Here is a 110,116-nt window from a genome sequence, read left to right as displayed (position 1 = left end):
AGCTGTCTTTTCCAGCTGTGTGCGATCATCTAATACTTCTCCTTGCTCTGCTTTCCCCTCTATGTTTTAATCCGAAGACAGTGAGATGTGCATGGAAAGTACAAATCTTGTAACATGTGAGATGCAGAGTATTTGAGCTATTCCAGAAATGAACACTGCCTGAATATATCAAACTACAAAGTTGAGAATAAACGTTCTCGACTATGCAAAACTATTTGATGCCTTCAGGTTTGATGAAATTCTTAGAACTGGTGCCTCTGATTAATGACAGGTGTGCACACTCACATAATCCCTCAACTCTTCATCAGATGCAAATTCAGGTAAGACACACCTCATAGAAATAGTTTTAGCACAGTCACTGGATACATTGCACAAACAGGAAACCTTATTCTTCCTCTCTGAAACTTTTTGAAGGCAGGATGCTCTTTACTGTGAGTTAACTTTTCGTTTACAATTCTCTTGTGCATATCTAACTTGTAATTGAATATTTCTGTAAAAACCTTGTTGTTGTGTTTGGGGTGATATACCATTGGCCCCGCTTAATGTTCAGTATTTATTTCTGGATGCCTACACAAGTTTTTTTTTTTTTTTTTTTTTTACCTGTTTACTGAAACGTATTACAATTATAGTTATATAATGGACATGGACATAATGTTTAGTGTCTTAGTTTCATTTGAGGGTAGCCACATTCAAATTAGATGAAGGGTTTAGGAGTGTCAGCTCCTCGTGTGCCACCCTCTTTTTAAATGAAAAGTCATTGGACAGTTGACTCAAAGGCTATTTCATGTGCAGGTGTGAGTAATTCCTTTGTTATTGTCATTATCAGTCAAGTAGATAAAAGGCATGGAGATAATGTGAGCTGTGAACAGACAACATGCAGTCAAAGGAGCTCTATGTGCAGGTTAAACAAGCCATCCTTAAACTGCCAAAACAGCTCTTTACCCAACTGAGCGTGCATTTCACTTGTTGGAGACTAAACTTCAGACAGAAAGGCCCACAAACAAATAGCAACTGAAAGCCGCTGCAGTAAAGGCATGGCAGAGCATTTAACGGGGGGAAACCCAGCATCTGGTGATGTCAGTGAGTTCAAGACTTTACACTGTCATTGCCATCAAACGGCTTTTTAAACAAGTATTAGAATAGAACATTTTATTTTTAGTTATTTAATTTGTTAAATCACATTTGATCTCCTCAAATAAAGATATTGCGTTATTAAATGCTTAGTTTCACACATTTTTATCCATCTTTTTGTTCAACCCACTGAATTAAAGCTGAAAGTCTCCACTTTAATTGCATCTGAGTTGTCTCATTTAAAATTCATTGTGGTAATGTACAGAATCAAAATTAGAGAAGTTATTTCTGTCCAAATGTAACTGTATGGAGGCAGTGGCGGTCCTAGCCTGTTTGGCGCCCTGGGCGAACAGGGCGCGATGCATGATGCTTGTCGTTCCTTTAGAGTTTTAGAGCTGAACTGCAGGTGTCTTCACATACTGTGACTAAACATATGACATCTTCCTTTCTTCCTGAATGATCGCTTGCATGTTTGTATCAGAGGTACATCATTTGGATGAAAGTTTCACTTCCTCATTTTTTTAATTCAAGGGTTTTCAGTCCCATTACACGAGTCTATAAAAGGAAGCATTGATATCTGGTGTCTGTGGTGGTGCAGTGAACTCACTGTCATATTCAAGAAAGCAGTTTGAGGTGATTTGAGTTTTGTGGCTTGGTGCGTTATCCTGCTGGAGGCAGACATCAGACGATGGGCACACTGTGCTTATAAGGGATGAACATGATCATTAACAATACTGTCCTCCTCGTCATTACACCACAAGCAGCCTGAACCTTTGATGTTGATGTTGTTTACACCAAATTCTGAGCCTATCAACCGAATCTCACAGCAGAAATCGAGACTCTGTTTCTTGTTTTTATCTGACATTGGTGGTCTTCTGCTGCTGTTGCCCGTCTACTTCAGGGTTCAAAGTGTTGTGCATTCAGAGATGTTTTTCTGTGAAACTTGCTGATCTGTGGCATCAACAATGCATTTTCATTCAGCACTGCCACTCACTGAATATGTTATCTCTTTTGGACCTTTCTCTGTAAGCCATAGAGGTGCTAGTGTGGGAAACTCTCAGTAGAGTATTTGAAATAGTCAGACCAACCCGTCTGGCAGCAACAACCATGACACATTTCTTCCTCGCTCTGATGCTCAGTTTGAACTTCTGGAAATTTTCTAGGTGATGCCTACGTGCCTTAATGCTCTGAGTTTCTGAACTGAAACAATGCCAAGCAAAACCTGATCCGATCAGGCGGGTCCTTTGTCTCGCAATAACTGCATGCTCAGTACTTGCCACAACCTGCCTAATGTTGTCACTGTATTTTTTCAAACTCCTTCACAGAAAAAAACTTGTCTGCATTTCTGCAGCTGCAGAGCAGAGGACTAGAAATATCACGTATGTGCTTGTGTACTCAGAAACCAGCGGTGGGTGTAGGGGGTTGTATCAGAGACAGAAAGTCTAGATTTCATGTGTAAGGATGTGAAAGTGGCCGTCTATCCGACGACTAGTTTTGTGAACAAAGCTACTAGACCACAAAACATGGAGCCACGGATTCATTTTGACTACCCATAATATATATTTTAAAATGTCTTTAAATGATTTTCAAGTATACTGTGTCATACTGTTTATGGATCTTGTTATTTTGTTATTACAGATATTAAATCAAATTGAGACATGCTGTTACCGTGATCCTCTACAGCAGTGTTTCTGTTTCATTCTTCTTCCAGCTGGTGCCTCATCTCTATGCAGCAAACCACAGCAAGCCTATAGTTTTCCCCAAAGGTCTTTATCACATGACAGATCAAGCCCCTAATCATCTGAGCAATTTTGTGTATGTACAGTGCATACGCATGCCAACATACTGAGTTCGAGCCCTCAGCTCTGGATTTCCATGTCGAGAAAATACTATCTTAATCATGTATATATGTACTTAAAAGTAAATGCTTGTTGCAGCAAAAAATAAAGTTCAATGATTCAACGATTCAGGAGCGTGTAGACCCACTGTTCAGCAATAACTTGACGTATTCATTTTTAATTTGATTATCAGTCTCTCGCATCATTGTGGTTTCCAATAAGCTCAATATTAATTTTAAAAGCTTATTGGTGTGGCCCTCTACCATAATGCCAGTTTCACATGTGTACCTTGGGAACATTAATTGCCCTAGTCTGGATTAGACTCCTCCACCATAGCACTTCAGTCATGTTAAGGTCTGGACCTTGTTGATTCTTCTCCTTTTCAGCCATTCTGTTCTAGATTTGCTGCTGTGCTTGAGATCATTGCCCTGTTGACGCAGTTTGGGTCTTTAGCTGTCGAACAGTTGGCCTCAGTAAAGAATAAAACACAATATAAGATACTCAGGTCCTGTGGCTGCAAAAAAGGTGACCCCCTTTACCCCAGTCACCTCTTTTCTTTTGGCCAGATAAGGTGTTGTGTGCATTATGGACAAACATCTGCAGTTTGGTCTCATCTATCCAGAGGATATTGTTCCAAAAGTCTTGTAGTTTGTTCTGCTTAAAATTTTTAAACGTAAGCAGTCAGCCAGGATAATTTTAGAGAGAAGAGACTTTCTTCTGGTAGTCCTTCTAAGCAACCGGTGCTTGTTCCATCTTTCTCTAAATGTACTGTCATGAGCTCTTTAACATGCTGACTGAGGCCTGTAGAGACTGAGATGTAGCTCTTGGGTTTTTGGCAGTATTGCACCTTCTAACTTTGGAATGAATTTACTGGAAAGCTGATTTCCCTGATGACACACCTGAATGCTTCAGGCCAGTAAACTGCCAAAACTTTTGCTTTTCACACTTGCTGTTGATTAATAAATCAATGTATTTTGATTAGCAGCACCTGGCTGCTTCTTTCCCTCTTAATTCCTGTAGAAGCAGTAAGGGTGTTTTTCCATGCACTCTTTCTGCATTTTGGCTTAATCTTTGTTAAATAAATGATAAAGTTGAATATTTTATGCGCTGTAGATCATCTCAGGTTGTATTTATTTTATTTTAAGACCTGTTAAGGACCAGATTCATTTTATGTGCTCATATAAAACCTTAAAATAACTCACAATTACTGTTTTATGGCTTCCTATGCAATTCTTTTTCATAAAACCCTGCTGTTTATAATTATGACAGGGCAACAGATCCAAATTCCATGAAATATCTGCGATAACCCGATCTTATTTAAACAAGCTGGTGGGATGTTTGTTAACATCTTGTACAAAGGTCGCACCAAATATCTCCCTCTGTTTTTATCAGTTTCTGCTTCATCCAGTCCCCAAACATTATTATATTGTATTGTATGAAATAATTGACAGCTGGGTACAGAGCCGAGCCACGATGTACTGCAAGTATTTTATTGGATTTCTAGAGTCTTATTTTACCCATTAATTCTGTTACTTATTAACTACTCTTTACAGTGACCTAAATGGGAAGTGGCCAGATCAATATGCTCCTTTGTTTTTTGGGAATACCTCAGTGATTCATCTGGTCTTAGGTAGTTCCTGTCTAGTTTTAATACTCTGGCTAAAGGACTTGACGACAGCAGCTGAAAAGGTGATGTGTCTTTCTACCTTTAATATAAAGTTATAAAACTCAGATACATTAATCAGATTTTTTTTTTCGCTACGTGTTACACAACTTTAAAAAGCCAAGAACAGTTCTGTTAGTGATAGATTAATAGTCTAACACTGTCAGAATGAAGCTTGAACATCATTCACAAAATGATGTCCTCCATTGAGATATTGTTTCTGTATTTGTGTGAGTATGTGTTTTTTCTCCCGTAATCTGGACGTCCATGGATAGAGGGTCAAAGCAAAAAAGAGAATTATTTGTAGGCGAAGAATGAGTCTGTGACCTTGGCCGAGTTTGAGTTAAATTAAATTACTTTTGTTGCCATTTCTTTTTAAATTTTGCATTTAATCTCACAATTTGCAATTTGTACACAGCTGGTGCAAAAACATTTTATACAGCTAAGCTAACATTTCCCTTCCATTATGCCAGATGGACCCCATACACATAAACATTCTCTTAATCTTCTTATCTAATTCAAAGGAAACTCAAGAAAACCATAAAACATTTTTAGGGTTACTTTTAAAATTGTTTTAAACGTCCGTGACAGATAAAACTATTAATAAACACTCTGAGATCATTATCAGAGTAATTATAATTTAATAGGGCTGTTTCCAAATTGATTTGATCTGTGACAGGAACCAAAAGTTAAGCAGTGTGCGTGTGCGTGTATATATATATACATATATATATTCCCCTTTTCTACTTATATACTCCTTTGCGCTGATGAATTATTTTCAGACTTGCAAACAAGAACAGAGTAGTATAGCCCTGTCTGACTATTTGGTCATGTTAACAGAAATACATGTGCTGGTTAAAATGCAATCCTACCCCCTTCTTCTTAATTGCCTTCTACTAGCAGTGATACCATCCGTTTACAGATATAAGCTCACACTTTAGCCTAACCAAGGAGTTTTTATTTCATTCATCTAAACAATAAAGTTAAGGTATTATTTTTATTTATTTTTTTTACAACACAGTGCCTTAAATGTGCTTGTATTACAGTTTTTCTCAGTTACTTTGGCAGGTTTCTTGCTCAGCTCTGGTTGTGTATTCCCCTAAAGATGTAGTCATGTAGTCTAGTGGCAGAAGGCTTCAGCTCACCCAAAATAATTTATTCAGATTTGACAATATCACAACTAAATGACAGCGGCAACTTGGACGGGTGTACTCCGCATTTTACCCTATGACAGGTGGAAGAGGCTCCAGTACCCCTGCAAACCTAAATTGGATAGTAGAGTGATGTATGGAACTAAATGGAATTTCCCTTGATATCTTTCTAAAACTGGGCTGATCTGCAAGAATGCCTTGGCCATCCAGTCATATAGGTTAACAGCACTTTCATTCAAGATAAAATTATGTTGCAAAGTTCACAAGCAAATGTGACTCACTGCAGATTACAAACTCCCTGATGACGTGTGCTCCTGTTGCAACCTCGAGCAGTCTGTATCCACGACGTAATCTATCTCTCTAGTCATTTCATCTGGCTTCTTTTTTGCCTTAATTGTCAGCTATGCACATGACCAAATGTACTATGCAAATGTAAACTATTAACAGAAGTATTTTTTGTCTTAGATACAACCAAAGTGAACGGCGGGCAAAATTAATACTTCAGTGTTCTGTCATCTGAATCATAGGACCACTTCCTCAGAGGTGGGGCTTTTACTCTAGCAAACAGTTGTACATTTATTTGCTGATGTGCTGACAAATCTTACATTTACTACAGCTGCATTTCTTTATCATTTTGAAAAAATGACGTGTACTGTTGAACTTGCACTTAAGATGTGGTTAAACATCTTTACGGTAACAGAAAGAGTTTCAATGGTTCCACTCACTTAAGACCAAACTACTGAAGATTTTTACTGGCCTTTATCACTATCGAAATGAATAAGGTGCTGTAATTTGGATTATTAATTAATCTAAATTAATCTGAATTAATTCATTAATTATTCATTGTGATGTGGACAAATATATCAACAAAGGTCTGAGTATTGGCTAGATAAACTATGGGGAAAAAATCATACACTTTTTCACAGTAATACAAAAAATAAAAAATAAAGCATGTAGAAAAATTTTTAAACAAAGTCTTTGTCACAAAAAATAAAGCAAATACCATTTTCATCCAGATTTCATGCTGAAACACTGTAAACAGCATTTCTTTATCATTTTGAAAAAAATGACATGTACTGTTGAACTTGCACTAGATTTTTAATAGTCCATCAGAACCAGTTATAATTATAGTTACATCTGGAAACACAAGAGCCGTGTTCTGTTCAGGCTATCTATTGATATTTCTACTTAGATATATTGATATATCTGTTTACAGAAAAGGAGGGAAACCACAGCTGTAAAATTGCTAAGCTGCAACCCCCAAGGGGTCAAATTAATTTCAATTTGCTTTCATCTCAGGAACTGAACTTGGGATAAACAGAACAGGATTGTATAGGAGAAATGGTACATTTCCACTTCAGTAAACCAGACAAATAAATAATGGTACACTACAAAGATGTGGTTAGAGATGAGAAAATTTCTTGATTCTTCCTTCTTGCAAGCACCATAGCAATGAATGACCCCCGTGCCAAAGACCATGAAGTGCTGCCAACTCACAAGGGAATCCCATACCAGCTCTCAAAAAGGCTTGTGATCCTCGATAGGCTAAGTGTGTGTGCGTGTGTGTTTGCTCGTGTTTTTTCTCCTGGCTCCTGCTAATCTCCTGACCCCAGATGGAGAACAGTGGGTGAGCAGATTCTATTTCCCGCTTGATTCAATATTAATAGATCGGTGTGCTACTCTGCCACACTCTTTGCTGGGCAAAAAACGGAAGACTGCTGCCTCCCACCCTTCACTAACTTGGCTCTCAGCCCCACAACTGGTTATGTAGGAAATGAGGCCATGTGAATGTCGTGTCATAAATAAGAAGCAAGATCCACAAGCAAAACTGAATAAAGTGAGTAACCTGAGCAGGTGTGAAGGACAGGACTATGGATTACTGCAACATAATCTGCTGTAAGCAGCTATGTGATGGGGTAAAAGTCTAGCTGGGATTGAAAGCATACAAAATACAAAGTCTACAGGGGCCATGATGATGCGGAGGATGATACTGATGCGGAGGTTGATACGGGTCTATGTCTAGGAATTGAAACAATTTGCAAGTTCACTTGAATTTAATGCAAAAATGACATATCAACTGTTGAAACTGAGAAATTGTATTTATTTATTTATATGCTAAGTATATAGTACTGTGGAAAAGTCTTGAGCAATTTATCATTTCTTTACATTTAGCTAGGAAACAGGTGCAATGAATTATAAAGACGCATGCAAACATGCATGGACTGTAAATAAGGTAAAAACCTTCTCAGGCAGCTTTCTTCTTGTTTCTTTAAGTACTCTTCAGGAATATTTCTCCAGGCTTCTTGGGGAACATTCAAAGCTCTTCTTTTTATGTTGGCTGCCTTTTGTTCTGTTCTCTGTCAACATGATCTACACTGCTTCAATAATGTTGAGTCCAGCTCTGGGGAGGCCAAAGCTGGACTGATAGTGATCCATTATGTGTTTTTCTATCCATGAATGCTTTTACTGCACCAGCAGTGTGTGATCATTGTCAGTCTGAAAAAGGAAGCTGTTGAATACATTCCAAATAGCATTCAATGATGGATCAAAATCTGATGGTGCTTTTCTGCATTTTATTAATTTTAACAGCATCTCTAACACCCCTGACTGAAATTCAGCCCCAAACCATGCAGCATTTGACTAATCCGAAGAGGAGGTTTCACAGTTCATATGACTGTTCTTCCACAGAATTAAAGTTATCATTGCCCCCTCCTCCAGAGACATTATCAGACACAATGATTAAAAACACTAAAATAAAATAAAAAACTTTTGCAAAACGAACACGCAATTAATCCTACATTTTTTATTTTATTTTATGCATTTGGTGAACTGTAGACACAATTTAATTCAAGATTATTTTAATCATTAAGTGCGCTCTCAGCGCTGTCGTTTATTTTTAAAGTGACGGTAAACTGGTTTTATTTAAACATTAAAGCTTACAGTCCCACGGCCTAATAAAGGAGATCTGGAAATAGCTTGGGTATGCCAGCAGAGAGAAGTGAAATTAATTTAACAGGTATTCTTGGTCTGTAATTGGACCTGAAGTAAAAAAAAAAAAAAGACTTGGCAGCAGATTAAAATGAAGTGTAACAACAATTGCATTTTCTAAATAACAATGCACACTGTGACCTTCATTGGGTGGTTGTGGTAAGGTACCGCCCAAACTTGGAGCATAACCTGCTCCCAACAGTTTTACTTTTAGTCCTCAGCTCCATGCTCTGTGCTGTTTAAAGGTCTGAGTGTAAATATGAAATCTAAAACACAAAAAAAGGCACTCTGTTGTACCTCTCTCCTGATCTCCCCCATACATACTGATGATAGTTTGAATTTCAAATGCAAATGCAGATATGCAGATATTGATTTTTCTTTTCTATTTCAAGGACTTGACTTTAAGATTTTGTTTATCTGTTTTGTTTTTTTTGTTAGTAGATTTTTAATAGCCTTTGGAACTGCATTGTTGTTGTTGCAAAAATACCAATTTATGCTTGTAGCTAGTAACAAAGAGCCTGAAGATACGGTTTAAAATTGGCTTTGTGCTAAGTTGTCTTTTATGTGTAGACGCAACACGTGTTCATCCCTTGGGTTAGGTGCCTTTTTTAATGTATGCAGTGTTTGATCAGTGTTAAGTGGCTTAACAAAAATAATAATAATTAAAAAAACACAACAAACCAAAAACATGGTCGGGTAAAGGGTTGGACTTGGGATGAGTGGAAAAGCAGTCAATAACCAAATTATGAAAGACCTCCAGAAATCTAAATGCTGATGCTCAAGATCAAACAGTTACTAGATTGTCTGGCTTCTTGTAACCAAAATATGAAGAAATTTAGGGCGGTCCTAGACTTGCACAATACAGTGCAACCTTCTTCTTTTTTAAAAACTGGTTGACACAGTGGGTGTTAATACCTCCTCTTTACCAACACTGAAGTGATGAAAGTAATATGTGTAGTTTTAAAAGGAAGTATTTCCTATTTTTGCTTCATATAGACTAGTTCAGGTCCTTGGTGTTTGGTAAAGATTTTTTCTTTGAATTTTTCCTCCTGCTCTTAGAAGATTGATAACCATAGCGTATGATCACATCTATTGGAAGATCCTGTGTGAATCTCTCACACAGATCACGTATGCATGTTCCGTATTTTAGTGCTCGGAAAGTGAGAAATAGTGGTGAGGTCTTGAGGTAACTGGGGGTTTTAAAGCATAGCAAAGCATTTTTTTTCTTTTCATGCACCAGTGCTTATGGTTGCACATGTCACCCTCTGGATGACTTTTTAGTAGTGGAAGTGGTGCTCCCTCACTGACCTTGTGGGTGCTTGCGAAAACAAAGGCATCTAAAGAATAATACTTGCCCAAACGAGGCAAATCACACAGATGACAAATGCCACAACTATGTTTCAAAATTTAGACACCTGCTGTCAAAACAACTGAACGTCTCATTATCTATGTCTAATCGAGTGAGACGGGATTGTCTGAAGGAGAATGTTCTCATCAAAGGTTCCCTACAAAATCATCCTAAAGGAAAAACAAAAATGGCTTCAAGTCAACTAATACTAATCCTCCCCACTGTAGGATAAAAACATACTCCCCAATTAAAGCTGTGCTGGCCAAGCACATACCATTATGCTGACAGGAAAGGCAGGACAACATGCTCTACACGTTACAGCATCTCTATTACTGTTGAACAAGGACGGCTCGTGTATATGTGAGCTATTGATGAAAATCCAGCTACAACAGTACCATAACAGCAGAAAAGCAAAGAGAAGCACCACGTGAAGATCCACATGAAAAGGTGCATTCATCTACTAAAACAGGAAGCGGGGGCATGGTAATTCACTGAAAGCCTCATGTGACCGTTGCGGGCAAACTGTGTTGCTGTGAACAAGCAAGCCGCTACTGCTGATCATCATCATGTTGATGGAGGGAGTGCTCTTTCCTTCAGTCACTCTTGATGCATACTAGAGCCCGGAGAGGCAGGGAGCTCTCCTGTCTCAGCAGCCACACACACACACACGGAGAGTCGAGCTGTTCGTCTTCTGCTTACTGATCCACTGACTTTCGCAGATTTTATCAAGATGGCATGGAGAGGAGGGAGAAAACTGTCGTTTTATCGGCCAAACCTCTGTTTATTCTAAGAGAGGTACTGTTTCTCACGGGAGGACTCGGAAGGAAACAGAAAAGGTAAAGCCTAAATTTATACCAATCCGTGGGGAATGGCAATGAGACGTGGCTAAACCGTGTTTTCTTTATTCGGCTGTGATCGCGGTGGGTAATTGAGCCAAACCGGTGGTCTCTGATTCTACCACTATCGGCTATATATTCTCAGTATTGTACTGCGGGCTCTAGTATACTCTCTGTTGTTGTGATCCTTTTTATTCGTACTACCTGCGTGGACCGTTTCACAAAAATCGCTGTTGTACCGCAAAAATGTCTCGAGCAGCGCCGCGCTAAATGCAGGCCTGCCGACGGGATGAAGTCAAAACTCCCCCCTGTGCCAACGCAGCGTTGTTAGCATAGCGAGTGGCTAGCCGAGGCTACAACAGCTAGCCGTTCATGTCATCTGTCGTCTTTTCCATAGCTCTCTCTCTGTCTCTCTCTCAGTAAATATCTGGGTAACCATTTGCTACGCCGACGTCAGGGTAAGCGGACTCTACTAAGGCAAACCCCTGTTAAAACGGCTGTTTTATGAAAGACTGGGACACAACTTTTCACCACTCAAAGTTCCGTTATGTTTGTTCTTGCTAGCCGAGGACCTCCCTGCGGTCTCAGCTGGAAGTAGGCGAATAACGTGACTTACACCTGAATGTAGAGACCTGACCTCAAATATGGTCTCTGATTGAACACTTTGGGAAGCGTGTGTATGAAACGAGCAGTGGGGTGAGGTGAGGTGAGCGACTGTTGCTTCTAGACTTTTACCCTATGATGCCTTCGAACCGCCTCGGGTTCGTTTCTGCTGCTATGGTTACCCTTTTAGGCCTACTTTTTATTTTTATTATGTTTATTTTTCTTTTTAAATTAGGTGTCTGCGTTTTGTTTGCTAGTCTGTAGTCAAAGGCACCGAGCAGTGTGTCTGCCTAACTGTCTGTTGGGGAAACTTTTCACAGATTGCAAGCAGCAACCAAACTAGATGAAGTTCATTTTTATGAGAGATGGTCAGCAGTGTCACCAACTGCGCAGGTTGGTGCTTGCGTTTTAAATATAAAGGACAATATCTGTTGGGTCATGCAGATTATTAACTTTTGTTAAAGTGTCTGACCCTTTAACAAGGCAGGCATTAGTCTTATCTGAGCTCAGATGTGTTTCGACACTTCCCTGTGCTAAAGCTGTTGAGTCCTTCACTTCAGTTTGCCTTCAATTTCCAGGATCAGAGATAGTCCACTTGATATTTGATATCAATATTTTGGAACATTTCAGGTCTGAGAATTTCTGCATCATGCTGTTTTAGCAGGGTCTCCTCATATTTTTTTTATTTTATACACACACACACACACACACACACACACACACACACACATACATATATACATATACACACACACACACACACACACATATATATATATATATATATATATATATATATATATATATATATATATATATATATATATATATATATTTAAAGACCAAACTGAAATCTGTAGACGGTGTTAGTGGTTGAAAGAGTTCGTGAGGCAGCCGGCCTCTATTTAGCAGTTTTTTCCAAGCAGGGACAAGGTCACACAGACTGACTGGGTTGTTTTGTCTTCTGCCAGGTAACCTCTAGACTGCATAATTCACTGCATTATGGCTTGCTGGTTCACGTTTGTTTGCCTGAGGCAAGTAGATCACTGTTAACCGAGCTATAACCGTGACTAAATACAGCAGTAACTTAGTTTGTGCTCTTTTTAAAGAGAGCGCACAGATCATGAGTGCTCTGCAGGTGTCAAACCATGAACACAGGGCGTGGGATTTCCTGTTGAACTATAGAAGAAGATTATTATAGAAGAAGTGAGGCAATTTGCGACTGATGCTGACACATTTCAGTATTGCTGTTGTCATGTCTTAAAGACACGTGCCCTAAAAAAGAATGGCTTCGGTTACTGTAATTTCTTGCATTTGGACTTCTTGTCAAGGTTCAGTGCATGAATAACAAGAAAACTGCTCATATCTATGTTTTCATTTATTTTTAGTGACTTTATTTTCCTGTTGTAACCAAGGGAAGAGATCAACGATCACACCTCTGTAGAGTTAAATGAAAAATCTAAGATCTGTCTTGATAAAACTACCTTTCATCCCACACATTTGACGTAAAAAAGCATTTTTATACTTTTTTTTTCCCCCTTGCCTTTCTTGCCAACCTATCTTTTGCTATGACTCCTTTTCCTTCCCCTCTAATCACTGTGTTTTGTTTTTATCAGTTTTTATTCCACTCTCCTCCTGTCATTCCAGGTGATGACCTGAATAGTGCCATGTAAATGACTGAAGACAATGAAGCCTGCACACAAGCTGCTGTTCATCCTGTGCCCCATGCTGGTCCTGGGCTTTATTTACTACTCCTCCGGGAAGCTGCATCTACCCATGTGGGGACAGAAGTCTCGTAAGTGACATTTCCAGTATGACTGTTACATTTATTCCATCACCTCATCGTCCATCTGTCATAGCTGTTTGAAACATTGCATGTTTTATCTGTTTTTAGAGAGAGCAAGTCTTTTTTTTAATCTGTTTTTCTGTCTGCTTCACTGCCCTCACTGTCAGCTACTTGCACGCCTATTTTTGTTTTGTTATTTATTTGATAGGCAGAAGGCCAAGCTTTGTGTTTATGTCTCATAACATGTGTGTCTCGGATGTGAAATTCAGTTTTTCATTTACTTCAGAAGAACACTGAATGTTGAGGGCACAGTTTGATTAGATCTGCTTGTACATCAAGGACAAAAGCAGTGGATACACCCATGTGGGTTGTCTCTCAAATGGAAATCAGCCCATCTACCTAGACTACAGTTTAAAAAAACCAACCCCAAAAAAAAAAAAAAAAACTGATCGAGTAGCCTCCTCCCTTTTCCTTTATGCTTTTGACATGACGAAGAAGTGGCAGTTAGTTTCATAGTGCGACTGCACCTGCCACCAAAACTGAAAATCTGTTTCTCCAGGCACACATTAATGTAGACAGAGAGCACATCTGCTGGGTCTTGGTCATGAGTAGGTATTTGTAAATTGAATGTTATATTTAGAGAAGTAATAATGAAACCCCGTTTTCTGTTTGGCTCAGTGCTTAACAACCAACTTATAAAGCCCCCTGGCCTCTCCAAAAAAACAGCTGTTTGTGTCCAGTAGAGGGGGCTAGAAGATTTCTGGGAGAAAGTTGGAAGTTTTCTGAAGAAAGGTTTCCCAGTGTGCAGTGTTTTGACAGAGAAACCACAAGTGTAAGGTTTTGCCAGTTAGTCTACAGCTCTTTATTTAACTAATTAAAAACTCTGTAGCAGAAGTGAGAATAATCTTTTTATTTCCTTCGTCCTTTAAAAAACCCCAAAACGTATCACCATTCCCCAGAATTGCCCACCTAGAGAGCTTTTCCCCTGACTTTTGTGCCACTTCTGTTAGTAGAGATTTTCTTCCTGAAAGAATTCTATGCACTAGATGTGTGCAAGCAGAAGGAGAGGTTTTTGTTTTTAGCCAGCTAAAATTTGCAGCTAAATTTGTTTTTATACTGATTCTAAAGGAAAGTGTTTCAGTAGGAAACCATGCATAGGTTGTGTTCGCATTTCTCATACATTATGACCTAATTTCTTGCCTTGTCCTCATTGTTTTAACTCAGCCTTGTTTGTTCTTGGATCACTCAGCACTCACACTATCAGTGTCTTCTCCAATCTACTGTCCGTGAATTATTGACGATACAACCGTGACTTTTTTTTTTGTCTGAATTTATTTAAAACTTAACCTTGTTTGGCCCCTCTGTCCAGTTGCCACATGACTGTGGCTAACTCTCTGAGTCCAAATATGACTTTAAAGTAATAACTTTAAATAAAAATAAAAAACTCATTTCTCGTGTGTTGCATTACTGACAGAACACGTGATCAGTCAATGGTCCTGGTTGTCACAGTGCTTTCTTCTTCTTCTTCTTCTTCTTTTTAAACCAGGCTCTTGTGTTCTGTTGCAACAGCTCACATTTTCTTGAAATTCAACATCAGCATTCATCATCTTAAAGTGTGAAATACAAAGGCGTTCAGCTTTGTACAGTTTATCTTTGTGGGTTTGAAATTATACAGCACCAGTGTCTTTTAATAGGTTACATATAAGGGTGCATGATGTGAAGAGAGTGAACAGACTTCAGCAGCACACCAAAAGAAGATTGCAGGGGGAAATATTGGCTTTCCGTACTGTTGTGGTAACAGATGTTTGGCTTAAAGAGGGTCAAAGGGGAAAGAAGAACACGTGGATTGTCCATCCCGCCCTCTGGCCTGCTCAGCTAAGCTGTGCTGTCAAGAGAGGATCATATCTGAGTGATCTCTCTTCACCATTATTGTCTTACAGTGCAGGACTTAGTGCCACAAGGGCAAGTGCTGTATGGAGACTTGTGCTTTGATTATAAACAACATTAATACCATCATGGTACTTTTTTTTTTTTTTTTTTGCTGTCATGCATTCACTGACTGGTGGCACTGCTGTGCACTCTTCTTGCGATTTCAGCTGGGAAGTAATGGGAAATTTGATCGGTTACATTTGTTTACATTTATTAAGAATTGGTTCTTTTACCAGTTTGCCTCCGCTGTTTCGACCATGGGATTGAAGTGAAAGCTGGGTTTGAACATGGGTGTGTGATCATTGTACTCAATTGCTCTTTATGTCAGCTCATGTGATTCTATTGTGAGATGGTTTGTAGTTGGTATTTTCACACGCTTCTTCAGCTGAGGTTGGGCCTGTCCTGAGAATTGAAGTTCATATACCAGGGAACGATTTTCCTTGTCTGGTTTCACTTATCCAAGCATGCGCAATCCCTAAGTGGTCACATGATGGTGTATTTAACTCAGTAAGTCAGGACAGAGCTGTTCTACCTAGTTATGCATGCAGTCACATAAAAAAAGGCTCTGTTTTGTAGCATATAGGCAATCACAAGCAGAAGGGTGGATTGGCAAAGAGAGCACCACATCTGACAAACCAGGAGACAAAATACAATATGAGAAATATTAGAAATGTTATTTGTATATTAGAAGAATACAGAAACATTAAAGGCTTAATAAACATATTAAAAAGGACTGTATGAATGTATGTTGTGTGCTTTGTGTGATCAGTAAGACTGGAAAATCGCTGAGGTCTAGCTGAAACCAGGAAGGAAATGAAAAGGTTGTAGTTTTCTGATAAGACTGTCAGTATCACAACCCCAATGGCAAGAGATGGTGGGGTCTTACTGTATTATACCTAAATATTCTGTTACATAATAATGTGCAAGCATTTTTAGCTGTATTCTGCCAGTTCCAATTCCAGACAAAGTAAAGAACAAAAAAACAAAACAAACCCATATCAAACAGCGGGCCTACTTCCAAACTCTTTGTTTTGTATATGTCAGCAAGTGCTAGGCTTACATGTTCCATGTTGGGATTTTATATTAATGGTTATAAAACAGTAAAATGGCAGTGATAGCACATCTAGCGATTATGAAGTAAAATAATCTGTAATACTCAATAACTGCACAAAGGTTAATGATGGCGTGCAGCAATACTTATGTTCATAAAGTAGCTCATTAGTTGGTACTTTTGTACACATGGATCTGTTAACTTGTGCGTCACCTTCAGAGCCAGTAACCATAGCTTTATCACCTTGTTATCCTGAGCCCCCCCACACACACACACACACGCTTGCACGCTTGTTTTGTTTTTGCTGTTTAAGCGAGGTAACATTTCCTGTGGTAATTTTTTTTTGACGCCATCTTGGACCCTTCTGTTCATGCCACGTCAACGTGTCTTCAATATGTCTTTGGTTTATGTCATGTTTTTTGAAAGTGCTAAATGTACCTGCTTATCAATCGTATCTAATTATGCTCTCGGTGAGCATAAATAGAAGCCAGAGTTTGGCTCATTAGTTGCCTTGAACTATCGCATTCAACTTAAGAGGAAAACCTCAAATGAAGAAGTACATTCACAGGCCATTGTATTGATGTGTTACCCAAGGAAGCACTGATGTGTGTATGGTCAGACATATTAAGTACTTATTTGGCCAAACTTTCTCTTACCCTCAAGCCCTCTATTTAATGACTTATTTTGTTAGTCTAGCTAATCACAGTGCAGCTGTTGTTATTGATTCCCATTTGTGCTGAAAGTATAAAACAGTGACTCGACTTTTCCCAGTGCAGGAATAATCAATGCCTTTATTTATTTTTTTAAATAAATGAAATACTCTATCCTGTATTTGGGAAATTCTCTTGTTGAAGCAGCTGAAATGACATATATATATATATATATATTTTATTATTTGGCAGATGTGTCTCTCCCAGACAGATACATTGTGTTATAGAGTGTGATATCATGTGGTTTGAAAGAACTGCTGTATCTGTCCTTGCAGCAGTGGGGTTGATTCAGTCTGTAAGAGGAGGTACATTGCTGCCTGTCCAGTAAATGCACAGAGGGTGCCCAGATTATCTCTGATGGATAAAAGGTTATTCAATGACTCCTTCTTCACCACAGCCTCAAAGTGTCCAGTTTGCAGCCAATCACGGATCCAGCTCTGCTAATCACTTTATGTAGTCTGTTGGAGCCACTAGCTCTGATGCCGCTCCCCTTACAGACTACCGCAAAGTACACTGCACTCACCACAGCTGAGTGCTAGAAAATGATAATTTGCTCAGGTATTTTTACTGATCCTGTCTCGGGATAGACACAGGTCTGTAGACTTCAGAAGGAAGAGCACAGCTATCACCAACACATCCATCCCAGTTCCAACCACTCCACAATCATCAGTGCATTCTTGTGGGTACCATTGGCAGCCATTGTACTGACCGTCTAAACAGAGACATCAGTCCCCTGTGGAAATTCTGTACTGCACATCGCCAAACCTGTCTCGCACATTGACACCTATCTGTCAAGTAGTCTGCAATAAATGAGATGGTGGACACGTTCACTGACATTTTCCTAACATTTCTCTCTCAGTAGCAGTGGCTGAGTAGTCCTAAAAGCACTTGAGAAGACAAAGAAGTTGTTACTATATAGATGGGAGTAAGCGCTTTGCGCCATGTAGATTACCTCATCCATTCTTCAATGTAGTCAGTATGCAGACTGCAGAGGGTCAGCATGACATTTTACCCTCAGTTGTCCACCTGTTTTCTAACAGGTATTCAAAAGAGACTGTCCCTTTAAGAGTGTTCATGATAAACTTATCTCAGTTTTATGGATAATCTTCTTACAGCCAACTTTGTTTTCAGTCTTACCAACAGCAGGGTCACTTATAATTGGGTTCCTTGCTAGTAACAAGAACACCACCTTGGGGTGCTAAATCACACTTGAAATTAACGTCTGTAGGGTGAGAAAAGAATGTGTGCGGCACCAGCTGAGCTGCTAACAGTTTCTCTGTAATTGCGGTAGCCAGCATGCCACAGCTTTTAATCCAGCTTACTCAAAGCCCAAACTCAATTAGATGAATTGAAAATGCTGTCTAGAATTTAACCCTCTTGTTTGTCCGAGGCATAAGAATTTCTTTAAACTTTGCTCACAAATCTGTAAACCCATGCACTCACCTGTTCAATATAAAATTAATCACTACATATGTAGTAGATGTGGTCAGGAAGAGTTCAAACTGAGCATCAGAATGGAGAAGAGAGGTGATTTTTGTGAGTTTGAACGTTTCAGTTCAGATGGCAAAAGGCAGTCCGGTATATTTATTTTAACATGGGATCCTCTCTGTCACTTTCAGTGCTTCATTAACATCGAGGTCAACAGCAGCTCAAAGAGCATGCTCTAAATATCCCAGGTTTGATTCTCAGCCTCAGAGATCGACTTCTCTTGTCTCAGCGCTATAGTGATACACCTATACAGTTTCAGCCGGAACAGAGCCTGAAATTCACTCATTGGCGAGTCTGAACAGTCGTTGAGGGCAGCAGCTCCGTGTTGCACACAGCCTGTTTTGTAAAAGAAAACATTTCTGCGCAGCAGTTTACATCTGTGTGGTTGAAAACCTTGTTAAAGGTCTTCAGACTTTAAAGTGACTCTTATCTATATTCTGTGTAAGCCACTACTGAAGGATCGGGTTATGTTTCCATTTTCTTTCATTTCTGTCGCTGCCTTTTGTTTGTGCGCATCTGTTCTTCTTTGTGGCCACTGTTGTCTTTTTTGCTGAAGCAAAAGCATTTTTTAATATATATTTAGGACCTCGTTTATTGGTTGTTTGGTTAATAGTTGCTTCCACAGCTTTATCCTCCTGATCTTATTTCAGTTTAACCCCTTTTGTTTACAGACAAAGATGCAGAAGAGCCAACTCTAGCCCAGACTAGAGCCCACAGTAGAGCCCAGACTAAAGGTGCTGAAGTGAAAAGAATTACAGGTAGAGGCACTGGGACTCGGCCCACATATACTGGGTTACAGTTATGGAGCATTTTTTTTTTCTTTCCTCTCTCTCTCTCTTTTTTTGTTTTTGTTTTTTTGGTGGTTTTTTGGTGTTTTTTTTGTTCTTAACGGTTGAGTAGTTCAGGGATTTACATATACATAAATATCTGCTAACTTCACATCGCTTTCCATAACCCTTTTTTTTATGTCTCAAAACGGTTTTAAACCGTTTGTGCTTATTCATTCATCATTCTCTCAATGTTCCAGTGTCCAACCAGTCAGATAACCTAATGGAGTCTTGCTTTTAATTTTCTACTTCACTGGGCTTTCTGACTTTTGAATAAAGATTGGAATTCACAGTTATAATTCAGCCCACTGGGATTAAAGCCACTAACCCCTCCTCTTTCTTACTCCGTAACTCCTGACATTTCCACTTGGCTTTATTTTCAAGTCCAATACTGCCATGACAGAATGACTTAAAAAGGTGCTAACTGACCCTTTTCTGTTTCAGAGTTGGAAATGGACAACAACGTGGGACAAGTAGTAGGCTCAGGTACATCTGCAGCCCCACCAGCCCAAACTTTTACCCATCATTGTTGTCCCAGATACCATTTTAAAGAAAAAGTCAGCTTTTAAAACCCTGGGAACCAACAGCCCTGTTAGGTTGGGAAACAAGTGGCATTTCCAAAGAAGTCAGACAGCTTTTTGTTTGGCTTTCTCCGGTCTTGATCTATTCCTACCAAAAAAAGCGCTTTGCTTTTAGAAGTGTCTTTGTTACATTAATGAAACACTCATAACAACTGCAGGGGAAATGAACATGTGCTCAGCCATCATTCTCTTATGAAGGACAATACAACACTGCCCTCTGTTGTCTCAGTTCGGTAACAAACAGCAGTGAAACGGTCTGCATGAATTTTGGTGGATTATACTGTAAAGGGTTAGAAAATGTAAGATTTACTTAGTGGGTGTGAACCTGCAGTAAGTTGCTTTGACTCTGCCCTCTGGCTGCTACTCTACAGATGTGTCACCCGTCTTGGCTGCTAAGGCTAATTTCCCTTCCTCCAGGGCAGTGCTTGGATCCTTCCCTTTCAAACCGTCAGACATTCCCATTACCCTTTTTCTTCATCTTTATTTTCCCTATCTTTTATTATCCAGCTTCTCTTTGACAAGATCCACAACTGCAGGAGTAATGCTGCACTATTCCTAATTTCCTCCATGCTAATGTAGTTATAGATTTTTATTTATTTTTGTTTTTGGCCAGAAATGATCATAGCAAGTATTTTGCAGACCCAATCAGCTTTATTGCAAAGAGTCGGCCTGCAATGGAAACAAAGCTCCCATTTCACCTTAAATATGTTCCTCCTTGTTTTCTGTGTTCTCTCTCTTCTACCTCAACGCTTCACTAGGCACCTACTGGCTGTCCCTTTGGTTGCCCATAGGTGATCTCTGACTTGTTTTTCTAACTTTTATTTTAAACTCAACAGATTGTTTTGGCTGGCTTCTCCCTAACCTTGCTTGTTTGTCACAAATCCTTGACCCTAATGCTTTTGTTTACATCTGCCATATTGTTTCCCCCGTGAAAGCTGCACAGGTTGTTTACAACTACAGCTGCTGAGCTGTTAGTTGAATAGCTGGATGACTACATTAAGATGCCATACTTTTGTTGTTGTTGTTCTGTTTTCTTATTGGGGTTTTTTCTTAAAGCAAAGTGTTTTATGGACTCTTGTGGTGATGGATAATTTCCATTTCTTTTTCCATCTCTGTCCCCAGTGTATGATAAGCAGGGCTTTCTGCTGCAGCTGGACACAAAATTGTGAGTACATCTCTTTCTAGTAAACACTTATGTCATCCATTATAACACATTTAGCTATTCTCCATCATCGTTTGCCACATTACACATGATGGATTCCCAAAACCGAATTCCCTTTTAGACTTTGACTCCATTAATTCAGCCGTGTTTTACATCTGTTATCACAGAATACTGCAGTTAGGCTTGATCAATGGGGAAACATGAAAATGTAAACGTTTGGCCAATTAATCTAACCTTATTTCTTTTTTTCCCCCCTCCTCTTTTTAAATAAACACACAGTGTAGGAAACACAGATGGTGACACGAGCACAGATACGATAGGTGGTCTGAGTAATAACTTTTGAAACAAGTGTGAATTGAGATGTAGGTCAGTTAGTGTTTTGTGTTTAGACTGGCTGTGGTTTGTCAGAGTAAGAACATGCTACAATAGATCATTATGCAGCTGTCATTGTGTCACTGTGTTTGTTGATGTGTGTATAATTCCCTGAATTGGTTTGACACGTTGGCTCTAAACCGCCATGGCAAGGTCCTTTTCTGTGGCCCTACGTTACCGCACAGGAACGAATCACATCACATCGGTCCACATGCGCTGCAGCCACAATGTCAGCACATGCTTTACAGTGGAATTCACATGGGTTCACGTCATGTAATGCAGCCACTTTCTTTACTGTATTGCAATTCATCTTGTAGCTCGTAATTAGTTTTGTGACTTGGGTCATATCTTAATGCGGGGTAGGCAAACTGATGGAAATACCCCAGAGATTTTAATTCCACTCTACTGCAAGTGATTGAAGAGGATTGAAATAAAGTCTGTTAGCACAGATGAGCTTCAGATTATGTGCAAGAAGGCCCCAGTCAAACAGTTTCTCCAGCCAACTTTGATTTTTGGACCTCACATAGTGCAAAGACACGGGCCCCCCTCTCTTTTCCCGTTGTTTATTTGAAGTAGAATCATAGCATACATCACATTATTAATGATCCTGGTAGTAATCGGGAGGTTCAAGCTTTACCGCTGCCAGCATGATTATTTAAACAAGGCTTCTCTGCTTCGTCTTGCCACACACAGGTGATATGCTGACTTGTTGCCGAGTTCCCAGCTAATTCCACAGCCCTATCTCTCCAGCAGATTGTTTGTCAAACACAGTTTTTGAAGCTTTGAATTTGTCATTTTAATTGGCAATCAGTTATCACGATTTGTCTAATTAACCTCTCGCTTTCTTCTTTTTAATGTACAGATCGCAGGAGTTGGAATATAAGTACGGCAACCTCAGCGAAGGAGCGTGCAAGCCAGGATATGCAGCAGCTAAGATGGCCACCATCTATCCTAAGTGAGACATTTCTTTTGGACTTTTTTTTGCATGTGAAGAACTAACTTTAAATGCAAAATCAGGAGTTTAACAGATAGATAATGTTAACTGGATGTCAGCAAGAGAAAAGCTTTTACTCAAGCATACCAACTTGCATGATGTCACTCCTCAAGCCAACTAGGCCTTAAGGGTTTTGAGTCAGAAACAGAGAAGCCCCTACATTCCTATCCAGTCTCCCCAGTTTCAATCATGTTTCTATCATCTTCTCCCCACCACAAAACCTCAACTGTGTCCTTGTGATCCCCCCATTACACAAAAGAACTTTTGTCGCCTGAGTAGAAGGTCTCACATCACTTCTGTCATGTTAAAGAGCCTTAGAGGCGTTCTGTGAACGCCACCAAACAGCTTCCTGTCTTGACTCATCAAGGGGTCTCTAATACCCACCCTACACAGTCCATACAATCCCCAATAGTCCTCTTGATGTCATTGGTTCTTTTGATTTTTCACTGTCTCCACTTTTTCAGCTCAGTCTATTGGACATTGTCCTTTTAGCATTCTTGTGCAAGGGAAGTTTTCATGTTGCTAAATAATAGGCTGTGGCACTAAAGTAACTACTTGACCTAGCTATTGGGCAAAGCCATACATTGAGCCTCCTTTAGGTATCGCCCGAAGCACCAAGTTTTAATCTACCTGTTCAGTATTGAATCCTGCTTGTGTGCATGTGGTGGTAGAGTGGTTAGCATTGCACGAAGTTTGTTGGTTTGAACCCTCTGGTCATTTGGGACTTTTATGTTTGAAGTCTAAATGTTCTCTCTGTCTCTGTGTGGGGTTTCCTCCAGGCGCACAGGTTTTCTTCCCACAGTACAAAAACATGCATGTTAATTTGTGATTGCAAATTGGCTTTAGATGGGAGCGTGTTAGCGACATGTTCAAGGTGGGCCCCGTCTGTCGCCCAGTGACAGCTGAGATGGTCTCCAGAGATCAACGTCTCCATGCATGGATTCATTTGATTAATTTTTTGTGGTATGTTTTTGTCCTTATTTAAGAGAATGGAGTGTAGAGAAAATGAAAATGGTAGTGACACAAGGGTGCAATCTGTTGTGGTCCCTGATAATCATGGGCAGCCACTGTGAAGGTTTGTATGAGTTTGACTTTGGTTTTGCAGTAGGCGACACACTAGTGTTCATGCCTAGAGAAATGCCATTCTACTAGACTGAACAATTTGGGACTAGCTCTCAATTCCCATACTCAACAGTTGTAGTATCTTGTCACTTTGCAATGCCATTGTTTTCCAACTTTTAAATTAAAAGTAGTAGTATTTAATTGGGTCTATTAAAGGTATAAGACCTACAGTAGCATCAAATGCTCTAAATAACACCATCAGCTGCCCTGTGGGCTGTAAATTGTTACCCTTTTTTTTTTTTTTTTAATAAGATGGACAAAGCACTTTGTGCAACTGCCCTCTACCTATATGAGAGGCTATGTTTTAACTACGTCCTCGCTGGTAACGACTTCCTCTCATCAGCCGCACGTGTCGGATCAAAGTTCTGTTCAACACAGAAAACCCCTGGGAGAACACTGATTACTACCACCTTCAACCCAGTCTACCACAGGTCAATAAGCACAATTAATGCTGCACTTAGTGTAAGTTTGTCTGTATGCTCATTTGTATGAATGAGTGTAAGTGTACAGCCGAATGTACACAGTTGTGCCATGTGTGTGTTTGGTCGTGATTTATTGTCTCCTGTGTGGAAGGGAAGTCGGCTGTTTAACATCTTATCTGTTAGCGTTCTTTATTTCTGCCTGCTTTGTACGTTTACCAGGCAAAAACAGATCCATTAAAATATTCTCGTTAACAGTTTGTGTGAATAGGTGTGGCCGACAGTTCGACAGTTAAAGAAAACCTACTTAACCTCTAGCAGTGAGGTCCTATGGCTCTCCATCTAATCATCTCCTGCTTCCTCCATGTTTGTCTTCTCTGAAGCTCCTTGCCCTGCAGTCTCCAATTTATTTCACGCCCCTCCCCTCACCCTCTCCTTTCCCCCAAAACTGTTTGTATTAGAGCCCTAAATCAAGTGTTGGCAGTGAACTCGAAGTGGCACGGTTATGAAAATATTGCCTGTGAGAGATGGACCCAGCAAAGGAAATGAGCACAATGCATCCCTGCCTGTTGGCTGTTTTTGGGAGCCCTCACTACTTATTTAACAACAAGCAGCCCCCTGTCTCTGTGCTTGGTCAGGATGTCAGTGACTGACTGTTGGTCAGGGCTCAGTGACTTGTAATGGTCCCGTGTTATTTATAGCTCCATGTGGCCTCAGAAGGCCCAGGTTTAATGAATCTCCATTTGTTTTGCCTGGACACAAGTCTCTGAGTGTGCGCGCCCCTGTCAGGTGAGGTGAGTCGAGGTGGAGAGAGAGCCATACATAACTACCGCTAGTCACTCGCACTCTGCTTTAAAGCTGGAGAATAATGAGGATTTCAAAGACTGATTACTGTGCTTGGAAGAGGCTGAAGCTTAACCGGAAGGTCTCCCAATAATGTCAGCCATGTTTGGTCATTGTGTCTCAATGGGCCACATATTTCTTGTCAACCAGTGGCAGTGTTATGTTATGGGAACAAGTATTCAAGGGTCCTGCTGAGAAACAGAGGTGTGATCGAGCTTGTGAGTCTTTTCATGCTTCCACAGTTTGAATGCCGTTTCTCGGCTGCAGGAGGAATAATTTACAGCTCTGTGTGTTTATTGGACAGATGCACGACAGCACGATGCAACACTTATATTGCTGGTGGTCTACTTCTGGGGAAGATGGGCAAGCGCTCTGTAATCTCTGTATTTCTTCAGAATTTACCTAAAGATGTATACCAGTTTGATAAATCTCCTTAACTTTGTCTCTTCTGTAGGGGTGTCACCATGCTTTTAGGTTTGACACAAAATGTTAGGTGGCTTGTTAAAGAACAACACATCCATAGAGCTCCATCCATGTAAACATCAGAGGAGAAACAACACAAACGGCTCCTCGCTCCTTTTTCCTCTTGCCTTGCATCCCTCGAGCTTGACAGCGGGTCATAAAAACACACATCCATCCCGAAGCTACACTTGCAGAAGTGGCACATAACCCAGCACTAGGGTCACAGGCGTTACTAAGAGGAAATGACTCCTTTTTGATATCAGAGCTGCAGTTAATCAAAGAGAGACACATGCGCACACTTCTATAGCCACACAGGATAAGGAAGAGGCGATGCTGGAAGTAGCGGGTCATGGGCCATTAAAAACATTGGCCACTGGGGTGTTTTTGACTATCAGGCCTAATTTATTTTCTAATGGGACTGACATTTTGCTGAAGCCATTTCAATTCTGTATTCTGTCGTGGGTAAAAGACGTCAGTAACCCCTGAATTTTCAGGTTTTATGTTTTATCATGTCTATTCATTGAGAACAACGTCCTCCACTCTAATTCAGTCTTGCTTCAGATCGTTAGAACATTGTGACATGAGTCTGTTGTTTCAGACAACACCATGTGTCAGCTGTGATTTAAGCCCTGGAGGAGAGGTTATGCTGACGGGTTATGCACTGCAACCTCTTAATTTGTATCACCTGCTTGGATTTAAACTGTTGTGCTAAGGTGTGTGGAGGCTTTGCTCATTTTAGGAAGCTTTTACGGGGGGGGCTAAGTTTAATGATGATGCACACAAAAATTCAGTTATCACCTCCTTGGTAACATAAACTTTACTATCCCAGGTGTAGTGAGGATTATGAGAACCTGCCGGCCCCTCACATGGAGCGACGGAAACATTGATAGAAATTATTGAAAGTTTGCAACAGGAGCTGTTACACTAAGAATACTGGATATTACAGCATTGTTTTTTAATCTTCTGTATCTCAGCTAATGAGAACCATCTCCGTTTTTGTTTCATCTCTCTTACAGGTTTATGAAATTGGCGCCAATGTTTCTTGATCGAAACTTCAAACGGCTAGCAAAAGTCAACAACTACTTACCTCCATTCGGCTTTAAAACGCAAGGTAAAGCCATTCATCACAGTTGACCCTCCACTAGTGTGTATGTTTACTGTGGATTATATGACTTGCATGTTCTGGGATTTTAGGGGGACCTACATATAAAAACAGAAAGAAGCTGCGAGATCATGGTTCCCTGATGCAGGGTCTTTCATTAGACCCTGTTGTCTTCTAAAAATCTTCAGTTCTAGCTCTCATCAAGTTTTGATGTAATTTTCTGTTTCATTTCTTTTTGTTTCTTTGGGGTTTTTTTGGGGGGGGTCTTCTTTTTCCTTTTTTTTTTTCTTTTTTTTTCTTTAAGTGGAGTTACGCAGACATCGATCAGGGTCATTTTGCGTGACGTCAGAACGCCTCTCCCAAAGCTACACAGGACAAAAGATTTTTTACAGCTATTTTCACACATTTTTTTCCCTCTTTAAATTACACACCAACCTTAATCCATAAAGATTGGTGGAGTGCCCATTTAAAGTAAGACAGAGCATGTGTTCGTTTGCCACTGTTTCTGTTACGTTTAGAGGCTGTGTGGGAGACTGACACCTGATGTAGTGCAGTTTTGTGCCTGCAGTGCCTGGTATCTCAGATATGAGCCAACAAGCTTTGCGTGTTTTCAGTATTAATCAACATAATATTCTGGCTTGCCAATATTTTATTTTGTTCAGTAGAAGCGATGACATTCTTTATTTATCGGGGTTTTATCATTTGGCTCCTCATACTGTTTGTACTTGGCTACAGTCAGTACATACCAACCAACAATTTCAAAATGTCTCCTAAGAAGTTATTTTAACAGTTCAGACTGAATTTCCACTTGGTTTGTTTGGTATGAGTTGTTGAGAAAATCTGAGATCTAAGGAAAATAAGGCTCATTATTTCCTCTGTGACTTAAAGATTTTCTTTTTACCATTATTGCAAAGTTTGTATTTTGGACATAATAGATATAATATAGACATAATATATTTTTCCTTCGCATGTTTGCTTGTTGTGTATTAATTATTAAAACATATAATTATTAATGATTATAGTCGCCAAATAATAATGCAAGCAGAGAGTGTTTACAAATTCGCAAGATGAGTTTCTGTTAAGATTGGAAAAGGTTGCAGAAGTTCATTTACAATAGACACAAGCAACTGCAGACTTTTTTTTGAGGGGGGGGGGGTGACTACCTCATATCATCTAGGCTTAGTTATTGTTTGATTCTTTATTGCGCCCTGGTTCTATTTCTAGATCAGGCTCCCAGATCATTCTTTTAGCTCTGATGCAAAGAGGTCTCATATCAACCTTTGTTTAGTTAAAGTTAATCCCCAACAGTACAGTCTTCTTTCTCTTGAAGGTGAAAAAATATGCATCTGGTCACTTTAATCACTTTGAGTGTTCCAAAGTCCTTCTCGAAGTCAGAAGACAGCCATGTTGCAGATGTAGATGGACAATTAAATTGTTACCAAGCCCCTATACGTAGACTGCAACTTATAAAGTGCTTTTCTATTCGGAGCACTCGAAACACTTTTACTACAAGCCTATTTCACCCAATCACAGACATTTTTTTTTTTTCTATACCAACCTCTCTCTCTGATGGATGCATCAGGGACAACTTTAAGATGATGCCCAAGGATACTTTGACATGCAGACTGGAGTGAAGGGAACCAACAACCTTGCGATTGGCAGACGACCCACTCTACCTCCTGAGCCACAGCCGGAGGTGGAGAGAGTGTCAGAAATGCAGTCACCAAGCTGTAGTTGTGGAATTGCCAGTCAAATCCAAAATTTGACATGGTTATTACTCTAACTGGTGATTCTAAATTGTCTGTAGGTTTGAATTAGAGATGGCACGATACCACTTTTTTATGTCCGATACCGATACCGATATCATAAATTTGGATATCTGCCGATACCGATATGAATCCGATATTGTGTTTTTTAATCAATAAAACTGTTTTTTTTATATCTTGCTGCATTTTGTATAAGTTCATACTCAAGTTTAAATAAACAACAACACTAAAGCTATTCTGTTATACCTGTGTGTAAAAAAATACACTGCACCCAAAATATTTCATAGTTCAGCAACACTGATCAATCTAATAAACCTTACCTAACTTAAAACCTAACTTAAACCTACTCCATCCTCCCTCTTCTGGTATTTTAAAGAGTACTTAGCAGAAATATTAAGCAACCTAACTAATAGGGTTGCAAACTCCCAGCAAAAAAAAAAAAAAAATAGGGAACCACCCACACTCCACCTCATGATGCTTAATCGATGTAATCAACTTTAATTTGATGCAGGGTGGAAAAAAATGCACAGAAACAAATTATTTTTCAAGAATAATTAAATAGATTCAACTTCTTACTTCAACAGAATTGCAGAATTCACAGACTGTACCTTCCCGAAGGAAAAAGTACTATAGCTTACTAGGGTATATAGACTTAAGAGTTACTATATATAGTAATGGACTTCTATACATTTTACATCAGATTAAAACTTTGGGTGTAAGATTCAGATAATTATTTATTAAAAGCTACATATTTTAAATGAGAATAAGAAAGAAAAGTATGTCTTTGTGCCCCCTTTTCCCTGTTCATGCCCTATCGGCCCCCCTGGCTGCACTTTGCTAGATCCGCCCCTGCACAGTTACCAGCCGTCAGCTATGTAGAAAAGGATCCTGGTGTAGAAAGTAATATTAAATAAATTCTAACAACAGCTTATCAAGCTTAAACGTGCTGCTGTTGTTCAGCCGCTGGTTTCCTCTTTCTGGTGCAAAGTGGGCCAAAAACAAAGAAGAGAGACGGACTCGCGACAGAAAAGCCGATCAGCTGATCATTGATCAGTTTCAGGATTGAAGTAGCGGCAGGAAGGTGAGGGAGAGAGAGAGAGGCAGTCGCTCCATATATCGGTTGTTAAGCTTAACATGGGAATGCTTTACAAACATTCAGAGATGAACTTACACACTTGCTTTACTTCTCTCTGGGATAACTTCCTCGGAGATGAAATGCTGGTTTGGTAGCGAGGCTACAAATACACACAGCCTCTCTATCACATGAGGCATACTGCTCTGACGTGCTACGGTTATGAGCCGAGTTACGCCGTGTTGCAAGTTTTGTGAGATGCTTTTTTTGATACTTAATGGATCGGATTACATTTTTTATTTTTCGCCGATATCCGATCCAGTAATTTAGGTCAGTATCGGACCGATACCGATACGTAATATCGGATCGGTCCATCTCTAGTTTGAATGTGACTGAATGGTTGTGTTTGCCCTGAAATGGACTGGGAACCTGTCCAGGATGTACCCCACCTTTTGCCCCTGACAGCTGGGAAAGTTTCATAGCTATAGACTGAAATTAAAGAATACAGTTTTAGTGCCTTCACAGCCAGCGAAGCATGTCATGGTAATACTGCTAATACTCTCACATACTCTAACATTCATAAGTATATGATAGATTTTCTGGTATTCTCAGGCAGTCAGTCCAACCTCCGCAGTTTGTCGTAACCTTTCAAGTGATGTACATGTGTTTGCTGGATGAACTCTATCTTGGGACCGGAAAATTTGATGTCTTCCAACACTCCAACATTAGCATGTCCGCACACAGTGCTTGCACTTGTTAACTGACCTTAACACACTCCAGCACTTCAGATATCGAACAAGTACACAGTACCATGGGAACCTAAGAGATAACATTAATCTGTCTTCACTGGCATGCTCTGTCACATTTTCCAATACTTGCAAGCAGAAGGTAAAGTGAATGTTACCTTTGTGCTCTGGCAAGTTCTCCACCGTCAATTAAACGTGTACCCACGCACACACACAGCCGCAGCTATCAATAGAACGCTCCCTGTGTGAGTGTTACACCTGGTTTCTGTTTTCTCCACGGACTGTGATGGCAGTGGGGTTTCCCTTTTAGTGGTACTCATGTGGAGAGGTGATACGTGTGGATCTTGAATAGAACTCCACAAAGGATTCCAAATTGAGACCACGGAGTAGAGCTGCTGGGTGGGAGTTTTATTTTGACTTTTTATTGTGCCAAGAAGTATCTTTGGCACACATCAGCTACAGCCTGAAGAAGGAAAAAAATCATTAAGCTGCCCTGATTCGTTTTCAGAGGGGGGAAAATAAAACTACACAGCCAGTGATTGGATTGCTCAAAATTCAGGATTAATTTAAATTTTAAATGAAAATCTTTTTAAATATCTTATTTCTGCAGTTTAAAGTGGACTTTGTTTTTTTTTAAACTGTTAATAGACTTGAGGAATTTTGTGGTGTGAGAGTGTGAACCATAAGTTTATAAATTCCTTGCGGTGCTATTTTTGGAGAACCTGTTGGGAGGAAAGATGTGATTTGTTGTTAGTTGCTTCTGTACGTATCCATGCTTGTTTCCAGCTGTTATATTTAGTTTGGGACATGAACTTGTTTTGTTCGTGTATGTGTGTAGGGATGAACTTCTTCCTAACACCTGAAAACCAGATCATTCATCCAGTTTGGTGTACAAATGATCAGAGAAGCTAATGTATCTTTGCAAATACAGATCCAGGGTTAGAAAGCTACAGCAGACTATTTAAAACTGTGTTCTCATCATCCAGCTCCAAAGCTTTAAAAATAAAGGAGTGATGTCCCTGCACTATTGGTGCTGTTTTTATTCCCAGCATGTCCACCAAATGAAATCACACCGACCGTTATGCAACTTTACACTTAGTTAGGAGGAAGCACAATTAAGGCAGCCAGACTGTGAGCTGGTGCCAAAGACTTAAACACATCTCACATTTGCCGTCATTAGCTGTTTTGTTCTTTGTTTTTTTCACAGTTGTTAACTAATTTATCAAGGATAGTGATACATTATCTTTGTAGTGCAGATAAATTATTGGCTTTTTTTTTTTTTTTTTTTTTTTTTTTTTTTTTTTTTTGCGATCGTCATCTTTCTTTCATCACAGGATTTGTTGTAGTGTTTAGTCTCCACACTCTTTCCAGCAAAGTGTCTGTGTTTATGTGTTATGTGATGCTTCTGCTATTCGTCGGTGTTGCCAGTAAAGATTTTTAACATTTCAAGAGTTCCACATTGGACTAATGTCTGTACTTGCAGCAATTTGTCTTTTGGCACTACCACAAGACATGCTTTGGTGAAAGGGTTTACCGCAGGTACTTAGAGCAATTAGCTTCCATGTTGTCCTCCGAAAGAGCACACTACCCATTGTGATTTTTCACTTTTCACCCGCACGGATCCAGGTGTGGTCCTCGGCCTTGTGTTTATGCTGCTCAGGGTGATACGTGACGCCAGACATCGACACCACATCCAAACAATGAGCTGTGGCTCTGCTCGCCTCTCTTCACTAGGTTAATCATTAGGATTGTTAGACAGGGTGGATGGACTATAATATGTCTTACAACCTGGGTTGAGGCCCCAGTCTAAACGCTCAGTCTGCAAAAAGAGGCCAAGAGAAACAACAAGAATGAGAGTAAAGGCAGACGGTGTGCTGCATTATGAATATAATAAATAACATGGAATGCTATAAAATAATGACTTTTTTGTGTTTCTTTTAATTTTTTAAATGATGAAGATTCAAATCGAGGACACTTTTTAATTTTTTTTTTTTTTTTTTTAATCACAGCTGTTAAATCCACATAGTTCCAAAGTACTGCAAATGTAAGATGGAACATAAATAGGTGCAACTCTAACGGAATCTGCACATTTGAGATGTTGGAGAAGATGAATTATAAATATAAGAGGTCTAAAAATGGTCAGGAGGAAGAAATGCATGCAAGATCTAATGCTGGAGCTATGACTCCAGCTCAATAGCCCGTAGAACATGGCAGGAATGCACGCTATGGCTAAACATCGCCGTTTCTCAACCTGTGATCAGAGGGGGGCTAGCCATGCAAGGAGACGAGTACAACACCGGCCACTTAACCAGGAGAATGTGATTGTTTGAAAACAGCATTCCACTCTGAGTGCTTTTATGGCAGAGTTTTTACATACACACGCATACCATCCTTAACTCCGTATGGCTGTTTCTCTCAGATTCACTCCTCTCCAGAATACAACAGCTTCCCCCCCGTAATCCCCATCACCACTATTCCTGAGGTTCACTGGTCACTCCTTATCTATGAGTGAATAAACGGAGGGTGGTATTCTCTCTTCCTGTCTGCAGACCACCTAGATTGTTGTATCTCGGGTGGTATGTTGAAATCTTTGGCAGTCTGTTTGGCTTTTAAAAGTGTGATTTCCCCCAGTTTGAGCTTTTCAAATATGTCATTTTCATTATTTGAGAACATCAACTCGTCTGAGGAGCTAAAAGGACGTTCTGAGCGCTTAAAGTGACTGACTCTGATGACAAAGCTCCATTTTCTAGTGCCAGATCAGTAGATGGAGTTTGTTTGTTTTTTTTGTTTTTTTCTTCAAAAGTTTGATACTTGGAGCATTATTCGCTGCTGAGGTAAAAATTATTAGCTTGGCAATGAATTTCACCCACATTATAGCATGTACTTATGGATGAATTTCTAATGGTGATTGTATTGTAGTATGGAGGCCCTGTCTTTAATGTGCTGCTTTGTTTTCTTCTTTCTCTGCAGAGAGAATAATAGACAGCATTTTGACTATAACGAGAAATTACGGGCTAGGAGAGGAGCTCGACAGGTACTTGCACCTACTCATCAGCGCCAACATGAAGTCTCGTTTTGGTTCCTTGTTTCTTCTTAATATGACTATCATATCTTCCAGTCTCAGCTGTAAGCGATGCATCGTCGTGGGTAATGGTGGGATCTTGTCCAACAAGTCTCTGGGGTCCCGAATAGATGAATACGATGTTGTGGTCAGGTAAGATACCAAAATAAAAGGGATTCCGTTTAACAGCAGTGTTCTGTATAACCAATGTGATATCCAACGTTAAATAGTGTGAAGGTGTGGGGTTTTTTTGTTTTCTGTTTTTTTTGGGGGGGGGGTTTCCCCCCCTGGACAGCTTGAATATTTAGTTGAAGGGAAATTTAGAAAATATGTCTTCTGCATCAGCAACATGTGACCAAATAGGAATGCATGGTTGCTTCAGTGAAGTGCTGGGAAGCAGTGTTGTGGAATATCGAGAAGTCTCTGCTCTGCTTTTTGTTATTTGGGGGGACTCAGTAACATACTTTTTTTTTCTTTCCCCCCACTGGGAAGTTCACTGGGAAGGGGAAAACCATGGGAGGAAAAAAAAACCTTAAAAATAATAAAGCAATAAAGCACACACAGGGGTTGCAGTGACACTTTTCATTGTTTTTAACACTCCGTTTCACTTCAGTTCTTTGTGTCTTATAACTTTGCTCTCCGACCTGGCTGGCACACCAACAACAACATGGGCAAGAGTGGCCCACAGAGCATTTGTTACACATACTTCGTACACTGCCTCCACCTGACATCATGCTCACTGCAGGCAGATGGTCATACCCTGGAGTGAACTCGCTTCTCCACAGACAAGCACAGCAGCCCATTAATCAGCTAAACGAGCTAAAGATGAAAGCAGGAAACTCCAAAATAAAACAGGATGTACTGTTACCTTTAGTGATTTAGTGATTCCAGAATGACCATAGCTTACCCAGATGTTGATGTCAGATGTTAACTCTTGTGATGAGGTGGCAAGCTGGGTTTCCCTCTGACCAGTCTTTCCCATAGATCCAGCTTATGCTTATGTGTCAGCTGAATCTTCATGTGGAGGTTTTGCTTTGTCTTTCTGTTTGCAGACGTGCTGTTTTATCTGGCGGATTCCTAAACATTTTAGATCTTGCCTTCAATTCCCCTTAAATGATATTGCTTTTTTTTAAAAAGACCACTGTATACAGCTTAATCTGATTCATTAAAACCTTTGGATGAGAAAATAATAATCCCGTGCTTTTCACTATGCTTTTCTTAAATTCCTGATTCCACTCACTGTTGTCTTTCTTGCGTTGACAGGTTGAATGAAGCTCTAGTAAAAGGTTATGGAAAAGACGTAGGAACTAAAACCACCATAAGGATTACATATCCAGAGGGTGCGATCCAGAACCCAGAAAACTACGAACAAGACTCACTTTTTGTTCTATCTGCTTTCAAACCACTTGATTTCAAGTGGCTCAGACAAATGGTCTACAAGGAGAAAATGGTAAGGACTTATTTGGAGGTTTTTTCTGTTTTGTTTTTTTCTCTCTTCAATAAATGAAGGTTGAAATCTTGAACTTACAAACACAAAACCTGGAAGATATTTAAGCTACTTGAGTATTGAAATATAACTGGATCCAAACTGCAAGCAGTTTTTTGGAACAAGATTCCTGCTTATGCTTGCATTCACTTACATTTTCTTTCATTTATTTCAGCATTTGCTTTCCTCACTCTGTATTTGTTGGTTTGATCAGCACTCGGCTGAATTATTGCGCAACAATTTTGTCCCCCGTTGAACGTCTAAATCAGAGCAGAATAACCTATAATCACATCCTCCTGATTACCTGTGGAAATGTAAACCACTTTGTAAAAGAATAAGTAAGAATACACATAATTATGCCATATACTAAATTATATTGGGAATGCTTTAGATGATTTAAATGCTTAATGTGGAAAGGACGTTCAAGGAAAAAAGACCTTTTTTTTTCCCCCTTCCTTTGCCATGTAACAAGCCTATCACATGTCCCATGGAATATTAAATATTGGCACAGTTAATTGACAGGTTATGAGTTGCCCTATTAATCTCACAGGGTCAGACTGAATGGCCCAATTGTGTCTAGCTTATCTCTGAAAGTATTACCGAACGTGGCTGTTTTTTAATGGCTCCTCTTCTCATTCTGTCCTTTTGTTAGAAAAAAGCTCTCTTGGCACTTTCGTGCTGTTCTTGTTGAGTAGTCTATAATATCTCTTTGAGTGGGATTATTTTGAATCCACTTAGCTCAAGGACAAAGGGACTGCCTCAAAGAATAATCCAAGTATTTAAAGAAACATACTAGATCCTCCCTTTCTTTTCTTTTTTTTAAAGTTTTAGAATGTTTTATATCTTTATGAATTTACATTATTGCTGAGTGCTTCTATAAAGCTCCACATGTGCAGTGTTAAGCAAAACCAATCCTGCCTGCTTCTGTGAGGGGCGGTCACATATTCACCCATAAAGGGCAATAACTTGACTTGATTTTTAATTTTGGACGATTTCCCCTTTAAGGCCATTCTGTGCACCATTGCATCACTTCGAGAACTCTTCCTATGTTTGAATCGCTCCCTGGCCACTTGCATTCACACTAAAACTTCAGTTGTCAAAACAGCAACATTTCCACTTGGAATTTCCAAAGTGGTGTTTATACACCACTTTGCATATAGTCATTAGTTATTATTAATCCATGGCTTTCTTCCTCAGTGTGCCTTTTGTCGTGTCTCCCTGCCTGGTCTCATTTTTGGGGGTTTCTCTGTATTATTGTAGGGTCTTTACCTTACAATACAAAGCATCTTGCGGCGACTGTTGAGATTTTTGTTGCTGTATAAATAAAATTTAAATGAATTTGTGAGAAAGGACAGAGATACAGAGGAGTGAGTGGTTAGCATGCTTCTGGTCACAATACTGACCTTTTGGGTTTGGACTCTGTGTGCTTTCTCTAAACTACAGTTTGGTGTTCAGGTCGTAGCTGGACACCAAGCTTTAGTGTCATCATCCTCGACATGAAAGCTGCATCAGTTTGACACAGAAGTTGATGTTTGTTAAGCCTGTGGTGAAATCTCAAAGGAGCGTGTGCAGGTGGTCACACTGGGATTTCCAATGAGCAACGAAAAAACTGTGAGCACAGGAAGTGGTGCGAAGGTGCACACAGAGGTCTCCTGCGTGGGGAGAAGTGTTGAATTTAAAGCAGATGTTTGTTTGTGTGGGTTTCCTTTTTTTTATTTTTGTTCATGTTGGTGTTGTAAAACTCACAAATGTAATTTTATTAAAAATCAGAGTAGGAAGTATAAGACATTTTCTTCTAAGCAGTAAAAATAACCAAATGTTTTACTTTTTTTGTTTTGTTTTGGAAAAAAGTGTCATTAGAAAACACAGGATTTGGGAAACCTGCTTTATTTTCTGACACAGTCGAGTGAATTTCAGAGACCGTATCCCAGCTGGAATTTTTACAAGGCGGCTTTTGTCAAAATAGAAAGTCACAAGTGGAAAAAAACAGAATTGAGGTGGGTGGGAGGAAATGGACAGTACAGTTAGGGTATGGCATAACAAACTGAAACAACGTAGTAGTGTCAATTTTGATTAAAGGACAAAAGAAAATGTATAGATGGAAAGGATGATGTAAAATGGAGTAAAGGGTTGACAGTAGGGAAAGGAAAGGGAGTACTGGAAGTTGACGGTAAAGTAAAATAAAATAAAACGGCTTTCTTGGCTGGCTCGTGGCCTCTTTAGCCTTTGATAGTGCCCAGATTTTTGTGGCGTGTCAGATGGAGAGGACAGTGAAAATGGCAGCCTTGATAATTGATCTGGCCCCCGGCGTCTGACTCAGTCCTCTTTCATCTGCTGAGGAAGGAGGAATGCAACTGTTGGGTTAATTATCAGGAAACAGAAATATCATCAGTGTCTTCTGTTTTGAGGCTCGATGACACCATGGCAGAATAAAACTGACACATGTGCAGAGACCCATGTTTGACCTCCAGAAAACAGGAACATAATGGGACACGCTATTTATATGGCAGGAAATCGAATGCATTTCATCTATACTGCCATTCTAGACAGTTTACTTCATTTTTATTTTGGCAACTTGTGCCCTTGAAACTCTTTCAGTGTAAAAGTAATCCATAAACGATATCAGTGTAGTGAGGTGGTTTATAGAATTACAGTCCAAAAAAAGCCCCTCTAGCTGTTCAGACTTGTTACTAAGAGTAACAAGCCTGTCCTAGAATAGCAGAGTCGGTGAGTTGTGCAATCTGTCGGTTTAAACTGCTTTGGTCCAGATGTGAAATGGGCTGCCTGCTCATTAGTGCTGACCGTTGCTCCCCGGTTGAGTCTCAGTGGTGGTAGGTGTTGTTATGACTGTAAGCCGATGTGTTTAGGGAATGCTTTCATTTGACACTAGTTTCAAAAGTTGTGTATAATAAGTAGCACGTCACATTGACTTAAATGATAAATGAACTGTCTGCAGCAAGCTTTTATGTGCTTATTTAAAAATGCACCACGCAGGCATTTAATTTGTTTGCTCACATTAAACTATTTGGTAAGAAAATGCAGCATATACCTTTAGTGAAGCATGAAGCTGCTTGTGTTACTAGGAGAGCAATATCTGTTTGCTGTTGGATTTTCTGCCTTGGCAGCAACATGAAAGAAACCCGTCAAAAGACTGATATCCTGTCTTCATTGTATCTCATTCACTAGCAGCAGGGAGAAATGCAGAGTAAACACAAAGATGTTTTTATCTGCACGTTTGATTTCACCTTCTGTGATCTCAGGAAAAACGTTCCTAAAAAAATAATTATAATAATGAATTAAAAAAATATATGCCTGCTCACTATTTTAAAACCATTTTTCTTTACTTCTTACCACACAAACAGGTATTTAATGGAATAAAACCATCATACGTTTGGTAAAGAACTATTTGCAGGAAATCCTCATCCAAGTAGCAGCAAGCCCCCCCCTGCACCCCTTTACTCGATCCATTTTGTTTGGCCTAGAGGGTAACGTAATGTAACTCTGGACAGTTGTCCTTCGGGAGCTTTTACAGCCGGGAATTTCTTTGTGTAACCTGCATACTTGGAGCTGGAAGGGATGAAAAACCTTTTTTACTTGCCTTCTGTGGTTATGAAAGCGAGTGTAATTTTTTTTTTTTTTTCTGAAAGGTTAGTGGGTGGTACACACTTGCGCAGTTCCAAATGACTCATCTAGCCGGTGGTAAATGTGCCGGACTATCCTTCATTTATTGCAGATTTTCATGTGCCTAGAGTGCAGTCTTGGAAAGCTGGCCAGAATACAAATGAGCAAGACAGTTTCCCAATCTGTTATTTAGAGTTTCAGACACTTCCACAAACACGCAGACGCACGCAAAGAAATCCAGTCGTGATCACATCTAATCCTTCTTCCTAATTGTGCCTGTCCTTTTTAATACATACACAGTCCCAAAGCATCACAAAGCTTCCAATTTCCCTTATCCCTCATTGTCTACCTGATTACAAGCTAACTTTCTCACTCTGCCTTAAAATCGGACCCCACAACGGCAACAGCCTGGTTGATTGCCACATTACATGCTGTTTACACATGTGCTCAAACACGATTTCCACGATTGCTGATATAGGTTTTTTCTCTTTCTCTTTTTTCTTTTCTCTCCTGGGTCTAATTTGCAAATTTTTTTTTCTTTTTTTTTTGCCTTCATGCACAGCGTGCACTCACAGTTCATGCACACACAGTGTGCATGTGTTTGTATATGCAGGGATATTTTTAAACAGATCCAGTGAAAGATATACAGCCGGTGGTAAACACAGGGTTTGAAGGTGGAGTGTCGGTGTTCTATCTCTCCTGTTTGTTTACAGGAGCTTTCGCTGCTGGCTGCAGGGCAGAGAGATAAATGATGGATGCAGACAATTTGTGGAAGAAAGTACTTCTCCTTTAATAGAAATACCGCCAGGGGTTCTTATTCCAAAGTAACAAAATACTGGAGTGTAGCCAATATTTCTGTCTTTTTGTAAATGCCAAAGAAATCGAGTGTAGCTAAAAAATCGAGTCTCCAGAATGGCAAGGTTCTCAACATTGTTGAGAAATTTAAATGTAAATTCCCGATGGCTGGAATACTGGTGTGAGCCAGTGAGCTGTGTCACCCCGTGTGGTGCCCAGATTTTGGGGTTTACATACTTGTCATTTTATCCCAAAAAAGTTTATTGCAACCCTTTTACTGTGGATGAACTGCAGGAAGGTATATGGCTCTTCTTTTAAGCCCAAACATCTGTGGAGAATCCCCCAGTTGCATGCATACATGCATTCATAAACATTTACATACTTGTAAACATGGATTCTGAACGTGAACCAAGTGACTAACGTGGTGTCCGGATGTCACTGATTGCCACGAGTGTTGTGTTTCAGAAGTGAGTCACCTACCTAGCCTGCTGTGATTTACACTGGGACCTGTACACTGGGTTCCTTCGGTGCTGTGTTCCAATAGAGTGGATGTTGATTAATGATGTATTTATGTGAGTTTAAGGAGACCTATGATAAGGTCGCCAGAAGAACTGATGTTTGTGTTGTTGTGTTTTTGTTAAATTTTTATTAATTTGTTTTTTATAACCATATACGAGCAGATCCTTGTGGTATTGCTTGTGATCTTTCAACACGTCACCTATTATTTCCCAGAGACTTTGCTGCACCTGCTGGTTTTAAAGGATGTAGTGTAGTGTGGCAGTGAAGCATTGGCACAATTTTCATCTTTGCCATCGTGGAAGTTTGGAGATTTGTGCTTCCCATACTGAGTAACCTCAGAGAGACCAGGAATTGATAAATCACTATGACCTCAGTGGGAGGAGAGGTCGTGGTATGTGTCAAGAAAACAAAAAACACAAATCGGGGACTGCTTCAGATTCCTGCCTAAAAACAAAGAGGGGGAATATTATAAGTGGACCTTTAGTAACTGTAATCCCCTGCTGTGCACCTCCAGGTTTTATACCCTACCTCTCTCCATTCAGACATTCTTGCACAAATGGTTCCTCTTCAGAGGAGCACTTAAGTGGTAAGACACTACTACTTGTAAACTCAGAGACCTGACATGTACACAGTGCTAATGACCTCCAGGCAGCTGTAATTGTGATTGTTCGCAGTTTGGGGCTGCCGTTTTGTTTTCTAAATTGCTTTAAGCCGGCCCTCCGGAAATTCGGTCCACCTCATCTGAGCCATCCAGCTCCACGGCACAAACATCAAACGCAACCACATCCTCGCTCAGCAAGTTTACAGGATTGAAAAACTCCAAATAGTGTTACGGTTGTCAGTCAGGGAAGTAAGGCCATCCGTTGCTGTTGAAGCAATACTCTGAGATCAATCTGAAGAGTGGTCACATGTAGGCTGAAACTGAAAACAGTTTCTGGTGACAAGATTGTTTGGCTTCACTGGTTGTGGCAGACAGATGGTTTACGCTCAAGGCATTTAAAGCCACCTGTAGTAACCCTGCATATGTCAAACCTTTTGTTTCCCTTTATCCCTCATATTTCAGTGTTGTTCAGTGTGTCTGCACTTTTCACTCAGTCCCCCAGAAGCTATAAACTGAGCTGGCTGCTTCACTTAACACAGCGGACCACTTTAGTTTTAAGGTGAGTTCAGTTTTGGTTTGGGCTGGAAGCCACAATGAAACCAAAGCACGCTAAAAACTCTCAATGCAAGGCTCTAAACCAAAGCTGTTGCTTATTTGAGCCTTTTTATACAAGGACACAGGATACATACCATTATGTTTATGGACAGTCTAATTTAGGTATCTCACCAGCACATGATCTTAGTTACCTTTTTTGAGATTTTTAGCTCTGTTGTTAATTACCTTTTTCCTTGTAGCGTTCTTTTTTGCTTCACTTTTTCCATTTGTTTGATCCTTTCCATCTTTAGGCTTACAGTAGGACTTCTCCTCATCCTGTGGCACACTTTAATCCTCTGATTCAAGCTCCCTTTTTTTTTTCTTCTTCTTTAATGGTTTGTGTAGTTGTGATTTTCCAGCAGCTTTGAAATCACAAAACAAATACACTTAGCCTTTGTAAGGCTTCAGCTCAAGCTGACAAGTTACCTGTACTCTGCCATCTACTTTAATCGTACATGCTTTTGTTTGTGGTTTCAGAGGAATCAATAATAGTCCATTTCTAATCTCAACAGCATTACTGCTCTGTTGGTACATCCTCTTCATCCTCACCACAGAAAAATTAGTATTACACAGATATTATCGCAACATCACTGCATTGTTATAGTGCTGGAGATTGTGCATGCGGTTCTAAATGTGCATACATTTAGAACTGCATTTCCAGCTCTCTGCGCTGTGTGGTAAACAATGTTTATAATTAGCTCTCAAGAAATGCCGTGACTGTTGCTGTAGTGGACAAACGTGTGTAATTCAGAGTTTGAGGTTAAGCCAGCCCGAGCTGTATGCTGTGCTTTGATGTAGCTGTATAAGCAAGTATAAGCTTGCTGTTCCTGTTATTTGGAGAATTGTTGAATCTGTGAACTCAAAATTTCTGCTCATCCGCACTCAGTTCAGGCTCGCTATGCTTTGAGATCTACCTTCTGACAAGACTGCAAACTGAGCGGAGTCTCCAATCTGCAAATTGGTTGTTTAAAGCTAGGCTAGTTGGGGGGGGGGTTGTTTTTATTTTTTGAGGGGAGTTGCATCATATTTTCCTCAACACGGTTGACTGGCACCAAGCTGATTTTTAAGTTCTTGTAACTGAGTAATGTTGACCCCCCTCTAGGATCGATCTCCTTGCATTGCAAATAATTAACTCACCCAGTTCAGGTTTGTTTTAACAGGTGCTTTATTGGAGCGCACCACCTTGCGCACACACTTAAATCTAATAATCTAAACCAATTTAACCATAAAGCTGTCGCAGGAGAACGGAAACAGTCATTTCCTCTTTGACCACAGCTCAGTGACAGCCCGGCCAGCCAACGCAGCACACGTGTGTTCACCTTTGAGCATGTGTGCGTCCGTCGTTAGCAAGTGGTGTGAAGGACCCTTTCTGTAGCTTCCTATCGTGTCTAGGGCAAAGTTACAGTGCTTTGTTTTGAGAAACAAATGCATGTTCACACAGAGGTTAGCAGTTAGTCCACAGTGGGAGCCACATCCTGTTCCCTTAAGGCTATTTGTAGGAGCTTTGAGTACAGATTGTACGCTACTCATCGCTGGAAGTGCAGCCTTTTCAGTGCTGCTTTAAAGCTGTTTCTTTTAATCTTTATTTACTGGATACCTAGCTTATGTCATTTTGATGTTCATTGTTCATTGCTGTCAATGTGCAGCTCTTCTGGAAAATTTCGACAGCTCAATGTTCTGCTCATAGCAGCCTGGTGGATCTTGTCTAAGGAGGGTGGAGTAACTGTCCTGCTGTGAAATGTTAATTACAGAGAGTCTGTTCATTTTAAGCTTATTTTTAATTAAAAAAAAAATCACATTCTGATGGTGTCATTTCAAAACGGGGCTTATTGTTTGAAAGTGAAATTCTTTCTCATTCTGCTCAGCGGTTTGTCGTCCTTCTCGCATATGTTTCATTTGTAATGAACCAAATGTTTCCAGTGGGTGGCAGGTGTTTACTGCAGGCTAGCTAGTTAAGCACCAAGATTCTTTTGCTACAAAGCCATATTAATGTAGTACGTGCAGGATGTGGTTTGGTAAACTGTATAAAATGTTCAAGCCCTAATGGTGCCTCTGTAGAAGCGCAAGTTGGCCATGCCATAAAAACAGATCAGTTTTCCACTTCCCCTTAATCCACCTTAAATTATCTCTCAGGTACAAGGAAGTCTGTGGAATTAATAATTTTCTTTTTATGTTTTAACATTTATTTCCTGCTCCTGTGATGTGTTCCTGAGCCTGTGCATTGACTCTGTACAGAACTGTCTGGTTTTAATGCAGTGCAGCCTGAGGCTGAACATTACAGCCATTCATGACTTGTTTTGAGCCTTGTTCTTGTGCACAGGAATGTCTCTGAATTCTCTGGATATTTTATATGATCACTAAAACATTTGTAGTTTTATGTTTTGTTTTGTGTTTTTTTCTAAACCATTTGCTCACCATGTTTTCACAGCATTGTGAAATCCACCCCATCTTTCCTTCTCAAAGTTTGGGATCAAGTAAATCATTGCTGTCTGTTTTTTGTTTACATGTTACAAAGTGTTACAGCGTTTTGGAAAACGGGGTTGTGAGCAGCTTCCCACATTCCTGAACTCATAAACATACCCACCGTTCCCATCCCTCCTAACAATCCCAAATCCTTACATACTAATTGCTCATACATTTCTCAAAGCCACCTGTACTTGTCTGATCTTCAAAGAGATCCCCACCCTGTGACATTTGTGTCTGTGTGTGTCTGTGTGTGTGTGTGTGTGTGTGTGTGTGTGTGTCTGTGTGTGTGTGTGTGTGTGTGTTGTGTCATTAGCCGCTCTCCTTCCTAGAATAAAGAAAAAAATGCATCACTCTTTATTCAGCATACACAGACCTGCACACATCCAAACAGCTCGGCTAAATAGATTTCTGGCAAACACAAGCTGTGTTGACAGGAGAGATGAGCTGCTGTTCCTGTCGCGGCTTGCCGAGGGCACAGAGCTGGGCCTGCGTTCAAAAAGAGCCGCCACTGTTGAACCCACAAAGCCATCAGACTTGTTGCTATTGCCTCTGCCAACACACAAACACACACACATACACATTGCTGTATCAAAGGCAGCCAGGCGAGTGTTTGACTGTTTGAACAGGTGATTCCCATTGGCTTCATGGATCTTAGGAAGCTGCACTGTCAAGACAAGTCAATCACACACTGTTAATTTGTTACTTGTTAATTTAGTGTAACATTTGAATGAATGCAGTAAAGGGAGCTAGTTTCGACTCAGGATTCACTTGCATTATGTATAAACTTATCCAAGGGGGGGCTTTTTGTCTGTGTCTCAGTTTACTAATATCCGTCGGCTGTTCTGGAATGACTAAGTTGGGCAAGTGCCTTTCATTAGAGTTGCATAATTTTATTCAGGTGGTGTTACTAGCATGTCTGACGGGTTGTCCTAGCGACTGATGAAGATTGCCTTGTGTAAAGAGACCCGAGGTCTCTCAGAACACCCTCGGGTCAAGGTGTGATTTTGTGCCATTTCCTTTCTAATGCAATATTTACCCACAGATGTTGGCTATGGATAGGTTCCCAGCAGCGTGTCTGACTTCAGAGAAATGTGTGTCTACAAAAGATTTTTTGTCAAAATCAATTATTTCACTAATATATTGATATTTCCACAAGCCTGAGAAAATTGTAGGAAACAGTAGAAAGTCTCAGCACGGTAATGGAGCAGTTTTGCTCCAGGGTCGGTGCATGTTAACACGGCAGCACTATTATCGGCACCTTGTTATAATCATTGTCCTTATTTGGTGTTCACTTAGATTATGAAGTATTTCTTTCTCAAAGGAAAATGGCACTGAAGCCTTAAAAAGGTTCAACTGTGTGTCGCACTATTGTCTTATCTACATCTTCTAAAACTTTGATGAGGACTTTTGTGCAGCCTCTCGTTACCACTCTAGGGCAACTTTATCCCTCACAAACTGCTAGACTTTCCTTCTGACAGGTCAAAATTACTGGTGTCCTGCAAACGGCAACCCCCCACCCCCCTTCATTCATTAAAGGTCCAGAAGTAATTTCCCCAATCAGTGGTAGACAGAGCCTGGCTTCTGGTTTGCGTCTTTGTTAAAGGAGGATAATCTTTTGTTGATGTTTGGTTGGTAAATTTTAGTTGGCTATCACCAATAAAGGTGCCATCAATTGAAACCTTTTGTTTTTTGGGGGGGTTTTTCCCCCCTCTTTGTGCCTCTGTGACATGGCTCTAATATGACAGTGTAAAATAAATTCTTTACTATACACAAACTGACCTTTTTCTACTGCCTCCCATCTTTTTACTGTTCAGAGGGGCACAGATGGCTTTTGGAAGTCAGTGGCTCAGTCGGTCCCTCGGGAGCCGACAGAGATGAGAATCCTCAACCCCTACTTCATCCAGGAGGCTGCCTTCCAGTTCATTGGCCTGCCATTCAACAATGGCCTCATGGGCAAAGGGGTAAGTAACAGTGGAACTTCACTTCAGTTTTAAACCTTCACCGTAGGTATGTTGTAACTGCACACCCTTCTAAAACAGAAAAAAAACAAAACCCCTGCACTGTATTCAGTGGTGTAGCCTGACGTGCACCCCCCTTGAAATGTAACTTTGCTCGATGCAGTCCGCACAAGGATAAATGCTGGCAACGGCGTCGGCCAGTTACGTAGGCTACATCAGATATCGACTTTGTATGCATAGATGAGACGTTCATCTGTTTTCGTAAGAGAATGAGAGCTGAATATCCAGAAAGAATGGGGAGGGGATTGGACTGCGTTTCCAAACGAAATACAGAATAATTACAGCCCCACTCGCCTGTGCCCTGCTTACACAAGAGTCTTTTTTTTTTTTCAAATAACTAATTGAAGAAAATATACAAATGTTATATAATCTGCTGATTCTGGAGCCGTTTAGGGGCTTATTTAGCTGTAAGTTATGAGCAGAGTTCATTCTTGGAACAGGAGCTTTAATTAGGGAGCCATGGATTTAAAGGGTTCTGATCTTTCACTGCATTTTACTTTGGTACATTAAAAACTAGTGAATACCTGCTGCAACCTGGAGCCAGGGTGAATTCTGCTGCCATGTCATCCCTTTAACCAGAGAATATTTTGTTTAAGAAGTGATGAAATTTAAATTGGTGACTATCAAATCGATTGCAGAACAGAAAAATTACAAACTAAACATCAGACTGTTTGAAATTAAATACTGGTGTGCAAGTGTATATAGCTGTGTATGCAAACAGTGTGTGTATGTGTCTGTGTACACTTGGCGAGTAAAGGGGGGATAGGGGGAATTGGAGGGGACATGAGGAGTGTATCACCCTAACACCACCCTCTGGGGGCCACCAAGAACACCCCTGCATGAACTCCGCTCTGCAACATGTGTTGAACATGTGTGTGTTTGTGCATAAGAGAGCGAGTGCATGATGATCTGTGTGCACGTTTGTGTTTGTGTCTGGGTGTTTGCAGCGCTGTCTGGCTGCAGAGTTGTATGATTTGGCACATTCTTTCCCTAGAAACACTTTACCGTTTCTCTTCTGACCATCACAGTGTGTGTTTATGTACATGGAAATTAATGAGGAGGACTATTTGTTATACTGGTGTTTATGTTGAGTGTGTGTGGCTGCATGTGTGTAAAATAATCTCTTATTAGAACATGCAGTGGGGGGTTGGCCAGCTGCTGGTTCAGCTCCACCTACCCTGAGGGCTGCAAATCAGGGTAATGATTTAAATGGGGCCTCCCTCCCTCTGCTCTTTCTTCTGCACCCTGCATTTCCTCCCCAACTCTCTGTTGTTCTGCAACATCCTCACATACACAATCAAACACACACAGAGGCCCTTTTACCTACCCCCCCGAATCCCAGATCTCTGGCACCCCAGGGCGGTTAGGAAGCACAGCTTCAACCCTGTAGATCAGCGTGTCGTAGCAGGGGTCTACAGGCATCACATCTCAAAGGTAATAGTTAATCACCAAGTGTTCAGAGTCAGTTAGCAGCAGTGAAGTAGAACAAAGACAGAAGTACCGAAGAGGGAGGGAGGGAAGCAGATACGAGAGTGGTAGAATACATCTGTGTCAAATGCAATGAGAAAATTATAATAATAATTGGGTAGATTTTCTTTTTTTTTTTTCTCATCCCTGTTTTTCATTTTAATAAAGTGTGTGTGTGTCGCCCACACCTGTGTTTCTGCCACAGAACATTCCAACTTTGGGGACTGTTGCTATAACAATGGCGCTGCACAACTGCGACGAGGTGGCGGTGGCTGGTTTTGGTTACGACATGAACAAGCCCTACGCACCTCTGCACTACTACGAGTCTGTCAAGATGTCCGCCATTAAAGAGGTGAGCGTTCGCACATCAGCACTTATTTCACTACAGGGTAATCCAGCATTGGAGGCACTCTTTAAGATTTCTTTAAATGAAATGCGGAACCACGTGGGCTCATTCCTAATGAGAACAATATATTCTAGCTGCTCCTTACCCTTTGGCCACAGTAGAATAACCAAAGTAACAACTGTAGACTTTGATTAGGAGGGACCACCACTCCTGTGAAGGAGTGCGAGGGGGACGTGAACTGGCTTACAGCCAAAATACATTCACTACAAAGCAGTCACTGTTTGGGCTTATGGTAATATTAGTCCAAGAATTCTTTTGGGGTTCAACTTCTCCCATTTTTTTTTTCTTTAAAGCCAAAATTATAGCCGTTATGAGCTTGTGGAAAAAATGCTTGGAAGTGCTCCGGAGTGCTAACCAGCTCTTTGCAGTTGGCTAATGGTTGTTCTACAAATATTTAAGATTAGAAGGGACTGTTAAAGCTGCGGAGGTGTGAGGAACATTTTGTGTCTGATAACTGCACCATCAGCTCCAAGTCTCTGGATATTTTGTGAAAGGATTAAACACAAACCTTCCAAAAAATATCCCTTCACTGATCCAATATCTTCTATAGTTAAGATGTGTAAATGCCATAGCATGCAATTCACAGTATTTCAGTTCTTTTTAAACCGTTCAGTGACCCCTCGTGGACTACGCCCATCAGAATCAGGAAATGCTACATTGTAAGATGAAAGCAGTCACTAAACAGCTTGTTTTGGAGTGATGCTTCAAAGAGGAACAGCATGCCAGCCACACGCCCACAAGAGAGTAACGGCCACCTCGATACTGAGGTTTAAGGCTCAAACACTTCTCTTAATTTGTCACCTGTCTGTAACTTTACGTCCCATTTGACTTGGAAAATTAAATCAGAGGCGCTTTCATGAAAGATTAAGACCACAGATTAGTAGAAACCACAGAAAATGTCTGGAAAAAAAGGGAAACAAACCTGTACATGTATTAAACCATAAACAAAACGAAAGCTTGTTGAGACTTCTTGATAAATTAAAGAATAAATTCATTAGAGATGAAAAATGCAAATCGTCAAACTAAATCTTCAGATTGAAGTGGGAACGGTCTTTCATCAGTCACTTAAACGATCGTTTTCTAAACGTCCTCGTGACGGAGCTCTCTCTGCTCCATCAAGTCTGCATCTCTGTGTTTACACTGAAACCGAGCTGAATCAGAGATGTCACCCATGCGCTGACATGTGTAAACCATGAGCTCAGTATGATGATAACCTTTGTCTAAACTCCCAGTGAACCTTTGGCATTTATTGTCATCATCTTCATCAGCATTGTCATCATCAGCCACACATGGCTAATTAATGTTAATGTTTTTAGCCTTTCTTTTTTTTTCTCTGTTGTTTGGAAAGCTTAACCAGCGCCTGAGGTTATTTGATTTTTCGGGAACTGCACAACTGGTAAACCACCCAGCTATTCTTAGGCCTGTTCTTTAACTGTCTGGGTGGAGGATTAAAATCCACAATACATGTCTATCTATGCATCCTCATTTCTTTCATCTCAAAGCTGTACTTGGAAATGATCTAATCATTGACTGTGAAAACCCACAGAGAATGATGACCTGAGGCTGTGGAGCCATTGGCATCTTTCAGCTCATCTTCCAGTTTTGATTTTATGGTCACAACTTTAACATTTTTGTCATGTGGAGTTTCACTAAAGAAAGAAGTCAAAGAGGAATAAAGTTTTACAGTTATTATTTGGAAGTTACCCAAAGACATGATTGCAACCAATGCATATGTTGTCCTGTCTGTCCCGTGTGCAAAGTGGATACGGACAGACTTTTAGTGAAGCTGAGAAGGCATTGGGGTTTATTTCTACCCTGCTCCTCCTCGTCTTTTAGCTGCTTCCTATAGGAGTCGCCACAGCAGATCGTCATTAAAGCTAATGAAACATCATAAAAACCACCCAGAGTGGAACCTAAAAGCAAATAGAGGAAACTGTCTCGAGTGCTTACATGCTGGATTACATATTAGATGTAATTAGATGTAAATCTGCTAGTGAACAAAGCAGCTAGAAGGAGCTTTTCATCGTGGACCTTTTTAATAGCGATTGCACGTAACCTTAAGTAAATACTCGCCAACTAGTTGCAGAATACGCAGTTTTCTCTCCCAACCAGTGGTTGCCAGCAGGTCGTTATTGTTGTTATTGTATTTTAAATGTCATTGTAATTTTGCTGTTGACTTCTGTGAAAACTGCAGCTTATTGTTCTTTCAGGCCGTGGTGTTTCCCATCATGTAAATGTAGGAGGCTTGACCCAGACAGACACACAGCCAGACCTTATAAGAGCGTCTTGAAGCTCTCCACTTTTTTTCATTCTTTCTCATATGTCTCTTCCTCCACCCTGTGCCTCCTTGATCTGCCCTCTGTCTATTCCTTCTCCTTTTATCCCTAACTATCCCACTGGACTGAATTCTTATAGCACAGCAGGACAGAAGACTGACCACCATGGCTTAACACATGCTCCATTGTTGTACACTTGAACACCCACATGTATAGACACTGGGGATATAGTAACCCTAAACTTAACATACAGTTTTGTCTGGCGCTGTTGGAAAATGTGCTGTTTAATATGCCTCCTCCCACCACTTATCCTCGTGCTTCATCTGTGATGTTGTATCTTTCTGAATATGTCCTTTCCTTTGATTATCCTGCAGTCATGGACACACAACATATCCAAGGAAAAGGAGTTCCTTCGTAAGCTGGTGAAGGCAAACGTCATCAAAGATCTGACCAATGGTATCTAAGTTTACACCCGCCCACAGTCTCCCTCCGCCATTCCCAAAAGACTACTAGCAGGAAGCTGGGAAATGGATTGACTTTTTGAAGAAGGAAAAAAAAAACCCTTGGAGTCCAGGTGGCCTGCACACTGCCGGGGTTTTTATATCAAAGGATATTAAAAAAAAAAGAATAAAATACAGGAGGGATTCTGTGGAGAGACGCGCACACACATGTGCCTTCTGAACCAAAGACTGCTGCTGATTGAAGCGGGGGGAAACAAGCATGGGGGAGCACTGGATCTGCGTAGTTTTGCGTCTTATCAAAAGACATTCGCAGGAACGCTCCGCCGGCCCCACACTGCAGTGTTTACCACTTCAAAGCCCTGAGTATTACATGAATGAACAGTAAGAGCAGAGGTGACACTTTGTGACCCACAAAAGTCAGAGTTTAGCTTGACATTCCGGTCAGTCTGGTGAAGAGACAGAAGACAAAGGGATGGAGAAGGACTGTAACAGAATGTGGGGATGGGTTAAATATTAGCAGTGCCAAATGTACCTCGTACAGAGAAGAGGCCACCCCCCTCTCCTTCTGCTGCCTGAATGTATTCTTGCTCCTCATTGTAAATATCAAAAATAATTTTTACTGTGCTTTTTAAAAAGCTGCAGCAGCTGCCCTGATCCTCGTCAGTCACTACTTCATTCATTCATTCCCCCCCCAATTCTGTCCTGACTTAAAAACTAACACTTGCTCCACCAGATGATCTCTGACATCCCCACCTGTCACAAAGACTGGTGTTACTTTGACACACTAATATAAGCTTGCGGCTCCCCATGCTGTTTGCATCAGGTAAGAAGCCACCAAAAAGCTAAATACTAATCAAGACTAAAGGTCTTTGAGGTATTTAAAATTGAAGTTTATTTGAGGTATTTTAAAACTCTACATCTTCTTTTTTTCAATAAAGATGCTGTCTTTTGTAGTTTTTAAAGTTGAACCCTGTAAGAGAGAAAGTAAAACTTAAGACACTGCAATCTCCTCTTACTTAATCCTATCTTTGTTCATGTCAGAGACCTAAAGTGATCCAGGGTGTTTTATGGCATCCCTTTTCCATCCTCCTGTTGCTGCAGAGGTTTTGTTCTTCACTAAATGATGAACTCTTTTTGTGGAATATATGTTATTGGTTTTTGTTTATTTATTTTGTTCCAAAGTCCCAGTGTTTTGGTCACAGGCAGGCCTGCTTTCTGTTCTAAACAAAATTTTGCATTTGTGCTTTAAACTTCAGCACCATGTGCTTCCCCAGAGACTGCAGCATCATCTAGGCTTATGGCAGAAGTAGTCATGCGGCTGAATCTGCTTGAAACTGGATGGGTGTTAAATGTCTGCACCTCTTCATTTTCTTTGTTTTACGCAGCGTTTGTTAACACAACACATGTGACCTTCTGTGACGGCGGGCGTTAAGAAAGAAAAAAAAATTCCACAGGTGATAAATGCCACCTTCAGTTTGAAATTCATGTGCTGCTGAGGCCTTTGCACTTCTCACATGGAGATCCTGTTACAGGCTTCTCTGTATTTTAACATTGAACATATTCGTGATCTCACACACACACACACACACACACACACACACACACACACACACACACACACACACACACACACACACTCTCCTTCAAACAGTGAGGGAGAGCGAGAAGATGCATATGTTCATCGTGTTATATGAATGCGATAATCAGCTTTATATGGTGATGGTGCATTTTAAAAACTGCTTTACGTTTTTTTGTGAATAGGGTTTTCTCCAATTTTCTGTCTTTTTAACTCTTCTTTTGGAAGTGTAGATTGTATACACACACACGATGCATTGCTCTTTTTGTTTCCTTCATGCTCATTAGTTTCCACATGCTGCCAGGGTCATGCATCGTCATGTCATGCCCAGTCCCTTTCAGAATGGTTCTCCTGGGTTTGAAAATGGATACTTTTTTTTCTTTTTTGTAAAACTGGGCTCTGTTTGGGACTTTTTCTGAGAGCAAAAGGTACAGGGAACATCTGAGCATTGCACTATCATGAGGCGCTGTCAGTGCCTTACACCTCATCACCTGGAAGCTGTAGCGAGGAGTGTGACTGCTGTGAAAGAGAACAAAGGCAGCTGATTCCAGTATGTAGGCGCAGCTCCAGCTCTGGGTCAGGACAGGTCTCATTCCTGGGGTTTGGGACCGGTCCACTTCATGTATGTACTGTATGTACATTGTATACAATCCAAGTGAAAGTTGAAGCCCTATACTGTTTTGGGTTTTTTTTTATGTTTTAGGGGAAAGTGATGTGTATATTGTATTTTAATAAACAAGATGGCTACTTAGGTTAAATCATTTGAAAACTATGATTTAAAAAAAAAAATCAAATATTTGCTGTTTGAACCCTAAAACACAGAAAACTACCAGTATAGTCTTCAGAGCTAACGAGTCTGAGCAGATCCTTAATTGGAGAGGAGCCCATTTCTGTCTTACTTTTTAGGTTTTTAATTTTTATTTTTTAATGAATGCTGGATAAGTTCACATGTTACATCCAAATCGCCTTTTTCTTTTCTTCTAATCTGTTCAAAATAAAGCCGAATGTATTTGCTTTTGTTGTTTGTGGTATTTATAAATCTTTTATTTTGAAGCATCAACAGGAGGTCAAAGTGATTGAACGTGTTAATAATTCTTTTTATATATATATAAATATATATATACACAGTTACAGAAGGCTTTCTGTTGCCTAATAAAAAGGTTTGTAATGGAACTTTGTGCGTGTGGTCTTTTCATTTTATTGTAAATGGCCTTATTGGAGACATGCATGAGTGTCCAAACTGATTGTTTGTGCAGGAAATTAATTTGATGTGGTTGATCCGCCTTCTGCTTTTAATCTAGCTTTTATCACAAAGTGGCAGCTCTGGGCTCAAATATGTCAGCGCTGTGGCCCTTGGTGTCTTAGTCTGGCATGCTGATAGTGGAGCAGTCCTCATGAAATGTGCAGCAGGTTGGAACACTGTCTGCCTCCTCCCGTTTCAGGGGATACAGAGTGCAGGAAACCCAGTGGAGATGAAGGAGGGATGGGATGGAGCAGTGCGGAGAAGGGGATTTCCTCCGCTGATTTGTGCTCTGTATCTCCAACCTGCAGAGCCAGGGGAAATCATTTTTCAATCCTCCAGCGACCAGGCTTCCTCTCTAATTCACTCTCCTTTTTCTCTTGTGTGTTTGTCTCACTCCCTCTGTTACTCGTTTCCCATTTTGTGCTCTGCTGCGCTGTTCACTTCTCCCTCTTCACCTGCTCGTTGCTAACAGGGATCAAATTTCACTGGAAGTCATGAGGGACTCATTTGAGACACACAATAAATACACGGCAGTATTCAGCTGCAGCGCACAAACTTTCACTTCCCTGCAAACGTGATCATAAACCACAGCTGTGAGGTGAAGGAAGACAAGACGCCGAGGGCCTTTAAAGCGCCTCCACAGCGTCCCATCCCATCCTGCTGTTAACGGGGTGCCAGAAACTTGCCCCCCCCCCCCCCTTCCACACACACAAATAAGTCACGCCTCACTGGTCACCGCAACCGCAGAACTCGAGCTACCCTGACTCGACAAATTTCCTGACCTCCACGAGGGTGGGATCGAGTGCTCTCTCCCTCCCTGCAGCAAGGGGAATATTTGCCACCTGGGATCTCCCCGAGGCAGCTGGCCGGCCCGGCTGGCTGGAGGCGGTTGCTCTCGCAGGTCCGGCAGACTGGGCTATGAGCAGGCCTGCACCTCTTCAGCCGACGGGCTTTTTATTCTGAGCGACAGGTTCCCCCTGGCCCCACCTCCTCTCTAAAGGCTTGGAACAGAGAGGCCACGACCTCCGAGCCTGAAATTCAAACTCCTCGTAAAAAAAAAAAAAAAAAAGAAAGAAAGAAAGTTGGAGAGGGTGAAAACACCCATTCAGACACCCGTTTCTCTCTTCCCCTGCTCTGTTTAGCCAATGCCGGGTCAGCTGAGATGAAAATTCCCTTCTCCGCACTGCGTCCCACACAGTGTCGTTTACCTTTGTCTGTGGATCTGACACACCTACAGGGCCTGTCATGCTCCTGTAATGCAGATGGATGTGCCTTCTTGTCCCGTCGGCATCTGAACTTGTCCTCTGCTGTGGCTCATTCTAGATCATCAGAAAGTTGACACGTATTGGATTATGGATAGAAAGATATATATGTATATAATTTAATGCATATTTTATGCCCAGAGGAAAAATATATATATTATATGTAGTATTTCCTGGCCCGATTCTTGATTATCCAAAGCAATAAACAAAACCTTGTGTGCGTAGACGTTTGACTATTGATTGATTTGATTCCTTAGCTCATCCCTTCAGCTGTGCCTCCGGGAGATAGAACTGAAGCCAGAGTGACACTGTGAAGTTTCACCGCTGTTTACTCTGCGCACGCTCCATCCATCCATCCACGTAATAGCAGCCCCAATCAAGCCACATGCCGACGCTTTGCTTTATGATTTGTTTGTATGAACAATGATACAACAAATCTGGAGGACGCCTGCAGGAATGCAACTTTGAAATGCTCGGCTGAGGCGGTAATTACTGGAGATTTATCAGCGCCGTGTGTTCACTTGTTGAGCTAATGTGGAAACGGGGTGCTGTGCAGTCCGCTGTTTTACTGCTCTCGGAGCTTCATTGTGCTCTCTCTCTCGCACGTGTGGCCTGGGGGCTTTAAAGTCAGTGTACTGGAAGAGAGGAGATCCCACTTGAAAAGTGAAAACAAATTTAAAAGTGGGAAGAGGCCAAAGAAAAGAGAGTCACCTTTTGGATGAAGAAAGGACAAATGGGCTACAGCAAAGATGGTCAATAGGGGCAGTGACCTGTGCCTCCAGAAGAGACCAGAGAAACGTTGGAGAGAATACAAAAATATCCTTCGAGTCTCCTTCACATGACAGCCAGAGAGCACTCTTCTCTCTCCCCTCTGTCTCCCAAAAAGTGATTTCCAATGCTTCTCTGTGTTTTCTATGTGTAATACCTTTGCTTATATTGCTAAGTAGACTGCAGTCAGCAGGAATTAAGAAGGGATTATATATAAAATAAAGAAATGACCTGTTTTGCAAGTATCTCTATGACCTACATTACAATCAATCCAGTCCAATACCTCGATAGAACTGTTAGTTGCAATTACTGCTTCTCTCTTGGCCAGATCTCTCTTAAAAAAGACATTTTAATGTCAATGACACTTATTTTACCTGCATAAATAAAGGATATATAAAATTGATGTCTCCAAAAATTTATTCCAGCTGTTACCTTGTACTCAGAATGATCTTTCTTGCTCAAAATGAGTTGAAATTATAGGTCAACAAGCCATTTGCGGTAGTTGAAATACATGCAATCACTTTTTGGCTTGGCACATCTGGTCCTGAATGTGAGTGGACCCAGCAGCTCATCCCAAAAGGACAAGGCTGCATGTTTGGTCAGCAAACGATCTGGGTTCACTTGACACACCAGAAACACTTTGATATAAAAAAAAATATCGTCCTCGTAAATTCAGTTTTATACTGTAACATAGGAAATGAAAAATTCCATTAAAACCACAACAGTGGCCACGTTATGGCTTGCCAGACAGGGGGAGAAGGAGGAGGTCTGCAGTAATCCAGAGCCTGCGTGTGTGTTTGTGTTTGTATGGCCTGGAAATGTGTGTGTTTTGCTTGCATGGGGTTTAACTGTAGGTGTACAAACAGTGTCATGCTGTAATTCCCTTTAACAATACTGAACAAGTTCATCGCCATGGCTCACAGTGATGGATGATGTGGACACACTCGTTAGACACACTTGGATTTGTCGTGCCCTCTGCTCAAACTGCCACCTGCTTGCTGCCTCATTTGAAGTGGTGCCTGGCTCTACCAAGGAGGGAAACTTACATTATTTGGCAGATCGAGATGATATGTGTGAAAACTGCTTCAGGCATATTTAAGGAATCAAACAAAGTTCAGTTTTGACATCTCTAAACGCTTGTTTTGACATCTTTGATTCATCAGTAAGTCCCAAATATTCCAGAATTTTATGATCCTGGCGGGTCTACCTTCCCTCCTGTTGTTACTGAGCTCATCTTTCTTATCTGATGGTACATTCCTGCATGTCAGGCACCTCAGCTGTGCGCTTTGTTGCCTTGTTGGTTGCTACTATTAATAGTACTGTGGCATAGACCAGGGAACCTCCCTGCATTTGTCTCTGCCTCAGCAGAGTGGGCCTGCAGAGGACAGCTATTTACCCAGTCTTTGTGCTCGGCGGGCCTCAGTGTTTGCCCTGCAGGGAGTGCCTCTGCTTGAGGGCCTTTTCGTGTGAAGGTGGGTGGGTGGGTGGGGTGGGGTGGGGTAACAGAGAAGAATGGGATAAACCATATAGGATGGAGAAGGAGTGGGAAAGGTGCTTGGTTTGGATTGCAGTGATCAGGGGTCTGGGTAGTGTCACGCGCAGTCCTTTTGCCCATCCTTCAAATGACAAGCCCAGGCCACGGTAGGACATTTAACATCTGAGGGCATGAGTGAGTGCGTGTACATAATGACGTCCCGTGGGTGCATGTGTGCATGGAAAGATGACAGAAGACTACAGAGGCACAAAGGGTCAGGGAAAGGACCCAACAAGGGATGCAGAAATAGTGCAGGGCAGTGACCAACGTCTTTCGGCCAACTGTCATTTGGGGTCCCAAATGGGGCCCTGTGGATCTACTGTATCACAATTCACCTATGCATGTCTCAGTGTGCGCATTCACGTGGGATATACTGAAACTCTCAACATTTATCAGTCCCGGTGTGTAAACAATGAAGGCCAAGAATCTTCCCGGATTCTTCCACTGGAACAGTTTTCCAGAAACGCTCCATGACCATCCCATATGACAGTCTCCCCCACTCCCCCTCCCTCCCTCCCTGCTCCCAGCGCAGGAACAAAAAGACATCTGAGCCATGCAGATGAGGAACAAAACTCAGAGCACTTTGTGCAGCCGCCACTGCGCTCCAGTTTCACAAAGTCTCTGACAGGGGGAGCGGCGCGCTGTTTTTACGCATAGCCTCCAGTCCAGCAGGCTATTGTAGACATTGTAAAGTAGCCGCGTAGTACATTTGTGGAGAGGACACAGCTCTGATAAATGGATACCTGAGTCCTGAGTAGAAGAGCTTTTACCAAGAGAAAAAACAAGATATGCGCTTTTTGGAGACGCGGACTATTGCTGCGTAAAGGCGTGACGCATGGATTTTTTTCTTTTTATTTTGAAGTCAGATATTTTGACCGACAGAGGAGAGGTTTTCTCCGTTTGAACTTCAAATTTCAAATCAACCCAAAGCCAAAAGATCCACAAAAAGAAGACAAAAGGGCTTTCCGTGTGATTTTTTTTAACCAAACTGTGACCGCACAGTCTATTCTCGGACGTTTTGTCAAAAGAGACGCAAAGCGTGCTTTGAAAACTTATATAGTCATTAACCATACGAGCTGTTTGGAGACAAGACCGAACAGGTTACTAGAGGTAAGAAGCGGAGAGTCATGCCTGGAAAAACTGGCTTCATTTCATTAAACGTTGGTTTGACGTGTCAGCGGAGACGTAGTACAAGAAGCAGATTGAGGGCAAACATTTCTTGCACTCCTGACTGTTTGACCGACTCTCCTTGCTTTCTCTTTCTCCGCGTTGAATTGTTTGTGTCACCGCAAACAAACTCCCCGCTAATTAAATTTTATATAGGCAGTAACCTGCCAACACCAGTTAGCTGTAGAGGTTTATTTTCTTCGTCCTGGGTAGCTGTAACCGCCTGCAAAATGTCTTTCTTGACAAGTCATTCGGTCTCGCATTTCAGACCAGAATATCGTTTCCTTTAAACCGCTTCAGATATTTTGGAGAGGACTTTTTTGTAGAAATAAATATCTTGAAGTTTGAAAAAAGTTTTTTGTTTTTGTTTTTTTTTTTAAAAACCCATCACAAATAATACAGAGTAACAAAATAATGGTAACAAAAAGATGGGAAACTGCCCCATCCTTTGGTTATATTTGATTCCATAGTTCAATCAGACTTGAGAGCCATATAAAACGCAATGAACTAACTTAACTCACTGGTTATTACTGTGTATTTACCATCCACTGTCTCTGTTCTTGTTCAGGGTGCTGAGACTCTACAAGAAGCCGTGACAGGACTCCGGCCATAGAAAAAAAAAAGCATTTTTGGCCCCACATAAAGGAGGAGGAGGAGGCGCTTCTCGCCTTGAAGCTGAGACGTTTTTAGATGGATTCTTTATGTCTGCTTCAGCACCGGAGCAGACGGTCTGCTCTGAACATTTACAAGCCGTGACAGCACGTTACAAAACATGACGCATCGTAGCGTATGGATTGCCAAAAACATGAGCTGCTGCACCCAGCGCGGAAGAAGGAGAAGAAGAAGAAGCGGCTTCCCTGTCCTCTGCGGTGCGGAGCAGGACGCGCGCAGGAGAGCTGGTAAGGCGCCATTCAGGGACCGTGCAAAGTTGCTCGAGAAGTGATTTAAGACTTTGTCACAGCCGTTTAGAGTGATGGTGCTAATATCTTTATGCTTGTTGTAAAAGCAGTAAAAGGGCCTCTTGTCTTCGTGTTTGCTGTGACAACACTGAAATGATCGTTTGATGTTTGATTTGCTTTCACCTCAGCCGCTCTCAAACTTCCCCTCACGCACCTGCCAGCTGCTTTGGACTCCTCTGACTCTCAGGATCACTGTGACCTGGATTCAGAGCTGGGCTTCATTCACTGTTTATTGAGAGGGCATTAATGAAACGCAGTCTCGTAGGAGGGTAGTGGATGTGTTTGTTCCTGTGGTGCTTATAAAGTTAAGTTATATGAGTTATAGTCAGAAGTGTTTACAAGGTGCCAGAAGGGGAAGGGGGGCCTCGGAACTGCGGAAAAATATAAATCAAAGGAGCTGTGGTTTTATAGGTGTGTGTGTATTCTCAAAGAGAGGACAGCGGCAGTCAGAAGTCTTCCAGTGTGATCCCCTTCTGTGGTGGGCTGCAAATCTAAATATCAAAGTGCTGATTACGCACATACAGAGACAGAAAGAGAGAGAGATAGAGAGAGAGGCATACAGATGCGTGTGTTCTCCAACTTTCCAGAGGCTTTGAGGGGATCATGGCCAGATGAAGTCTTTAAGCTTCAGGTGTTGTGACATTCAGGGTATTTCGTGTTGATCACTCTGGCTTTACCGCTGTGTTTCTGGATCTATTTCAACTTTAATCTGTATTCTTCTCGTTCATTGCATTCAGACTTTCAGCATCCGGTGATTTCCCTCCTGAAATGTCAAGATTTGTCTGCTCAAAGATGTGAAAAGAAAGCTTGATGATGACTAACTGACTCACACATTTGTACATGAACTTTCATGCTTACTCTCTGACTCAATGACCCTGTGACTCATTCAGTCATATACATACAATGTCTCTCTCACACACACTCACACACGCTGATGAGGCCCATTTGGAGGGAGGCGGGCCTCTGATGTTCAGAGCCACTGAGAGAGTCAGCACTGTTTTCTCCATTTTTCTCATCTCAGCACTCGATGAATCTCTGTGTCCAGGCGCTTTGGCATCACCTGAGACATGTCGCACGTCCCCAGCAGGCGTCGCTCGCTGAATTTCTGTAAAGCCTGTGAAAACTTGTCATGCCGTTGAAGCGGCCTTGTTTTTACTTTACTCTGGATTGTTTTAAAATCTCCAGTTTGTTCTCAGGAGGAACCTGAGGGTATGGCCTCCGCTTCAGGCATCTCACACTCCCCCGTCACGCTGCCACAGCTTTCACTTCCTCCAGTCAAAGGTCACGGGGGTCAGTGGCCCCGCTGAGGGTCAGGTACAGCCGGCCGGCATGTTCTCTTTACCAGCAGCCTGCTGATGTGTGGTCTGGCTTGTTTTAACTGGCATGTGGCTTTTGCAAGAGTTAGCGTGGCGTTTGTTGGTGTTACGGTGTTAACTCTTTCTTAATCTGACGCCAGCCGGGGTCACAGAGGAGCCACTCAAACTCTCATAATCAAAACTAAAACACGAGTTAATTTAAATAAAAGCATCCTCGTTGATAGACTTGGATCCGCTATGACACTATTTGTCTTCCCCTCTGGTTTTATTACTCACTAAGCCTTCATACGCAGGGCCTGATACCTCAGTTATTACGTGGTGTGTTTAATTTAATATTCTGGGACATATTGAGGATAAAAACACTCATATCTTTTTTTTTCTTTAAAGCAAGATTGCATCTCTCAGATTTGCCAAAAAAAACATAACCTCTGCTTCTCCTGACAATCAAGGGGAATGAAGTGATGAAAACAGCAGAAGGTAGGGGGAACATTCAGTCACTTCTGAAGGTTTAGACAAAAAAAAGTCCCACAAAGTTTAGAGCAGAGTTGTTTTAAGGGGGGGACTTTAAACAAAGTAACCATAAAACTTATAAACTGATCATACTGACAATTTTTAACATCACACATTTGTCTCACCAGGCAAAACCTGTTAACTTTAAAGCAAGCTTTAAAGCAGATGAGAACTCAACAATTCAGCCCAAATAACTAATATTTATTAAATATTGATCATTGGAACAGCATCCATCAGCACATAGAGGTTATTCTGAACATCCTGCTTCTCATAAGTTCAGTTTGTTTGAAAATAAATCTTTCATTACAGCATGCGTGCTTTAAATCGAGCTGCTCAGATTGGAACGACTGATAGAAAACTGACACTCATGTTTACCTTTCAGAAGGGCATCATGAGGATGACGTAACACTGTTTGTTATCAAATTAATGATAGATTTGGTGAAATTCAGTAAAGTTTACTCACCAAGCCACTGAACTATTAGATGATTAGAATTTTTTGTATGCCTTCAAGTCAAAGGTTAAAAAGTAAATGCCTCCAAATAAGAACTCACGTTGTACGTCTGTCGTGGGAATTTAAAAAGAAACGTGATTGCAAAGTAATTAAACTATGACCAAATACCTTTTACGCCTAATCGTCTGATAATGTGTTGCTGTATATTTCCTGGATTAGTCATATTGACAACACGAGAGATTAAAAAGTAGATAAAGCCCAGAGCCTTGTGCTTTTAAGAATAAAAAAGCCGATTCCCATCACAAACAGTGAAACCTACTCATTGTTCACTGAGCACATTAATCTGACTGACTTCAGATTAAAGCATTTTATTCGTTCCACAGCAACACTGATGCAGTGCAATATTCAAGCAATACACCAGACCACAATCTTTTCAGATTAATGGACATCCGTCAGTAAAAGATGGATGCGTGCTCTGCGCAGGGAGGCTTGTCTTCGTCTGCGCCTCTGCTTCAGTGTGTGTAACGTTACTCTGGCTGTTTTGTCCCAGCACTAATGGAGAGAGCGCAGGGAGAGAGATTGATTATGCAACGTGAAGTGCCACAGGGCAACTTCAATCTGGAAGTGCTTAGAGTACGCAGCGAACCACAGTGATTCCTTCAGGGCAAATTGAAGGAGGCATGATCTGACATAAAGGAATTTCAATTTGTTAGATGTATTCCTTCAGACAAATGCTTCCCATGCTACTTCTGTTTTCTGTGTCCCTGCTTTCGTAGCGCTGGACAATCTCGTGTAACTACGCAGGGGGAATTACTCCTTTCTGTGATCTCGGATTGTTTTCTTGTTGTCGAGCACTTTGGCTTTTTTCAAGTTCAAACACTTTAAATTATTTAGAACAAAGCAAAAGTTAATACGTTTGGAGCCGCTGATGAAACATAAAGCTTAACCTCTGTGCTTATCGTAAAATCTCCCCCTTAAAACAACTTTTTCTCCAAATACTGAAGAATGTTAACTAGCCCAGCGCCATGTTTGTGTCTCTGAGAGCGCTTTTTGATACAATAAGCTGTATTCTTCTGAAATTAGCAGGTCAGATTCATTAATCATAGCGTCTGAGGGCCGCTTTGAACTATCAGGCCAGGTCATTAGAGCCAGCCTGTCTGGGGTGAGAGAGGGTGACACGGAAACACTTTGGAGAGCGCTGCTTCAACCAGACCCAAGACACACTAATAATGACCTGCGTTTGTGTGTGTGTACGCGCACATGCGTGTGTGTGTGTGTGTGTGTGTGTGTGTGTGTGTGTGTGTGTGTGTGTGTGTGTGTGTGTGAGAGAGAAAGAAAGAGAGAGAGTGTGTGTCACTTATAACCACTTTTCTGAGAGCTATTCTCAGGCACAGTGTGGGCTTAATTTGAAGAAATAACAACATGAGATTGGAACAAGAAAAGGTTGCAAGGGTGGTGGAGGGGGGGGATTGTGGGAGAAGAAATTTCAGAGTGGGTGTGTGCATGTGTGTGTGATTTGCACTGCCAGTTTTTCCTGGAAATATAAGCTTTACAGTGTTTTGGCAGGGGGGAAAAAGGAGTTTATGCATGTGTGCGTGTGCGTGTGTGTTTTCTATCTATTCCTGTCCATCCCTCTCTGTTCTCCCCCGCTGTCCTTTCTGCGGCCTTTTAAGCGCTGCCGTCCTCACAAACACCGGAAAGTGAAATCCTATCCTCCGATCATCGCTCCAGCATAGCTAAAATGTGTTCCCATTTAAGGTGAGGCTCAACCAACGGCTCTCTGTGTGGCTTCCTTTTAAAACCAACTTAATCAGGCAGGAATTTGGGTTATTAGGGTCAGGGACACTGGGAAACAGCTTTAGTGAGAAGCAAAGTGAAGGGAAGCGAGACGGTGAGGACACAGATGTGTCGCATCAGCTGTTGCTGTCTTTAACTCATGGGAAAGCAGGCGGTGCGCCGAGAAAGGTGGTGTCCCGTCTAATTTACCTGATCGGGTCGCAAGACGCTTACAGGTCTGATGCATTGTGGGTTTCTGCGTGGATAATTAGCGATAACTACACTTTAGCTAAACTTTCCAGTGACCCTGCACACTTAATCTTGTCTAGAGGCGGTGGTACTAAATTCCAGCTGATGTGGAAAAATCTAGAAGGTTTATATGCTCATTATACCGGAAACCTACTGCAGGCTCGAGTTTTTCTAGCTCTCCTGCTAATTTTAGCAAGGTATTCGCCACTTTAACATCTAAAATTTAGCAACAGATACAAGCAGTGTCAAACACAAGCTATCAGAAAATAATCACATAGATTTTAAATTACTCTATTATTGATTATTTTGGGCTGATTGGGAAACCAGTTGTGTGAGCGACAAAGCAACAGATTTGGACAAACATTAGCATTCGTTCAGTTGTGTTTGTGTCCTGCAAAGTTAGCAACTAAAGGGTGAATTCATTGAAACAGTTAGCTTCTAAAGTAGCAGACATTTCCTTCAGGTGATGAGAACAAAACTGAACTAAAGTAAGAGTGAATGCTGGACATTTTCCCGCCACTTGCAAATAAAAAGCTTTATTCAGCGCGGTTAGCTTAACAAAGCTAAAATAGCCTCTCTGTTGCTTAGCTGAACTATCGAACCTTCAGATCATTTTCTGAAGGTTTGTCACTGTGAATGAACCCTTTACACATTACACGCTGACGTCTGATCCCTTTTCACTACAAAAATATTGAGTAGTGTAGGATGTGACAACATCCGCCATAATTCATAGACTGGGACATGTGCAGCAGCAGATAATAATGGATCAAAACCTCATATCTCAGAGCCTTTTTGCAGCACATACAGATATCTGCAAACACTGATGATACATAGTATTAAAATTATCGTGAATAGTTTTTTTTTTGTTAAACCAAATCTTTCGACTTTTTCCTAACATATCAGTAGGTATTACTGTACTTCTGACTCTTGGAGGCTTTAAACCAGTTTAACAAATCAATGTGCTTTTTTCCCCTCATAATGAAATGTAACTGACAGATTTATGCAAACATACAATCAACAGAAACATCAAACGTCCATTGTATGACGAATTTCTCAAAGAAGGTGTAATTAGTAAGGTCTATATAAGGCATGCAAGACGTGTAAGAACAAATGGAAGAGTCTGATTTGCATTTCTGAAATTTCACACCGCTGCAATGTGGTCACTTTACATTTTTGCTTGCTTAGTCACACAATACGTCTGATAATTTCCTCTCCGTTGGCTCTGTTACAGCCTCAGCTTTCTGCTTCATTGAGAACATGTTTCCATTCGTGGAGTCAGGTGGCTTTGGCCATTCAAATGACGACAGCGTTCTCTCTCTCTCTCTCTCTCTCTAACTCAGTTGCAATAAAGCCATCAGGGCTGCCGCTCAAGGTTAGCGCATTGGTCGTGGATGACACTTTTATGACCCGCAGAAAAATGTATTTTACCAAGCTTTTGGTGACCCAATGATCCCAGCACTTTGACAGTCTGCCGTAACTCTTTCTGGCAACCTGACCCTAAATGTGTGAGGGCGTTAATCTAGAACTGTTCCACTTCAAACACATTGCTCCCCATGAAAAGTGCTTCATCCCACTTATCCCACCAAGAAACCATTAAACACTTTTTTTTCCTCTGGATTTTCCTCGCTCCGCTTCAGAGAAAGCTGCAGGGTCAGTGAAGTAAATCACTTATCACTCAGGTTTACTATTAGACAGCCAATAGGTACGTCTAATGAGGTCCAGGCTGTGGTGTTTAACTGCTCGAGTAAAGAATTTTCTTTTCTGTTCTTTACTTTTCGATCCAGATTAGAGCTCATTGTAGCAGTATCTCTTAAGTTCATGTGGCAAATATGTAAGCAAACAGCTGCCTGTTTACACATAAGGCGATAAGGCTTCTGTCCACGTGATGAATGTAGGAAGCAGGCCTATCAACTATCAAAGAAAAATATTGGGGGACTGAAATTAGGACCTGTCTTTAGCAAGCCGAGTGGTCGCTGGGGCTGGAGAAATCATAAATACATCAAAGGCTACTCTTTTTAAGTATATTAAATCATTTCATTACATAACAATAGACTCTAAACCGTTCATTTTCTTCTGTTTATCCACCTCAGGGTTGCAGAGAGCTGGAACCTATCCCAGAGTGTAATGCAGAGTACACCCTGGTACAGGTTGCCCGTCTGTTGAAGGGCTACCACGGAGAGACAAACATTCACACTCGCAGTCACACATGCAGCCAATTTAGAATCATGAATTAACCCAACATGTGCTGGAGGAAGCAGGCACAAACAAACTCCAACCTGCACATTGAAAACCGGATCTTCTAGCTGTGAAGTGACGGTACTAAACCGCTGTACCACCCATATCTGAAAGCTGTTACCTGTGTAAGAGACTGTCAGACACCTATGGGCTCAGATTTTGTCGCTCAGTTATAAAGATGCAGACAGGGGTTGAGGTCATACAGATTCACTCCTCAACATCCTCCTCCAGGCACTGCGGTGTCCACGCCTCTGATTATCCCGGCCTCCTCTGTGTGGCCTCAAGTATGTGTGCGTGTGTGGGAACTGTGAAAAATTAACAAAAATAGTTCATGTTTCTGTGGCAGGGAAAGGATTACAAGAAAAGACCAACAGGCGGAGAGACTGTACGTGCACACATGTGTGTGTTTCGGGGGGGGGGCTATCTGAACCGAGGCATGGGACCTGCTATCTGTTTCTCATTTTAGCGCTGTTCTGTGGTTTTCCAGCAGTGACAGGCCAAGGAGTGGAAACTGGCACTAACGAGCAATTACATCCTGCCTGCCTGCCAGGGATTATGGGATTACAGGCTGACCGGGCTTCAGTCTGCGCTCCCTTTCTGCACTCTCATTTTGTCATTCCCTTGCCTTCCTTGTGTTCGCGCTTATCTTTGCTTTCAGACTTCTCCCATTCAGTGGTTCAATTATCTTTTTCTAATTTTTCTTTCCCCTGGAAAGTAACCCATTGTCTATTTTTAATTCTCCTTACTCGTTTGTTCATTATTATCTCATTCTCTTTATTGCTCCTCCTCCTCTTCCTCCTCCTCCTGGCCTTTTCTCCTTTTGACTTCATGGCCGCCTCACATAGTTTAAACATGCTGTCGTTAACCGCTGAAGAGTGAAATTGGTTTAGTCGTAAAGGGGAAGAAAGGACACTTATCAAGAGCAAAATACATTTAATGTGCGTGAACTTTTAATAAGAAGGGTGAAAATGAGAAACAAAGGGTAGAGGGTGAGAGTCAGGAGAATGGCACGTTAATGTCTGAGTTTAAGACGTAGCCCCAAATTACAAATTTGTCCCAGAAAACCCAAGTTTTTACTGTTTAACGCCCTGGAGCATCTTGTTGGACAGATTAATGAAAAAAAAATGAAAATCCTGTCAACAGCATGTTACAAGCAAGATTAAAGTAAAGTTCACACTGGTTAGATGCATATATGTGGAGCTTTGGGGCACAAGCTGATATTATGCTACCTTTTGGAGGGGACCTCCCCAGATTTCTTGGTGTCTGGTAGTGATCAGGCGGCTCTCCTGGTGTTCAGCCTCTTTCTCCTCTTACACTGCAGGTGTCTTTTATTGAGCCAGCGGTGATTTACTGTACTCTTGTTTTTCTCCTCGCTCCTGCAATCAGGCACCGTGGTAGTGACAGGTTAAAGCTGGAGGTCAGAACATTTTACCAGCATTCACACAGCAGAAGAGAGAGCGACTCTAATAGGAAGTTATTATCGGCGTTTGGGTTTTGTGGGGAGACTAAACGCCAGAGAGCTTGGAGCTTTTTTCTTTCTTTACAATAGTGAGAGGTTTATGGAGGCTCTGTGGGTAACGCTCAGGTCTGTAATAGTATACAGTGAACCCACAGATCACTGATCAGTAAAACATCTTTGTGAGTAATAGACAGGAAATCAATGTAATATTTATACGGCCTTAGAAATGTAGGGAATAGCTGCAGAAAAGTTCAGGAAAAAAACAGTGTTTGAGACAAATGTGTGACAGATGTGTGAGGTATGTCTCTAATGAGGCTGATTATGACTCAGTAAGTAGAACAGCAGATTCTGCACAGTATGTTTAAATGAGGATGGGGGGGGGGGGCCTAAATGATTCTTTAGGTTTTATTATCTGTTTCAAAAAAGATGGTTGTTTAAACCTTCTGTTAAACATGTTTGTATGTGATAGAAAACCATCATCAACTTTACTTTTTCAGACAGAAAAGTGAAATCTAAAGAGAGACATTTTACTGACTACGCTTATACAGTTGCTTTGTTAAAACCAAATTTTAGATGTGTTCCTCTAAATAAATCCCATATTGCACTCTTATATAATAGAAAAGCATGTTTCTGTGTTGCATCATTTTTGTGGTTTGTATCTTTTGATGCTCATAAAATGAAGGCCCAAATTATCCCAAATTATTCCCTGCTTCAGTTCAGTTAACTGATGTTAGTTTTACACTGGGGTCCTCTTTTCTACAAGCTGGTATCTTTTCTTATATCTTAAATAAATATTCCCCGAACACAGTCCACATCCACCCAGTGCAAGCACTTAAACACCATTTGGAGTAGCTATGCACTCCAGTCCTGTAAGCTCCGCGAGTATTAACTGGCTCTGTCTTCGTGGGTTGCTCTTGCTTCTGGAGGGGTTGCCCACTTAACTAACTGTGAACAACAACCGCACCGCTGAGAAGCAACAATGTAAATGGAAGGTGACAAGAACTCTCTGCTGCAGACATGCAGGCTGATGGACAAACCAAAGCCTTTAATCAGCCAAACAAGGAAGAAACATATGCTTAGCTGTCTAAACACACACACATATACTGTATATATCAGCAAGCTTGTGTCAGTCTGCAGCTCTTCAGGACCTTCAGTGGTGTGCTCTTTCTTATTTCCTCCTCTCTCCACCCCTCAACTCCTCCACCCATCTCATCTCTGAAAAGCCTGGAGGCGTCGGGCTGTAAACAGCTCCACAGAGCCGGCGTGAAATGAACCAGCAGACAGGCCCATGTAGACTCCCAGCTCATTGATCTAAAAAGGGCTAAACACTCCCAGCTGTGGCATTAGGGGTTGAGAATGGCACCTCTCCAGAGACTCGGTGAGGATCTGCAGCCCCGTGTCCCACTTCACACTGCTGTTAGTTTCTAAATAATTTCTAAATCAGCTCAGAGACAGTCGGAGATACAGAGCCCAGGAGCTGGAACGCTTTGGCTTTATGTCGCAGCGGCGGTGTCTGTTTTTCTGGCTGAGTTACGATCAGTTTGTCTCTCAATGTCCTCTTGTTCCCTCGCCCAACCCTCAGTGTGTGTAACTTCACTTTGCCTGGACTGGATCACCACAGCTGGAACAAGCAGGATTGCATAAATGCACCAACAGGTCTTATCAGGACCTGTGATCCATAACCTTTTGTCAGTCTTCCATCTCACTGCACAGACAGAACTGCTGGGATTCTTTGTGACTGTTAAATAAACATGGTGCGCTGCATATCGGCGAGATCTATAGAGACGTGAACGGTACACGCTAGAATACGCTACAGTGGGCGTGCAGTGTTGCTGTATGTAGTTCAGTGCCAAAGTTACACAAAGCCTCTCAGAGATGATAGATGTGGTTTCAAAGATGTTGGAGGTAATTGTGGGCAGAGTGCTGTTTTAGAAAAAAACATGTTCATGTCAGATTTAAACAAGTCAAGCATACATCGCGCTGAAGTAATTCATTTATTAGCAGGCAAGCGGGGAAATTTCATTTACAAATAGTCACAAAGCGAAAAAATGAATTTAAGCAGAAATACAAAAGAGACAAAGAAGGCAAAGACTAAATGAAAGTGAAAAGTGAAAGGAAAGTGTGGTCTTTAGGTTTTTAAATAAAAATCACTGATTTGGCATCTTGTAGACTAAGCATCACCTGATTATCTCATGTTTTTAACCTAGATTACCTCATGTATTTAACCTTAAATACATCATGTATTTAACCTTGATTACCTCATGTTTTTAACCTTGATTACATCATGTTTTTTAACATTGATTACCTCATGTTTTTAACCTTGATTACATCATATTTTTAACATTGATTACCTCATGTTTTTAACCCAGATTACATCACATTTCTAACCCAGATTACCTCATATTTCTAACCCAGATTACCTCATTTTTATAACCCCAATTACCTCATGTTTTTAACACTCACCTTGGAATACACAGAAATGTCAATCCTTAATTCTAACCTAAACCTCTATTAATTGAAATGTAATCAAAAATCAATCATACCTGCATTTTTTATCCTAATTAATATAGGTCCTTGTTTTTCCATTCATCATCATTTATCTAATTTGGACAAAATGTTCCTGAAATTTGAACATAAACAATTCCATGATAAATGGGCACCTGCTGACGAAGATCCTGTAATATGATCAAACGCTCCAGAATGGCTACTAATGGACCTTGTGATTACACAGTGTTGTTGATGGCTGTTTCTGAGATCAAGGATGAACACTCAATCTCAATCAACGCTCACGATATATTTGGGTTCTGGTCTAATATTTGGACAAAGAAAGTGATTCCAAGATGCTCCACTGGACTTTCAGAGTGGCAGCTGAGGTGTATATAAAGATTTTATAGTTCATACATGCATGTTCACAGTGCACCAGCCAATCAAATTATTTGCTTAGCCTGTGAACTGGTTATCTTTAAAGCTTCAAAGCAATGTGAGCCCCTGTTTTGGTGTCCGGCTGCCTTTGTTTAGCGTTTTAATGATGTTTTTCTTAAGTACTAAAGCAATATAAGGAAGAAACACCTACAACTTTGTGATAGTCTGATGTTCTCTGAGTTCCCCTTTTGGGAGGCCACAGTTTAACCTGATGACCTCATGTTGCAGGCGCTCCGCAGCCAGCACAATCCTCCACACAGCACGTACTATATATAAACATCTGCATCCGTGACACTTCTTATCACCTGTCCTGCATCTCTGTGGTTTTTGTCTGGGACCTCCGTGAAGTGCTCTTGCCATGCCTGGTTCCCCCTGCTTGTACCTCTGCCACAGGAATAACCCTAAAGAATGCCTTTGACAAGTAAATTGCAGATGCTGGCTTTTGTTGCCGGACTGGGGTTGTTTGCATGGATGTATGAACAGACAAGCCAACACTAGCCACAGTAACTGGCAGCACACACTAGTCTCTTACTGAAGCAGCAACCAAAACATTGTCCTCATGTACTGAGGACGTGATTTATGTGACATGTCGGTTTGCTCAGGGGCCCACGGGCCTGTTTTCTTTTACTGTATCTGGACAATTGTGAATGTATACACACCATATCGCCCGCATGTTGTCCCTTTAGTTTATGTTATCCTTTTCAAAGGATAACATAAAGGTTCTAGGAGAAGGAAAGCTGGGAGATTGAAGCCTTGTTCTTGTTCTTAAATTCCTCTGTCCCTCTCTTTCTTTCCAGGTGGGACCAGATGGAGGATTCGGAGGGCGGATAGACAAGACGTTACTTCTGCAAAGGGCAAGGTTTGTCAGCAGCAAGCACACTCAAACTTACCTCTCCTCCAACTTCTGCCTGTTTTCTCTTCACCTCCTTCTTTCTGTTCTCCATCTTTTCCACACTCACTTAAATGAAATCCTCCTCTGTGCAAATAAGCTCACCTTATAAGTTTTCAATTCGATTGTGCAGACCGCTATAAACCAGAGGAAGAGTTATGTGCGTGTATAAATTGTTAATGAAATCCATCCCCACCAGACTCAGAAATGAGCTTTTCATGAAGCCCTGTCAGCACCGAAGCTTTCGGTGCTAAATGATAAGCCAGCGGACGGAGCTTGATCCAAGGCGGAAATAAAGCAGAGTTATTTGACTTAAGTATCACTTAAGATGAAACAGGCTTAAGACAAAGTGCTGCTGCAGCTCTTTTGAAGGGCTTATTAAAAAAATCCTGTGTGTTTCAGAAGCTCTTCTGAGTAGAATCTTATTATCTTTATCAGTTTTATATCTGTAAAGCTCCCTGTAAGCTGAGTTTTGTTGTTAGGCAAACTATTCCTCTGGTGTTAACTGCTAATTGTTTGTAATTACACTTCTCTGAAAACTTGCCTAGCTTAGAAACCTTTATATGTCTTATACTATCTACATGAAAGAATTGTTATACATAGACTGTTTTGTTTTACCAATAGATCCAGCGAGTGTTGCCTGTGAATAAGTTGCCTGTGACACTGAGTATTATTATCACTTCACCTATACGTTCTATGCCAACCAGCTTCAATGTGACTTTTGACCATAAAATGATTTTATTTTTATTTTTGAAATGAATGAATAAATAAATAAGACAAAGATGCAAAACTGACAGAATCATAATAGTGAAAGAACTACTTATCACACAGTGCACTGTAAATCTCACAAGCCAGACCATTTACAACCTTCTTGTATTTATACCTTTTTTATTTCAGTGTTGTGCAGTAATAGTGCTGAAGTTTGTAGTGTGTGTGTGTGTAGTAAAGTATAGTCTACATATCTAAATTGTACAGTGTTTCGTTCCTTACTAAAAATCACCACTCATATTGTCTCTGAAGTTTTGCGTGACCTGATGTTCACACGGTTTAAACCAGCGGTGGGGGAACTCCAGGTCTCAATGGCCGGTGTCCTGCAGGTTTTAGATGCGTCCTTGATCTAACACAGCTGATTTAAATAGCTAAATTACCTCCTCGACATGTCTTGAAATTCTCCAGAGGCCTGGTAATGAACTAATCGTTTGATTCAGGTGTGTTGGTGGTATCAGGGTGATATCTAAAACCTGCAGGACACCGGCCCTTGAGGCCTGGAGTTCCCCACACTTGGTTTAAACATTTCCACAGTAAGAACGACCTCCACAAGCAGAGATGTCGCTTTTTCAGCGTACAATTATGGGTAAAGTAGTTCTTTTCCACGACATCGCAATTAAAAATGTTTTTCCTTGAAATAAGGTTGATAAAACAGACTCGTGGTTTACAGGAGCACAGTCATTGTTCAGTCTGCTTTGGATAGTCACAACAATCCCTATGGAGAATGCATGGGACTTTTGCTTTCAGAGGTAATGAGAGTACTGGCAATTAGAGCCGAATTGTCTGTAAGTTGATATTGTTACCAGTCTATTGGTATCAGTATTTATATTGACTGACAAATGAAAAATAAACTGTAAATAACAGCTGGAAGAAGAACCTTCAACCATGTTATGAGGGTTGACCTTGCATAGTTTGTCCACCAGAGGGCACTCTGCATTTTCCCTGTTGGCAGTGCTGCAAACACAACAACCAGCTGACCAGACCGGAGGACTTTATTAACTATACATAACACATTTTAGGGAAATCTTTTTATGTTTAATGTTTTAGAAAAAGAATATATATCAAATAAGAACCAACTGACATACTCTGTCTTCTTAGGTGCTGCTGTGGGTGCTCATTGCTTTGCTGCCTCTGGTGGAAGGAGCTCATATGAAAGGTGGTGTTGGTGTGGGATCAGAGTCAGGCCACGCTGTGGGCCTGCTGGGAAACCAGGAGGAGAGACAGCTTCCTGTGACGCTGCCTGAAATGGTGGAGGACAAGGAACAGAAAGAAGACAGTGACCCTTACTCTACTTGGCATCCTCTTTATGGTACTGAAGCTCTTGGGAAAGTGTTTTTGAGTGACTGATAACACTAAAAAGCTTTCTCTATATATACATGTGCAGTCCATTTACTATATAAGTCATAGCACATAAGCTTTACCGAGCAGTACTAGAATGGAAAGATGGTTGAGAAAGGTCTGAGCCTGCTTTGTGTCTCAGTCCTTCGAATACACTTACACGTGAAGTCATTTTATATTCAAATGCAGACGTGAGATTGTAGATTATTTAAGAAATATACCGCACTGCTCATAATTCTGTAAACTGGTGTTCACTCCCTGCCTACCATGTCCTTTCTTTCCTTCTCTTTCAGACCCTTTTGTAATGGATGAGGTGGATGACCATCCCAGCAGTCGCTGGGTGGGACGCTCACCACGCTCCTCTGACCCCACAGAACCTCAGCCCAAAGGATCATCGAAGAAAAAGAAGAAGAAGAAAGAAAAGGAAGAAGAGACAGAAACAGGGAACAGAAAGGGTAGGGGGAGAAACAGACCCCCGAAGCAAAGCAGCAGGCACTGCCGTGTGGAGAAAAAAGAGATGAGGGTTCGGGACCTAGGACTGGGATTTGATTCGGATGAAATCGTCCTTTTTAAGTTCTGTGTAGGCTCCTGCCAGGCCGAAAGAACAAACTATGACCTGGCACTGAAAGCACTGCTGGAGAATGGCTCGCTGCCTCGACGCACCGCCCGCAAAGTCAGCAGCCACCCCTGCTGCCGGCCCGACCGCTACGAGCCGGTATCGTTCATGGATGCCAAGACCACGTGGAGAACCATCCAGTCGCTCTCTGCCGCCAGCTGCATGTGTATGGGCTGAATTATGAGGAACAGATAAGTGCCCGGGATGGATAAAGCTCAAGAGCCTCTGGCTGGATAGTGTGTGTGTGTGTGTGTGTCTCTGTGTGTGTGAGGCCCCATGTGTAGGATTTGGCCAGATGGGGGCACTATCTCACACAGACACAGAGAGCAATAGAGGCCACTTGTTTGCCTCCCTGATACATTTCCTGCTGAAGAGGAAGTGGGCTGGCCGCAGCTGGACATTAAGGGCCAAGGTCAAATCAAGAGACTGAGGGGGAGGTCATTAGGGAACCCCAGTCTGGATACTGTTCCCTCATGAAGAGTGAATTCTTTTTAACTGAATAACCGGTAACTAATGCAGGATACTGAAGCCTGGTTATTATATACAGAGACCTTCCTCATGTGTTTGATTTCATATGGGCGAGACCTGAAGGCTGAAGCTCAAGCGATGTAAAGAAAATTTGCAGTTAATGGACTGACGCTGTGTTTCCATTCAGACCATTCGTGCTCGGTGAGAACAGGTCTTTCCACAAGATTCCTTCTCTTCCCGCTCACAGACAGGGACATTACATTGTGTCTTTTCTATGTTCAGGTGAACTCAGCCAAATGGATGCCATGCATCTTCATGTATTACTGTATAAAAGTAAAGTATATTTATTTTGGATAAATTATTATTTATTTATTATGGCTTCATATGAGAGCTGTTTTTATGAACTCTATATTGTAGATAAATATCTATTTATTGCCAAGATTCACTTTCCATGTCGACAGTTACTTGTGCTCGCATACAGTACAACATTATTTTTCTTTTCCAGATGCTGATTTTCACACTTACCCAGAAAACAAAGTCAAACTTTGGCTAAACAGTTTCTTCTAGGCAGAAGTAGACTGGATTTCTAAAAACTGTTTATTGATTTTTTTTCTATTAAACATAACAATATCCAAGAGGTCAAATTCTTATTTACGTTTCATCCCAGACTAACAGATATTGGGCAAAAATGGACCAACATTGAAACAATGTGGAAGAACTGATAAATATTTAATTTTGTTTACTTTGAGAGCATCTAACATAATTGAGTCTGGTGAGATATCTGTTTTTGTGGTCAGCTTTGTGTTGGAAATAGTTATTTAAACTTTAATGCATACTGTATTGTATGTACAGTGCATAGTGAAGAGGATCCATTATACTTTTCCTTTGCTGTTACATTGGTGGATGCTCAGTTTTAAACACTAAATACTGAGGTTATTGTATGAACAAGTAATCCCAGTGAGCCAAACACTCAACTTCAGACAGTTTGTCGATGTGTTGTCAGAATAGCCCCAGCCTTGATGACTGATGTCAGCCTTTGACCAAGTAACATATTTACCAGTGGCCATGTTTTGTGTCCTACCAGTCCCAGCAATTTTGTGCTGACTAAATGCTCTAAGATATGAACTGAAAGTTATGTTTTATAATGCAATAACTTTGTTTGAAAAAGAAATATCAGAACCAGCTATCGGTTAAATTGTTTCCGACCCAGAATTTTAGAACTGGCGCATCCCTGATCTAGACGACAAGACCTTGAAGGTGACTTTTAGTTCTCATTCATACTCTCACTATGTCGCTCTGTCCTTATTAGTATTATTATTGTTGTTATTATGATGATTATAAAGCTTCCTTTATTTTTGTATGTTATTATTCTCTAAGGGAATAAAGTTTTTTATAATATACATCTTGTTAGTGTTACACCTATTATTCAGACTATTCTGTCCAGTTATCCGTACAATGGTTACTGCTGTGAACTAACGCCACAACTTAATTTGCTGATGAATTATCCTGTAGCGCCACCTGCTGGACTAGAATAAAAGCGAACTTCAGTCCTCGTTTTCAAGTGGGAGAAACTTGCTGTCCTGCCACCTGTCTGCCAGCTGGTGATGTTTGCTTTAAAAACTTCTTGTTCTTTATTCAGCAGAACAGGTAAAGCCGGTGATGTCGCTGCCTTTATTTATCTGCACAGACCAAATAACACATCTAGTAAGCACCTGAGCTCACACAGGTGAGGGGAACAGTGTTTTTTTCTTCTTTAAAAAAAAAAAAAAGAAAAAAAAAAAAAGATTTGGTTACATTCGCGTTTTACAACAGCAGTTATCAAAACACGAAAGATATTCAAATCTAATACATTCACTGGTTCCTGCATCATGCAGCACTGTTACATGGCACTGAGCGAATTGGCAGCATGTAGAAATGAATAAATAGATAAATAAATAAATAAATATGTAACAGCACATTTAAGGGTACATGTTTAAAGAGTTTTAAACCAATGACAATGACACGCACTTTATTTGTACCCGCAGGGTATGACTGTTTACATTTCCAAGTTTGGAAATTTTTTTATATATATATATATAAAAACAAAACAAAACAAAAAACTAGCACACACTGTTCTGGCTAAATTTTTTTTTTTTTTTTTTTTTTTTTAGATTAAACAGTATGAAGAAAATGTTTGGTCTCTGTGATTCTCTGGACCTGACGCGATGCTTCAGTTCCGTTTCAGTTAGCACAATCTACTGTGGAACTGCTGCGTTGGATCACGTGGATCACACCTGAAGCACTTTGCGAGTTTTCAGCTCATGTTAGATCATAAGAAAACTGTTACCTGCTGTTAATGGTGACGTGTTAATTTCTGGATATTATTTTACACGATGTGACACTTATGGCGGTTTAAAACCATCAAATGTGATTAAGTCACAGTTCGGGGATCTTTCCCGGTTTGCCCGAGGTGCTTGAAAACTGCTGTCGGGAGTTCGAGAATTTCACTCAGAGACACTTCGCCGACTCGCATGAGCTCGGTGTGCTGAACGTGCAGGTAACGATGTCCATTCTCCTTATGTGCGCAGGAAGCAGAGGGGTTACGCTGCGCCCTGGAGATGCCTTGGCTGCCTCCTGTTTGGAGTTACCCTCCACCTCGTCATCACAGCCGAGGATCGCGGTCGATTCGACGCTGAACGGGTGAAAGCTGACCCGGGCCGTGTCGTACTCCCACGCTTGTCTCAGGGCAAAGTCTGTAAAAGATTTATTCTGCATGGATCCGTGGTGGTCCCGGTCGTTTCTGTAGCTGGCTGTGCGTATGGAAGCGTAACTGGTATCGTTGCTGTTTAAAGACTGCGGGGAGTTTTGACCCTCTGCCCAGCCGATGTTGTCACCACCTCCATCCCTGACCTTGTTAACTGTTCTCTTTAGCTTCTCGCAGCCCTTGAGTAGCAGGTTTTTGCGACACAATATGTACACCCAGGGGTCTAATATGGGGTTGAACGAGGCGAAGCGGACTGCCAACATGTCGCTGCGATAGTCGGGCTTCATCCCGGCAGAAATGTAAGCTGGGCCATACAATTGGTTAACAAAGATTCGCACCTGTGACACAAAAGCATGACATAAGATATCTGAGTTATGATGTTAAATAAAGCTTTGAGTAGTAGCTGAATGCATGAGCACTGAGTACAAACATAGGAGAACAAATAGAAACAAATAGTCTGTTGCCCTTACCACTAATGGGATAGAGCAGACCAGGAATACGATGGTCATCAAGATCATAAGCCAGAACATTTGGATCTCTGCCGCAGAAGTGATTGAAGGCAGCCGAGGGAAGCGTCGACGGGAGCACCCCTGCTCACACAGCTCAGTCCTGACTATTCCTGTCCTCTGGTTCATGCCCACCAACGTCCTGCACACTGCCAAGTTACACAAAACAGTCACCGCGATCAGCACAGTCATCACGCCGCCGTACAGAAACGAGTAGCAAGCTCCCAGCGGATCCATTGCTCTCCAGTCGAGAAAGCACCAAGTCCCGGGGATTTGGCTAACGTGCTGTCCGAATCCAAAACTCGGCATAATACACAGCACGATGTTCGCCAGGTAGGTGACCAGAAGCGCAAACCGCGCCATGGTTCGGTCTATGTGCTGGGAGTAAAAATACGCCTGATTTATAGCCAAGTATCGCTCCACAGCCATAGCGCACAATATGGACATGCCAGCGGAGCCAAAGAAAAGCATGGAAAAGGAAAAGAAGTGGCAGAGCAGCGCTCCCCCTGGCCACCGGCTGGACACGTACGTGGCGATTACCACCGGGCTCGTGAAGCACGTCCCCAACAGGTCCGTGATGGCCATACCGCAGACCAGCGTGTAGAAAGTGGTTTCCTTCTGTTCTTTTTTGGAGACACACAGCACGACTATGGCGATGAGGTTTCCCAGGACGCCCACGGCGAACATAGTGGCTGAAGTGATCAGAGACTTATACTCGAGTCGAAGCGCAGGGAAAGCGCTCTGGTTAAGCGAGAGAAGCTGTGACGGCTCAGAAACGTTTGTGTCCAGTTCTTCAAACGCAACAGTGTGGTTGATCATTATTAAACAAAACAAAAAAGCAGTAACAATGCACGAAGATTAAAGCACGAGGGACTTTCAGTGACCTTCAGAAAAGTCGCTCTGAAAACACAAAGTGCTTCTCCAAACAAACGAAGAGGAAAAAAATCACATCGCATAGAATCTTGTGCTCATAAACGCTTGAAGCACACAGCAGTGAAACGTATGTTGTGTCCCAGCGCTGTGTTTAGATCCAGGCATGTCCATAACAGGTGTGCCTGATTTTGTTTTACACCACTCGGAGTTGCTGGTATTTAAGCTCTGTGCTGATGTCAGGACAGTGACGTGCGGGCTGGAAGCGCGCAGGTTTCCGAGGATCTCATGTCTGCAGCCAAAGTACAATCAAGCGTCTTTTCCCCGATGGCCTTATTAACCCCACAAGTAAAACACCAGCAGCCTCAGCTCACTAAAGCCGCTAGCCAAATGACAACAGCTGGTATCGTGTAGTGATTAAACTCCTTCTTTTGTCTAATTTTTGGACGGATTTACAAAGTGTACACCATAAAAACCGCATTAAATAGGCTACATTTATATTCATCTACAGCCACGTAGAGCAAAAGGTTCATTTGTTTTTAATAACTTATTTTACCTGAAATTTTAAAAAACATGATCACAAATGTTCACAATAAAAATACAAGCTCTCACTGATTCTCACCGATTTCATAAGGAGGCTTCCTAGGATTCATATCATATGTGAGAATGCTCTGGATTATGGCTCACTGACGTGCAGTTTGCCACAGTATCCTCTTTATCTATACGGTCTACATAAAAAAGCGGAGATCAGTGAAAACTAAACTTCAGCACCAAGGTCAGCGCCTCCACAACAACCGCCACCACTCCCCACCAAAATCAACCTTCAGCAGGCTATTGGTTATTAGTGGCTGTCCGATTGAGATGCAATCGATGACCTTCCAAAGAGAAACTGATTTTGTTTGTTTGTTGTTATTTTGTTTTGTTTTTTGTAGTTTGAAGACAGCTACCCTTCCTTCACAAACTATAAAAATACACCCACCTCTTTAAGACGCATTCGACATCGGATGTCTTTTTTTCTAATCGGATTCCTTCTTTGTGTCAAAGTCGAGCACGGTGCTATCAAATAAAATCCACACATTCCAGCGAAAAGGCCAATCAATCACACGAGCATGGAGGTACACATGTCTCTGTTGAAGAGGACTCGAGGGAACAAGCTGTCCATATTGCTGTGAGCTAAATTGATGGCTCTACAGCCACTAATCTTTATCTGCGGTGACCTCGGGGTGTTTTGTCGCATGAATGTGGCCGTCTCCGAGACAAAACAATCCGAGTAAAGTTGCGCTCATAATGGGAAACCAGAAACAAAAATACAGATATTCTTGTGATGATGGTGATGCTTGTCAAGTGAATCAGCCCTAACAGATAAGCGACGCGCGTTAAGAGTTTGCATAATGAGGGGTCCTTTTGAATTCCTTGTTTAGAGTCCTTGGGTCTTTTGTAGCCCACGCTTCATTCAGTTTAAAAAAAAAAATCGTCCAATGCACGAGACGTTTCCTGTGTTGTTCCAAGAAATGATCGTTTGTGATTTTTATGTCTTACACTTTTGCTTTTGTTTGTAAATATACTGTAGTCAAGACTGTTTTGCAAAAGTCTTCATGACTCTGCGTCATTTTGCCTACTCTGTATTCTATAATGATCAATCCAGTCCTTTCTGGCTACTTGAAATATCTTTATATAAAAGTGATGTTGTGTTTGGTGCAGTTTTTGAAAAAAGACCCTTTTAATGTCAATGAGACTTTTTACCTGCACAAATAATGGATATATAAAAGCCACAAAAAGTTGAATGTTCTTTCGGGCTGAAAATGATTGGATGCCATTCAGATGTGTTTGGCACATGTTTGACACATTAGAGGCCAAAAGGTCATTTATAACAGTTTACAATCACTGTTTTTTGGCACCACAGCAGCAGTTCAAGCTGGACAGTCCAAACATCTTACTGAAGACCTGACTACGAGTCAACACAGTACACGGTTTCCCACCAATTTATCAAACCTCACCCAGTTTCATTTACAGGAAGTTGCACATAAATAAATGCATTAACTAAATGCATTTATTTATGAATCTATTTACTTATTTAGATAAATATCTGACTAGCGGCAAACAATGATGGGGGGAGTGTGTATTAAAACTGAATTTGAAGTTGACGATCAGTGAGCTGTGAGACTGCTATCAGCCTCGTAGCAAACCGCAACGAAAGGCTGCTCGATTGCCTCCTTTCTCTCTCCTATACATTTTTTATAACCTCCATACGTCGGGTTAGTCATTCCACCAAGATCGACTAAATGTCAAGAGGAATTAGCCAGTAGGTGAAATTATCATTTCAAAAGTCATCATAATGAATAATTTACTACTTCTCTAAATGTTGTTTAGTCTTTAATCCATTCATATTTTTTCAAAGCGTTTGGATTAATACAATTGAACCAGAGGAGCCTAGGAGTCAGACTGTACTGGTACGTCAGCCCACAGGCTCAGTGATGAGGAGCCGCTCCCTCGCTAATTGGGAGTTAATTACGCACAGACTGGTAGAGCAAACTAAATGGAGCTCAAAAACAGTGCACGGGTGCTGCAACTATGAAGAACGAATCTCTTATCGTCTTATCGAGGTGGTGATTCACAAACTAACCACACAGTGACAAGCCGTTCTGCTGAAGGCTTTGCTCTAGTTAGTTCTAATGGTGAACACTTACGGTGGAGCGTTGTTCATGTTTCCCTACTGATTGTCATCTTATATGCTGTTAATCATTTATGATATTTTTATATAAAGTCTGAAGTAGAATTATTTACTAATGTGAAATGGAAAGCACAATGTTATACCTGAAGAAATGGAAATACTCAGATACATATATCTCAATATTAAAATCGACTTTAATGTTTGATATTCCACACAATACTGCTTTAGACGCACACACATACATAAACACACAGAGCGGAAACAGCAGGATAATCTAATCGGTGGAAATGAAAGAATTCATCATATACAATAGGAGTAAGACTTGTCTGACGGTGCGCTGTTGCAGAGACTCTCCGTCTCTGTCGGTGTAAGTGGATTCCTGTCCCGCCGTCAGGGACAGATGCCTCCTGGGTGTGCGTTCGATTGTGGGTTTGAAGCGTCCCTTTCTGTTGTAATAACCAAAGCCTTCAGAGATCAGCAGCTCTGATGCTCACACATAGTATACTCTTTCTCCCTTCGACAGAGCACACATGGGTTTAACGCTTTTGTCTGTGTGCCGTTATTCTCACCCAATACATGACTGGGTCTAATCACTTCTCAGACCCACTAATCAATAGTCCTTGGAGGTCATAAGCAGTATTGAAGGATGCTGAGATCCTTTTGGGCACATTCATTATGTTGGCTGTAAGGGAAGGTTGGCCATTACAGGTGTGGCAAACAACAGTTGGTTAAATGGTGTTAATGACTTTTAGAGGGAACTTCAGTTCTCACTGTGAAATAACACAGAGCAGCTTTAGAAGATTCTCAATGGTTATTACAGTTAAAAAAATCCCAGGAGTTGTTTCTGTCTCCAACACAGGATCAATATGGAAGCTGGCTATTGATCAGCATGTGATGCCTTTGCAAACAAAATGACACAAACGTTGTTATACAGGCCCGACTGTTGGCAAGATAATGTGATATCACCTGTTCACAGGGGAACGTGTAAGGCAACTTCAGCTGAGCACATGAGTTCATCTGGCAGGCTTTTAGGGTGGACTAGCTGTTGTGTAATGTTTTCAGTTCTAACGTTACACTATATTAGCAAAAGTAATCACTCGCTCATTCAAATTATTGAATTCACGTTTTCCAATCACTTTCATGGCCACAGATGTATGAAATCAAGCACACAGGCATGCAGACTGCTTTTACAAACATTTGCAACAGAATGGGTCGCTCTCAGGAGCTTGGTGAATTCCAGCGTGATACCGTGATACGATGCCATCTGTGCGACAAGTACAGTCATTAAATTTCCTCATTACTAAATATTCCACATTCAGCTGTTAGTGGTATAATAATAAAGTGGAAGTGATTGGGAACAACAGCAATTCAACCACGAAGTGGTAGGTCACGTAAAATCACAGAGCAGGGTCAGCAGATGCTGTGACACATAAGAGTCAATCCCTACAGACCTCCAAAATTGATGTGGGCTTTAGATCAGCTCAAGAGCATTGTGGAATGGGTTTCCACGGCCAAGCAGCTGCATTTAAAGCCTTACATCACCAAGTGCAATGCAAAGCATTAGATGGTGTCTAACCAGATACCTCCTCTGGATGGCATTTCCTTCGCCTCCAGTTACACTGTGATGAATCTTGGAGTCATTAATGTTGACCACGATCTTTCCTTCAATGTGCATTTTAAACAATTATATAGAAATGCTTTCTTGCATTTGTGCAATATCTCTAAAATTAGTCTAATTATTAGACAGTTTCATATTAACCATTCAGAGTGTGCCGAGACACCCTCCCTACTTTTAATCTGTGGCTCTCTTCCTCAGTGTGTACTGTCTCCCCCCCCCCCCCCCAGCCTGGTTCTGCTGGAGGTTTCCCACTGTCGCCAAGTCCTAGCTCACAGGGGAATGTCTGATTGTTGGGGTTTTCGCTGTGTTATTGTAGGGTCTTTACCTTACAATATAAAATGTCTTGAGGTGACTGTTGTTGTGATTTGGTGCCATATAAATCAAATTTAATTGAATTTATTGCAGTTGTGTAAAGCACGCCACACAGTGGACCTGTGGAGACATGTTCTCTGGAGTGATGAATCACGCTTCTCCATCTGGCAATCCAATGGACAGTTACCAGGAGAACAGCACTTGTCACTGCATTGTGCCAAGTGTAAAGTTTGGTGGAGGGGAGGATTATCACCTATGGAATAAATTAGAGTAGACACTTTGAGCCGGGCGTTCTCGTTCAACATCAGTGTCTGCCCTCACAAATGTGCTTCTGGAATAATGGTCAAAAATTCCCATAAACACGCTCCTTGTGTGCTAAACCTTGTGGAAAGCATTCCCAGAAGGAGTTGAAACAATATAAATTTAGAATGGGATGTGACTAAAGTTGCTATGTGTCTGAAAGCAGACGAGCTAATACGTTTGGAGTATACATTTTTTGCTCATAGTTTCACGTTAACCATACCAATATTGCAGCAGAAGTAGTAGTAAGTGCATCTAACTCTTAAGGAGAATGCAAAGCAGTCTGCAGAACCTAAAAACAAACATGGCAGTTCTTAAGCAGCTGCGTGGTTGTGGTCACAGCTATTTTATCCCAAGGTCATTTGGCAAAATTCCAACAGACCTCACATCATGTACAGGTGGTAGGACAAGGAGTTGCACCTTGCACACAAGTTATGGAATCCACAACGATTCAGATTTCAGTTTATTTGTCAACGTATGTGCATGCAAGACACAAAAGAGTTATCAAGTCTCTACATTCTGTCTCCTTTGTCGCTTTATCTTTATGCAAAAGGACTAAGACAAACCCACCCACAGAATGCCAGCGCTGCTCATCATTGTTGCTTTTATAAGGCAGACCTGCAGTTAGTCGTAGATGAAATTTAATCTTGTTTATACGTTATTTCAGTATTCCCTTTAAAAGAAATGTAATAAATCTAGGATAGACTTTTCACCATAATGTACTTGGATACCCTGGAGGTTTAATAGTTCCTATTAGGTTCTATATTTTTTCCCCCTCAGGTGAAATTTGCCTCGAATGAACAAGCAAAAGTTAATGTGGCAAAAGCAAAAAGTGCTTTATTTCTGTAGAAACCCCCAAAGAACAAAGTGTGCATAGAAAAAGAAATAAAGACACCCCCTTAACTTAACCCCACTATGACGACATGTCTCCTTTCTGGGAAAAGTGATAGAATGAAACGTGGTGATGTCACTGTGTTCGTGACTCCGCTGCTATAACTGGATGGTGATGTCTCCCAGCTCAGTGCTGCCAGTGGTATTGTGCTGCCGTGATGTCATCATGTGGCTTTATCTTATTTTTCTTTTCCCACAACTGATGCCTCTCTGCACAGATATCCAATCAAACCGCTTTATGTTGCTCTGCAGCAGTCTACCACGATGCTTCCACCAGTGAGGCTAAGGCTCATTTAGTGTCTGTAAACCTAAGCGTCCCCTATTTGGAGCTCTTTCTTTGTCCCTGTACGCCAATTAAGTCTTATTTATTTTTCTGGCAATGCCTTTAACCTCTGGAGCAAACTATTTTTAAAACTGTCTTAAAACTAGTTTTTTTCATTTCTGCATTACAAGTGGATTCCAATTAATGCCCAAAAATCATCTGCGTCTTGTAAAGCTACAGTGTTGTTTTCTTGTACACTGTGGTTGTGGTAAACTCCAAAGGCCATACGCATCTGTCCTTCGAGCATTTGCAAATGCACACTCACACACACACACACATACGCACAGACCAAAGCTCAATGTCAGTGTTTCATATTTTTCAGCACTAACATCCCACACATGCCCTGCTGCATATGTGCCTCAGTCAAGTTTGTTTATGTGTATACGGTGTTTGGGCGTCCCACACATTTCCATCTGTGAGCTGTTTTCACATTTGAGGAGCCTGGAGATCATAGTACAGTCAAGTGGGAAATTCATCTGCCATCCTCTCTGAATATGCTCCAAATCTGCTTAGATCTGTTAGAGTAAATGCCACATAATGTTAATGGATTATTCAGGTGTTGGTGGTGAGTCATATACATATATATATATATATATATATATATATATATATATATATATATATATACACATATATACTTTTTACACCCAGCGCCCCTCTGCGGGCGGTTTATCCTTCAAGCTCGGGTCCTCTACCAGAGGCCTGGGAGCTTGAGGGTCCTGCGCAGTATCTTAGCTGTTCCCAGGACTGCGCTCTTCTGGACAGAGATCTCCGATGTTGTTCCCGGGATCTGCTGGAGCCACTCGCCTAGCTTGGGAGTCACCGCACCTAGTGCTCCGATTACCACGGGACCACCGTCACCTTCACCCTCCACATCCTCTCGAGCTCTTCTCTGAGCCCTTGGTATTTCTCCAGCTTCTCGTGTTCCTTCTTCCTGATATTGCTGTCATTCGAACCGCTACATCGATCACTACAGCCGTCTTCTTCTGTTTGTCTACCACCACTATGTCCGGTTGGTTAGCCACCACCATTTTGTCCGTCTGCATCTGGAAGTCCCACAGGATCTTAGCTCGGTCATTCTCCATCACCCTTGGGGCATCTCCCATTTTGACCTCGGGACTTCCAGGTTATACTCGGCACAGATGTTCCTGTACACTATGCCGGCCACTTGGTTATGGCGTTCCATGTATGCCTTGCCTGCTAGCATCTTGCACCCTGCTGTTATGTGCTGGATTGTCTCTGGGGCATCTTTACACAGCCTGCACCTGGGGTCTTGCCTGGTGTGATAGACCCCAGCCTCTATGGATCTTGTACTCAGAGCTTGTTCTTGTGCTGCCATGATTAGTGCCTCTGTGCTGTCTTTCAGTCCAGCTTTGTCCAGCCACTGGTAGGATTTCTGGATATCAGCCACCTCCTCTATCTGCCGGTGGTACATACCGTGCAGGGGCCTGTCCTTCCATGATGGTTCCTCGCCTTCCTCCTCTTTCTTGGGTTTCTGCTGCCTGAGGTATTCACTGAGCACTCGGTCAGTTGGGGCCATCTTCGTGATGTATTCGTGGATGTTTCTTGTCTCATCCTGGACTGTGGTGCTGACACTCACCAGTCCCCAGCCCCCTTCCTTCCGCTTAGCGTACAGCCTCAGGGTGCTGGACTTGGGGTGAAACCCTCCATGCATGGTAAGGAGCTTTCTTGTCTTTATGTCAGTGGCTTCTATCTCCTCCTTTGGCCAGCCTATTACCCCAGCAGGGTACCTGATCACGGGCAGGGCGTAGGTGTTGATGGCCCGGATCTTGTTCTTACCGTTCAGCTGACTCCTCAGGACTTGCCTGACCCTCTGCAGGTACTTGGTGGTTGCAGCTTTCCTAGCGGCCTCTTCATGGTTCCCATTCGCTTGCGGGATCCCCAGGTACTTGTAACTGTCCTCTATGTCTGCATGGCGTTGAGGGACCTATGGATATATATATATATATATACACACACACACATATAGATAGATAGATAGATAGATAGATAGATAGATAGATAGATAGATAGGTGTGTGTGTGTGTGTGTGTGTGTGTGTGTGTGTGTGTGTGTGTGTGTGTGTGTGTGTGTATGTAGGAGGGCTGATATTTTAAAAGGGTTTAAGAGCTTTTTACATAATTTACCATAGTTTTTGAATGTTAAACTAAAATATATAATGAATAACAAGATTAACATTTCCCTATAAATTCCAGCGGTTGTCTCCCTTGAGTGTTTGCACTGTTTGCGCCTGAAGACAATTCATTATTATGGTCCTCATGTAGAAGACCCCACTCTCTCTTTTTACACCCCTCTCAGTGGAGATGATGACAACCAGTCTGCTCAGAGAGAATGCAGCCATCAGCACTAATGGTCTTCCATACTGTGTCTTGGTGTCATGCGTCAGATGGCAGCAGAATATTACACATTTTCATCATGTGAGCTAGGACTAATACTACCACCAACATGAGCATACTGCTCACTAATAACAAGACGTGTGCCAAGTGTCTAAATAGCAGAGTGTGTAATGTTTATGGTGTATGGTTGCAGGTAGATGTAATTTGCATTTTCGTTTTGGTGTGGGATTGCAGTTGTGTGGAATCAACACTCCGTTGTGGGTATGTGTTTGTGTGTGAATGTGTATGTACAGCAGTGGGAGTGTTTAACTTCAGCTTATTGTTATTTCTGATGTGGCCTGCACCTGCTGAGTTTGAAACACTGCTGTGAAATTAGATGCTCTGATTTACAAACAGGATAGATCTTCTTGTTTTTCCTCTTTTCACTGCTTCCTTTGGGGGTCACCACGGGAGACCATCTTTATCCATACAGCGTTCTACTCTGTTACCCTCTACGTATCCTTCTTCACTACAGCCACGAGTCTCCTCTGATGTCTTCCTCTTTTACTCATGCCTGGCACCTCCATATTTAACATTTTTTGTCCATCCACTATCCATCCTCTGCACACGTCCAAACCATCTCAGTGATGTCTTTCTAACTTTGTCTCCAAACCACTCAACCTCCTCCTTCTGATGTACACATTTCTAATCCTCCACAAAATTTCAAAATATTTTAAATGAATCTAAATGAATAATGTTCCCATTAAGAATCTGTCCTCTTTGTCCTTTCAGTTCAGTTTACTGTCCTTTGTGTAGCTTATGATTTATAATGTACAACACGGGAAAAACAAATTCTCTCCTCACTGAGCACACACACACACACACACACATACACACACACACACACACACACACACACAGAGTCATGTTTTCCTATCTTAGTGGGGACGTCTAATTGACATAATGCTTTCCCTAGCCACTTACCCTAACCCTAACTATCAAAAATGAATGCCTAACCCTAACCCTTAGCCTAAACCTAACCATAACCTAATTGTAACCCTGACACTAAAAAAGCATTTTGAGTCTCAAAAATGCCTTCAAACTCATTGGGACGGGCATTTTGTCCCCGTAAGGGCTGTTGGTCCCCACAAAGATAGTAACATTCCAATTCTTGGTCCCCACAAAGATATGTAAACATGGTACACACACACACACAAACACACGCACACTTTTAATGTCAAGACTGGGAGTCAACTGGTTTCAAAAGGTGTTCATATTGTAAGAGTTTATATCATATTTCATAACTGCACTGATTTTCCTCAATCTGACATATGCCCTCCAAATAATGATAATAATAATAACAATAATAATAATAATAATGATGATGATAATAATGATAATAATAATAATAAGTGTTAGACTAAAACTAACACTAACTAATAAAAAATGAAACTAAATATTTTAACTAAATATTTTAACTAAACCAAAAACAGAAAATTCACTCTGGGAACTAACTGAAACTACACTGAAATACAAGCAATAAAAACCTCAAACTAAAATAAATAAAATAAAATAAAGGAAAACACAAAACCATAAAAACTGATTATTACTACACTATAGTGTAGTGCCTCAGTGCTCAGTGAATAGTCTTCACTGTGAATACAAAAGAAATCTCTCTTCTGACTTCTGGCTCATACTTATTCTCCTCCTGCATTTTATTTGGTTTCTCTTCAAAATCCTCATCTGGGAATCTTGTTTTGCAATAATTCAGAGACAAGAAAAAGGATTGCAATCATTATTTTTACAGGTGAAGTTCCCTAGCTTGTAAACTGAGGAGCAGGGTTTGATGAGTGACATGAAAATTGTAACTGATACACAGTGAATTTCATAACATAACACTATTTACTGTTATTCAAGAGGAAATAAAAATACACTATACATATTACACATTTAAGTGACAAATTATTGGAATTGTTTAGCATAGAGAGGAAAAACAGAACTAGTGGGAATGTGTAACAGAGAACTGTGCTGATGATGGATGGAGTGCACCAGAGGGGACTGTTAGAGGGCTGAGCCCACTGGAGACTGGCAAGGAGAATATTAGGAGAGGAGCTCCAAAGAAGCTAAACTGAAGCTGGAAGCTGTTAGACTATTAAAGCAATATAACCTTATAATCACAGCAAGTCTCACTACCATCTTGTAAATGTTCCTTTTCACTTTGCTGCTATGTTTTTTCACCTCTCTTGTGCCTTGTCTGTTGCTTTGAATGGTTGATCCCAGGTTATTTAAACTACCTTAACTACCGCTGCTCCTTGCTTAGTCACCTTTTCAGCCGTCTCCCTCTCATTCACACTCATATATTCTATTTCGCTTTTACTGACTTTCATTCCTCTTCTCTTTAGAGCACACCTCCATCTCTCCAGGCTCACTTCCACCTGCTACTCTCACTACAGATCACAAAGTCATCTGCAACATCATTGTCCACAAAGACTCCTGCCTGACCTCATCCGTCTGGCTATCTATCAACTTTGGAAACAAGAAGGGACTGAAAGCAGATCTCTGATTTAATCCCACCTCCAAGTACTCCTTCCATCTTCAACACACTCCCTCTACTCGTTAGCACATTTCCATCTCCATCCTTAATCACCCTAATCTGCTGCATATCCTTTCCAGTCTCTCTTTCTAGCCAATTGATATAATCAACCCTTTACTCCTCCCTTACAGTCCAAACACACAACCTCACAATTTACTGTAAGACTTTTCCTTTAGTCTTGCCACTTCTCTCTTTGATGTAGACCTAGCCTCCCAGCACTCCTGTCTACTTTCTTCATCATTCTGACTATCCCACTTTTTCTTTGCTGACCTCTTCGTTTCCTGTACTTGCTCATTCCGGCATAAAGTCTCTTTGCCCTCTTTCCTCTGTCCAGTAGACATACCAAACACCTTCTTGGTACTTTCCCAGTGATCTGGTAACTCTTCCCTACCACCCAGAGTCTGTCTCAACTGCTCCCTGAACTCTGCATAACCTTGCATGTGTTTTCTCTTGCTTCTTCTTCTTGATTTGCCAGTTCATCCTACAGACATTTGATGCTGCCTAATTATGTTCTTCCTCAGTGCCACCTTGCAGCCTCATATCTCTTTGAGATTGCACCTTCTCCATGAGATGTAGCCCACCTGTGTGCAGCTTTCTCCGATCTTATGTCACCTTGTGTTCCTTCCTCTTCTTGAAATATATGTTCTTTACAGCCATTTCCAACTTTTTTCCAAAGTCCACTAGCATCTGTCCTTCTGCATTTCTCACCTCTCTACCCACTTAACACCCTCTCATCACCTCTGTTCCCTTTGCCAGCATGTCCATTGACATTTGCTCCAGTCTCCCTCTCTCCTCCGTGGGAACACTCCCTACCACTTCATCCACTTACTCCAGAATTTCTCTTAATTTTGCCTGTCTGTTCCAGAGGCACAATTCCTTTGGGTTTCTACGCCCTCTTCCCTCCTGACACTTCTGGAAGCTGCTACCCCACTTGCGTGAAGAAATCCCTTAGACACCAGACTGTTGCAGTAACTGCTACTGCAGTAGTGTTGTTCAGCTCCTTGTGTGCTGTTTTCTGACTTACCCAACTTTCTTCTGTGCAGACACTTTCAGTTCCTGGGAGATTCTGGTGAAGAACCTTCTGTGACAGAAAACGGTGGAGAGGATTTTGTGTCTGCCTCCTTCTTTGTCTTGCTCTGAAAATTCTCATCAGCAATATCAATCTGTTTTTTTTGCACCTGAAAGAAAGCTATTGAACTTTTTCTTCCATATCCTGCATTTGAGTTTGAATCTTGACAGTGATCCTGTCTGACACTCTCTTCACCTCCACAACACTATTCACTTAATCTTCCTTCAAAATTCCCACCACTCCATTTCTTTTCCTACTTATACCATGATAGTTGAATCCACTTCTGATGCTCCTGGCTTTGTTTTTCTTCCATCTGGTCTCCTGCACACAATATATCTACCTTCCTTTTCTCCATCAACAGCACTGGAGGCAGTCGTCGTTAGCCTGGGCTCCGATCAATCGAGTATGAAAATCTTATTTTTGATGATTCACCTGTTCGATTTGAGAAGTGTTTACGTCCGATGGCCTTCCTGATGCAACCTTCCCCATATGTAATCAAGGCTTGGACCTTGCACTATGATTGGTATGTTCTCTTAATGTCCCACCACAGAATTTGAATCAGGTTGAGGTCTGAACCCTGAGTGGACCATGACCCCGAGTGTCACCCTGAATTGTGTTAACGGACTTTTCCTTTAACAAGTTTCTTGGCCAGTCAGAGCAATCCAAAAGCTGTTCGGAAGAAAAACAGACCTGCAGTGCTCCTAACAGCTACAAGGACATTAATAACATATGTACATAAGTGGAAACCACTTAGTATACATAATGTAATACCATTTCAGGTGCAATTACATTATTTGAACAAAACAAAATGTGATAATGAAATAGGGTACCTCCTCATCCTCAGTGTCTGCAGGAGGGAGATGAAGCTCTGGTCTTTTTGCCTCCGCACTTCCGTTAACTCCATATTGATCTGGATCACCTTACGCCAACTCCTGGCCTGAAGGGTCAGAAAGTGGAAAAGTTGGCCAAACATCTATTAATGCTCTCGAGGAAATACGCAGAACAGAACCTGACTTATGGACAGAACAGATAGTTTTGAAAAAAAGCAAGGTGCAGTAATTACTCATATGTGGACCAGACTCTCGGCATATAGTACATCAAAAAAAGTAACCAGTTTACAGCACATAGAAATCACAGCTTTTACATCCAGTTTTAATTTCACTTACATAGCGAAATGCATTTAATATTGAAATTGTCATCATCCATCACACCTCAAAGTAAGCCAGTTCCATTATAAACTACTAAGCAGTTGCATGATGGCCTGACCAGAAAGCAGAAGCTGGCTTTTTCCTTTCTCTTGGAAACTGGAGCCAGCTGAAGGAAGCTGGATACCTTCAAATGGCTCGGTAGACCTTGTCACTGGTGTGCAAGATTGCAGGGAACTATGTATCGCCAAAGGTAAACTATATTAATGGTCTATGAAATGAGAAAAGATGACCACATACAGTCATGTTAGAAAGAAAGTTTTCACAGGACTCAGTGGACTCCTTGTTAAGATTAACAAGGAGTTAATCTTAATCTTAATCTTACTCAGAAACAGAGGATGCTGCGTTCATGTACTTGCTTTCACCATGTTGTGCTGTCACCCTTTCTGTAACTCTCTGGCTGTTGAAAGCAACAGATTGTGGGAAGATTCATTTGCATGAAGTCCACCAAAGAGCAGTGGAAATTATGCTATTCAGAGGTCAAATGTTGACTGGGTGACAACCAAGTTTGTGTGACCGCCGAAGGAAACTGCAGTGAGTTCACCGCAAAGAGGAACAAGTGTGAAAAAAATGGCTGCAGTGAAAGTTTTCTTTTTAACACTTATGACCAATGTAAAACCAAGAATAGCACAAACCTACACCTAAGCAGTACCCATTAACAATTTTTCGATAAGTTTTCACACTGCCAACATGTCATCTGTGTCTGCAGAGCTCTATCCAGGAGAGAGGGACTGCTGCCAAGAGCACAATGAAAGGCTGCATAATTTTGTCTCCCGGGTTATAAACCACACCGCCTGGTAACTACTCCAAAGTTCTCTAATTTACACAGTGCGTCAGATGGCCTTTAGTCTTATTAATATCCCGGTTTTGTTCAGCTCGTGTTTGTGCAGCTTCACTGTGATCAAAGCCACACTGAAATGTTTATCCACTGCAGTTCTTTAACAGCTTCAGTGGTGTTACTAGTATTGTTTTCACCTTCTGAGTGTGTGTATGTGTCATCATGGCAAAAACGTAACCATCATGGTCCCTGGTCCCCTGATACTTCTGCCTTTCCTTCCTTTTTCTCCCCTTTTCTTTGACGTTTCCTCACTTATCCTCCAACAGTTGCTTTCTCTCTCTTCCCTGAGGTCTGAGTGTGTGAGCGGGTAAGTCTTACTACAGCTATGATGTCATGCAACCGGCTTCGGCTGGATCTCTGGCTAGCACACCTGCTCTCCCTCGGCTTATCAGCCAGCTGCATATTTAAGAGCCCGTTCAGTCGTTCACTCAACATCAGGTTATACTGCTTCAGTAGTGCTAACAGCTTCCAGCCCAGCTTAGCTTCTTTGCGTCTGGTCTCCTCTTTAATATTCTTGGTGTATCAGCCGGTCTCCAGTGGGCTCAGCTCTGAAAGAGCCCCCTCTGGTGCACTCCATCCATCATCAGCAAAGTTCTCCCACTAGTTTTGTTCTTCATCTGTATACTAAACGATTCCAGTAACTTGTCACGTAATTGCTATAGGTTACTGTCTGTTTATGGCTTTGTAAACTATCTAAACCGTCACTGTCACATTTGCAGGTGGAAAAAAAGCAATTTCACTTGCTCTGTAAGATTTTGCAACAAAATGTATCACTGTAATGTGTTTAGTGTATTTAATTCCTCTTGAATATCAAGATGTAGTGATATTTCGTGAAATTCAGTGTGAATCGATTACATTTTTCATGTCAATTACCAAACCCAATTTTTTTTTTTATTAAGTAAGTACGTAAGTAAGTAAGTAAGTAAAGTTTATTTATTAAGCGCTTTTCATAGACAGGTAGTCAGAAAGCGCTGCACACAGAGATTAAAATAAACAGTACGATAAATAGCAAAATGCACAATATACACAATATAGAGTTTAAATGTAAATTAAAAATATAATGTCTCTCATAAAATTCTCCAGTAAAAATATTGTTTGGCATCCTTGTTCCTTTTTCTGAATTATTGCAAAACAACATTCATAAATGAGGATTTTGAAGAGGAACCAAGCAAATTGCTCAGGACAATGAAGTTTGAATCACAGTTCATATTTCTATTCACAGTGAAGACCATCCAGTGAGCACCGAGGCCTCGTTAGAGCGGTAATCATTAAGGTTATTAGCAAATAAATCTCCTTGTCTTATCTTCAGTAAAAGTATTCAAATAATATTAAACATTATCCCTGCAATCTACAGTGCTGAAGCATTAAGTGTCAATGTCATTATAAGTATCACTTTCACACAATGCATATCTTATTATAGACAAAATTTTGATGAGCTGAAGGAGAAAACTTAATAAAACTTGTCTCATGATGGCCCAATATTGGATTTCGTATCACTGTGATAGCAGTGATAGCAACATGAAACAGTCACGTCATCTCTCATTGTGTGGAAAGAAAAAAGATGATCTGATGATCCAGGATACCAACATTAATTCCTGAAATAGGAGAGCTGTGTAATGTAAAGACAATACCTACACACACACACACACACACACACACACACACACACACACACACACAGATACACACACAAACATGTTACATTTAGTGAAGTTGCATGGACAGTGGACAGTGTGTGGGATGTCAGAACTGAAACCACACAGTCAACAGTTGCAGGCTATAAGATTTGAACTTTGAATTTGAATTGTGTGTCTGTGGTTAGTTGAAAGTGTGTGTGTTTGTGGCCATAAAAAACACTCCACTGGAAAGACATGAGAGGAACATTTCGTAACAGGAACATGACATTATTCATCTAGATAAATTATTTTGATATTGGGTGGCACAGTGGTACCATCGCCTCACAGCCATTAATGGTCCTGGGTTTGACTCCAATGGCCAGCAGGGGCCTTTCTGTTCTCACTGTGCTTATGTGATTTCTTCCACAGTCCAAACACTGGTCAAAGGAGTGATTGTGAGCAATAGTTGTCTGTTTCTCTGTGTTAGTCCTGTAACAGACTGATGGTGTTTCTCGCCTCTCACCCCATGACAGCTGTGACCCTGAGCAATTGAAAATGGGTGGATGGATATTTTTACTTTATGTTTTTGAAAGTTGGGGCAATTGCATCCTCAAGACTCTGTTGTTCTTAGGAGAATTCAAAGAAATACCTAAAGATTTTGGAAAATGTTATAAAAATATGATGAAAAGAGAAAGGGTAGGCTTGAAATGGTCAAAAGTGACAAAATCTGAATATCAGCCAATTTCAGGCTCACTGATAAAAACAACAAAGCTTGCTTACTTTAACAACAGAAATAAAGTTGTAGGTTTTTTAACGGACAATTGAGGGGGAAGATATAATTAGTAAAGGCAAACCATTTCACAGTTTAGGAGTGATGACAGTGGTGTGAACTTGGCAGACTGGAGAGCAGTAAGTGGTCAGATGTAAGGGGTCTGGAATTAGTTTAGAGCTCAGGTTTAGAAAAAAATAATCTGGTGCCCCCTATGCAGGACTGAAATAATTATCATTGCACCAGAAAAATGCATGTCTGGGATAAAGGAGACACCTCTTGGTTCTTTGGCAAACTCCTCTGTTAGGAACCTTGGTATAACCTTTGATTCTGGTTTTACTTTGGATGCACATGTCAAGTCTTTGGTTCATTCCTGTTTTCGTCATCTGAGAAATGTAAAGTAAACTCCATTTTGTCACATGAACTAGAAATTATTATTAATTTCTAGTTCATTTGAATTACTGCAATGCACTATAAACATGTCCTAGGAAAACCTCCATAGAACAGTTGCAGGTTGTTTAAAATGATGCTGCAAAATCCTCTTCGACATACACAGCTGAAAGTCATGAGCCTAAAAAATATAACAAATGTCATTAAAAGATTAAATAATGTCAGCTAAAGGAAGCATGTAGAAAGAAAGTAATAATGGACCCAAGATTGAACCTTGTGGAACCCCATAGGTTAGTTAGAAGGTCCTATCAGATAAGTAAAAAGAAGACTACTCTGTTCCAAAAAATAGTAATGTCAAAGTATCTTACTGTATATTTTACAGTTTTGTACTGTTTTTCTAGAATATCATTAAATTTACACAAGTAGACTGTGACTTCACATTTCAAATGTCAATTAACGTTAAATCACTGTAATGTAATAAAACATAATTTTCATGTTTATTAAATGTATCTGTCTGTACATATGCATATTTAGATTGTTAAAATACATTCACAAATGTATCATGATTTCACAAATATCTGTCCGTTATTTGAAAGATTGAATTGTTGAATTCAAATGTAATGCTATGGAAAAGTATATAACGTGATTCCTATAAGCTTGTGTCACATCACATAAGTATTATTATCATTGCTATTTAGGGCGATTGTGGCTAAAGAGTTGGCAGTTCGCCTTGTGATCAGAAGGTTGCCACTTCGAGCCCCGGCTCGGACACTCTCGGTCGTTGTGTCCTTGGTCAAGACTCTTCACCTACTGATGATGGCCAGAGGGCCCGATGGTGCGATATGGCAGCCTCGCCTCTGTCCCAGGGCATGCAATCCATTATTATTTAAACCAACTGTTAACTTGTATATTCCTGTACATTTATGTATTATGATTCATATTGCCACATTCATTGACCTTGTTTATAGGTAATTTCATTGTTTAATCACGTTAAAATGTTCCTAATTTAATGTCTAAAAGCACTTGGAAAAGGCAGAATCCCATGTAAAATTAGCGCAACAAACTGTAGCGTCATTACTGAAAATAACTGTATTTTTATGATTAAGTTATTTTCTGTTATTTTACGGTAGTATTTTGGCGCCCCAGCTGCCGGAATATTACTGTTTTTTTAGGATTTGTTTTTTTCCCCTATTTATAGGTAATTTCATTGTTTAATCACATTAACATGTTCCTAATTTATTGTTTAAAATCACTTGAAAAAGGCAAGATCCCATGTAAAATTAGCGCAACAAACTGTATTGTCATTACTGGAAATAACCGTATTTTTATGAGGAAGTTATTTTCTGTTATTTTACGGCCCCAGCTGCCAGAATATAACCGTTTTTTTAAGATGTTTTTTTTTTTAACAGTGTAGTCTAACGCAGAGACAGAAAAACTAGCCAAAACCTTATGCCTATTAAGTAAGGTTTTATGGTCAATGGTATCAAAGGCTGCACTAAGATCAAGTAAAATAATTACAGAACAATCTCCTGCATGAGAAGCCATTAAACAATCATTATAGACCTTCAAGAGAGAGATCTCAGTGGAGCGCTGCTTTTGAAAGTCAGACTGAAAAGGGTCAAAAATCTGTCATTTGCATAATACAGATCTGAAGTGATTTTCTACCATTTTTTCTAATAATTTGATCAAGATTAGTTTTCTTTAGTGGGGGAGTTACCTCAGCATGTTTATGGAAAACAACATTGTCTCAGTGAGATGTTAATGATAGACAGCAATAAAGGACCAATGCTGATGAAACTCCTAAGATAGGACAGAAGGAGGTAATTTGTCTAAGGAGCACTTAAATATTACTGAAGTTAAGTCATCAAGTGAAATTGGTGAAGAAGAAATAAATGACTCAGTGCACTGAGGACCATCTTCATAAGGTGAGCGACTTGAGGAGATTTTCAATCTCAGGTTCATCGCCTTATTTACACAGTGATTGAGAAATGTGTCGCAGTAGTCATCAGAAAGTAGCACAGCATGCTGATGTTGAAGAGAAACTGTGGTTTATATTATCAAATAATACCCTGGGATTATTCTTATGACTGTTCATAAGATTATAGAAATATAAGGATCTAGCCTTTTTGACTGCCTCATTATAAGAGCGAAGGAGCTCTTTGAATAATTCACAATGGACAACAAAACCAGTGGACTTCCAAAGTCGCTCTACTTTTTGACAGGAACTTCAAAGGCCACGAGTTTGATTATGTAACCAGGGTATGAGACTTATATGAGACGTGTTAGCAACTGAGCAAGCATTAGTTAGCATAATTTTAATAAAAACACCCACGTGTAGAGTCCAGACTGTATAGTAAGCTGCGTTCCTGCTGGGATGAGCTGTAGCTTTCCTCGCTGTCAGATGACACCCTGGGTGGTAAACATAAGAGGGGATGGAGATTGCACCGTGTTTTGCAGATAGCTGTAGACACTCACTGTTATACCTCTCTGCTGACTTCCTCTGTCCATAATTTTAACCAGAATTTTCAAATTTGAATTTATCACTCCATCAGACCTGTTGCCACTGATTTTTAGTCCAGTTCTTGTGTAATTTGGTATACTTCAGCCTTTTCTCTCTGTTTCCCTTACTTAAGAATGGTTTCCTGATTGACAGCTACCTTTCCACTGAGACCATTTCTGATTAGGCTTCAGTGAATACTAGATTGATAAACTGAAGGGCCTGTGGCACCTGTGTCCTGTGTCAGGGTTTGATGTAATGCTTACTATTTCTTAAGGACATGACTTCCAAAGAGTGTACATAGTTTTGATAGTTTTTAGGCCTGCCACATCTTCTTTCGTCTTTGAGTTTCCAGAAGGAATGATCAATATGAATGCAGAAGAGGGTTCTAAAAGAATTAAGGTAGTCTAGCTTCCTGAGTTTGAGCACTGACACCGTCATCTCAGCCTAGATTCGCTGTAGCCTCCATTACTTTATTTTTATATCATTTAAATGACATTCCAAGCCACTGAAACATCATAAAAGAAATCAGTCTCATGAGCTAAGAGATTCATGGCTTCCATGACTTCAACCTGAATGCCTTCAGCTTAATTTCATTTGCAGACAGAGTTGTATTGATCTTCTATGAAAACAAATAAGTGTATTTCCCAAAATGTACATAACACAGCACAATAATTCCAGTTTCCATTAAGCGGATAAGAGAGTAAACACTAAGGAAGTACCTGAATTACTAATTATAAAAACAGATGGATGGATGTATGAAGGACAGTTATTGAATCAGGAAGTGCAGAGGATTAGTAAGGAGAAGGTGAGGGCAACTAAGAAGAGGATGAAGAGTAGAAAAGCAGTTAGTCCTGATGACATACCTGTGGAAGTACAAAAATGTTTAGGAGATAAGGCAGTGGACGATTGTTTATATTGTTTAACACAATCATGGAGAGTGAGAGGATACCTGAGGAATGGAGAAGAAGTGCACTGATACAGATTTTCAAGGACAGGGTTGATGTTGCCGCCTGTAGTAACTACAGAGCTGATGAGCCATACCAGGAAGATATGAGAAAGAGTTGTTGAAGCTGTGTTAAGGAGAGAGGTGATGATCAGTGAGTAGTAATATGGCTTCCATGCTGAGAAAGAGCATTACAGATGTGGTGTTTGCTTTGAGAGTGTTGATGGAGAAGCTTAGAGAAGATCAGAAGCTGCTTCACTGTGTCTTTGTGGATCTAGAGAAAGTGATAAGGTGTCAAGAAAAGAACCATGGCACTGCAGGAGGAAGTCAGCTGTCACAGAGAAGTATGTAAAGGTGGTCCAGAACATGTATGAGGATAGTGAGATGGTAGTGAGGTGCGTGGTTGGAGTGACAGATGGGTTCAAGGTGGGGATAGGATTACATATTGGGTCAGCTTTGAGCCCCCTTTTTGCTTGGACAGCCTGACAGATGAGATCAGGCAGGGGTCTCCATGGATGTTTGCAGATGGCATTGTGATCTGTAGTGAGAGTAGGGAGCAGTTGGGAAAGGTGGAGGTATGCTCCGGAGAGAGGATAAATAAAAGTCAATCGAAGCTAGACAGAATACATGTATGTCAATGAGTGGGAGACAGGTGTAAATGTGAAACTGCAAGAAGTAGATGGAGAGAAGGTAAATGAGTTTAAATACCTGGAGTCAACCATCTAGCAGGTGGAGACAAGTGTCAGGGGTGATTTATAGCAGAAGGATAGCAGCAAGGGTGAAAGGGAAGGTTCACAAGATGGTAGTGAGACCTGCTGTGATGTATGATTTGGAAACTGAGGCACTAAAAAAGACACAGGAGGCTGAGCTGGAGGTGACAGAAAAGGTCTGTGTGCAGAAGAGAGATAGTGGATGTTGTATATAGACAGGTAGGAAAAAAGAGGAAGACCTCGGAGGAGATTCATGGGTGCAGAGATGGAGGACCTGCAGAGGGTTGATGTGGCAGAGGAAGATGGTAGGGATTGGGTCATAGAGCAGATGATCCGCTGTAGCCACCCCTAAAAGGAGGAGCTTCAGAGTCAGAGTCAAAAGAGTAACGAGAAGAAAAAGAAGACTTGTGCCAGTGAGACTAGCTGGGGATACTTTAGACAGATTTGAATCACACATATTAGTCTAATCAACAACTGAAGAAATATACTGAGATGTCACCCGTCACACTCACGCACACACACAAAGACCAAGAGAGAGTTAACAAACTAACACTGATAAAACAACAAATTGTGTGCTAAATTAATTGATCCATTAAAAGTAACATGTCTGTTATTTATTTTTTCATTGTTAGATTTGTTCTAGAAACTCTTAAAATTAGATGTACTTCTCCGGCATAACTGGCACATCAGTTGTACATTCTCTATTCAACTTCTCCCTTTATTCAGTAGTGTGCAGTTACACAAGCCAAATTGCCGCAGGTGTACAAGATGCTTGAGTTATTGCTAATAGACATAACGCCCTGGGAACTGGGTACATCCAGCACGGTGATTGGTTTAAGCTACTTTAAGTGTTTCTTCAAAATAAGCATGTGTGTACTGCCAAAGCTGCATCAGAGACCATCTGTGTCGAGGTAGACCTACAGTCTTGTGCTGTAGATGTATTCTGGATTACTGGATGTGCAATGCAGGCTTGGGTTTGTGTCAGATGTCTACTGGTATTAATAATGTTACAAGGATCATGTCTTTAAGATTAGATCACCAAAAACAGATGCAATGAGGGGAAGTAATTTTGAGGCTTGCAGGTGTGCAGCAAAACAAATGAAATGGGAACATTTAAGTCATGTAATTCATATTACAAGAAACAGTTTTCAATCCAAGGTAACTAAAAAAAAGTTTTATAGCAGCTGCATTGAACCTTGGAGTGCAGATACCAGTAATTAAAATTCTGCAGTATGTGATGGTAGTGCTTTTTCTCAACAGTTTGAGAACCAACTTTGGTGAAAATCAACTGGAAGAACAGTTGATCACTCACACCCACCACCTTCGAAGACTAGTGTAACTATTTAGATGAGCCCATGTAATATCCATTTTCTAGTGATAAATTTCTGAATAAATGCCTTCAAATTTATTTTATGAGCATCACATTAAATTTTATTTTTAATGATTCCACTGGGAGACAACATGGGCTACTTCTTTCAGGGTCTTTTGACCCTTGTAGGGTCCAAAGGCAAACTTGTCCAGTGTGAGGGGCCAGACAAAGAATGAGTTACAAAAGACCAGGCCTTAGCTCATGGGGCCTGGTCGTGATCAGCCTGAAGAGGCAACATGGGCCTCTTGTGGGTTCACCACCTGCAGGAGACGCCGTATGGGTCTGGTGCAATGTTTGTCAGGCAGGTGTCAAGGAGCTCATGGAATAAGGAACAGCACTTCTATGGTGGGGAAGGAGCCTGAGTTATTGCGTGAGGTTGACAGACACGAGCCAGATATCTTCAGGTTAATTTCAATACATGGCTTGAGTTCTGGAACCAGCCTCCTGGAGAAGGACTGGACTCTGATCCAATCTGGAGATGCCCATGGTGAAAGGAGCTGGGCAAGGGTGGATGCACTGCGACCTGGTCAAGAATAATTGGCAGAAAATGAATGAATGCATGAATGCATGAATGGATGGATGGATGGATGGATGGATGGATGGATGGATGGATGGATGGATGGATGGATATAAGTATCATCACAGTCAATTTTGATCATTTTCAGCAGACTGACATTTTATTTTTCATCCCAAATATAACTTGCTTTTAATATCACCATAGGAAATCATGTAAATTCAATCTGACTTGATTCAGGCCACCTAAACATCTTTGCTCCTGCAATGAAAATATTTAGCAGAACAGTTTAGCGTTATTGTTGCAGTTATGGCCACATCATGGAATCTTCCCAACAGCAAAGAGTGAACATGAACTTTCAAAGGCAATTAACAGCTGTTTAATCCATCTGTTAAAACAAGTGAGTCAAGTGAGTAACCACAGAGAGGCAAAGATGTGGTGCCAGAGGCGAACTAATTAATTGATAGAAATGACTAGCTTATTTGTCATCACCGCCATGCAGTGTCATGATCTCCACCCCAAAAGCTGCCAAAGGGCCATTTGACTCCACTAATTAGAATACGTTAACTGTGAAAACCACACAAACCATAGAGGGTGAAAGCAGAGACAACAGCTTGGTACTGTTTTCCCCACATTGCTTTCAGACGTCTCACAATTGTTCACCATTTAGTTTTCTGCCTCTCTCATAGAAAAAACACCTGCAAACTTGTTGGTCTCATTAACCCTGACACACTGTCAGATCTCCGCCAGCACCTGTGGCACTTCACTGACTGCTGAACATGTGATGTCACCACCATCAGTCTCAAATGTACAGACAAGTGAGTTGTTTCTGCATAAAATTATGCTTGGCATGAACAGTGGAAAAATATATGGGTCTGCCTTTTTAGTATGGAGATTAAAAGTGATTTTTTTTTTCAACCTTCTGTAAACTCGGGGGCCCACAAATTTTTGTTCAGCTCAATAAACCTAAATTGCCAGATTTAATGAAAAGCCATTACCCCCTATGTGTTATGTTTCCATGGTGATGGTTAGCTCAGAGCAGTTTTTAAACACACACCCGAGCACTTTATCAAATAAGTGATCAATATATGTTTTAAAACATCAATTTTGCTACAATGCATGTTTTTTTGGTTTTTTTTTCAAACAGGTTTGAAGATGGAGCCATGGAGATTATTTCTTTAACCTAATTAAGTCTGAGAGATCTCTTTCTCGCTCCCTCCTGACTGACCGTATCTCTGTTTGAACATTTAAAGTCACCGCACACACAGCGAAGTCTGCAGGCGAAAGTCTGATGACCCTATCAGTCTGCACAGAGACAGCATTCAGTAGTGTGGCGGATCCATGGACCTGCCATTAAACTGTATGAATTGAAATTAAAAAAAAAAAAGAGGAAAGCTACTAATTCGATTGACAGCCACTACACTGAGCTGTGCACACGGGCAACCCCAAACAGCAGAGACTGGAACTGTTGAATAAATATCTGAACATCTTCACACTGGTCAGCTAAAAGGCTCACTTATGGCTGGATCTAAAAGAGGAAGCAGAGCTCTGGAGATGAATTATGACAGTCACGGATTTTAATTTTAAAATGTCCATAGACAATAGAAGGGCTTCTTAATCTCTAAAGCTGATCTTGCATCTCTCTTGTAACAAGTGGAACGGCCGTGTCTTCAAACAGACAGTAAATAATTCTGCTTATTCACATTTCCTGTTCATTTAAATCAGATACAGAGCTTAGGTTTTACTGTCCCACCTAATTTTTCATATTTAGGTTTCGCATTTACCAAAGTTACAGCGTAAACAGTTACTTTAATTAAGGTGATTAGTTTGTTTTAGTATAGAATATGACATTACACTGTGTTTTAAATGATGGTGCGCACATTTAGTTTGCATTGTTTTGTCATATGACTCGCCTTTCTGTGTGGAGTCTGCTTGTTCTATCCTCTCTGAATAGTCCAGTTTCCTGCCACATTCAGTTGGTGGGGTTAGGTTAACTAGTAGATCTAAATTGGACATAGGTGTGAATGTGAATTGTGTAGCTAATCTATAATAAATCAATCGAAGCATGAAAACAGACATTTGCGGTTGTGGTCGTGTTCATGATCACCTTGAGCTGTGACATATATCTGCTGGATAGCGTAGTGGTAAGACTACACACATTTGTGGGAGTTGGAGTCGCAAGTTCAATTCCTGCCTGGGGCCGGGATCCGGTAAGGGTCCTGGCTAGACGCCCCCATGCTAAACCAAGCCCTGAGATGGCAGAGCCACGTCTGCAGCCTGTCTGCTTGGACACAAGCATTTCACTACTTGTTGGATTGTGTGTGTGATGAATAAAAATCTGAATATCTTCCTGTTTGTAATTAAGTGTAGCAGATTTCAAATGGAAGACTGCATTGTGACAACAGACAGGGACTGGTTGGAAACTGGATTTATTTTCTAAAAGACAAAATGCAGCAGCAAAATCAGTGTCACAAAGCAACAGCAGGCCTCTCATCAGCCCAGTGTGGAGTCCATGCAGCTCTGGCCACAATATATAAAAGAAAATACAAACTATCAAAACAATGGTGTGGTTTCAGACCAGGAGTGACATGTTTAGCCGCATGTTCTCCTTAAATTGCTGGCTGTCTGAGTGGTGTCCCAGAAACGATGTGGGCTTCATAGATAATTGGCAAACCTTCTGGAGGAAACCTGGTCTTGTTAGGAGAGACGGCATCCATCCCACTTTGGATGGAGCAGCTCTCATTTCTAGAAATATGGACCAATTTATTAAACCCCCCAAAATATGACTATCCAGAGTTGGGACCAGGAAGCAGAGTTGCAGTCTTACATGCCTCTCTGCAGCTTCTCTCCTCCTGCTACCACCCCAAAACCCATCTCCATTGAGACTGTGTCAGCTCCCAAAAGACAAAAACAAACTAAAACCAGCAATAAACAACTTAAACATAAAAATCACAAAGAAAGAACAATACAGTATCCACATCTGAACCAAAGAGTAAAACAGTGAAATGTGGATTATTAAATATTAGGTCTCTCTCCTCCAAGTCTCTGTTAGTACATGACTTAATAATTGATCAACAAATCGATTTACTCTGCCTTACAGAAACCTGGTTGCAGCAGGATGAGTATGTTAGTTTAAATGAATCAACACCCCGAGTCATTCTAACTACCAGAAATCCCGAAGCACAGGCCGAGGGGCGGTGTGGCAGCAATTTTTCACACCAGTCTATTAATTAACGAAAGACCAAGACAGACTTTTAATTCATTTGAAAGCCTGATGCTTAGCCTCGTCCACCCCAGCTGTAAAACTCAGAAACCAGTCTTACTTGTTATCATCTATCGTCCACCTGGGCCTTACACAGAGTTTCTCTCTGATTTCTCAGACTTTTATCTGATTTAGTGCTCAGCTCAGATAAAATAATTATTGTGGGTGATTTTAACATCCATGTAGATGCTAAAAATGACAGCCTCAACATGGCATTTAATCTGTTATTAGACTCAATTGGCTTCTCTCAAAATGTAAAAGAACCCACCCACCACTTTAATCACACTCTAGATCTTGTTTTAACATATGGCATAGAAACTGAACATTTAACAGTGTTTCCTGAAAACCCTCTGCTGTCTGATCATTTCCTGATAACATTTACATTTACAATAATTGATTACACAGCAGCGGAGAGTAGACTTTATCAAAGTAGATGTCTTTCTGAAAGTGCTGTAACTAAGTTTAAGAATATAATCCACCCACTGTTATCATCTTCAATGCCCTGTACCAACATAGAGCAGAGCAGCTATCTGAACGCTACTCCAACAGAGGTCGATTATCTTGTTAATAATTTTACCTCCTCACTAAATACGACTCTGGATACTGTAGCTCCTGTGAAAACTAAAGCCTCAAATCCAAGTACCTGACTCCGTGGTATAATTCTCAAACACGTAGCCTAAAGCAGATAACTCGTAAGCTGGAGAGGAAATGGCGTGTCACAAATTTAGAGGATCATCATTTAGCCTGGAGAAATAGTTTGCTGCTTTATAAGAAAGCCCTCCATAAAGCCAGAACATCTTACTATTCGTCACTGATTGAAGAAAATAAGAACAACCCCAGGTTTCTCTTCAGCACTGTAGCCAGGCTGACAAAAGTCAGAGCTCTACTGAGCCAACAATCCCTTTAACGTTAACTAGTAATGACTTCATGAACTTCTTCACAAATAAAATTTTTATCATTAGAGAAAAAATTACCAATAATCATCCCACAGATGTAATATTATCTACAGCTACTTTTAGTACCATTGATGTTAAGTTAGACTCTTTTTCTCCAATTGATCTTTCTGAGTTAACTTCAATAATTAATTCCTCCAAACCATCAACGTGTCTTTTAGACCCCATTCCTACAAAACTGCTCAAAGAAGTCCTGCCATTAATTAATTCTTCGATCTTAAATATGATCAACCTATCTCTAATAATCGGCTATGTACCACAGGCCTTCAAGGTGGCTGTAGTTAAACCTTTACTTAAAAAGTCATCTCTAGACCCAGCTGTCTTAGCTAATTATAGGCCAATCTCCAACCTTCCTTTCATATCAAAAATCCTTGAAAGAGTAGTTGTCAAACAGCTAACAGATCATCTGCAGAGGAATGGCTTATTTGAAGAGTTTCAGTCAGGTTTCAGAGCTCATCACAGCACAGAAACAGCTTTAGTGAAGGTTACAAATGATCTTCTTATGGCCTCTGACAGTGGACTCATCTCTGTGCTTGTCCTGCTAGACCTCAGTGCTGCGTTTGATACTGTTGACCATAATATCCTATTAGAGCGATTAGAACATGCTGTAGGTATTACAGGTACTGCACTGCAGTGGTTTGTATCATATCTATCTAATAGACTCCAATTTGTTCAAGTAAATGGAGAGTCCTCTTCACACACTAAGGTTAAATATGGTGTTCCACAGGGTTCAGTGCTAGGACCAATTCTATTTACATTATACATGCTTCCCTTAGGCAGCATCATTAGAAGACATAGCATAAATTTTCACTGCTATGCAGATGACACGCAGCTCTATCTATCCATGAAGCCAGGTAACACACACCAATTAGTGAAACTGCAGGAATGTCTTAAAGACATAAAGACCTGGATGGCCGCTAACTTTCTGCTTCTTAATTCAGATAAAACTGAGGTTATTGTACTCGGCCCTGAAAATCTTAGAAATATGGTATCTAAGCAGATTCTTACTCTGGATGGCATTACCTCGGCCTCCAGTAACACTGTGAGGAACCTTTGAGTCATTTTTGACCAGGACATGTCCTTCAACGCACATATTAAACAAATATGTAAGACTGCTTTCTTCCATTTGCGCAACATCTCTAAAATTAGAAATATCCTGTCTCAGAGTGATGCTGAAAAACTAGTTCATGCATTTATTACTTCCAGGCTGGACTACTGTAATTCTTTATTATCAGGATGTCCTAAAACTCACTGAAAAGCCTTCAGCTGATCCAAAATGCTGCAGCAAGGGTACTGACAGGGACTAGAAAAGAGAGCATATTTCTCCTGTTTTGGCCTCCTTCATTGGCTTCCTGTTAAATCCAGAATTGAATTCAAAATCCTGCTCCTCACATACAAAGTCTTAAATAATCAGGCCCCATCTTATCTTAATGACCTTGTAGTACCATATCACCCCATTAGAGCACTTCGCTCTCGCTCTGCAGGCTTACTTGTTGTTCCTAGAGTATTTAAAAGTAGAATGGGAGGCAGAGCCTTCAGTTTTCAGCCCCTCTTCTGTGGAACCAGCTTCCAGTTTGGATTCGGGAGACAGACACTATCTCTACTTTCAAGATTAGGCTTAAAACTTTCCTTTTGCTAAAGCATATAGTTAGGGCTGGACCAGGTGACCCTGAATCCTCCCTTAGTTATGCTGCAATAGACGTGAGGCTGCCGGGGATTCCCATGATGCATTGAGTTTTTCCTTCCACTCACCTTTCTCACTCACTATGTGTTAATAGACCTCTCTGCATCGAATCATATCTGTTATTAATCTCTGTCTCTCTTCCACAGCATGTCTTTATCCTGTTTTCCTTCTTCACCCCAACCGGTCGCAGCAGATGGCCGCCCCTCCCTGAGCCTGGTTCTGCTGGAGGTTTCTTCCTGTTAAAAGGGAGTTTTTCCTTCCCACTGTCGCCAAAGTGCTTGCTCATAGGGGGTCATATGATTGTTGGGCTTTTCTCTGTATTTATTATTGTGCTATCTACTGTACAATATAAAGCGCCTTGAGGCGACTTTTGTTGTGATTTGGCGCTATATAAATAAAATTGAATTGAATTGAATTGAAGTTTCTCTCAACAGCCACTTTAAAATCAAATGTAATAGTGGGGTAAAACTGAGACAAATATGAAGCAAAGTACAGTCAAAAATAAGCTACTAAGAATAACTTATAAAATTTAAGTTCCCACTAAGATTGATCAATTACAAAATACATATTCAAACAAATGTAACTTTTCCCAACATGACTGAAAATACTATTCACTGAGTAGTATTCAGTGTGCAGGCTCAGATGTTGAACTCATTATACACATAAAACAAAACCTATACCTTACTCTAACATTTACACATACCTAAAAGACAAAATGCAGAAGCAAAATCAGTGTTACACAGCAACAGCAGGCCTCTCCTCATCCCTGTTTAGCACAAGTAAAGAAAACATAAACGGATGGTGTAACAGATAAAAGGCAGTTACAATTACTATTTTTCCCTGTTCAAAGTAATCAAAAACACTTTGGGGGCCTTTAGCCATAAGAACTAATACTTAGTAAAGAAAAACACACCAAATTTAAACGTATAATTTAGTACAGGGAGAGGAGCTACAGAAAGTGTGCCTTACCAGTGTTGAGTCCATGCAGCTTTGGCTGGGAACCCCCACACATGCAGCATGATTGCAAGCGGTGTCACACTGATTAATGCCCCACTACAACAGTGACATGTGGAAGCTTAGCATTACAAAAATAAAATTTACATAAGAAAAAATAAACTATATACAATGCAGTTTTGAGAACGTTCGCTGTGACTCACTCAGTACATTATATCTCAGCTACATAAGCAAACCAAACTAAGTAGAAGCACCTGTTTGACAGGCTGTTTGTTGAAAGATGGACATAGCTGTGATGTGACCCTTGAGGTGAAGCCTGGGGCAAACTCAAAGGGTATCAACATGTCACTCACAACGTAGGCCATCCCTGAAGCATATCCTCCTTTATCATCCTTTTTGACCTATGGGGACCATAATTTATAAAATGAACATCATGTTGTGTTCAGTAAGTCTTGAACAAGCATATGAGGCCATAAACTCATCAGGAAATCAACAAAACTGAAGACTTCTTGATGCATGTTCCATCATCCAGGTAAGTAAATCTCCAAAAGTTGATTCTGTTCATCTGGACGTAACGTTTTCAGTGGGAGAAACGTTTCGTCACTCATCCAAGTGACTTCTTCAGTCTCAGCTGACTGCAGGTTTCCCCAATCTTAGAAACAGTACATTTGCATAATGACTGAAACCAGCCCACTGAAGGAACAATGGGAGGTCAGGGAGGTCTGGGAAACCACTGATCAATGGCCATGAGTACCATTCACAGAGAGTTGAGGAATGGCTGCAATCACAGCATTGTAAGATGGTGAAAGATGCACCTTTAGGCCGCCTCCTCGATTCAGAGATGGTCTTTCCGTTTTTACATAAATAGCCTCCTTGACTCAGCGCTCAAACCAGCGTTCCTCCCTGTCCAGGATGTGTACATCCTCATCATTGAAAGAGTGTCCGCTCTCCTGTAGGTGTAAATAGACTGCAGAGTCCTGGCCTGACGAGGTCGCTCTTCTGTGTTGTGCCATCCGCTTCGCCAGAGGTTGTTTGGTTTCCCCGATGTATAAATCCTGGCAATCCTCCTGGCACTTAACAGCGTACACTATGTTACTCTGTTTGTGTTGGGGGACCCGATCCTTGGGGTAGACCAATTATTGGCGCAGCGTATTTTGGGGTTTAAAAGCCACAGAGACACGGTGTTTAGAAAAAAATGCATCTCAACTGTTCCGATACTCCTGACACATATGGGATCACTACAGGTTTTCGCTTAGGCAGCGGTCGTCCTTCTCTCCTGGATCGCCTGGTTCTTTCTTTTGGCATCTTCCCAGCTTTGACAAAAGTCCAGCTGGGATAACCACATTTACTCAGGGCCTTCTTGATGTGCTGTTCTTCTGCCTCCCTGGCCGCTGTGTCTGTGGGGATGGTGTTTGCTCTGTGTTGTAGCGTCCTGATGACACCCAGTTTGTGCTCCAGTGGATGATGAGAGTCAAACCTTAAATACTGATCCGTATGCGCAGGTTTACGGTACACATCAGCTTTTAGATGTCCCCCATTACTGATGGAAATCTCACAGTCTAAGAAGGCTAACCTGCCACTTTTCATATCCTCCCTGGTGAATTTGATGTGTTGGTCCACCGAGTTAATGTGATCCGTGAAATGTGATACGTCCTAAGATTTGATTTTCACCCAGTCATCGACATGCCTGAACCAATGGCTTGGTGGTGTTCCAGGGTAGGATAGCAAAGCCCTCTTTCCCACTTCTTCCATGTACAAATTGGCCACGATGGGTGAAACTGGGGAACCCATGGCACACCCATGTTTCTGCCTGTAGAACTGACCCTTGTATGTGAAGTAGGTGGAATGAAGACACAGTTCCAAAAGCAAACACACTTGGTCGATGCTGAGAGTGGTCCTGTTGCTGAGGTTGGGATCATCCTGTAATCTTTTACGAACTACCTCCAACACTTCCGTGACTGGGATGCAAGTGAAGAGAGATGTAACATCGTATGAGACCATGGTTTCATCTAGGGATGGGTACCGATATCCGGTGCCATAATGGCACTGGTTCTGACATAAATGGTAGTAATCATACACTTTGGATTCTAGCCAATCATTTTACCTTTCCAAGGATAGTAGGCGGGCCCAGGTACGTACATTCTTTTAGAGCAGAGCTACAGATTAAAAATGCCCAAGGCGAAGCGGTCAAAAGTCTGGCTGTACTTCACAGCAAAAGATGCAAACTCAGCAGCCTGCAACAAGTGCTTTAAGGTGATACTGTGCAAAGGAGGTAACACCTCGAATCTGATGAAACACCTGACGTTTTTTTAAAAGCCGAGAAATGCACCGTATTTGATAGCTTGCTGCAAGCAAGCAAACACCAAGCACATCTACTGCGGGTGTGGTAAATCTCCATTAGCGAGTTAGCGCGGATCGCCCCGTGGGTGGGGCTGGACATGCCTCCATAATGACATCTCTCACCTTCTCAACAAAATCCAACGTGTTCTGGATGTGGTGTTCAGAGCTGCCTACCAGCGGGTTGAGGATTGAAGCCAGAAACTTAGAAAACCTGTAGTGATCCCGTTTCTGTCAGGAGTATCAGAATAGTTGAGACGCATTTTTTCTAAACACCGTGTCTCTGTGGCTTATAAACCCCAAAACACACTGCGCCAAAAATTGGTCCACCCCAAGGATCGGGTCCCCCAACACAAACAGAGTAACATAGTGTACGCTGTTCAGTGCCAGGAGGATTGCCATGATTTATATATCGGGGAAACCAAACAACCTCTGGTGAAGCGGATGGCACAACACAGAAGAGCGACCTCGTCAGGCCAGGACTCTGCAGTCTATTTACACCTACAGGAGAGCGGACACTCTTTCAATGATGAGGATGTAAACATCCTGGACAGGGAGGAACGCTGGTTTGAGCGCGCAGTCAAGGAGGCCATTTACATGAAAAGGGAAGGACTATCTCTGAATCGAGGAGGCG

At 41.2% G+C, this 110,116-nt stretch overlaps 3 protein-coding genes across 12 annotated transcripts; 2 read left to right on the top strand and 1 right to left on the bottom strand.

Moving 5' to 3' along the window:
• The first annotated feature begins 412 nt into the window (after positions 1-412).
• On the top strand, positions 413-52,450 carry st3gal3b (ST3 beta-galactoside alpha-2,3-sialyltransferase 3b). 10 transcript variants are annotated; one of them, XM_039601817.1, is made up of 14 exons: positions 11,196-11,353; positions 11,460-11,596; positions 13,146-13,293; positions 19,134-19,220; positions 19,734-19,775; positions 20,993-21,035; positions 22,267-22,359; positions 26,261-26,355; positions 32,901-32,964; positions 33,049-33,144; positions 34,255-34,441; positions 44,888-45,034; positions 46,764-46,910; positions 49,615-52,450. In XM_039601817.1, the coding sequence occupies exons 3-14, from the start codon at positions 13,185-13,187 to the stop codon at positions 49,702-49,704; spliced, it is 1,200 nt and encodes a 399-aa protein (XP_039457751.1). In that variant the 5' UTR covers positions 11,196-11,353; positions 11,460-11,596; positions 13,146-13,184; the 3' UTR covers positions 49,705-52,450. The 10 variants fall into 10 exon arrangements, with proteins under 10 accessions (XP_039457753.1, XP_031588211.1, XP_031588238.1 ...); XM_031732360.2 differs by having other exon boundaries at positions 11,460-11,601; XM_039601819.1 differs by lacking the exons at positions 11,196-11,353; positions 11,460-11,596 and adding an exon at positions 413-431.
• Positions 52,451-56,733: 4,283 nt separating this feature from the next.
• LOC116314208 (artemin) lies at positions 56,734-74,565 on the top strand. Its single transcript, XM_039601895.1, has 5 exons — positions 56,734-57,194; positions 57,820-58,150; positions 69,926-69,987; positions 71,884-72,094; positions 72,417-74,565. Exons 2-5 carry the CDS (start codon positions 58,024-58,026, stop codon positions 72,914-72,916), a joined length of 900 nt encoding a protein of 299 aa, XP_039457829.1. The 5' UTR covers positions 56,734-57,194; positions 57,820-58,023; the 3' UTR covers positions 72,917-74,565.
• A 1,129-nt stretch (positions 74,566-75,694) lies between these two features.
• Positions 75,695-77,275, bottom strand: ptger4c (prostaglandin E receptor 4 (subtype EP4) c). The gene is made up of 2 exons (XM_031732158.1): positions 76,421-77,275; positions 75,695-76,288 (listed from the first exon to the last, which is right to left on the bottom strand). The coding sequence occupies exons 1-2, from the start codon at positions 77,273-77,275 to the stop codon at positions 75,695-75,697; spliced, it is 1,449 nt and encodes a 482-aa protein (XP_031588018.1).
• Positions 77,276-110,116: the final 32,841 nt, after the last annotated feature.

The sequence above is a fragment of the Oreochromis aureus genome, linkage group 18 (assembly GCF_013358895.1).
Source record: "Oreochromis aureus strain Israel breed Guangdong linkage group 18, ZZ_aureus, whole genome shotgun sequence".
In the NCBI taxonomy this organism is placed as follows: domain Eukaryota; kingdom Metazoa; phylum Chordata; class Actinopteri; order Cichliformes; family Cichlidae; genus Oreochromis; species Oreochromis aureus.
Note: the sequence above shows the minus strand (reverse complement) of the source record. Positions and strands in the feature narration are given on the sequence as shown.

What these genes read in the sequence shown, in the direction of transcription:
- st3gal3b (XM_039601819.1), top strand. Translation starts at nt 13,185, where the DNA reads ATGAAGCCTGCACACAAGCTGCTGTTCATCCTGTGCCCCATGCTGGTC. An exon ending in CTGCAGCTGGACACAAAATT is followed by an intron (nt 21,036 to 22,266) that starts GTGAGTACATCT and finishes TTTAATGTACAG; the next exon opens with ATCGCAGGAGTTGGAATATA. An exon ending in ATTCGGCTTTAAAACGCAAG is followed by an intron (nt 26,356 to 32,900) that starts GTAAAGCCATTC and finishes CTTTCTCTGCAG; the next exon opens with AGAGAATAATAGACAGCATT.
- ptger4c (XM_031732158.1), bottom strand. Translation starts at nt 77,275, where the DNA reads ATGATCAACCACACTGTTGCGTTTGAAGAACTGGACACAAACGTTTCT. An exon ending in TCTGCTCTATCCCATTAGTG is followed by an intron (nt 76,289 to 76,420) that starts GTAAGGGCAACA and finishes TTTGTGTCACAG; the next exon opens with GTGCGAATCTTTGTTAACCA.
- LOC116314208 (XM_039601895.1), top strand. Translation starts at nt 58,024, where the DNA reads ATGACGCATCGTAGCGTATGGATTGCCAAAAACATGAGCTGCTGCACC. An exon ending in GGACGCGCGCAGGAGAGCTG is followed by an intron (nt 58,151 to 69,925) that starts GTAAGGCGCCAT and finishes CTTTCTTTCCAG; the next exon opens with GTGGGACCAGATGGAGGATT. An exon ending in TACTTGGCATCCTCTTTATG is followed by an intron (nt 72,095 to 72,416) that starts GTACTGAAGCTC and finishes CTTCTCTTTCAG; the next exon opens with ACCCTTTTGTAATGGATGAG.